Source organism: Eschrichtius robustus, chromosome 2 (genome assembly GCF_028021215.1).
Source record: "Eschrichtius robustus isolate mEscRob2 chromosome 2, mEscRob2.pri, whole genome shotgun sequence".
NCBI classification, from domain to species: Eukaryota; Metazoa; Chordata; class Mammalia; order Artiodactyla; family Eschrichtiidae; genus Eschrichtius; species Eschrichtius robustus.
This window is the reverse complement of record NC_090825.1, coordinates 55,769,779-55,913,957: the sequence shown is the minus strand read 5'-3', so window position 1 is coordinate 55,913,957 and position 144,179 is coordinate 55,769,779.

Sequence of the window (144,179 nt, the reverse complement as noted above, 5' to 3'; positions counted from 1 at the left end):
TTGGAATTCTGACCCCACATTCCTTTACATCTACTTAGCAGCCCTGGCCTCCGTCCTCCACATTCTGCAGGGCCCCCATCCACACCACCCCATACCTCCCCATCTCCCTTCTTCCAAAGCAAGTCCACCCACGTGGTCATTCACAGGGGCAGTGCCCAGGATTGGGGGCAAACACCAGCCCCAGCATGTGGGCCCAGGCTGCCAGGGATCCAGGTGAAGAGAGCCCCGTCTGGCCACACACTCTCCTGGGCGCTGAGGGTAGCCAGCTAGGCCTGGCCTTTCCGATTCTGCACAAACTCATTGGTCAGGGGCTCAGGCAGGAGCAGAAAGTAGGAGAGCTGTTCCAAGTGCAAGCAACTGTGGTCCAGGCCATCTGGGAGCTGGGAACAGAGGACAAAATGCTCTGAAACCCCCTCTCAGGGTGTAGAGGCAAGCGTCAAAGAGGCGGCACCTCCTGCATATTCTTAACCCGTCTTTGCACGTCTACTCCATGGTGCTGATCAAAAGAGCTTTTCTGAGAGATTAGAAAAGAAAAGAAAGAAAAGGAAAGCCAAGCATTCACACATGCAGTCTTCCTAATTAACACTGCAGGCCCAGAGTGAGAGAGAAAGCAGGTTGGAATTTTTTGAGGCAGCTGCTCTCCCAACAGCAGTCTCTTCTCAGGGAAGCTGCAGGCTACTGTTCTCTGAGTCTGTGAATTCAGAGGGAGGCCTCTGACTGCTTCCCAAGGAAGGGCCAGCTGATGTCTGAGGCAAAGTAATCATTCCCAAACCAGCCATATGGGCAGCTGGAATCGCGTAACCTGGAATTCACAGGGGCCAAGCGTAACACAAGCGTGTGATGCTTGTCTACCGTATGCCAGGTCCTGTGCCATGTGAGCACAGAGAAGGGACCTCGGGTTAGGGACCGCTTCCTGGAGGAGGGCCAATAAAATGTCATGTCTATACTTACCAAGCTTGAATTCAGCCCCAACAATGCCAAGCCCTGGATACAGCCCAATATCTAAAGAAGGGTGAGCTACGAGGTAAAGCTCAACACGCTGGTGGAATGCACGAGGGGAACCCACAATGGACGGGCTTTGATTCAGACAAATCTGTCTTTGAACTTTGTGTCCATTGCCTCCTTGCCGTGTGACCACAGGCAGTGATGTTTCCTCATTGGCAAGGTGGGGGCACAGACACACCCTCTGTGCTCACGACACACCCACGTCCTGACCCTAGCAGGGTTCACATTGCATTTGTTACCATTGTTTACTCAATCTGCCTTTGTTGCAATACTGTGAACTCCTTGAGGGGAGAGGGATGGTAACTCTATTTATTCCCAGCACCTAGCACAATGCCTGATAATACATAGTAGATGTTCATAGAATGAGTGAAGGACCTAAATGAGTGACATTTCCTGAATAAATTAAGCAACAAAATAACAATGGAGTAGCTTTATGCAATGGAGATGGCACCAGTTGTGGAATCAGAAATCCTGCCTTCACGTCTAGCTACTTTACCTAATAACTGTGTGTCTTTGGATAAATCACTTAGCCTTTCTGGGCTTCTGCTGCCATGTCTACAAGCTGAGACAGCTGGAATTAAGCTCCTCAAGGTCATATCCGATGCTGATATTCTACGGAGTTTAGGCTGAATAGAGTCCATGCAACTCCCTTATGAAGCAACCTGCTCAGATAAGAAGCTCCAAGCTCAGCGTGAAGAAATGCCCTTCCTCAGACCCAGAGTTCAAGGATTTCTCTCCTGGGCTGGGCAGCCCCACAGCTCTGCCCCTACTCACCCCTGCCTCTGGTCCCTTGGCTACTGCTCTGCCCAGGTACCAACATGTCCACCACATCCCCTTTGCTTGGTCCTCACTTCAGTCTCTTTCTAATTCGAGTTCCTCCCTAACTACTCCCTTTATGTAGGCTTAGTCCTCAAGCTAATACCCCTCCCACCTGCCCCGCCTTTGTGGGCAGGACCCACTCAGGAGCTTCACACCTCTAATTAGAATGTCAGCCTCCATCTTAAAATGATTCCCTGGACTTGTGGCAGATCAGGAAATCTTTATGAAGGTTTAATTTTTAAGTTGCCAGTGCAAGGTGTTATTAATGGATTTGAGCAAACAGATTGGAGGACACGCTGCAATACAGATATTGCTAATCAACACCATTCCAGCAGGCATATGCTAATTGGGCACCTCCTCTGCTTGAATCCACTCCCTCCATCAAGTGGCTTTGATAAGAGAGTGTGAGAGCAGGGTGTAAATTTGTTTGCAGAGACGCTCAGCCACTGCCCAGCGCACACAGGCAAGTAGGCAGTTGGCAGAGTAGGGACAGAGCGCTTCAGACAGAAAATGCCCTTTCCACTTCCCATTGCCTGTGAGTTTTGCGGTGAAAATGGCCAGAAGCGTTTTGCAGTGAAATGATGGCAGAGACCCAGCAATTGAGTCAGCAATAATCTGGGAAGTCTAGTTTCTAAACCTGACATACTTGGGATGAAATGATTTAAATTTGTGTTTAAAATGGGGGGAAAAGTCACCCTGAGGCTTATTTGCAAAGGGCTTTGTGTTGCGGGAATAGAGGAAGCCATAAGAACTAAGGAAGCAGAACCTGGAGGAGAAGAGGCCCAGGCAGGGGGTGCCAGACCTTCACACACAAGCAGGGTGGCATGAGGACAAGGGATCTGTCTGTGCCCTGCTGTGGGGCAGAGCGGGACAGGGGCCGGAAGATTTCGCCTCTATGTGAGGAGCACTCTTAAATGATTCGAGCTCTGGGCTAGCGAGCTTCCTGTCCCTGTCTGAGTCTGGATGACCATGGCAGGATGGTCACAAATGGGCCTCTGTCACATGGATGGGCTCACGTCACGTGAACATGAAGCTTCTCTCCGACCCTGACATCTGACCAGATATGCTCGGCCTCATAACTGTGAGAGGGCAATGCTGAGTCCACAGGGGCTGGGGCATGGGAGTCTATCATGGGCCTGGGATACTTTGTTTTTTTAAATTCTTCCCACATCTTTATTGTTCACGGCAGATATTTTGGTTCCCAGCCCCTTGATATCCAGATGCCATACCTGAGTGACCCCTGTCCACACTCTACGGATGCTAAAGAAGTTTTATATGACCCTGCCCGTAAGGACGTATCAGAGGAACTGACAGAATCCTCTCCCTGGTCCGGTGGACTCACTCACTGTTGGACAGCTCCACGGGCACTGGAACGCCAGAGGACCTGGCCCTTCCGATGGGGAGAATCCTGCTATTCACAGCCATCTGCCTACAGTTAATTGTCTGCGTCCTTTATTCACAGAGAGTGCACTTGTGTCATCGATACTTTCCCACCAAACACTGCAACTACACAATGTGTAAGAAACGATCCTGCCCCCAAGCAGCTTAAAATCTGGGGAGATAAAGCAGCATGTATGCAAGGAAGAATTAGAGGGCATCCGGACATTAAACTTTGTGGAAACAGCCCTAAGTGTGATCGAAATGACAGGCAGGCATTGGTCAGTAGGGGCAGGCAAACCACAGCCAACATTCCAGACCTGTTGCATATTAGTTCAGTGACCTTGGACAGTTACTTAATCTCTCTGAGCCTCATTTTACTTATCTGTAAAATGGGAATAAGAATACTCACCTTTCTGGACTGTTTTAAAGATGACAGATAATACACATAAATTACCATATAGTGATAACATTCCTATAGTGCTTATTATCTACCACGTACTGTTACATAGATTAACTCTATGAGGTAGGTACTATTACCATCCCCAATATATAAAGCAGGTGACTGAGTCCCTAAGATATAAGTAACTTGCCCAAGGTCAGCAGCTAGTAGGTGAGGGAGCCAGAATTTATACCCAGACAGACTGGCTAGATGCAGTCTTAACCACTATACCACATTGGCTGATACAGTAGGTGCTTAATAATGTCATTGTTCCTACCAGGACCACCATCTCCACCATGACTAGTGTGGGCTAGACTATTTGGCAGAGTTTCCGTCAGGAATAGCATCTAGGCCTAAAGATCGAAGTGTTTTGTTAGTTAAGTGGGAAGAATAGAGGACATCCCAGGCAAAGGAACAGCAGGAGCAAAGGTGGGAGCAGCCCTGGCCCTGAGAGGGACAGAGCAGACCCGCCTGGCTGAAGCGTGGCATGAGCTGGGAGCCATAAAGAACACCCCAGATCACTGGGGCTGGGGCCAGAACTTGGAAGCTCTGAAAAGCACGCAGAAGACTCTGGAGTCAGTGACGGCCATAGGGGCCCAGGCCAGTGCTCAGGCCGGGCAATGTGACATATTGAATAGAAGCTGTGTTTTAGAAAATCAGCTAAACAGCAGACAGACCAGCCTTGGCAGGAAAGCCAGCAAGGACACTGTTGGTAATAATGAGGTCTAAAGTGATGACACCGTGAAATTGGAGAACAGGGCAGATGAGTGTCATTGTAAGGGTCTAAATTCAGTGAAGGAGACAGAGGAGTGAACGAAAGGGAATGGGAAGGAAACGTTAAAAGATGCCCCACAGCTTTACCGGTGATAACCCTTAAAAGAGCTGTGGCTGCATTTTTCAACTTTCACTTCCCCATGTGGTCTCACCTCTGCTCGGGGCAGTGCAACAAACATTTATAAAGCATCCACAATCCACTAGGCCTGCGCACGATGGGCACCTGGGGAATGTGCACTACGTGGGCCTGAGGTCCCTGTCCTCAGAGTGGAGGATCCTTTCCTCCTCCGGGAAAGCAGACCAGAACCATGCACCATGTCTGTGGCTCTCTGAAGCCCTTCCAGGAGATAGGCTGCATATCGGCAACAACAGAGGAAACAAGATGCTCTCTGAAAATCCTTTTTTAACAATCCTTCTGTTTAGAAATCACGGTAGCTTGCTCTTTTGATGTGACCCACATGCCCACACATTTTTTAAAGGAAAGATGAGGGGAGAGCTTGTCCATTTGCACCCAAATAAGGTGAAAAGTGATAGAGAGTAAATGTTGCAGAGCTCTTAATTCCTGCCCTTGGTGAAACAAGAGATGGGTCAGAATACTCCCTACCTTCAGAACCCAATTGCAGGGTCAATTGTTGCCAACTCAGAGCTCATCTGCAGGCCATTTGTTGCAAAGTCCTCTGCAGTCTGTCCCTGTCACCGAAGGAGACACCAGCTCTGAGGTTTTGAGGTTATTCGGAGGGTCGAATGATCCCACCTTTGGGTAGAAAGTTGAAGCAACATGGAAAATACCCAGCATTAAATAAAAGGGAATAAAGAGCAAGTGAAACCCTTTGTTCAGACTTCAGCTTCTCGGTATCTTCTATCTCATTTCCCTGTGACCATCTCCCCCTTGGGCAGGACTCCCCTTCTGGGGATGGGAGAGGCTAAGGAAGCTCCCTCCAACCTGGTAACAAACTCCAGAGACACCAGGGCCAAAGATGACGAGGGAGATCCCTAGTGGAGAGGCCCCGCCTGGTCCAGCCAAACCCCTACGCAGCAAGTCTGTTTCCTTCTCAACAGCCAAGCCTGGCTCCCAGGCCATGAGAAATTAGATTAGTCTGACAAGATTTGCGCTGTCAGAAAGCAAGTTTTATTTTTGCCCTCAAGCCTGTGATCTTCTAGGTGTCTGCAAACTGGGGAATTATTTTTACCCAGATGTAGAAATCAAGGTATCCCACTTTGCCTTCCTGCCTTCACTTCCCACATGGTGTTGGCTCTGCTGGTTGGTGCCGGCTGACCTCTGCAGAGTCAGAACCGAGCTGGAATCTTGCCTGTGCCACTTTCAAGTTATGTTATTCTGGGCGAGTTTTTTTTTAACCCTCTCTGGATCTCAGTCTCCTTATCTGGAAAACACACAGGGTTAGACTAGATGGCCTCTATGGTGTGAAAGAAATGCATCTATTTCAATACGATCTGTTTTGTCTTTTCACCTTATTTATAAAAAGGGCAGCATCTTATTTCTGTAGATCTGAGAACATTCGCCACATTTTGGAAATGCACTGTCCTTACCAAATGGAGGGAACGAGTAATGGAGGAAAACATAATAAACAGACAGGGCAAGAAATGAAACAGTCTGGTTTGCAGAGACTGAAACATCCAGCCTGTAGTTTCAAAGGCCGAGCTTTGCAGACCCCCCCGACTTGGCTCTCTCACTTACACCTGGCTGGAGTACCTCTCAATCATTAGCCTCCATGGGAAACACTGTCTGAAGCTCCATCTCTCAGACTCTACCTCCCCAGTGACTTGACAGCCTCAGGGTTAAGAGCAAATGAGTCGAGCTGCAGAGGACGTGAGATGCTCTTGCTGGGCTTTCTGAGGAACATAAGGGTGGCAGGACAAGAATTCTGCCCTCCGGACCAGCACACAGGGATCAACAGCATGATAAAGGGGCTTTGGGTGAGCACTGACTTTGTGGGACAATCACCGGCCCGCCAGCAGTTCAGAGGAGAGAGGTCAGGGGAGCTGGAACAGGTATGGCACAGGGGACAGCAGCCACACACAATGCTGCAAGAGCCAAGAAAGAAAGAGCACGTCCCCTCTAACAACCAAACTAGTGGCCCCATCATTCACCCACGCCTTTCTTCTACCAAGACGCATTGAGAACTACTACGCCCCAGAAAGGAGGATAAGGAGATTAATAAATAGGACCCCACCCTCCCAGATACTCCTGGTAGAAAAGCTTACAACTTAATGTATAACTATATAGTTCAAGTACTTTACTTGAGGGAGAGTACCTGGGCTCCTCACTGAGCTCCTAATTACTCTTTTTAAAAACTTTATTGAGATATGATTTATATATTATAAAATTCACCCACTTTAAATATATAATTCAATGAGTTCTAGTAAGTTTATAGAGATGTGTAGCTATCACCATAATCCAGTTTTAGAACATTTTCCTCATCTCAACAAATTCATCTCATCTCATTTGCAATTAATCCCTGTTTCCATCCCTAACCAACCATTTGCCTACTTTCTATCTCCATATTTGCCTTTTCTGGACACTTCATATAAATGGAATCATAGATATATGTAGTCTTCTGTGTCTGGCTTCTTTCATTTAGCATGATGATCGTGAGGTTCACCCATGTTGTAGCGTGTAGGAGTACTTCTTTCCCTTTTATGGTTGAATAATATTCCATTGTACGGATATATCACATTTTATTTATCCATTCATCAATTGATGGACATTCGGATTGTTTCCACTTTTTAGCTGTATGAATAGTGCTGCTATTAACATTTGTGTGCAAGTCTTTGTGTCAACGTGTTTTCATTTTTGGGGGGTAGAAACCTAGGAGTAGAATTGCTGTGTTATATGGTACACTTATGTTTAACTTTTTAAGAAACTGTCAAACTGTTTTCCAAAGTGGCTATACCATTTTATATGTTCACAGCAGCATAGGAGGGTTCCCATTTTTCTACATCTTCACCACCATTTGTTATCATCTGTCTTTTTGATTACAGCAATTCTAGTGGGTGTGAAATGGTACCTCATTGTGGCTTAAATCTGCATTTCCCTAACGACTAATAACGTTGAGCATCTTTTCAGGTCTTTAGTGATCATATATCATCTTTCTCCACTGAATTGCCTTGCACCTTTGTCAAAATCCATCAACTTTAAGTACAAGGGTTTATTTCTAGACTCTCCGTTCTGTCTCATTGATCTATATGCCTATCCTTATGCCAGTACTACACTGTCTTGATCATCGTAGCTTTACAGCAAGTTTTGAAATTAGGAAGTGAAAGCCCTCCAACTTTGTTGTTTTTTTTTTGCAGAATTGTTCTGGTTATTCTAGGTTTTGCTTTTCCATACAAATTTTAGGAATAGCCTGTCACTTTCTATAAAAGAAAAAAAAAAGTTGAAATTTTTATAGAAATTATAGATCAGTATGGGAATAACTGCCATCTTAACACTACTGAGTCTTCCAATCCACGAATGTGAAATGCCTCTCTGTTTAGTTAGAGCTTCTCTAATTTCCCTCAGCAGCATTTTGTAATTTTCAATGTATAATCTTGCCCTTATTTGTTAAATTTATTCCTAAGTATTTTATTCTTTTTAATGATATTATGAATGGGATTGTTTTCCTTCTTTCTCGAGTGTTCACTGCTCATATGTAGAAATATAATTGATTTTTTAAAATTTATTTATTTAATTTATTTTATTTTTGGCTGCTTTGGGTCTTCGTTGCGGTGCGCAGGCTTCTTATCGCAGTGGCCTCTCTTGTTGCGGAGCACGGGCTCTAGGCACGCGGGCTTCAGTAGTTGTGGCTCGTGGGCTGTAGAGCACAGGCTCAGTAGTTGTGGTGCACGGGCTTAGTTGCTCCACGGCATGTGGGATCTTCCCGGACCCGGGCTCGAACCCGTGTCCCCTGCATTGGCAGGCGGATTCTTAACCACTGCACCACCAAGGAAGGCCCTAGAATTGATTTTTGTATCACGTCAACTTGCTGAACTTGTTTAATAATTCCAATAGTGGTGTGTGGTGTGTGTGTGTGTGTATTCCTTAGGATTTATCCAATCATTTTTACTTTAAACATAATATAACAAGTTTATAAATCCAGTCTGCAAGCTCACAACAGACCAAAATCTACAAATTAGGGGAATGAGCGATCCAAGAAACAGGTGCACTGGTATCTCTAACAGATGACATAGCTAACAATAAAGAAGACAGAAGGGGAAAAAGTAAAAAAGAAAAAGAAAAAGAAAGAGAATTCCAGAGACTCAGAGTCTAGGATCATTCAGGGAAGGGGTGAGCAGCATCGGACATCTCAAAAGACACTGATCACTCCACAGTATTAGCAGCCTGTGATAATTCGTCTCCCAAGAAAGAAAAAAATTAAATTAGGTTCAATGACTGCTATTCAAGAAAACTAAAGATATGTGTCTGTCTACCCCCTTAAAATTGTAATACTTTTAGAGTTTGACATTTGCTAGAATACATTTTTCTCTCCTAGAAGGTTCATTCACTCAGAGATGTTTCCTGAGGTATTGCTGTCTTCTCTTTTCCCCGAATCCAGGGTTACCCTGGCGGCCACCAGGCCCATCAGGTCTTTTCCCAGTGGTTCCTGGGATCCTCTGCATGGTGGAACCTTCTCAAGTTAATCTACCTTAGAAAATCATCTCCTGCCGGCATTGAGGAGTTTGCTGAGTCTGCGCGGAGGCCTGATGTTGCCTGTCTGTGTTCTCAGGACAATAGCCTGTGAGCCAGGCCCAGGGAGAAAATTATGCAAAGAAAATTAATACTGTGAATGACCTCCTATCTGAAGGGAGAAGAAAGCTGGTTGAAGCCATTAAAGTGAGTTAAGCGCTCAAACACCCAGCACGGCCCCTGCCCCTGGGGCAGGCTCTCTGTCTGCTAGCCTCCCAGCAGCTCGGATGGAACAGATGGGCAGGGCCCTGGGGACAAGGAGGCCAGGGTGTGCAAGAAGCAAACTCGAGCCAGTCCTTTGCAGAGCTCCGAAGAGAAACAGCCTCTTGGGTGGGGATGGAAAGGAGAGCCAGCTGTTCCACAAGGTCCAGGGACCCTGTAGCTGTGACCCTTAGAGAGGTTGGTGATTGTCGCAGGAATCCCTCTTGTTTCTATTGGTGACACTCGGGGTATGAATAGGATGCCGTTCTCACTCTGTATTGCAGATCCCAGAGTGGAAGAGAGAGGAGGCGGGGGGGCGGGGGAGAGAGAGAGAGAGAGAGAGAGAGAGAGAGAATGAGAATGCACATGAGCAACAAAGATGCCATGTCATCGCTGATCTTCCAGGCAGGACTTGGCTCCTACTGGACCTGAGGTGCTGGGAAGATGCTCATGCCTCCTCCCACCTCCTAGTTGCATCTGACCCCTGGTCTCCCCAGGCCCATTCTTACTCTCAGTTTCCCCTCCTTGGCTTCTCACAGACATCCTTATGGCAAACAGCCAGAGCAAATACCAGGTCGTGGCTCACGGCAACCCATGTGAATGTGAGCCACCCCACGCCCAACCCAAGGAGCCACTTGGCCCACCTGGTTACCCGCAGCTGCTGAGCCAGGTCCAGATCAAACAGTGCCACCGCTGGGCTGCAGGCTCTGCTTCCCAACCCAGGGGGAGTGGGGGGAACCACATGCTGCTTTGCCTCTTAGCAGGCAGGGGATAGTCCAGCAGGAGGGGAAAGCCACTGTCTGCAGTGGGGTGGGGGACACCCTATTCCCAGCTGCCAGCCTAGGCCTGGGGGGCCACAGCTGCACCCTGCCCCAGTCTCCAGTACGCAACAGAGCAGTGGCTGAGCATGTGCTTACTGACCGCCTGACCTAACATCAAACCAGGGTCAGGAAAGGGCGAGAGTGGGTGCTGGTGCCCAGGAGAGGAATCAGGGTCATCACAACCAGAAACAGAGTCTAGATTCTCACCCAGAAGGCCTCAGAGAAAACCAGCAGCTAAAAACTGTTAGGCCTGCAAATAGGAACACAAGCTGACAGGTAGAGAGGCTTCCTGAGTTATGAAACTATGGCCACAGTCCCTGGGTTTGGGGAGCATGGAAGGAGTGGACTGGTGAAAGCAAAAAATATTTGTTCTCATACGTTTGAGTGACTGACTAATCGGGACCTGGGGCAGTGGGACCAGGCCTGCTGGGGGCAGGGCAGATGAAGCACCAGCCTTGGGCATCTGTGGGAGAGCTAAATATGGGGATGGCACACAGAAGCACAGCTTGTCCCCTGCCAGGCAGCCAATCTGAGTTCTCCAAACATCAGCTGTTACAATAACAATGTAGGAACCTTCCCCGCTTCCAGCATCGTAAAGGACCAAGTTGTTCCACACGAGCGGGATCACCTCTCAAATGGCAGAACTTGTTTGTATTAGTAACTTTAAATATCATGCTTCAACTCAACACTTGTGGCTCTTACCATTAAAAAACAAAAAACAAAAAAAAACAGATAAATCATAAAGACTGCGACCCCCACTATTCATTTATGCAACCAATGAACATACATCAGGTTCCTCTCATATGCCAGGCACCAGAGTGCATATAACATACCTCAGGCATGAACTCTGCTCTCTGAGAGCATATGGGGTGGTAGAGAATATCTGCTATGTACACAGACAATCAGAAAACAGGGTAGACGGTGGTACCTCACCTTATAGGAGAGATCTGAAACAAATACTATGAGCACAAGTAGGTTGGTTGACACATATGTACTTCCTAGTTTTGTCCGCAGAGACAGCCTAGAAACAGTTAATACCCAGTAGCCACATCATGCCCAGTGCCCAGATCTTAGTTTCTAAATACCTTGCTCCAACTAAAGAACCCAAGGCTACTTGGGGAAATGGCTGATTCTAAGATGAAAAAAAAGGATGGAGGGGGCATATAGGAGCCAACCTGAAAAAGCTCTCAATAGCCAAACCTAGAACGATTTGAGACACTAATTAAATAATGATAATATTGGATTACAATGTAAAGAACAAAATAAATATCTGTGAGTCCATTCTGAGATGACTGAATAAATAAATAAATAAATAAATAAATAAATAAATAAATAAATAGAAGGATAGATCTTCCTTAAAGAAGAATTCCAATTAATAAATGTAGAATAAATGAGCAACACAGCTCATCATTAGAATACCACAGTAATAATTGCTGTAGGCAGGATCCATTGATAAATGCTAAAATGAGTGGGAGAAAATTTAAGGGGAAACATAGCCTCAAAGTATTGCTCCCAAAATTCACTAATTATTGTGGTGGTTCTAAGATATGATCACAAATTCTTTGATATCCTGCCCTTCAGGAAATGGTGCTTAATTCCCCTCCCCTTGGGTGTGGGCTCGATGTAGAGACTCGTGAATATTTGTGGAAGGAGAAATATACAATAGTAATATTACAGTGGAGAAACCTGGCAAATATCACCCTAACAAAGGGATCAAGGTTAACATCACCAGTGATAAATCATGCTGACATCATGTGCCCACTGATAACATGGGATGAGAAGAGTACTTTTCCTCTGTGATATTTTTCCAAAAATCCATAACCTCGGCCTATTAATGAGAACACACAGATAAACCCAAATTGAGGGACATTCTAAAAATATCTAACTACTACTCTTCAAGAGTGTTAAGGTCATGGGACTTCCCTGGTGGCGCAGTGGTTAAGAATCCGCCTGCCAGTGCAGGGGACTCAGGTTCGATCCCTGGTCCAGGAAGATCCCACATGCCGCGGAGAACTAAGCCTGTGCGCCACAACTACTGAAGCCTGCGCACCTAGAGCCCGTGCTCCGCAACAAGAGAAGCCACCTCAATGAGAAGCCCAAGCACCGCAATGAAGAGTAGCCCCGCTCGCTGCAACTAGAGAAAGCCCACGCACAGCAACGAACGCCCAATGCAACCAAAAATAAATAAATAAAATAAAATAAAATTTCCATCCTGTTGGGAAGAAGTCTCTTGACTTTCCCCTTAGCTTTGAAAAAAAAAAGAGTGTTTAAGGTCATAGGAACTGTCACGGTTTGAGGGAGATTAAGAAAATATGATGAATAAATGTAATGTGGGGGACTTCCCTGGTGGTCCGTGGGTAAGACTCCACAGAAAATCTGTTGAAAAAGTGAACAGAGCCTCAGGACCTGTGGGACAATATAAAAAGCTCTAATGTGCGTGTGATTGGAGGCCATGAGGAGAGGAGACAGATACTGGTACAGAAAACAAAATTCTGAAGAAGTAATTACAAAAAAATTCCCAAATTCAGTGAAAGACATAAATTTACAGATGCAAAGGTGCTCAGGGAACATTAAACAGAATAAATTCAAATAAAACCATCATAGTCAAACTGTGAAAACCAAAAGAAATAAAGAAATCTTGAAAGCAGCCAGAGAAAATGACACATTACAAGTAGAATAAAAATGTGATTGACTGTGATTTCTCACAGAAGCCATAGGGGCCAGAAAGAAAAAAGCTGTCAACTGAGAATTCTACATCTCATGAAAATATCCTTCAGGTATGCAGGTGAAATAAAGACATTCTCAAGTGAAAGAAAACTAAGAGGCCTCGTTGCCAATAGACCTGCGCTAAAATAAATGTTAAAGAAGTGCTTCAGATAGAGGGGAAATGATCTGAGAGGGAAAATTAGAACTTTGGAAATGAAGGAAGAGCAACGGAAATGGTAAACACCTGAGTAAATACAATAAATTACTTTTCTCTTCTTATATTTTAAAAATATGTATGAGTATTGAAAGCCAAAATTATAATATCACTGGGTGGTTAGGGGGCTCTTATGTATGCAGATATCATATATATGACATATATATAACATAAAGGGGGAAGGTTAAAGGAACATATATGGTTGTAAGGTTTCTACATTCTACTAGAAGTGGTCAAATATTAAATTTAAACAGAATGTGAAAAGTTAGGTTATGTATATTATAATCCCTAGAGCAGCTACCAGAAATAAATACAAGGAAATATAGCCCGTGAGCAGGGCTGCCTGACCCCTCCCCAAGTCTGGCCCAGCCACTCCCCCTATCTGAGGCTGTGGGGAGTGATTGATCCCCTGCAGCTCCCCCAAACCTTCCCTCTGGGGCTCACCTGGAGGCCCCTCCTGCTGCCACATTTTCTAATCTCCCAAAAATTGTGCGGACAGAGGTGGCTCATGGCTCAATCCACATCCCAATGTCATAAGACAAGGAAGAGTGAGGAAATTCAGGCTGTTTCAGTCCAGTCTTCTGACCGCACAGATGGGGAGGCAGAGGGCAAAGAAGGAAAGCTACTATTTGCTCAAGACCCCACAGAAAGCCACTGTTAGAACGAGGCCTGGAACCAGATCTCCCAACACCACACACCACTGTGAAACAAGAGCTCTGGGGCTCCTGCCCCAGATCCTCTGCCCTACATGCAAGCAGGCTTTTGTGTCTGGCTGTCCTCCAGGTCTATTAATAACTGACACGTACATAGACTATGTACCAGGAACTATTCTAAGTTTATCTGTCTATCGATCAGTCAATCCATCCATCTATCTATTTTCCCTTCTTGGTATCTATCTTTCCTTCTATCATCTATCTTCTCTTCTTTATTTTTTTCTGGCCTGGCTGTGCGCCTTGAGAGATCTTAGTTCCCCCATCAGGGATTGAACCCGGGCCCTGGCAGTGAAAGCGCTGAATCCTAACCATGGACCACCAGGGAATTCCCTCTTCTTTTTAAAAAATCTATTTATTTTCTATCTATTTTTCCTTCTTGCCTTCCTATCTATTTTCTATCCATCTGTTTTTCCTCCTTTTCTTCCATTTATCTTTCTACCTACCTACCTATATATTCACACTAAATCCTCACATTGCCTCAATCGAGGTAGGCACTATTATTCTCCCTGTTTTATAGATGGAAAAACTAAAGTATTGAGAGGTGAAGAAATTGCCTAAGAGCACACATCTATAAGTGTTGGTTCTGGCATTTGAGCCCAGATCTGGCTCTAGCATCTGAGTTCCGAACCATCACTGTCCTACGCTCAGGAAGACCAATCCAGAGTAGAACTCTCTAAAACATTCCTTGGTCCAGAGCAAAATGTGCCCTGGCTGCTGCTGACCCATTTCCCACACCCTCGGGAGAGGGAATTTGGCTAAAAGGCATATGAAAGGCAGGTTTGAAGGAAAAAACAAGGAGGTAGGAGCGGACGAGAGGCCCCAGCAGCCTGGAAGGCACAGTTGCTAGGCAACCTACCTCGGGCCTCTCGTCCTCTCAGGACTAGAGTTTCCTCCCAGGCTCCTCTGTTCTTTCTTAACAACAGCTGACGACACCAGCTCCTTCTCCCCTTCCAGCCTGCCGCCCCGAGTCACTGCCATCCCCAGTCACTGCCATCCCCAATCACACGGTGAAGGCAGCTTGGCTCTGCCCCAAGTCTCCTGGTGCGGTCAGATAAGGAGCCTCCAGCCATGCTGGAATCCAACCTCCCTTCCTCCCTGGGAAAGTCCAGTCTCCTATGGCCGCAAGGGATGGGGGCTCCAGCTAAGAAGGGGGTTTAGCCGAGCATCAGCAAACCATTTCTCAGCTGAGCTCAGTCTGACTGAGGGCAGTGGTCAGCAGCTTGCTGGTGGGGTGAAGATGGTTCTCCTTGTCCTGCTTTTCTTTCACCTTCCTCAAAGGTATCTGCTTTGCCACCAGTTCTGTCCAGGGATTAACAAAGTTTGGCTGCCGGTGGGGCCTCACCAATGTGCCCCTTGGATTCACTGGGAAGTCCAAAATGAGGCAGATTAATCACACTGCTCTCGAACCTCCTTGCCTGGTTTCACTGTGACTCATTGAAGGTGAAAGGCTATTTTCACAGCCCACTATAAAAGGCTAAAGAATGAGATCACCGTGACCCAGCAAAGAGGGGCAGACATTACTCCCTCCCCCAGGAAAGCCATCAAAGCCGTCGGGCTCTCCGAGGGCCTTCTTTGCCAACAAGCCCACTCATGGGAGCGACTCATGGTCCGGCCTCCTCCCCCAGAGGCCCCTCCTTTCGCCACCCTGCCCCATTCAGCTCACAAACCATTTAGCCACCTTCTGAAACAATGAATTGTACCACTTTCAGTAAACAGCCTCGCTGGATGCCTTGTATGGGCCAGATTCTTGACTTTTATAATTTATGTGTGTGGCAGCCAGCAATATGCCAGAAATCATTCTCTATTAAGTTAATATCATTAGGAAACTTGCCAGTTGTTTTGCACAGGAAGAACTAAGAAGGGGAGCCCAGGAAAACAGCTCCCACCTTAAATGCATCCTGATGACAAATTGCTCAAATACCACTTTGCAGAAGTAAAGGTGTTAGGCTGAGTCTTCTCACCAACCGGGCCTGGAAAGGTACCAAGAAACCCATAGCTGCTTTCTGTTGAAGGCTAAAAGCATCCTTCAGCTATACTCAAACGTTTTCTCCCAGGCCGTTTCCAAAAGTGGGCTCCAATGCCAGGGTCGCTGGGGAATACTGAGGTGGTATCAAGCCCACTTCCCACTCATTTCTTTTGGAACTCAGAGCTCTCCTGTGGCTCTTTCAAAGAAGGGGGAGACACACAGGAGGAGGTGGAAGAGGGCAAGGCACGTGAGGCTTTCGGAACTGTAAACTTCTCCCATTTGATGCAGGAGGAAGTTGTGTTTCTAACATATTGTCAGTTTTCCAGAAACCAGCAAGTAACTGTCTGCCCTTCCCCTAACCTGGGATCCCAGGTTTGGACACCTGCCTTAAGAAACATGGACTAATTTTCACCAGTGCATCGCGGAGTTCCCATGGGGAGGGCGCAGATAGCTAATTATTATTCTATCCTTCTGGTAAAACACAAAAAGGGCTAGTCTGTCTTGGTGAATGAAGCATAGAGCTCTCACTTGGTCCCCATTCCTCAGGAAGATATCTTGGGTCTATTAGTCCCAAGACTCAGAGTAACTTTCCACTGGGGTGAAAGAAAGGAGATTCTGAATAACTCCTGTGCTCAGAAAGAAGAACAGGAAAGTTCTTTAACTTTTAATCTCAACAGCACTCCCCCCCCTACCCTCCATCACACACACACACACACACACACACACACACACACACACATACATGCCATAATCAGAATAATAAATAAGTTTGCTTTCCTTAGAATGACAAAAATCTTCCTCAGTTCATCATCAGACCCTGTCCTATATCCTCACCTCACATCCTTTGAAACCATAAACGAGACATGGAGGACTGAATAAGCTCAAGAGGACAAAAGAGGTCGCTCCTGTCTCTCACACCCATGGCAGAAACCAAGGAAGAAGGAGGGAAAGAATAATACTGGAGTATGTGCTCTTGGGGAACCTCATCCACAAGCTTCAAGAAGCCTTTCTGGCCCTGGAATTAACCTGTTCCCAAAAGATATTTGTCGAATTGTGTCCCCAGATAAATTCTCAGGTTCCTCAGTCTCCATACGTCACATTCACCACCGGTGATGGCATTTGATCATCTTCTCCAGATACCCAGAAAATCACAGGAGATCTGGGGAGAAGCAGCAACATTTCTTATGATGTCTGGTTTTTTTCTAGGTGTTGATGTTGAGGCTTAGGAGGTGACATGGGCAGGAGGAAAATTCCTTTTTTGGAAGATAAATAAAAATAATATCTTTCCAGTTACCATTGCTGAAAAACAGGACATCCCCAAACTTAGCGGTTTAAATGACAACAACCATGTATTTTGCTCATGAATCTGCAATTTGAACACAGTTCAGTGGAGCCAGCTCACTTCTCTCCATTTAGCATCAGCTGAGGCAGCTTCGCTGAAACTGGAGGTTCCCCTCCTACAGTGGCTCATTCATACGGCTGGCCAGTTAATGCTGTCAGTTCTTCCTCAAATGGGACTCTCCATGGGGTGACTTGGGCTTCCTCACAGCATGGAAGCTTGGTTTCACTGTGAGCATCTTAACAGAAGCAAGAAGCTGTATCACTTCTTTACGACCCAGCCTCGGAAGTCACAAAGTATCATTCTCCCCATAGCCATATGTCCACCCACATACATGAACAGACCTTTTGGTGGGAGGAGAATTACTGTTGCCTTGAAAGAAGAGCACGTTGGATGAGAAACACTGTGACAGCCATTTTGGGGAAATACAACCTGTCATAAACATTAGCTATAACTAATATATCAATATAATGATTCCTTACAATAGTCTAGACTCTGAGCTAAAGTGTTTAATACGAGTTTTGATTCTAAATCTCACAATAAGCCTATAACTCAGGTATTAGCGTTATCCCATTTTACAGATGAAGAAGCTGAGGCTTAGAGAGAGATTAAGTAATTTATCAGCTTGAAAGTGGCAGCACTGGACTTTGAATCCAGATCCACTTGGGCCAAGTGCCAGAGCTCACAACCACTGCGCTACAAGCCTCTCAGGACTGATGGCTAGCCCCAATTTGGGACTCATTAAAGTGATGCAGTGGAAAGAGAACAAAACTTGGGGACAGGAGGCAAGATTTTAGCTCCAGCTCCGCTACTCATAATTACAGGTGCCATTTATTACATGCCATGTGCTATGTTAAGCACTTCACATGCATTATCTCACATATTCCTTAAAATTATTCTGTGAGGGAGTTATTACATGATGTCCATTTAACAAGTGAGAGAATTAAGGCTCCAAGAGGTGAAGTAACTCGTCCAAGTTGCATAGATGTTAACTGAACTGGGATTTAACACTAGTTCTATCTTACTCCAAGGCTCTTACTCACCTCAATCCAAGGCCTGGGTCCCTGGACAAGCCCCTTCACTCTCTGAGCCTCAAACCCCTCACCTGTAAGAGGGGAAGATTATGATTTCTATGGTCCTTTTGGCTCCACTGTAAGTGGGTGGCCCTGGACACTAGGCACTGGGGTCTCTGATGTTAAATCCCTTTAAGACATGGTTTCTCAACCTTAGCACAATTGATATCTTGGGCTGGACAATTCTTTGTTATTGGGACTGTCCTGTGCATTATAGGAATTTTAGCAGCATCTCTGGTCTCTACCCATTAGATGCCTGTCACATCCCTCTCCCCAAGTTGTGACAACTAAAAATGTCTCCAGAGATCTGAATAGTATAACAAACCCTCTTTTTTTTTTTTTTTTTCCTTTTGTTGGGCTATTTTCTTTGCCTTAGACTTAGACCCTCACTGGTTCAGAAATTGGTGGCACTCATACGCCAGCAAGTGCCAAACGCCAGACCAAAGCACAGAGGCCAGCCCTTTTCCCCTCCCTCCCCCCGTCTTCTCTCCATTGCTCCTGCTTCCCCCGACTCTGTTTCCCTCTCCTATTCTCTCCTCTCCCCCCCACATGTCATCAGACGCTGGTAGAGCAGGCGAGACGCTGTCGCCAGTAAACTGTTTGCATCCTCAGGCACACCGCTTCCCAGCAGGCCTTTCCTCTGAGTGGAGCCTGAGGAGAGCCAGCTATGGTCCCCCAACACCAGACAGCCAGGCACCAGGGGTGCAAGCGAAAAACCGACTGTGCTAGGCTCTGTCTTCAGTAGGTACTGAGCCTGTGAAGAGACCCAACTCCTTTGTACACACTTCTCTCCCCACCCCCTCAGGCTCTGCTCACGGAAGCACTCCTGCTGTCACACGGAGCACCGCGGGGGACATACCTGGAGCAATTTGCGGGACCCCTCAGGACCTCTTTCCTCCAAGGCGCAGAGCACTAGAGTAGGGGAGTTGCAAGAAAGAAAGCCCCTTGCCCGCAGCCTGAGGGCTCTGCTCTCTGCTCCTGGAGTCGAGCCAAGTTCTCACTACCTCACAAGGCATCTGGGACGCACCCATGGGTCAGAGGTGCTGGGTTTAGAGCCTGAATCTGTGGCAGCTTCTCCCCTTGGGTCCCACACCTACCCTTGTGAGAAGGAGCCTTGATTCTCCTCCTGCGTGAGAGCCCATGAAAACATCTGATGCGTTATCCTGCTTCTCAACTCTTCTCTCCACAGGTTAAATACCCCAGTTCCTTTGAATAACAATCCTGCGATATGATTTGCAGACACAGCACTAGCCTGGATGTGTTTCCTTGCCAGTGGCACCTCTGAAGAAATAGATGTACTCAGAATTAAATCCACACATTATTCTTTTTTTTTTTTTTTTTTTTTTTTTTACCATTTCCCTATTGCTGATCCCAGCAGCCTGTATAATAAATAACCTAGACATAGTGTATTGTTGCAAGCTTCAGTGCATTCTATGACATAACTGTCTTGACATAATTACTTTAGGTTTGTGTCATCATTGGGACATTGGGATTTCTCCCCATGTCCTTAACCAGTGGGGTCATTACTTCTCTTAATACTGAGTCTATATTTTTATTAACACAGCTGATGATGGCATTAGCTTCCTGGCAGCCATGTCACATTAATGACCCACAATGAGCTTGTAGTTGACAAAAGCTTTAAGGTGATTTTCACATTAACCTCTGGTAATGTGGTCAATGGTCACTGGTGCCAGGTATGTGCAGTTGATTTTTTTTAACTTAAGGACTGGACTGTACATTTGTCTCCATTCAGTGTTACCTTCATAGCTTCCTATATATTTTTTTTTGAAAAAATATGTTTTAATCCAATAAAGATGCAAGAGAAAATATTTTAATTTGCTTGCAAAGAATCTATCTTTTTTTAAATTTTATTTTATTTTTTTATCAGCAGGTTCTTATTAGTTATCTATTTTATACATATTAGTGTATATATGTCAATCCCAATCTCCCAATTCATCCCACCACCCCCTCGCCCTCCCCGCCCCGCTTTCCCCCCTTGGTGTCCATACGTTTGTTCTCTACATCTGTGTCTCTATTTCTGCCTTGCAAACCGGTTCATCTGTACCATTTTTCAAGATTCCACATATATGCGTTAACATACGAAATTTGCTATTCTCTTTCTAACTTACTTCACTCTGTATGACAGTCTCTAGGTCCATCCACGTCTCTACATATGACCCAATTCCATTCCTTTTTATGGCTGAGTAATATTCCATTGTATATATGTACCACATCTTCTTGATCCATTCGTCTGTCAATGGGCATTTAGGTTGCTTCCATGACCTGGCTATTGTAAATAGTGTTGCAGTGAACATTGGGGTGCATGTGTCTTGTTGAATTACGGTTTTTTCTGGGTATATGCCCAGTAGTGGGATTGCTGGGTCATATGGTAATTCTATTTTTAGTTTTTTAAGGAACCTCCATACTGTTCTCCATAGCGGCTGTAACAATTTACATTCCCACCAACAGTGCAAGAGGGTTCCCTTTTCTCCACACCCTCTCCAGCATCTGTTGTTTGTAGATTTTCTGATGATGCCCATTCTAACCGGTATGAGGTGATACCTCATCGTAGTTTTGATTTGCATTTCTCTAATAATTAGTGATGTTGAGCAGCTTTTCATGTGCCTCTTGGCCATCTGCATGTCTTCTTTGGAGAGATGTCTATTTAGGTCTTCTGCCCATTTTTAGATTGGGTTGGTTTTTTTTTACTATTGAGCTGCATGAGCTGTTTATATATTTTGGAGATTAATCCTTTGTCCGTTGATTCATTTGCAAATATTTTCTCCCATTCTGAGGGTTGTCTTTTCGTCTTGTTTATGGTTTCCTTTTCTGGGCAAAAGCTTTTAAGTTTCATTAGGTCCCATTTGCTTATTTTTGCTTTTATTTTCATTACTCTGGGAGGTGGGTCAAAAAAGATGTTGCTGTGATTTGTGTCAAAGAGTGTTCTTCCTATGTTTTCCTCTAAGAGTTTTATAGCATCCAGTCTTATATTTAGGTCTTTAATCCATTTGGAGTTTATTTTTGTGTATGGTGTTAGGTAATGTTCTAATTTCATTCTTTTACATGTAGCTGTCCAGTTTTCCCAGCACCACTTATTGAACAGACTCTCTTTTCTCCAGTGTATGTCCTTGCCTCCTTTGTCAGAGATTAGCTGACCATCAGTGCGTGGGTTTACCTCTGGGCTTCCTATCCTGTTCCATTCATCTATATTTCTGTTTTTGCGCCAGAAAGATATTGTCTTGATTACTGTAGCTGTGTAGTATAGTCTGAAGTCAGGGAGTCTGATTCCTCCAGCTCCGTTTTTTTCCCTCAAGATTGCCTTGGCTATTCGGGGTCTTTTGTGTCTCCATACAAATTTTAAGATTTTTTGTTCTAGTTCTGTAAAAAATGCCATTGGTAATTTGATAGGGATTGCATTGCATCTGTAGATTGCTTTGGGTAGTATAGTCGTTTTCACAACATTGATTCTTCCAATCCAAGAACGTGGTATATCTCTCCATCTGTTTGTGTCATCTTTGATTTCTTTCATCAGTGTCTTATAGTTTTCTGAGTACAGATCCTTTACCTCCTTAGGTAGGTTTATTCCTAGGCATTTTATTCTTTTTGTTGCAATGGTGAATGGGATTGTTTCCTTAATTTCTCTTTCTGATCTTTCGTTGTTAGTATATAAGAATGCGAGAGATTTCTGTGCATGAATTTTGTTTCCTGCAACTTTACTAAATTCATTGATTAGCTCTAGTAGTTTTCTGGTGGCATCTTTAGGATTCTCTATGTATAGTATCATGCCATCTGCAAACAGTGACCGTTTTACTTCTTCTTTTCCAATTTGTATTCCTTTTATTTCGTTTTTTCCCTGATTGCTGTGGCTAGGACTTCCAGCACCATGTTGAATAATAGTGGTGAGAGTGGACATCCTTGTCTCGTTCCTGATCTTAGAGGAAATGTTTTCAGTTTTTCACCATTGAGAATGATGTTTGCTGTGGGTTTGTCGCGTATCACCTTTATTATGTTGAGGTAAGTTCCCTCTATGCCCACTTTCTGGAGAGTTTTTATCATAAATGGGTATTGAATTTTGTCGAAAGCTTTCTCTGCATCTATTGAGATGATCATATGGTTTTTATTCTTCAATTTGTTAATATGGTGCATCACATTGATTGATTTTCGTATATTGAAGAATCCTTGCATCCCTGGGATAAATCCCACTTGATCATGGTGTATGATCGTTTTAATGTGTTGTTGGATTCTGTTTGCTAGTATTTTGTTGAGGATTTTTGCATCTATATTCATCAGTGATATTGGTCTGTAGTTTTCTTTTTTTGTAGTACCTTTGTCTGGTTTTGGTATCAGGGTAATGGTGGTCTCGTACAATGAGTTTGGGAGTGTTCCTTCCTCTGCAATTTTTTGGAAGAGTTTGAGAAGGATGGGTGTTAGCTCTTCTCTAAATGTTTGATAGAATTCACCTGTGAAGCCATCTGGACCAGGACTTTTGTTTGTTGGAAGAGTTTTAATCACAGTTTAAATTTCATTACTTGTGATTGGTCTATTCATATTTTCCATTTCTTCCTGGTTCCGTCTTGGAAGGTTATACCTTTCTAAGAATGTGTCCATTCCTTCCAGGTCGACCATTTTATTGGCATAGAGTTGTTTGTAGTAGTCTGTTATGATGCTTTGTATTTCTGCAGTCCATTGTAACGTCTCCTTTTTCATTTCTAATTTTATTGATTTGAGTCCTCCCCTTATTTTTCTTGATGAGTCTGGCTAAAGGTTTACCAATTTTGTTTATCTTCTCAGAGAACCAGCTTTTAGTTTTAACTACCTATATTTTTGAATCTTTGTTTTACCTTCCAAGATACTTGTTCCTATCCAAGGACTACACGATCAGCATATTTGAAAATCCAACCTTCTGTGTCTTCCTGCAGGTTGTTAAAAAAATATTAACCAGGGTGACATTGGGTTTTTGATTATCTACTGGAGAGATATGTCCATAAAACAGTAGTCTTAGGCACGGTTTTCTGAGCAGCTATGAATTCGTCAAAGCATGGTACCAGTGAGCCATTGTTTAAATCTTTGATACAGGGTCACCTTGAAACTTTGCTGAGAGTTTGTTAATTGGAGCATGGAATGGGAGTCTAGAGAGTTACTACAGTAAGAACTGAGTGGAGAAAGGTAGCTGGGACACCAGAATGTGGACTAGTTAAGCAGAGACAGTGCTGTTTGAGAAAGTGGAGTCAAACAGGGCACTGAAGTTAGAGAGACACTGAATGCCCAGTGCAAACTAAGAAGACAGGACCCATCTCAGCCTCGGGATCTGAAGCCAGATGGTGCCTTGTCACCCTGGCAACTTGTTTGATGGAATACACAAGAACTGATGTGTGAATAGTGTAAAAAAAAAAAAAAGGGGGGGGGGGTTGGGAAACAAGTGAACATGCCTGATTGAGCCAGAAGCTAGTCTAAATGGTCAGGTTTCTGAAGACACCTCTTTCAAAGGGTAGGGGGCCTCCTTTCTTTAAGAGGTTTGTTGGGCAAATGCTCAGGATACAGGATCTGATGTTGCTGAACTCCTTATCTACAATCTCTCCCATCTATCTACAGGGCAATATTATTAAAAAAAAAAAAAAAAAAAAAGACAAAGCAGAGAGTTGGATACAACGTGTTTCCGCAGGACCTGTGCTGGCCCAAAGGATCACCACTCCTTTTCTAAGTTCTGCCAGATTACCTAATTTGTCATTTCTTCTAGGATTTTGCAAGGGATGAACATCTGTGGTTTCTGGGGAAAAAAACTTTAGGAAAAACCAGGACATTTTCTTGCCTCCTGTCATGTGGCACTTCTTTCTCCATAGACTTCAAAGATAACCAGTAATAACATCTTTGTGATGCCAGTTTTTGGTGCTGTGTGATATAACTCATCTTGTCTTGAAAGTTGTACTCACTTTGTGCCATTAGGTCTTCTTTCCCACCCCTTCTCCTATCTTTGGATGACGTTTTCCCTAAGCCATGTTTATTCTGCAAATTTTCAGTTTGGAAGATCTTTCCCTCTGATGCAGTCGGGAAGAAAAACAGGAAATAAGCAGAGCTGCTTGCCCCATCGTCTGTCAACATTACATCATCTGCTCCTGGCCTTTATTTCTTCATTGTTTTTGATCCCTGCGCAGCTTCTTAAAAGCCCTTGTTTTTGTCCTTAGCATTTTCCGTGAGCCTCAGCTTGTTCTGGGATCTCACCTTTCTGGCATGATTCCTTCAGGTTTGTGTCACTCCTTTGAGTTTGTCTTTGACTCTTTGACCATTTTGTTCTCAACAGAATTTTATTATACCACTAATATTTTATTTAGTAGCCTCTTACTTCCCTTCTGACTAAGGCATCTTCCCTCTTAGAGTCTCTGGCTATAAGATCTTACCCCCATTTTTCTGGCTTCAGTCTTGAGCCCTCACGAGCCCAGACCATACACTAGCAGTGCAGTTCTACAGGTGCAGAGAACCAAAGAGCATGGCTTACAAAAGAAATCTCAACCCCAAGGGGGTGTGAGGTTTAAAAACAAAACAAAAGGAAAATGAGAGTAATAAGGAAAATTAGAGCACTTGCAAACTCAAATTTCCCTGATCACCTGGGATGTTTGTGGAAAGTGCAGATTCTTGGCCTCACTTAGGACTTCCTGAATCTCTAGGGTGGAAGCCAAGGCATTCATTTCTAAACAATTTCATCAAATGTTTCTCATGTAAACCAAAGTTTGACAGTCACTTTACTAGAGGTCAGAGAAAGAAGAACAGAGTAAGCTTTGATGGCTGAGATGGATTGGAAAATTCAAGACTGCCCATTCTCTGTACTGCCACATCACTCTGAATTGAAACCCTACTAATTTCAGAGGAATCTTTCAACCTGAGTCAGAAGGGAGTTGAACACTGGAAGAAACAAGACCCTAACCAAAGTATTAACAGAGAAAGTTCTAGGGCTCAGTTGTAGAACTAGAATTTCATGCTGACATTAAAATAGTCATTCTTGCATTATTTGTCTTCTTAAATCATTCCCATTTATGGGCATACCTCAGAGGTATTGTGGGTTCAGTTCCAGACCACCATGATAAAGTGAATATCACAATAAAGTGAGCACATGGATTTTTTTGGTTTACCAGTGCATAGAAAAGTTATGTTTACACAGTATTGTAGTCTATTAAGGGTGCAATAGCATCATGTCTAAAAAAACAATGTATGTACCTTAATTTAAAAATATTTTATTGCTACCTAAATGTAAGCCTGGATACTATAAAACTCTTAGAGGAAAAAAGGCAGAACCCTCTTTGACATAAATCACAGCAATATCTTTTTGAATCCACCTCCTAGAGTAATGGAAATAAAAACAAAAATAAACAAATGGGACCTAATTAAACTTAAAAGCTTTTGCACAGCAAAGGAAACCATAAACAAAATGAAAAGACAACCCACAGAAAGGGAGAAGACATTTGCTAACGAAGTGACCAACAAGGGATTATTCTTCAAAGTATACAAACAGCTCATGCAGCTCAATATCAAAAATCAAACAACCCAATCAAAAAATGGGCAGAAGACCTAAATAAACATTTCTCCAAAGAAGACATACAGATGGCCAAAAAGCACATGAAAAGATACTCAACATCACTAATTATTAGAGAAATGCAAATCAAAACTACAATGCGGTATCAACTCACAGCAATTAGAATGGCCATCACCAAAAGTCTACAAAAAATAAATGCTGGAAAGGGTGTGGAGAAAAGGGAACCCTCTTGCTCTGTTGGTGGGAATGTAATTTGATACTGCCACTATGGAGAACAGTATGGAGGTTCCTTAAAAAACTAAAAATAGAACTACCGTATGATCCAGCAATCCCTCTCCTGGGCATATAGCTGGAGAAACCGCCCCCCCCCAATGTTCATTGCAGCACTATTTACAATACCCAAGACATGGAAGCAATCTAAATGTCCATTGACAGAAGAATGGATAAAGAAGATGTGGTACATGTATAAAATGGAATATTACTCAGTTATTTTAAAAAAAAAGAATGAAATAATGTCATTTGCAGCAACACGGATGGACCTAGAGATTATCATACTAAGTAGAGTAAGTCAGACAGAGAAAGACAAATATCATATGATATCACTTATATGTGGAATCTAAAAAAAAAAATGATACAAATGAACTTATTTGCAAAACAGAAACAGACTCACAGACTTCGAAAACAAACTTATGGTTACCAAAGGGGAAATGTGGGGGAACAGATAAATTAGGAGTTTGGGATTAATATTTACACACTACTATATATAAAATAGATAGTCAACAAGGACAGGGAACACTACTCAATATTCTGTAATAAGCTACATGGGAAAGGAATCTGAAAAAGAATGGATATATGTATATGTATACTGGAATCACTTAGCTGTAACCTGAAACTAACACAACAGTGTAAATCAACTATACTCCAATATAAAATAAAAATTAAATTTAAAAATAGTTTATTGCCTCAGAAAAGACAGTCTCTTCAATAAGTGGTGCTGGTAAAACTGGACAGCCACATGTAAAACAGTGAGATTAGAACATTCCTTCACACCATATACAAAAATAAACTCAAAATAGTTTAAAGACCTAAATGTAAGAACAGAAACCATAAAACCCGTAGAAGAGAACATAGGCGGAACCATCTTGGACATAAATTGTAGCAATATTTTCTTGGATCCATCTCCTAACGCAAATGAAATAAAAGCAAAAATTAAAAAATAGGACCTAATTAAACTTAAAGCTTTGCATAAAAAAGGAAACCATAGACAAAACAAAAAGAATACTTACAGAATGGGAGAAAATATTTGCAAATGATGCGACCAATAAGGGGTTAATATCCAAAATATCCAAAATGTGGATACAACTAAGTATCAAAAAAACAAACAACCCAATCAAAAAATGGAGAGAAGACCTGAATAGACATTTCTCCAAAGAAGACATACAGATGGCTAACAGGCCATGAAAAGATGCTCAACATTGATAATGGCTAGAAAAATGCAAATCAAAACCACAGTGAGGTATCACCTCACACCTGTCAGAATAGCTATCATCAAAACGTCTACAAATAACACATGTCAGAGAGGGTGTGGAGAAAAGGGAACCCTCATACACAGTTGGTGAGAATGTAAATTGGTGCAGCCACTGTAGGAAACAGTATGGAGGGTTCTCAATAAACTAAAAATAGAACTACCATATGACCCAGCAATTCCACTCTTGGGTATATATCCGGAAAAGACGAAAACACTAATTTGAAAAGATAATGCACTCCAATGATCATAGCAGCCCTATTTACAACCGCCAGGTCATGGAAGCAACCTAAATGTCCATATACAGAAGAATGGATAAAGATATTGTACGTGGGCTTCCCTGGTGGCACAGTGGTTGAGAGTCTGCCTGCCAGTGCAGGGGACACGGGTTCGAGCCCTGGTCTGGGAAGATCCCACATGCCGCGGAGCAACTAAGCCCGTGTGCCACAACTACTGAGCCTGCGCGTCTGGAGCCTGTGCTCCGCAACAAGAGAGGCCGCGACAGTGAGAGGCCCGCACACCGCGATGAAGAGTGGCCCCCGCTTGCCGCAACTGGAGAAAGCCCTCACACAGAAACGAAGACCCAACACAGCCAATAAATAAATAAATAAATAGAATTTAAAAAAAGAAAAAGAAAAAAGAGGAGTCTCTAAAAAAAAAAAAAAGATATTGTACGTATATATACACAATGGAATATTACTGAGCCATAAAAAAGAATGAAATTCTGCCATCTGTAGCAACATGGATGGACCTAGAAAATATTACGCTTAGTGAAATAAATCAGACAGTGAAAGACAAATACTGTATGATATTACTTATATGTGTAATCTAAAAAATAATACAAATGAATGTATATGCAAAACAGAAACAGACTCACAGTTATAGAAAACAAACTGGTGGTTACCAAATGGGAAAAGGAAGTGGGGAGGGACAAATTAGGGGTAAGGGATTAACAGAAATAAATTACTATATATAAAAGAGATAAACAACAAGGATGTATTGCATAGCACAGGGAATTATACCTATTATCTTGTAATAACCTATAATGGAGTATATAATCACTGTGCTGAATACCTGAAACTAAGACAATATTGAAAATCAACTATACTTCAATAAAAAAGTTTATTGCTTAAAGATACTAATCATCATTTGAGGCTTCAGCAAGTTATAGTAGTAACATTAAAGATCACTGACCACAGCTCTCCACAACAAATACATATAATAATATGAAAAAGTTTGAAATATTGTGAGAATTACCAAAATGTGACACAGAGACGCAAAGGGAGCAAATACTTTTGGAATAATGACGCTGACAGATTTGCTCAATGCAGGCTTGCCACAAACCTTTGATCTGTAAAAGATGCAGTGCCTGCGAAGCACAATAAAGCAAAGTGCAATAAAAGGGTACGCCTGTACTTGGACAAGAACTTGGTATGCACACACTCTTTGATAAATATCAGGGCATTGGACAGTGGAAACACATGAGTTTTGGAGCCTGGTAGACCTGCTCTGGAGTACTGTGTCTTCCACTTAATAGCTGAATGACCTTATTCAAGTTGCTTAACTCTACATACAAAATGGGAATAGTAATACTAATCTTGATTTTTAAGAAAATCAATGAGTAAATAATACATTGGTAAAGCACATACTGCATATTAATTGTTCACCCTACATTCCTTTCTCTTCTTCCCTAAGGAAGATGTCAGGTACTAACCATTTTTCCCATTCCGTGGAGCATTCTTAAGGAAAACTTCACATCGAATTTAGTGAAACTGCTGTTATGAAACTGCGGCAAGCAGCCCAAAACCCCAGGACAAGAAGGACGGGGCCTGTCCTAAGTGGAGTTCTAATTTAAGGCTTGACTTCAATTATTTATTTATTACCTGTCCAAAGTGATTGTTGCTATGTCATAATTTCAGAGTGAGTTTTCCTAATAAGGATCTAAAAACCAGAAACCTCTCTGTTTTGCAATGAATCTTGGAATTCTCTTCATGGGAAAATGCTTTTGGAATAGAAGGCTATGAGATTTTGGAATTCTCTTTCATACAAATTCCTTTCTTTTGAATAATATTTAATCTTTAATAACTACAGTATGGGATATTCTGGGAGACTATATCTATGATTATGGTTCTTTTTTTTTTTTTTTTAACTAACGATGCTGACCCATTGACAATCAAGGGCTTTATCTATCCATCTACACACTACTTATGAACTACATAGCATCTAGTTTGACTTGATGGGTCACTGACCCCAAACTTAACTACACCTTAGTATCCCTCCTGACACTTGTTTTCAGACTGCCAGAACTTTTCTCAGATCCCTTAAGAGGAAGACTTCCTGAATTTAGGGGACTAATAAGGAGTTTTGGTTTGTGGTCACATCTTATATTTACATAATGACTCCTTTGATGATAAGCCCTTAGACTAGAATCCAAGAATACAGGTTACTGCCAAGGCCTTCAGTATGAGAAACAAGGCCTGGAATGTAACTTTTTCAGCTTCTTTGCTGGAGAGATGGTTAATGAGGTGACACGTAGTTAAGGAAGTGTCAAGGGGCTGTCCAAGGGTAGAACTTCTTTTTAGACTCCAAGCAAGAAGTGACACTCTCTTCCAAACTAGAGTCTTAAAACTTCATTCTTAACACTATTGCAGAGAGAGGGCAGCAAGAGGGTCCTGGTAAGTGAGTCATTTTCACTAACAGTCAGCCATTTTTTATTAATGGATAATATTCATTAGTAAGATTCAGTACATAAGGCAAGGACATGAAAAAAGAAGGATGGAAGGAAGGAAGGGAGGGAGGGAGGGAGGAAGGAAGGAAGGAAGAGAGGGAGGGAAGGCAGGAAGGAAGGTCGGTTCTGGCAGAAGGACCTGGGGACAATAGCAACTGAGACCCACAGAAGAGGATGCAGATTGCCCCAGAGCAAAACTCTTTCCTCAAACTTATTTGTCAAGGGTGACTAACTGTTCTGTAGTGAGCAGGAATTGGAGATTGAAGTGAAAATCCACTGTATGTTCTTTAAAGTTCTTGTAAATGACTATGTATACCAAATTGTATCTAATTTCCATTAATGATTTCATATGTATACCAAATTGTGTCTAATTTCCATTAATGATTTCAGTCATTCTCAACTATGCCTTTCTTCGTTTTCATGAACCCTTTTGAGTATGCTCAAATGGATATGCATGGCTAGGTGAATTGTACTTGCTACAGTTAACGCTTTGATGTCAAGATTAGTAAACTCTGGGTAATCTTAGCCCTTCCACATCCACCTTCAAACTTTTGTCATAACGAGACTTAATTCCCAAGATTCCTGGGTCTTAGAAAATAAAACGCAGAAGTGCTCCATAAAATCAATAGGAGCTCCCAAATGTTGATCTCAGGTTACTTGGCCCCTCAAAAACCTTTGTATTTAACTCTTTTACTTGAGGAAGTCTCAACAGGAAATGGGAAGCAAGAAAGGAGTATTAGTTAAGGACAGAGGTGACCAAGATGGCACCAGGCCTTTGGAACTAGCTGCTGTAACAAATAACAAAATATGGAACGATTCAAACACAGTAGTTTATTTACCTCAGTCCAAGGTGGATGTTCCTTCTCAGCAGAAGTTGGCTTGTCTCTGTCACCCAACTGTCATTCAAGGACTCAGAATGACTGGGGCTCTGCCATCTTCATCAAACGGTTTCTAAGGTCAGCATAATTATCTCCATCCTAAGGGAAAGAGCATGGAGTATTTATGGAAAATTTCTATGGGCCAGGCCTGGAAATGGGACATAATGACTTCTGTTCAAATTCAGTTGGCTAGAACTTGGCATCACCTGACTGCAAGGGAAGCTGGGAAGTGTGGTCTTAGCTGTATGCCCAGGAATATGAGGAACTAGATTAGGGAACAGTTCACAATCTCTGACACAGAAGGCATTTATATTTACTCCCCCCCACCCCTCCACAAATCTGGAATACTAATGCTTCATTTCCAGGACCACTACAGAAAGTCAAGAGATGGTTATGGTTATTATAATAAGAGAAGGTGAGAGATACTATTTCCCGAACACTTACTGTGCTCTACAACCTGTGTTAAATGCACACATTATCTTATTTAATCCTCACATACATCGACCCTGATTTTACAACCAAGGAGACTGAGAGAGGATAAGTCACCTGACCAAGGTCTCACAGATAATCAGTGACAGAGCTGGGATTTGAACCCAGCCTGTCTAACTCTGATGGCCGAGTGCTTCACTGCCTCATTATACAACCATCACCACATTACAGAAGCACCAAAATATAAATTACCATCTACTGCAAAGTTAAGCCAGGATTCTATTTTCAACACAAGGAAAAGGAAGGAATGATCTTCAGATTTTGAAAATCCTCATGTGAATGAACTTGAAATAGAAAATCAGGAAAGCCTTTGGCCAAGTTTAGAAATCCCTGGAACTCCTTCGATTCTGCCATTGAAACCTCATTTGAGCATTTCCAGTTTATTTTTAGTTCTCACCAGGCACCATATCCTGGATCAGTGAAGCAGATTTTAAACAACCTTATGAGGAATTTTGATATAAGTGAGATTTTTTAACTGAGTGTGAAAGAAATGCAGCTAAACTACGAGACAAGAATATCTAAAATAAATAAGAGCCCAATATTTAAGCAGTACATGTCCACACCTATGAAAGCCTATTGGGCTTTGTTGTGGCTGGTCCTCCTGAAAGATTGAGATCCCCCAGAATCTTCACCTGTTCCTCAAGTCTGTTGTCCCTGGCCTGAGCCTGGAACCTGAAGGCTCTATAATTTACTTAGCACCCTTTCCTAACACTGTCTGAAACCCCAGCAAGGACAACGCAGATCTCTAAACTCTGCAAACACTCCTGTAATCCTTATGGTTTGACCCTGGTTGATTGCCTGTATGGAATATAACACCTAGTTGGTCATGCAGGCCAAAATCAGAAAATGGAAGTAGAGATACACACCATAAATATCAAGTCAGTTGGCTTAGTGAACTCTGCTCACCATGACCTGTAGTTAGCAGGTTTTGGTACCTGTGAGCACTGGAGCCAGGAACACCCTTGGGTTTACACTCAATATGTCATCATGGATAGTGGTCCTCATACAAGGCCATTTGTTCTCCTGCCGGCACCTTGCTTACCTTCTGAGGCTGTTTGGGAAGAACAGTCACCTTCCACCTCTCCTGTAGATCTTCCAGACACAGCCTCTCTAGCTACTTGTGTTAACATGCATCATGCCGTACGTCATGCCGTGAATCATAACCACGGGAAGAAAGGAGGTAAAGACAAACAAACTTATCTTGTTACCTATTGTGACAAGATCATCATTTTCTTCCACATAACTGTTTCCTCAAGAAAAGAAATAGAGTGAAGTGAAAACATTATTGGATGAGGATCTACTGTATAGCACAGGGAACTATACTCAATATCTTGTAATAACCTATAATGGAAAAGAATATGTGTGTGTGTGTGTGTATAACTGAATCACTTTGCTGTACACTTGAAACTAATACAACATTGTAAGTTAACTGTACTTCAATTTAAAAAATTACTGGAATATGGCAAACTGTTTATAAAGTTGGGTAGTGTACAAGGGTGATCATTATATAATTCTATGCAATCATTTCATGATTTTTTACTACTTCATAATAAATCAAATATTAAAGAGAAATAATCTGGACTGAGTTTCTTGTTTTTATTTCCAACTCTTCTGCTCACCAGGGGGCCCTGAGCCACGAGGAACTGAATCCTACCAACAACCGTGTGAACTTGGACGTGGATCCTTCCCCATTCAAGCTTTAAGATGAGACCTCAGCTCTGATTGTCACACTGATTACAGCCTCATGAGAGATGTAAAAGCAGAGCCACCAATTAAGTCATGCCTGCATTCCTGACCCACAGAAACTGCGGGATAATAAATGTGTGTTATTTAAGCCACTAAGTTTGTGGTAATATTGTTACACAGTGATAGATAACTGATGCAGTGTTTATACTGGGAGATGGCAAGCCTCCTCTCCTTTTAGGTCATCAGTGTAGGGGAGCTGGGGAGTTTATAGAATACTTTTGCCTGAGTGCCACCCTCAGAGACTCTGATTTAATTGGTTTGAGTTGTGGCCTGGATATTAGAATTTTTGAAACTACTTAGAGGATTCTAACGTGCTACAAAATATAAGAACCACTGCAAAGGTAGTAATCTCGTGTTTCCCTTCTTTTTCAACTGTCATCTTTTTTGCTATTCTCAGATTCTCTCCAAAAAGCATCTCACTTCAATACTCACTTCAGACTCTATGGAATGCCTGGGTATGCACAATCCTTCCTTTCTTGCACATGCTCATTCTTTAATACTTTGTTCCAGTCAAATAGCATTGACAAACCCAGACAGTTGTAGGGTATCCACAGAAAGTGACACTCAGAAGAGGAATAAGTAGTTCTCTGTGACTCCTGCGCCGTGACCCAACAGTAATGGTAACCAGTTGGGGAAATGTAAGATGGCTGTGTCTGTCAGGAAGGAGGGAGGAGTAGGAAAGCTGGGATGAGGTATAACTTTTTTGACCCATTAGTTACACATCCTGGCACTGTTTGAGAAGTTGTAAGAAACCATCAAATATTCTAGCTTATAAGTTTAACAAGTAATAAAATAAGAGCCACCATCAGAGAACATACAGTAAATGCTGGGTCTGTTATTTTTTTGAGAAACCCGTGGCCTTGCCCCTTCCTTTGATAAATCGCCTCATAATGACTATCTCTTCCTCAGTGCCTGTATTTAATGTCTATGCATGTCTGGGTGTAATATATAAAAGTATCAATTGTTAAGTTATTTTTGCTAGTTAGGACGGCTGGTGGCTGACTTGTTCTGACTGATAAATGTATTTTTGATTTGTCTTTGCCATATGTCACAGAGGACACTGGGTAGAAATCTGCCCAGAGCGATATGATTATTACATTAATGATTTGGAAACTTGAGGCCCCCAAACCACAGTGCACGATAACCTGACTTGGGGGAGAAAATCCTGCTCTGGCTGGAGGCCAGGGGGACAGCTGACAAGGAACATAGCTTGCCTGTGTGCAACTGGCTTCCTGCTCTGCGCCATGCACCACGCTCTGCTGACCCCCGACCACAGAAGAGAGCCTTCCTGCCCGTCTGCAAACACTGCTGCCGACTATGAATGATCCTTGCCCTCTCTCCCGACCCTAGCTGCTAAACTATGCTAGAAGTTAGACATTGATTTATTGCTTAGTTTGCTGTTAAAATTGGCCTATATAAAAAGGAAAGCAATTGTAACAGTACCTTGCTGTGAGAGTTTTTAATCCCTTCTTAACCCTTCTCCTGGACAAAAGAACCTTTAGGTTAAGGCAGCAGTATACGTCACTCCCCACAGAGCTAAACTGCTCTGTGCCCCACCCAGAGTGCCATCTCTCAGAGGCAGTAAAACACAGTAGATGGGAACATGCACTTTGGCATTCATAGAGTAAGGTTTCCCAGCTCCACCATTTATCAGCTTCATGACCTTTGGGCATGATACTTAACCTCTCTAGGCCTCTGCTTTCTCATCTGCTCAACACAGTACCTGGCACATGTTAAGTGCTCAATGAATAGGAGCTATTATCATTGTTATTTACCTTTTTTCACCCAGAGGTGTGATGGCTCCAGCCGCATAGTCACAGACTGGGGTACAGTCCACCCAAATTGGAATTTATTATCTCTATTCCCATCCATTCCCTCAAAGAGGAGGTCAAGCCCGGGATAGTGGTTTTGTTCTTAGCTACCCATCCATATACTTCTATGTATAGAAGTTAGAATCCCCATCAGTTCTTAACAAGTACCATTTGTATGTGCAAAGCATAGTGTCAGGTGCTGGAAGAGACAAAAACACAAGATTTGTGAGCTTAGAAGTGGATCCTTTCCCATTTAAGCTTTCAGATGAGACCTCAGCTCTGAGGACACTGATCACAGTCTCACAGGGGAACTTGAAGCAGAGCCCCAATTTAGTCATGCCTGAATTCCTGGCCCACAGAAACTGTGAGATAATAAATGTGTATTGTTTGGGAATGTAAATTGGTGCAGCCACTATGGAAAACAGTATGGAAGTTTCTCAAAAAACTAAAAATAGAACTGTCATATGACCCAGCAATTCCACTCCTGGGTATTTACCCAAAAAAAACAAAAACACTAGTTCGAAAAGATACATGCACCCCAATGTTCATAGCAGCGCTATTTACAGTTGCTAAGATACAGAAACAACCTAGGTGTCCATCAACAGATGAATGGATAAAGAAGATGTGGTATGTATATACAATGGAATATTACTCAGCCATGAAAAAGAATGAAATTTTGCCACTTGCAACAACATGGATGGACTTAGAGAGCATTATGCTAAGTCAAATAAGTCAGACAGAGGAAGACAAATACTGTATCATATCACTTATACGTGGAATCTAAAAAATATAATAAACTAGTGAATATAGCAAAAAAGAAACAGACTCACAGATATAGAGAACAAACTAGTGGTTACCAGTGGGGAGAGGGAAGGGAGGAGGGGCAAGATAGGAGTAGGGGATTAAGAGGTGCAAACTACTATGTATAAAATCAATAAGCTGTAAGGATACAACACAGGGAATACAGCCAATATTTTATAATAACTATAAATGGAATATAATCTTTAAGAACTGTGAATCATTATGTTGTACACCTGAAACTTATACAATATTGTACATCGACTATACCTCAATTTTTTAAAAAGATCAATAAATAAATATGTGTTGTTTAAGCCACTAAGTCTGTGGTAATATTGTTACTAGAGGTGCCTGCCTTAGTTGGGGAAATATGACATGCCTACTATGTTAACCCACAGTAGGAGGTAGCAATTGACAAGTGGTAGAAAAATATATTTAATTCCCAAAGTGATCTATGGTTAATCTACATGTGGAATTCTCACTATGTAATGGTAAGTAATAAATCCTAGCATACAGTATTGAGAGCTTATTTGTGTATGTTTAAACTGAGATGATAATTGTTAATAACATTTTTCAACTTTGTAGCAGGTAGGTATGTGCTATCTTTAGTCATCCAATAAATATACAAGATAAATAGATGCATATGGTAGGATTTAAAAATCTATACCTGTGCAAATTTTAGTACTGTCATACTGTTAGCTTTGGCTTCCACAGTCTAGGGAAGAGTAAAGTTTTGACTTGCTTTGACACATCAACTATTTTTTGGACTAAGAATATGCCTGGGTGGAGTTGAGCCATGGTGCTACAGGGTCCACGCTTGAGGAATGATGAGGGAAGAAGCCCTCTAATTCTAAGCAGCTTAGCCCCGATTTGGGCAAAGCCAAGTGTGAGAACTATAAAGGTTTTTCTGGCCTCCCATAATCCTCTGCAAACTGTATTATGGAAATGATGGTAATTACTTCAAAGTCCCTGGTGATTACTGGGTCTTTGGTGCTATTCATTGTCAATTCACCTCAGCCAACCAGCTGTCTCATGGACTTGCCTTTTGTACCAAACCTTTAATGAAACTGGCATTTGTGTCAATAAACTTTAAGTCCATCTTTGCTGAGATAATTATGTAGGTCGCTCAAATTTCAGCTACTTCAAATAATTATAGCCTTTTAGCCTCGAATATAAGGTGATGATTAAAGGAGAAGGAATCAGGGGTCCCCATGCTGAAGTCAATTAGATGAAAATGCTGGCAGTTCTCAGCTCAGGCCTCTGATTTGAATGCACAAGCCTCTGGGCTATATCAGGGCTTCACAAAGAATAAGTCACTCATAAAATACACATTTGTTTGGCTGAACCATGATCTAATTTGCAGACACAACAATTTCACCATATTAGCAGTTAAGGGGAAAAGCTCTTTCATGAACACCATCATAAAGACTGCTTTGTGGTCCAATGGCATTGAGCATCAACAACCAGAGTGCAATTCCATTTTCCCAACGAAGGGCAAAGATTATAGCAAACACCACTGTATAGATTTCAAAACTATCCACATCCATGGACTAAAGACAAATTTTACAGTTTCACTAGATTTCTTTTCCGTGGCTTGGTAAAACTTCAAGGGACCAACTTTTAGCCATTTCATGTACTTGTCCTTATATACTTAAGGTAACAAAATTCACTAATTACAAAAAGAACGCATGTTCTCATTTTGGTCAAAAGCTTGAAATGTTCAGGAAAAACAAACAAACAAACAAACCTCTGGAGACCAGGAAATCATGACGCTTAAATCCCTTTCCTTCTGTGGACTAGAAAGACAAAGCCCTTTATTAATCACCCCCGCCTCCACTGCCATCTCCACCTGTCAACATTTAAAACTGGAGACTAATGGTAGACAGGCTTCTCCTGCAGGTCGTAATTGCCTTTCCAACAGAGAAGCTATCTCCAAAGCAACCAAGATACGAGCTATGAATTCAAGCTGTGACTCTCTATGTAAATTGCTTGCACTGAAATTGAAATTTCCCAAAAGAAAGCCGCACTGATTCAGTCTATTAAATGCATTCCTATCTCAGATGCAGGGATGTACTCTGGCAGCTAAGGAACTGTCCATACTCCATACATTGTACACAGAGATAAGACCCAAGCGCTTTTTAACCTGACCTTAAATTTAAAAAGAAATCCTGTCATTATTCATAATTCAATAATCATTGTTCATGACTTAAAGTAGCTCGACTGTCCACAGCTGCCCACATTAGTCCCAGAATGAAATAATGGTGTTTCATACACCATCATCTCACATTAGCTCGTTTTTCCCTTATTAGCTTTGTCATGTTTTTGTGCAATGTATTTTTGGTCTTTGGCATGCCTTGCCTATTCAGTATTAAATGTTCCCATAAGTTTTCCTGTTTGGTTTGGTTTTGTTTGCTTAATGGTTTTTTGTTTTGTTTTGTTTCGGTTTTTTTGCCATAAACTCCTCTACTCCAGAAACAGAATCTAGGATCAGATAACATTCTGTTGCACTAAGGCAACATTATTATTGTTCAGTCAATAGACAATTCACCTAAACGAGTCCGCCAGGGGATGAGATATGTGAACCCTTGGGGCCCACGGTTTGGCGAGCACTTGACACAGTCTTCCAGATCAATGAATCACTCACGCGTCATGTGGCCCACATCCGCCTCCATCGAGTATCACCAGTCCTTTCCTCTCTTGGGCCCACCTTACTCCCCCCGCCTCTCCACCTCCCCACACTTGATACCTTTAGGCTCCCTCAAACTCTGTTTATGAAAATCAAGGAAAGGGGAAATAAACATAGGAGACTCACTCTGTGGCAGAGTGTCCCGCAATATTCATTCTCTCCTTCTCCCATTGCAATACAACTCTTGACTTTAGCTGGGCCCACGGCTGCCTGGAATATAGTTAGGGATGCCATAAGACTAGTTCAAGCCAATAGCATATAAACAGAAGTTTCTTTTTGGCAATGTTTGGGAAATTCCATTAAGATGTGGCTAGCTTGAGCCATTTGCCCCATTTCTTCTTTTCCCTTTTCTCCAGTCCTGCTATATCTGGTAAATATGGCTAGAGTTCCAGCCACCAAATTGGTGCAAGAAGTCAAGGGCCATACCCTATGGCAGAGAACTCTATGGAACAGAGCCACCATACCAGCCCTGGACTGTCTGTCTCCAGACCTTCATGTGAAGGAGAAACACTTTTGTCTGGTTTAAGCCACAATTACTTGGCACGCCTGTTACTTGCAATGGAATTTGATCTTACCTATAGGCGCTCTCTGATTTTCATTAGCACCAGGGGCTAATTTTGTTTGTGTCTACGTTCAGATCATGAATCTTTTAAGCACCTGGTAAGATCATGCGCCTGACAAATATTTGACAAACTCATTAAAAGACTAACCCCATTAGTAAAGAAAAAGCTTATTTAATTTATTCACTTAATGCCAAAAATATCAGAATTTCAACAAATGAGAACAAAAAAGCATGTCTTACTTTTTGTAAGCAACTTTTTATGGAATTCAGGAATCTAGCTTCAGAAGTCTGCTCACTGTGTGATTTCACTTTCTGGGACTCACTTTGCTCATTTGTAAGATGGGCCCCTTGTTCTCAGGGGGCTGAGAACTGGGGAGGGAGCAGGGCCAAAAGAAAACCTAGTGGGTGAACCTCTGGAAATGAGAATCTTAAAAAAATCACTGGACCAGATAATCTATAAGAACCCTTCCAGTTCTGACATTTGATGATTAGAAAGACTCCCACATAGCCAGAATGAGGCAAGGTGGTAGCACTGCTGTGAGCTGAGTCATACTGGGAATGGCATTGTCCTGGATGTGTTGCCAAAGGCAAAGCCTGAGCCGTGGAAGGGATGGGAAGATGTCAGATCCAGCAGGGAGGTTATAGGTCAGGGTTGTTTTTTTCTGTTTGGCTCCAGTTATGCATTTAAACACAAGGACAAGTACATATTCAAGAATAGACATTTGCTTAATAGATGCATTTTAAAGGCTAAATACTGATGAATAGTTATACATGTTACAACTGAACTGAGCAGATGCTGCCTTGATGTGGCTCATCTCATTTATTCATGAGACGTTCAAGCAGAGGAAGGAGTGGAAGCCTGAGCCGTGTCGCTGGCCCGCACGCAAGGCTTGCTAGGGGTGGGCCTGGCTGGAGAGGTCCTTGCTCCCAGAGCAGTGACCTGGGAACAGCCCGCCCAGCTCCACCCCAGACGTGGCACAGACACTGGTCTGGGAGCCAGGAGCCCCTGGGCTGCTCTCAGTTCTGCTTCTTCATCAAGTCATTCTCCCTCACTGAGTTTGTTTCCTCTTGTGTAAATGAGCAGGTTGGGCTAGATAATCTTGAAAGTACTTTTAGTTCTGAAATTCCAGGGTTTCCTGTGTAAAATGGGCAGGGATGGGGGGGGGTGGCATGGAATGCTTCTTCTCCACGTGTGACATGTCTCTGGATAGAGGAAACTGCCCTAGAGGGACACTTTCAGACACTTTTCACTCCCTGACTCACGCCGTATCTGTGGAGGTGGGGACTTAGCTGGTTGGTCACTGTGGGGAGAACAAGGGGGCAAATTTGACTCCATCCTTCCTGCCTGGCAGTGGGGGCAAGAGGCTGGCCTCCACTGCCACTGCCATCTCCATCCGGCACTGCCTCAGACAGGGTGGGTGTCCCCCCTCCCAGCAGGCCCTCTGGGCTCCACCCCATCCACACATCCCTCCGCCTGCCTCCGTGTGACTTCACCTCACAGTCTGAATGTTGACGTGTCCACATGTCAGCATCAGAGGGGGTCCCTCTGTCCCGGTGATTCTTTTATTAAACAACCTTGTGAGGGAGGTACTATTATCCCCATTTTACATAGGAAGAAATTGAGACTTAGAGTTTAATTAACTTATCCACAGTCTCACAGCTGGGCAATATTGTCTACCTCATAAGGTTGGTATAAGAATTGTACAGGGGCTTCCCTGGTGGTGCAGTGGTTGAGAATCTGCCTGCCAATGCAGGGGACACGGGTTCGAGCCCTGGTCTGGGAAGATCCCACATGCTGCGGAGCAACTGGGCCCGTGAGCCACAACTACTGAGCCTGCGCGTCTGGAGCCTGCGCTCCACAACAAGAGAGGCCGCGATAGTGAGAGGCCCGCGCACCGCGATGAAGAGCGGCCCCCGCTCACCGCAACTAGAGAAAGCCCTCGCACAGAAACGAAGACCCAACACAGCCATAAATAAATAAATAAATAAATAAAAGATTTGTACAAGCCGTTTGTCAACATGGCTTTTTTTTTGTTTTGTTTTTTATAAATTTATTTATTTATTTTTGGCTGTGTTGGGTCTTCGTTGCTGCGTGCGGGCTTTTCTCTAGTTGCGGTGAGCGGGGGCTACTCTTCGTTGCGGTGCGCGGGCTTCTCATTGCGGTGGCTTCTCTTGTTGCGGAGCACGGGCTCTAGGTGCACGGGCTTCAGTAGTTGCGGCGTGCGGACTCAGTAGTTGTGGCTCGTTGGCTCTAGAGCGCAGGCTCAGTAGTTGTGGCGCACGGGCTTAGTGGCTCCGCGGCATGTGGGATCTTCCAGACCAGGGCTCGAACCCGTGTCCCCAGCATCGGCAGGAGGATTCTTAGCCACTGCACCACCAGGGAAGCCCCTGTCAACATGGTTTTTAAGGTTGTATCTTTGAGGCCTGGCTGTCCAACATGAATGAGGATCACGTGATGCAGCCTCTCTAGAGAGCAGCCCCCCATCGGCAGCCTGGTGGGTAAAGGGAGAAACCTGTCTTCAAAGTCACAGCTCCAAGAACCCTCCATCTACTCCTCACCCAGTTCCTGCTCAGGTGCAGCTAGCTGAGCAGAGGTGAGAGGTGGGGCCCCCAGGTTCCCAAGGAAACCACTTCTCTCAGTGGATGCCCGGTGCCTGGAGGAGAGGTTGAGGTGGGCAGGCTTGCAGTCTGGCCAAGTTTCTCTCAGGAGGTGCAGCTCCCCTGGGAGCCTCACCTGAGGGCGACCTCCCACCCTCCCTGTCAGAGAAGAGAAACTCCCCCGGTGAAGCCGTCAGCTGCAGTTAGAATGAACCGTCTTCAAACTCCAGCAGCCCCTCGCTTAAACATCACCTCCTCCAGAGCTGTCTTCAACCATCTAGATCAGTGGTTCTCACCCCTGGGGGCCCCGAGAATCCCCCAAGAGGGCTTTAAAAAACAATGATGTCTGGACCCCATCCCTCCCCAGGTGAATCAGAATTTCTGGGGTTGGCCACAGAGGCCAGGGCTGGGGACTGCTGTTCAGGACAAAGCTCAGCCCTTACCACCCCCGGGCCCACATCCCACTTTGATGCAGTTTAACAGATGTCACAGCCGTCACGTTTACCTGGATGGCTGCACTCTCTGCTAACTTGTGACCTCCCACCACGCAGGGAGTGCGTGCCGCCCCCCTCTCCAGTGCTTGACACAGTTCCTGATGTTCGGCAGCAGCTCAAATCACGTTTGGTGAATGAAATCAAATAGCAATAACTTGGAATTCAGGACTTTTTCCCCAAAAAAGTCAGTAGACTTTTATATTGAAAATTAAGGACAAGTGTATATGCTTGCATATGTATGTCTCATAGCTTCATAGTTGAAAAACCGTCACAAACGGCTCACACGATTCTTACATAAACCTTGTGAGGTAGGTACTATTGCCCAGCTGTGAGAACTGGGGCAAGTTAGTCAAACTCTGAGCCTCAGTGTCGTCATCTTTAAAATGGGGATAATAGTGCCTCCCTCATAAGGTTATTAAGAAGATTAAATGAAATAACTTTAGCACTTAGCACATTGCCTGGCCCACAGAGAGGGTTCCAGAAAGCTAGCTACTGCTATTGCTATTACTGTTATCATTCCCTTCATGTCACAGCAGGTAAACTGAGGCTCAAATAGATAAAGGCTTGACCAAGATCCCACAGGGTTAGGACTCACACCAAAGTCTTCTGACTCTCAATCTTGTACTCTTTTATATGCCATGTTGAGAATATTCTCTGGAGATAGGGAGAGGCAGGCAATATCAGCCTACTTTTCCGATGGGAACATAAATGACTGAAAGAGGTGATTTGCCTGGAAGCGATACGGCTGATGGCTCAGCGCCATGCGGAGGGAAGAGCCCCGGATCAGAAATCAGGGGATTGCTCCCTGTTCCCACAGCGGACTTTCACCAGGCCACATCTTCTCCCTGTGCCTCGGTGCCTGCCCCTAGCCCGGGGGACTGACAAGGCGACCACGAAGCAACCACAGCCCTGCCGGTCCAGGGCTGTGTGTGAGCTGCGTCCAGGGGCCTCTCAGCACAGCAGGCAGCAGGTGTGCCTGTGAACTTCGGCCCCGCCCTTGGGCCAAGCAGCGCATCCACGCTGAGCCCAAGCACAGGAGACAGTAAGCCAGTTCCCCGCCCCCACCCCTGAATGCCTGGCTCTCCAGGGAGCCGTGGAAAGACGAGGCCGCCCCTGGGACCGCCCTCCCCTGGCCAGGCTGCCGCATTCGTTATGCACATCCTCAGCTGGGGGCTCTGGGGAGCCTGGTCCAGGAGCTGACGGTCTCAGGTTCTTCCTCTGGAGCCTTCTGCAAGGTGGTAAACAGACACTAACGAGCCTCTAGCTCCTCCGTGATGTGCCACACCGTCCCCCTCACAGGTTTCGTCAGTAGCCGAGCTCCGTTATTCCAGGAAAAGTGGCTCTGGCCTTCCTCTTAGCCCAAGAACAAAAGGAAACTAGGCAGGGAGCTTTATGGAAAACCAGGCAGAAAAAGAAAAACAAAAAGACCCCCAAACCATACCAAAATATTTCCGTTAGTTCATTAGTTATTTCTGAGTGATTTTTTTTCTTTGTGCTGTCCTAGGATTTTTTATTTTTTCCTTTTGTGAGTAGGTATTAGTTCTCCAAAGAGAAAAAGTCCACAACAATTTTTCATGTTTATCCAGGCAGGAGTTCATGAAGGCAGGAATTGCCTGAGCTTCTTGCTTTCATCTTTGCTGCTGCCAGGAGAATCTAAGCTGTGGGCAGGGAGGGGCCTCCAGAGAAGCCCAGCACCCGGGGACAGGCAGGGCCGTCTTAGATGACCCAGGCGCCCGAGAGCCACAGGCCCTGAGAAGTGGGACAGAACCAGACACCATTCACTCAGGTGAAATGACTGGGACAGCCCGTCCCCCTGCCCTGAGGCCACCTGTAGGTCAGCCCATCCCTTCTCCTCACCTAGCTGGTACCTGGATATGACTGTCCATGGATGGCCTCTGGCCAAGCTTCAGTTGTTCTCCAGGGCCTCTCTCCCTTAACCGCTCACAGCCATCAGGAGCTGAGGTTCAGGACAGACATCCACCCTATGACTCCCTACCCACCAGAAGCTCTAGCATTTTGCCTGTTAATTCAGTATCTCATCTTCACAAATCCAGGGACAGATCTTCAGAAGCCCCAGAGCAGTGAGGAAGAATGGCTATCCTTTATAGAGCACCCCCAATATGCCAGGATCTTTACATACCTTCCTTCATTCATTCAGCAAATACCTATTGACTTCCTGCGATGGGCCAGGCAGTATGCTATGCTTGGGGCTGGGGATACTCTACTGAGTAATATGGATAAAGCTCCAACCCATGGGGAGTTAACAGACTTTATCTCAAATCCTCTCAAGAAATCTGCACAGGTGATATTATTGTTTCTATTTTACAGTTGAGAAAATGAGGCTTACAGAGATTAAATAACTTGCCCCAAGGTCACACAGCCAGAAAGGAACAGAGCCAAGACTTGAACCCAGATCAGTTTGAACTCCAAAGCGTACTTCCTACCACACTACAGCATTTCTTAGCAAACCCAGAACAGGCCCCCCAGCTCTGCACTTCTAGGGCTTCACCAGCTAAATCGTACACACTAGAAAGGATGTCTTACATTTCTTTGCACCTTCATCATGCCGAGCACAATATCTGTTGCATAACAGACACCTGATAGGTGAATGAACTATTTTAATATATTAACTCACTTTGAGCCCCCGGACAACTCACCGACCCTTTCCATCTTCATCTCTAGTCACTACTCTCTCTTCTTCACAGCCAAAGTGTTAAAGAGTTTTAAAGAGTTACAATCTCTAGTCAACTTCCTCACATGCCACTCACTCCTCAGCCTTTTCTGGCCCCGGCTCTACACCCCCAAGCCCAAAATGCTCTCTGCAAGACGGTCAGTCACTTCTTTGTCATTAGATGCAGTAGGCCAGACCCATTTTACTTCTCCTTTCAGCAGCGTGCAAATCTGCTCGTCACGCCCCTGCTTTAAATTATTTCAGTGGATTCCTCCTTGATTCAAACTCCTTGAAATTCTATTGCCTTGGCTGCCAGGACTCTGGTTTTCCTCCTGCTCTGGCTGTTGCCCCCTGGTTCGTTTTTCATCACTCTCCCATTGCTCCTCAATAAATGTGGGTGTTTCCCAGGGTTCCAGCGCAGGCCCTCTTCTCGCCTCACTCCCTCCACTCTCCCTGGGCAACCACACTCAAATGCATCTCTGTCAATTTCCATCTCCTGCCCAGACCTCTCACCCAACGTGGACACAGTGGCCCCCTCCTCAGACTCAAACCTGAACTCAGTGCTCCCCTCCCACAAAGCTGTCCTCCTTCCCGTGTTACATGAAGGATTAATCCCCGCCCCCTGCCCGCCCACCACCCAGACACTGGAACCTCCTCCTCCTCTCTTGCCTGCACCTTCAATCTGGCACCAAACCCTGCTGATTCTACTCCTCAGTAATGTGTTTAATTGTCCACTTCTCTCTCTCTCAAGACCACCACCTAATTTCAGGACCTCATTGTGTCCTACGATCACTGCAACAGCCATCAAATGATCTCATTTTCCTCAGCGAGTCTTGCCACCTTCAGTTCATTCTCCACCTTGAACCTGGAGAAACTTTCGAAAACTGCAAATCTGGGGACTTCCCTGGTGATCCAGTGGTTAAGTCTTTGCCTTCCAGTGAAGGGGGTGCAGGTTCATTCCCTAGTCGGGAAGCTAAGATCCCACATACCTTGCGACCAAAAAACCAAAACATGAAACAGAAGCAATATTGTAACATATTCAACAAAAGACTTTAAAAATGGTCCACATTTTTAAAAATCTTTAAAAACTGCAGATCTGCTCATCACTCCCCTGCTTTAAATTATTTCAGTGGATTCCTCCTTGATTCAAACTCATTATCATGGCCTACAGGACTCTTGATGACCTACCTTCCTAGCATCACCTAGCACTCTCCACTCCTAGCCTGTGTTTAATGCTCTGACTATATTAAAATAGATTGGAGTTCCAGTACCATGCCAATATACCTTTGCACTTGCTGTTCGCTTTACTCAGAAAGCCCCTTTTATCCTTCAAGATTCAGTGCAGGTGTAATCTCCTCTAGGAACCTTCAATCCTGGGTTAGGGGTTGTCCCATGCTTCTTGGACATTCCTTTCCTACAGAATCCAGCACAGCGCTCTAGAACACTACGTGTACTGTCACACTATTATTAGACTTTAAGGGCCTTGGGGGCATGGACTGTCTTTTCCATCTTTGTACTTGCAGTCCCTGACACTGCCACGAAATTTGGTACAAAGAAGATGCTCAATGGAAGGAAGGATGAGTGGGAAGGTGGGTGGACGGCTGGGTGGATACAAATGAATAGGTAGATGACTGAAACTCAGATGGAATTGTAGTTAAAGAAGTTGTCTCTCCACCTGTCCTTCAACTCATCTCTCAGGAATGGGAAGAGTAACCTTGAAAAATAGTTCCAAAGACCTGGGCTAAGCAAATTTCTAAAAGCAATCTGGGAAAAACATAATGGCACAGACAAACAAAACACATAGAGTTTAATAACAAGCCACAATTTGTTAAATGGGGTATGTCCAGGTTGGCATGAAAAGATATTCAGAAAATGCTGATTTTTAATTAAAGTTATATCCACATATACATTCTAAAGGGAGGCAGAGAGCCGAGTTCTCACCCAACAAACGATCTAAATGTTCCATTGGATACAACTCATACCTCTCCACGCCACGCCACAAGGATCTCTGACAAAGGGGAATCTCCTAAAAACATCTAAGCACTTGCTTTGACGAGAAAAAACAAACACATAATTAAATAGTATGTTGGGAAAAGAAAGATTTTTCAAAATCAAAACTGAGATCTAGGGCTTCCCTGGTGGCGCAGTGGTTGAGAATCTGCCTGCTAATGCAGGGGACACGGGTTCGAGCCCTGGTCTGGGAGGATCCCACATGCCGCGGAGCAACTGGGCCCGTGAGCTACAACTACTGAGCCTGCGCGTCTGGAGCCTGTGCTCCGCAACAAGAGAGGCCACGATAGTGAGAGGCCCGCGCACCACGATGAAGAGTGGCCCCCGCTTGCCACAACTAGAGAAAGCCCTAGCACAGAAACGAAGACCCAACATAGCAATCAATCAATCAATAAATAAATCTTAAAAAAAAAAACAAACTGAGATCTATAGCCAAGACCTAGAAATTGATGAAACAACTGACGGCTACTGTAACAATACAGATAATGATATGGAGACCTTACTGGATGTGGGACACTGTGCCTCCCTCCCCCAGAACTCAGCATTTCACACCAGCCACCCTCATGCCTCTTCTTTCATCTGATCCTCATGACAACTGCAGGAGGAGGGCAAGGCAGGGAAGGTATTTTTATTCTGAGTAAATAGATAAGAAAAATGAATGGAAGGAAAGGAAAGGACTATGAGCTTGGGGAAAGATGATGCCAAGTTCCTTTTCTCAGCTCTAATTTGGGGCAACTAAGTAGAAAGTGGCCAAGAGGCAACCACCAGAGAATACCTGATGGAAACAGATGTTCACGTTTTCTCTGTCTGATAAAGTTGTCCCTCCAGTACTAAACTCGAAAGCTGCCTCCTTTTTCCCATCTTCTCCGTTCTTTTCCTTCTCTCGTATTCACTCTCCTCCTCACTCATGACATTCCAGCTTCTCTGGATCACTTTGTTTCTGGTATACATCAAGGTTAATCTTATTTCAAGGCCTTTGCATCTGCTGTTCCCCATGCCTGGAACACATTCTATGAGGAACTCTTTTCAGCCCTTCGGGTCTTTCGGGTCTCTGTTTAAATATTTGTCCCCTAGAAACACCCTCTTTGTACACACTTGCTAATAAGGACCCAGACACCTCCCACCCCAACTTTCTTCCATCCCATTACCCCATTTTGCTTATGCAGGATAGGTCCTTGGGTCTAGAAGGGATCGATCAGGCTTCCTGAAAATGTAATGTGACCCCTACTTTCCCAGATATTATATCTGCAACTGGGTATCCTCTTAGAGAATTTTCTGTTCTGGAAACATTCACTGCTGTATGTCCTGGAAAATGATGCCAATCTCTCTGCTATGAGTCCTGACACTGCTGACTTCCTTCTCTATCACTAGGTAAGTACATTCTGTTTGATTTATATAAGGATTGTCGGGCTTCCCTGGTGGCGCAGTGGTTGAGAATCTGCCTGCTAATGCAGGGGACACGGGTTCGAGCCCTGGTCTGGGGAGATCCCACATGCCATGGAGCAACTGGGCCCGTGAGCCACAATTACTGAGCCTCCACGTCTGGAGCCTGTGCTCTGCAACAAGAGAGGCCGCGATAGTGGGAGGACCATGCACCGCGATGAAGAGTGGCCCCCGCTTGCCACAACTAGAGAAAGCCCTCGCACAGAAGCGAAGACCCAACACAGCCATAAATAAATAAATAAATAAATTTTAAAGTAGTATTATTAAAAAAAAAAAGAATTGTCAGAGCCTGGTCTTTCTAGTAATGCAATTCTATTATGAACATTGTGAGTATAGTAGTTGTGCTAGTGATGATTGTGCTGAGACTGTTAGTTGTCCCTCAATATCTGTTCTCTTGTTCCTTCAATAAAAAAAATTTTTTTTAGCTGGGTACAAGTTGTTCAGTATAAAGACTACACTTCCCAGACGCTCTTGTTTCTGGGTGTGGTCATATGACTAAGTATTGACCAATGGGATGTGAATTAAGTGATGTGTGCTACCTCCAGGTCATATCCTTAGAAGGAAGGGGAGTGTCCTCACTTTCTCTTCCCCTTCCCACTTGCTTGAAATTAACCTAGAGGAGGTGGTGAGCCATCTCCAACCTTGTGGATGACCACATCTAGTGATGGCAAATCAGCAAGACAGAAGGAACCTGAGTCCCTGACACCACGGACCTGCTAACTGCCCTAGACTGTTCACCACCAGATTGTTACATGAGAAAGAAATGAAATTCTCTCTTGCTTAAACCACTGTTAATTGGTTCTTTCTGTTATAGCAGCCAACCTATACTCTGGCTAACAGAATCTGAAATCATCAAATTTATTCATGTATTGTATATTGTTCTCTACTGCCCCTAGAAAATAAATTCTAAAGAGGACAGAAACCTTTATCCTTGATCATCACTTTATCCCTAGAACATGGAACAGTTCCTGGTGGATAATAAGGACACATTAGACAATAAGCAATATTTGCTACATGAATGGATAAGTGAAAGTAGAAATGAATCATTTGCTTTCATTGGCTGACTGAGATTCTTTCTGCCCAGGTTTTTGCTTTCCCCCTTCTTTTCTGGCCCTCCCTTTTAGCTTGTCTATCCCTGTTATAAAAGACTTTTCAGTACTGGGGGTGCCCCCATCTCTTCCACACACTCATCTGACCTTAATGTGGAAGAGGAAGCTTTCTGGCTCAGGGATCTGAACGTTTCCTCAGTTCTTTGGGGACCCAAGTAAGTTTGGAAAGACATTTTGACACAAGATCACAGTTCAAAGAAAGTCATGTGGGATATCAGAGACCATCTGGTCCCTCCCTGGGTTACCACCATCATGCTCTTCCTTTTCATGATGAAATATCAAAACATGGAAAACAGGGGAGTAGCTACTATGCAATTGGTTGGATTTTTCTCTCACCTCCTAGGGATCTTGGGGTGATTTGAGGCTGTGAGTCTGAAAACACATCAGCCTAGAGCAATGCTGTCCAATGAAAACATGCAGACCACAAACACAAGCCACATGTGTAACTTCAAATGTTATAGTATCCACATCACATATAAAAAGTAAAAAGAAACTGGTGAGAATAATTCAATAATATACTTAAGTTTACATGCTCATAATATTTCAACATGTATAAAAATTACTAAAAATCAGTACAAAAATTAACAAAATATTTTACATGTTTTTATGCTAAATTGTTGTCTTTTACAGCACACCTCAGTTCAGACTAACCACACCACATGTGGCTAGTGACCAGCACACTGGGTGGCATAGGTCTAGAGGAAAATGTACTGAGTTAGACTGTGTTCAGGTTCTGTTGTAGGCTGATCCCCAAGGCGATCTGACCTTCAGTGTCCTCATCTATAAAGTGGGGCTCGTTACACCTGTTTCACAATGTTTGGGGGAGGAATTATAGAGCTAATATAAGTGAAAGTGCTGAACAAGTGTGGGACAGTGCAGTTTTTGTGAAAAATAAAAACAGGTTCCAGCACACTCTCCCTCTGCTACTCCTCTCTATCAATGTCGATTATCCAGCAAAATGAGGCAAGAAGAAGAAGAAACCTCTCTGATAAATAGATGAATCCTGGGTGACACCTTCCACTGCCACTGTCCATCTCAGACCCCAGAGGAGTTCGGGCTGGGGACACTCTGTTAGTCGGGGTTCTCCAGAGAAAGAGAACCAATAGGATATAATGTTACAGATATATATCTAGAGAGGAAGAAAGAGAGAGAGATTTATTACCCACTGAAGACCAGAATGGAACAAAAAGGTGGGGGCGGGAGGTGGATTTGCTGTCTGCTAATGCCAACATCTATCTATCTTCTCCTATCCTCAGACATTGGTGCTCCTGGTTCTCATGCCTTTGGACTCAGATGGGATTTATACCATCCACCCAGACATCCACTCCAACCATCATGGTTCAGACAACTGTTCTCAGTTCTGCCCTTACACATAGAAGAGAGACGCTGTCCCCTAAGTGGAGTGATTTAGGAGGCTCTAGAAAATGCTTCTGTTTCCAAATGTCTTCCCACTGTGCCTGAAACCCACCGTAATGGGTCCTTCTGAATGAGTTTCAACCATTGTCCTCTGCCCACCCCACCTCCATCCTTAAAATGTACATACTGCTGAGGTTAAGGACACCCGAGAACACAGGGTTCCTAAACTTTCATGTGAGCAGCAAGTCTCAGTGTGGAGCCTGGGAGTCAGCATGCCTCCCCTGCACCCAGAAGAGATTTGTGGCGCGTGCTCTGAGCAACACTGCCCTTAAGCCAGAGCGTGGCCTTGTTTGTCTAGTGCTTTCCTCCTGTAGTGGCTGAAAACACAGACTGCTTGCAGGTCTGCCTTCCCTGCCACTCCTGCCACAGACCAGCTCCTGAGCTCCTAGAGCACTGAGCGGTATGGGCTCTGAGTGCTGATGCATGTGTGTGTGCACACACACACATTCTCCCTCTCTCTCACACACACACACACACACACACACAGCTGCTGAATGCATCCCCGAGGTGCCTGATCTGAACCCAGGACACCAATCAGCCTGCCTCTTGGGCCCCAAACCTTTCAAAAATGCTGGGAAGGTCACAGCCCTCCTCCTCCCACAGACAGAAACACAGCTCAGAGGCAGGCAGCACATTCCTGCCTGAGGACGCATATCTCTGGGCTGATTAAATAAACACAGCTTAATTAAATTAAAGTAAGATCAGAACCTGCCTAAACTCTGCTGGCAGCCCAGCGGAGTCCCTCATGAATCTTTCATTTTCATAAATGAATGACTGTGTACCTGCTTTGGGGCTTTCCCTGATAGAAGAGGGGCCTCTGGGTAGAAGTGGCTTCTTCTGGTCAGAAGAAAGCAGATACAAGGTATTTTTATTTAGGGAACCAAGAGACTTTGGAACCTCTTTGTGCTTTTTGCTGGGGACGAGACATCATGCCCTGTTACTGGGCACAGGATGAGTGTGACTGAGGCTGCTCTCCTAAAACCAGAGGGTTATTAAGAGTCTGGAACAGTCGAGCAAATGTTTGGTGGAGAGAGAGACAGAGACGGAGGTTGAGCACTGGTAAAGCTGCAAACTCACCCACAAGTGAGGTTGTTAGGAACATGCTTAGCAAATTCCGATAGACAGGCTTTGAACGGTGTTGGCTGTTGCCAGGAATCAGCAAGGAGAAAAAAAAAAAAACAGAGCACCTGTTCCAGAAAATTTTCTCAAAGCAGGAGCTAGAAGAAATAAAGAAAAGCAACTGTGGTCTACCCTAAACTTATACAGTGCTGTATGTCAATTATGTCTCAATAAAACTGGGAAAAAAGCAAGCAACTGTGCAAACGTTATGGAACAGATAGAATTCCTCTGCTCAGCAGGGCAAAACCCATGTTTGCCCACAAGGCCTGCCTTGGGGGCCCATGAGAAAGAGTTTCTCAGCGCAGCTGTGGACCAGCAGGTCCAGCGTGCTCCCCAGGAGCCTAGTTGACTGTTGCCGGGTGAGTCACCTGTGCTGGAGAGGAGGTGGAAGGATGGGACAGATATCACTGCCCTAGGGATGTCAAAATGGCGGGCCCAATGCCTGCACCCCGCCTGCACCCCATCTAAAACTTAGATCAGAAGAGGCAGTGTGCACAAAAGCCTGGTCTCCAACCAGCCAACTTAGGGGTCTCTGGGGAGTTGCCTCCTCAGTCCTCTCAGTCTCTTCTAGCAGGCTGGGAAGGGAAGGACAAAGAGGAGAAATGCATATTTTGCAAGTTCCAGTGGAAAGCCTTTGGGGAAGGAAGTTGAAACTAATGGGCAAGCTGTGGCTCTCATTCATCCACGTGACTGTTGCTTCCATTAGCCCGGAAATGTGAGAGGGGGCCTCTGCAATCTATCATTGTCCTTTGTGTGTGCTGGTGACACTGCTGATGGTGTTATTTTCTGGCTTCAAACTTACCCTCATTACAGGACTTTTGCTCAAATTTCTTACAGAACTGATCGCTTACATCACCTTATAGACTCTTTAAATTCCACCACTGGCTTCCCACTTAGCTCATCTCTCATCTGCCCCTACTACCAACTCAGACTCAGCAACAACTGAGTAGACATTGCTGTTCCTATAACCCTACTTACCTGTTTCTACTTCCAAGTCCTAATCTGAGACTTATCCCAGCCTGGAATATCTCTCCATTAGCTTTCTGACCAGTAGCAGAGGTGTCTTCTTGTCATTCTGATCAAGTGCTCCCTATGTAGTGAAGCCTTCCAGGTGACTTTTCCAGTTCCATTGCCTCCAGTGATCCCAGAGTTGTGAGGATCAAATGAGAAAGTGCACTATACACTATGGGGCATTTCACCAGACTAAGGTACACTGTCATGTGTCATGGCTGCCTCTAAACTTTGAGCACATTAAAGAGCCATTTAAAACCCAAAGGACCAAGGGCTGCTAGTTCAAAGTGACAGATTCAGTCCACAGATTTGTTTATCTCCTCTCTCTACAAAGAAGCCAAGAGACATCAATCAAGACACTTATGATCTTAAAATCTTCCGATAACATGCAAAGCAGGTGGAGGAGTGTTAAATAGGAGCTGAGCAGAAGAGGCTGCTGAGAAGATAAAGACAATGGAGGGCAAGAGTGAAAAATGACAGTAGAAACAGGATCATTAATTGAAAGTCTGTATATAGAATAACACCCCCGACATTTCTCTCTAACGTCCCTGCTTGCAAAACATCTGGCATCCAGGTATTTACATCCAAGCCTGGGAGAAAAAAAAGCCTAAAATTAAAGCGGAAATTGTTCCTCTACAAGAAATGTGAATGGACTTCCTGGGAAGAACGAGGGCATCCAGTGTGGGAGTGTGGCGTGCCACAGTAAACCCTCTCACTCTGACATGCAGAGACCCTTCAGAGGAACGAGTGGCTGCCTTCCCACTCACTGAAGCCCAGCCCACCACAGTCAACAAGCTCACCCACCAACACAGAGCTCCTGGGCAGCCCTGCTATGGTCTCATTCTTAAACAGCCAAGATCACAAGACTGTTGAGTAAAGCCTAAAATGTGAAATAGAAAGACTAAGATTAATAAAAAATAAAATGACCTTGGAGGAAAAATAAAGAATAGAAGAAAATCAAAGTGGGAAAAACCTCTAATTAATATTTCCAGAGATAGATGAAAAGATGTTGCATCCACAAAATATAAATGTAGAAAAGAGACCATCAGAGGAAAAAAAAGTCTTAGAAAAGAAGAATATGACCACTAAAATTTTGTTAAAGTTAATGAGTTGAAAGATTAAATTCTTAAAAATATCTCAGAATGTAGAATATTAAGACAAAGAGGCAAAAAAAAAAGAGGGAGGAAGAAAGAGAAGACGTACATAGGAGCAATTCAACTAATAGGATTCCCAGAAAGAGAGAAGAGAAGAAATTAAAGGATGGAGATTATTAGTAAAATAACAAAAGAATTTCCCAAAGCTGAAGAAGGATACAAGTATTAGATTGAAAGATCTCACAATGTTCAGAACAGTCCATTTTTAAAAGTCCTCTGTTAAATCACATCATTGTGACATTTTGGAACAAAAAGGGCAACAGGAAAATTCTAAATGCATCCAGAGAAAAGAAAAGAGGTTCTTGGTTGCCACAACAACAAAAATGATTAACATAGAATAGAAATGCACTGGAGGGTTGTTGAGTAACTACCTATTAGTGGAATAACTGTAGAAAGAGGCTCAGAAAATAGGCAGAAACAAAGGGAGGCCAAAAAGCAAGAACACAGTCAAGGTCATACCACAGAAACAGCCTGATTCCAACAGAGCTGCCACTATTGCTGGGCCCTTCCAAGGAAGTGAACCACTTCCAAGATCACCACCACTACCAGTAGCATTGAACTCTGAGCACTTTCCCCACCAGCAAAATAAATTTTGCACCATTCACTCAGATTCAACGTCCCAGATGGGAGCTTCTGATTGGCTAAGCTTAGGCAAATGCCAATTTCCCAGTTTTTAGAAGTCAGAGAGAAAAACTATCTGGCCTTCTGCATGGAAGCTGGAACCCTGCCTCCCACCAAGACTCACCCAAAGGTAGATTCTTCAAGCTTCACAAGAGGTTCAGACACCATGCAGTCAACACCAAAATAATAAATGTCTGCTATAGTTTGCCCCTCTGACTCTTCACCATCTTTATATATACCTCTCTCCATAGTTAAAATTCTAAAACAAACATTAAAATGTTCATAACTAACATATGCAAATATCTTCACACTCATCCCCTTAATAAAGCCAAAGTCCCATGAGTTGGTGCATCCAGCAACAATGCAAGACTTCCTAGGTGATGCATATTTTTCCTCTAGCTCTACCATAATCCCCTATTGATTTGTACAACTTTTGGGCTAAATACCCTACACAGAACAGTGAGATAAAGAGAGAGAAAGGAAAAAACAATTTAAATACATATATATAATGAAAATTACCGTCTTCATTTCTGCACTGGTCACAGGGTCACGTGGACTTTAATTCTTTTCAACTAGTAATGGTAATAGACATATTGTAGGTAATAAAAATAAATCTAAAGAATCTATCACAATGAGGACAAATCATTGCCTTCTATATGATAGAAAGAATCTAAAGCAATCTACCTTCCCCATGGTGCCCGGCTGACCCTCTCTGAGCACCATTTTGGAGTGCCAGAGTTGTACAACCAAAGTGCACACTGAGAAGTGTCTGTCAGTAGATCAGCCTTGGTAAATGAAAGTGCTTCTGTTCATCTAATTATTAAGAACCACCCCATCCCTGGCTGCAACGAGTCTTTGGTGAGCAGCCTCATGGAACACAGCTATTCTCACACTTGGTTAGTTTGGAAAAACCCAATACACATGACTCTCCCCCAACCCTCCCACTTTCCTGTCCTCCAGTGCTGATCCTTTCAGATCCCAACCACTCTGTGCAGCCCATGTGTCAGTGTACATTCTTTCCTCAAGTCACTCTCTTCCCATGCAAATGGGCAGTAAGATGCACTGTTCAAAACGCTGCCCACTAGGAGGATTTCTCTTCCTCAGTGTCCTTCAGGGAGAGCCCAAGTGAAGCTGCTGTTCCAGCCTACTTCTGTTTGATGCCAGAACATTGAGCCGTTTGATTGATGTTCAGTTCTCAACACTTGCTTAGCATCTTTCACTCCCTCCTACCACAGCCACAGATACCCAGAGAATGACTTCGACCACTTTTCAGTTGCAAGTCCCATCCCTGAGCATTAGGGGCAAGATTCCCCTTTACAGATACAAATACATGTGTGGAGGCTAAGGGAAAGACCCTGCAGTTCCTCTGGTCCAAGCATACCCTGACCAACCTTTCCTTTGGACCTACTCACAGTCTTCAGTTAAGGGTCATTCACATAGTGAACACTCATGAGGTTGCTGACTGGCTGAACAGAAAAGGCAGAGATTTAAGACCACAGACGCTTGAGGTCCCAGAGGCCCCAGGTGCTTATTATACTATTTAAAAATAAATATATCCTAGCAGGTTGTGGTTCCAGGAAGCAGATTGTGAGATGGTATTGGTGGGCAGAAGGTTTACTTAGGAAAACTCTTGGAATAAACACTTTTGGAAGGGAAGACAAATGTAGGAATGGGTAAAGGAGCACACAGACTGTGACTCAGCATCAGCAAAGGTTTCAGCGACCCTGTTGGGAAGCTTAGAAGCTGAAGTGTCCTTTCAGAGTGGTCCACAGTTGGGGCAGAGAGTGCCTGGCCTTCAAACACTAAATTTTCATTGGATATACTTGATCTATATTTAGATTTTATAAACTTACACTTTAAAAAGTAGATTCACATACCCAAGTTGTTCCAAACATAAAAGTTTTCCAATAATTAAACTGCATATCGGTTTTTAAATTTAAATTAGTGAGAGTATATAAAATTTAAAAATCAGTTCCTCACTTGCACTAGCCCCATATCAAGTATTCAATAGCCACATCTGGTGAGTGGCTGCCATAGTGGACAGTGCAGGCTTATACTATAAAAATTATATACTCGGAATTAAGAACGAAGATGGAGGAGTAGAAGGACGTGCTCTCACTCCCGCTTACAAGAACACCAGAATCACAGCTAACTGCTGAACAATCATCGACAGGAAGACACAGGAACTCACCAAAAAAGACACCCCACAACCAAAGACAAAAGAGAAGCCACAATGAGACGGTTGGAGGGGGGCATTCACAATAAAATCAAATCCCATAACTGCTGAGTGGGTGACCCACAAACTGGAGAACACTTATACCACAGAAGTCCACCCACTGAAGTGAAGGTACTGAGCCCCACGTCAGGCTTCCCAACCTGGGGGTCCGGCAACGGGAGGAGGAATTCCTAGAGAATCAGATTTTGAAGGCTAGCAGGATTTGATCGCAGGACTCTGAAAGGACTCGGGGAAACAGAGACTCCACTCTTGGAGGGCACACACAAAGTAGTGAGCACATCGGGACCAAGGGGAAGGAGCAGTGACCCCATACGAGACTGAACCAGACCTACCTGCTAGTGTTGGAGGGTCTCCTGCAGAGGCAGGGGGTGGCTGTGTCTCACCATGAGGACAAGGACACTGGCAGCAGAAGTTCTGGGAAGTACTCCTTGGCGTGAGCCCTCCCAGAGTCTGCCATTAGCCCCACCAGAGAGCCCGGGTAGGCTCCAGTGTTGGGTCGCCTCAGGCCAAACAACCAACAGGGAGGGAACCCAGCCCCAACCATCAGCAGACAAGTGGATTAAAGTTTTACTGAGCTCTGCCCACCAGAGCAACAGCCAGCTCTACCCACCTCCAGTCCCTCCTATCAGGAAACTTGCACAAGCCTCTTAGATAGCCTCATCCACCAGAGGGCAGACAGCAAAAGCAAGAAGAACTACAATCCTGCAGCCAGTGGAACAAAAACCACATTCACAGAAAGATAGACAACATAAAAAGGCAGAGGGCTATGTACCAGATGAAGGAACAAGCTAAAATCCCAGGAAAACAACTAAATGAAGTGGAGATAGGCAACCTCCCAGAAAAAGAATTCAGAATAATGATAGTGAAGATGATCCAGGACTTTGGAAAAACAATGGAGGCAAAGATCAAGAAGATGCAAGAAATGTTTAACAAAGACCTAGAAGAATTAAAGAACAAACAAACAGAGCTGAACAATACAATAACTGAAATGAAGACTACACTAGAATGAATCAATAGCAGAATAACTGAGGCAGAAGAACGAATAAGTGACCTGGAAGACAGAATGGTGGAATTCACTGCTGCGGAACAGACTAAAGAAAAAAGAATGAAAAGAAATGAAGACAGCCTAAGAGACCTCAGGGACAACATTAAACGCAACAACATTTGTATTATAGGTGTCCCAGAAGGAGAAGAGAGAGAGAAAGAACCTGAGAAAATATTTGAAGAGATTATAGTCAAAAACTCCCCTAACATGGGAAAGGAAATAGCCACCCAAGCCCAGAAAGTGCAGAGAGTCCCATACAAGATAAACCCAAGGAGAAACATGCTGAGTCACATAGTAATCAAACTGGCAAAAAATTAAAGACAAAGAAAAATTACTGAAAGCAGCAAGGGAAAAACGACAAATATATACAAGAGAACTCCCATAAGGTTAACAGCTGATTTCTCAGCAGAAGCTCTACAAGCCAGAAGGGAGGGGCATGATATAGTTAAAGTGATGAAAGGGAAAAACCTACAAGCAAGATTACTCTACCCGGCAAGGATCTCATCCAGATTCGATGGAGAAATCAAAGGCTTTACAGACAAGCAAAAGCTAAGAGAATTCAGCACCACCAAACCAGCTCTACAACAAATGCTAAAGGAACGTCTCTAAGTGGGAAACACAAGAGAAGAAAAGGACCTACAAAAACAAACCCAAAACAATTAAGAAAATGGTCATAGGAACATACATATCAATAATTACCTTAAACGTGAATGGACTAAATGCTCCAAGCAAAAGGCACAGGCTTGCTGTATGGATACAAAAAGAAGACCCATATATATGCTGTCTACAAGAGACCCTCTTCAGACCTAGGGACGCATTCAGACTGAAAGTGAGGGGATGGAAAAAGATATTCCATGCAAATGGAAATCAAAAGAAAGCTGGAGTAGCAATATTCATATCAGATAAAATAGACTTTAAAATAAAGAATGTTACAAGAGACAAGGAAGGACACTACATAATGATCAAGGGATCAATCCAAGAAGAAATAACAATTATAAATATATGTGCACCCAACGTAGGAGCACCTCAATACATAAGGCAACTGCTAACAGCTATAAAAGAGGAAATTGACAGTAGCACAGTAATAGTGGGGGATTATAACACTTCGACAGTAACACAGTAATAGTGGGGGACTTTAACACTTCACTTACACCAATGGACAGATCATCCGAAATGAAAATAAATAAGGAAACAGAAGGTTTTAATGACACAATAGACCAGATAGATTTAATTGATATTTATAGGACATTCCATCCAAAAACAGCAGATTACACGTTCTTCTCAAGTGCGCATGGAACATTCTCCAGGATAGATCACATCTTGGGTCACAAATCAAGCCTCAATAAATTTAAGAAAATTGAAATCATATCAAGCATCTTTTCTGAGCACAACGCTATGAGATTAGAAATGAATTACAGGGGAAAAAACGTAAAAAACACAAACACATGGAGGCTAAACAATAACTTACTAAATAACTAGGCAATCACTGAAGAAGTCAAAGAGGAAATCAAAAAATACCTAGAGACAAATGACAATGAAAACACGACGATCCAAAACCTATGGGATGCAGCAAAAGCAGTTCTAAGAGGGAAGTTTATAGCTATACAAGCCTACCTCAAGAAACAAGAAAAATCTCAAATAAACCACCTAACCTTACAGCTAAAGGAACTAGAGAAAGAAGAACAAACAAAACCCAAAGTTAGCAGAAGGAAAGACATCATAAAGATCAGAGCAGAAAAAAATGAAATAGAAACAAAGAAAACAATAGCAAAGATCAATAAAACTAAAAGGTGGTTCTTTGAGAAGATAAACAAAATTGTTAAACCATTAGCCAGACTCATCAAGAAAAAGAGGGAGAGGATTCAAATCAATAAAATTAGAAATGAAAAAGGAGAAGTTACAACAGACACCGCAGAAATACAAAGCATCCTAAGAGACTACTACAAGCAACTCTATGCCAATAAAATGGACGACCTGCAAGAAATGGACAAATTCTTAGAAAGGTATAACCTTCCAAGACTGAACCAGGAAGAAACAGAAAATATGAACAGACCAATCACAAGTAATGAAATTGAAACTGTGATTAAAAATCTTCCAACAAACAAAAGTCCTGGTCCAGATGGTTTCACGGGTGAATTATATCAAACATTCAGAGAAGAGCTAACACCCATCCTTCTCAAACTCTTCCAAAAATTGCGGAGGAAGGAACACTCCCAAACTCATTGTACGAGACCACCATCACCCTGATACCAAAACCAGACAAAGGTACCTCAAAAAAAGAAAATTACAGACCAATATCACTGATGAATATAGATGCAAAAATCCTCAACAAAATACTAGCAAACAGAATCCAACAGCACAGTAAAAGGATCGTACACCATGATCAAGTGGGATTTATCCCAGGGATGCAAGGATTCTTCAATATACGCAAATCAATCAATGTGATACACCATATTAACAAATTGAAGAAGAAAAACCATATGATCATCTCAATAGATGCAGAAAAAGCTTTTGACAAAATTCAACACCCATTTATGATAAAAACTCTCCAGAAGGTGGGCATACAGGGAACCTACCTCAACATAATAAAGGCTATATAGGACAAACCCACAGCAAACATCGTTCGCAATGGAAATGAAAGCATTTCCTCTAAGATCAGGAACAAGACAAGGATGTCCACTCTCGCCACTATTATTCAACATAGTTTTGGAAGTCCTAGCCACGGCAATCAGAGAGGAAAAAGAAAGAAAAGGAATACAAATTGGAAAAGAAGAAGTAAAACTGTCACTGTTTGCAGATGACATGATACTATACATAGAGAATCCTAAAACTGCCACCAGAAAACTGCTAGAGGTAATCAATGAATTTGGTAAAGTTGCAGGATACAAAATTCATGCACAGAAATCTCTTGCATTCCTATACATTAATGATGAAATACCTGAAAGAGAAATTAAGGTAACACTCCCATTTACCATTGTAATAAAAAGAATAAAATACCTAGGAATAAACCCACCTAGAGAGACAAAAGACCTGTATGCAGAAAACTATAAGACACTGATGAAAGAAATTAAAGATGATACCAACAGATGGAGAGATATACCATGTTCTTGGATTGGAAGAATCAATATTGTGAAAATGACTATACTACCCAAAGCAATCTATAGATTCAATGCGATCTCTATCAAATTACCAATGGCATTTTTTACGGAAGAAGAACAAAAAATCTTAAAATTTGTATGGCGACACAAAAGACCCCGAATAGCCAAAGCAGTCTTGAGGGAAATAAACGAAGCTGGTGGAATCAGACTCCCTGACTTCAGACTATACTACAAAGCTACAGTAATCAAGACAATATGGTACTGGCACAAAAACAGAAACATAGATCAATGGAACAAGATAGAATGCCCAGAGATTAACCCACGCACCTATGGTCAAATAATCTATGACAAAGGAGGCAAGGATAGACAATGGAGAAAAGACAGTCTCTTCAATAAGTGATGCTGGGAAAACTGGACAGCTACATGTAAAAGAATGAAATTAGAACACTCCCTATCACCATACTCAAAAATAAACTCAAAATGGATTAGAGACCTAAATGTAAGACCAGACACTATAAAACTCTTAGAGGAAAACAGAGGAAGAACACTCTTTGACATAAATCACAGCAAGATCTTTTTTGATCCACCTCCAGAGTAATGGAAATAAAAACAAAAATAAACAAATGGCACCTAATGAAACTTCAAAGCTTTTGCACAGCAAAGGAAACCATAAACAAGACGAAAAGACAACCGTCAGAATGGGAGAAAATATTTACAAACGAATCAATGGAAAAAGGATTAATCTCCAAAATATATAAACAGCTCATGCAGCTCAATATTAAAAAAACAAACAACCCAATCCAAAAATGGGCAGAAGACCTAAACAGACATTTTTCCAAAGAAGACATACAGATGGCCAAGAAGCACATGAATAGCTGCTCAGCATTACTAATTACTAGAGAAATGTAAATCAAAACTACAATGAGGTATCACCTCACACCAGTTAGAATGGGCATCATCAGAAAATCTACAAACAACAAATGCTGCAGAGGGTGTGGAGAAAAGGGAACCCTCTTGCACTGTTGGTGGGAATGTAAATTGATCCAGCCACTATGGAGAACAGTATGGAGGTTCCTTAAAAAGGAAAATTAGAATTACCTTATGATCCAGCAATCCCACTACTGGGCATATACCCAGAGAAAACCATAATTCAAAAAGACACATGCACCCCAATGTTCATTGCAGCCCTATTTACAATAGCGAGGTCATGGAAGCAACCTAAATGCCCATTGACAGACGAATGGATAAAGAAGAGGTGGTACATATATACAATGGAATATTACTCAGCCATAAAAAGGAATGAAATTGGGTCATTTGTTGAGATGTGGATGGATCTATAGAGTGTCATACAGAGTGAAGTAAGTCAGAAAGAGAAAAACAAATATCGTATATTAACGCATTTATGTGGAACCTAGAAAAATGGTACAGATGAACTGGTTTGCAGGGCAGAAATTGAGACACAGATGTAGAGAACAAACGTATGGACACCAAGGGGGGAAAGCGGTAGGGGGGTGGTGGTGGTGGTGTGATGAATTCGGAGATTGGGATTGACATGTATACACTTATGTGTATAAAATTGATGACTAATAACCTGCTGTATACAAAAATAAATAAAATTCAAGAATTCAAAAAAAGGAAAAACAAAGCAAAGAAAAAAATCATATACTCCTTGTGCTAAAAAGGATATGGCTTTAGTCCATAAGTGCCTCAATTTCCTCATCTTCAACTTGGAGCCAATAATGTAGAGCACATATACAGGTTGTTACAAACTCATTAACAGCCAGCTTATGAAAATAAATGTATACAGGTGACCACTTCTGCCATAAAGTTTTTAGAGAGTCTGTGGTTCAGAAATGGAAAAAAGAGAAGAAACTGAAGAGTGACCAAGGCAGATTCCAAGAAGTGTCCCAGGCAAGACTAGCTTGTCTATATGGTTGTTTTTTGGGTTTTGGGGTGTTTATTTTTTTAACATCTTTATTAGAGTATAATTGCTTTACAATGGTGTGTTAGTTTCTGCTGTATAACAAAGTGAAACAGCTATACATATACATATATCCCCATATCTCTTCCCTCTTGCGTCTCCCTCCCACCCTCCCTATCCCACCCCTATAGGTGAACACAAAGCACCAAGCTGATCTCCCAGTGCTATGCGGCTGCTTCCCACTAGCTATCTATTTTACATTTGGTAGTGTATATATGTCCATGCCACTCTCTCACTTCGTCCCAGCTCACCCTTCCCCCTCCTCATGTCCTCAAGTCCATTCTCTACGTCTGCGTCTTTATTCCTGCCCCGCCCCTAGGTTCTTCAGAACCTTTTTTTTTTTTAGATTCCGTATATATGAGTTAGCATACGGTATTTTTTTTTTCTCTTTCTGACTTACTTCACTCTGTATGACAGACTCTAGGTCCATCCACCTTACTACAAAGAACTCAATTTCGTTTCTTTTTATGGCTGAGTAATATTCCATTGTATATATGTGCCACATCTTCTTTATCCATTCATCTGTCGATGGCCACTTAGGTTGCTTCCATGTCCTGGCTATTGTAAATAGAGCTGCAATGAACATTGTGGTACATGACTCTTTTTGAATTATGATTTTCTCAGGGTATATGCCCAGTAGGTCTATAGGGTTTTGCTCTGATCAAAGATCTCAATCCCTAATTCCAAAAGGTCAGAACATCCCACTTTCCCTTTTTATGGTGATCACAGTTCTACCAATTAGAGATTCCTCTGCTTCTACTTTAGCAATTCAAACAACTCTTAACAGATACAAGGTTATTAGTCATTCCTATCTTACAGATAGTTTGATCAGATGGCTTTCCTCTTAACACCTAAGTGAGATCAACAGTGAATTCAAGATCATTCAGTAAATTGGTAATTTGGGGGCATAAAGCGCCTCCTTCAGGTGAGGGTAGCTGGGTACGGTACCTCCTTGGGAATCTTAGAGCAACCTGGAAGCACTGGGGAGTCTGGGATGGGACATGAGGATATGGAAAGGGTGCAGAAATACAGAGGAAACTACCAGGGAAATGCCGGAGAGCGCAGTCCTGTGGTAGAAAAGGCACAATGGCACACTTTTTCATTCTTCACCTCCTCACTGATTTTCTTTTTGTACTTCTCCTCTTTCCTCTCCTGCCTCCTCTTCTTTCCCTTTCCTCTTCCTCCTCCATCTCCTTCATCCCTCCTCCCTTTCTCATCTCCTCTCTCCGTCTTCCCTGTCTCTGCTTTCCCTACTCAGCTCCACTAACAGCCTCTGCTCCCAGTGAACAGGAATTTGCAGCAATATATGTCTCAGCTATGTACCTAGTTAAATTTCCTTTTTTGGACTATCCTGGGAACTGACCACTGCATATAGTATTATTTTTGTAAGAAAATGAGTTCCTAATTCCAAGCAACCCTTTGCTTGGCTGGTTACTCCCTGTATATAGATTCTGGTATGCAGTGCCTTGCCCATAGTAAATCTCAATAAATATTGGTTTATTAGAAATAAACAAAGATGCTGACGTTCTTGGGTGTAAGAATATTCCTTCACAAAGAAACAAACCAAGCACATTCTGGTATGTTAGTGGCCAGGTTTAGACCAGACTGGGATTAAAACATTCATCCATCAACTCAGAAGCCACCTTTTATTATAACAACAAAAATCTTCCAATAGCTGGAGGACGTATGTTAAATAAATGTGAGGAAATATTTTCATCAGTAAATGTCAGCTTCTTACGTCTAAAGCCGTCAGAATGATGAGTTCTAAAACTTAACCAAAATTCAGTTTCATATTTATAAATGGAAGGTTATTTTTGTTTCCAACACATGCAAATAAGCAAATGTCACATTCAAATTTGACTGAATCCCCTGGTTAAATTTTCAAGTTAAATAAAATTAAAATTTAGTTAAGAAATGCCTGCACGTAATTTGTATTAAATGTCAGTTTAGTGTTTCTTTTCTTTTGTCTGAATATACATACAATGAAGATCATTCTGTTTTGGGGGGAAAGTGCTTTGGTTTGTTTTTACTGTTATCATTCATTACATAAAAGAAACATTATAACAATATTATAAGAAAAGAAAAATTTGCTTATAATTTCACCACCTCTGCAAATCAAAATGTTTTTATTTCTTTAACTTTATAACTGAAACTTCCATCTGGATATAGGCAAGACTGTCAAACATATTGATGTCATTAACAAATTAATTATGCAAAAAAATCTTCCTCAAATACTAACATGTGTAATACCATCCTTATAGCTTTATAGCTGAGAAAATAAGTAATATAGTCAGTGTGGAGCCAGAGCATGATTCTCCATGAGTTCACACTTGACCCTGCCTCCCACCCATTCAAGCACACTGGGGTCAAAGCAAGCTCTTCCTTTATTTCCTTACAAACTGCCGCTTCCATGTAGCAGAGTCAGATACCTGGATCAAGGAGAGTCACTCTAGCTTCGGAGCAGGGGCCTCCTGGTCATCAGCAGTGCAATTATCTCTGGAAATTTAGGTGTGGCTCAGAAAGCCGCCATGGACTGAGAAGTACTAAAGTAGCCTTTGCCAACCAAAGTGATTGAACCTCTGGCCTCAGCCTGACTGGCCTGACTTTCCCCTCTCAGGATGGACTCAGAGACCCTGGCTACACCCATTCACTGTGCTGTCACTTGAGCCAATTAGTAAAGACGGTCTCCCTCCACAGGGGTGATGTTAAGAAAGGATGAAAGGAAGAGAGGACACAGTGCCCAACACAGTCTTACAAACAAACATTAGGTGCTTAACAAATATTCGCTTGTTGAATTACATGTGGAAAAGTACATGATTAATAAGCTCAGTAAATTATTCCAAAGTAAAGACATCCAAGTATCCACAATTCAGATCAAGAAATACATTACCAGCAACCCAGAAGCCTCCCCAGAGCCCCTGCAGTCACTACCCCCTTTTCTCCCCAAAGTAAACACTATCCTAATTTGTAACACCACAGTTTATTCAGTTTTACAGCCATGGCACCTCACACAGGGAAGACAATAAATGTTCATTCTAATACCATCATTTAGATGCATGTTTTGAACTTTATATAAATGTGATTATACAGTATGTATGTTTGTGAAATTCATCCATGTTGAGGCATTTCGTTGTAACTGAATGAATTTTTTACCCCTGTATTCAATTGCACGCATGTATCTTGATACATATATGTACCTTTCCTACTGTTGAAAGATATCTGGGTTGTTTCCAGCACTGGGCTATTACAAATAATGCAACAGTGAACATTCTCGTCCATCTGTCAGTGTTCATATGTATGCATCTCGTTTTTTTTTTTTTAGGATTGACAGGGTTGCAAGCTTTTGAATTTAATTTTATTTATTTTTTTATACAACAGGTTCTTATTAGTCACCCATTATATACACATCAGTGTATACATGTCAGTCACAATCTCTCAGTTCATCAAACCACCACCCCCACCTCCCGCCGCTTTCCCCCCTTGGTGTCCATACGTTTGTTCTCTACATCTGTGTCTCAATTTCTGCCCTGCAAACTGGTTCATCTGTACCATTTTTCTAGGTTCCACATATATGCGTTAATATACGATATTTGTTTTTCTCTTTCTGACTTACTTCACTCTGTATGACAGTCTCTAGATCCATCCACGTCTCAACAAATGACCCAATTATGTTCCTTTATATGGCTGAGTAATATTCCATTGCATATATGTACCACATGTTCTTTATCTATTTGTCTGTCAATGGGCATTTAGGTTGCTTCCATGACCTGGCTATTGTAAATAGTGCTGCAATGAACATTGGGGTGCATGTGTCCTTTTGTATTATGGTTTTCTCTGGGTATATGCCCAGTAGTGGGATTGCTGGATCATATGGTAATTCTAATTTTACTTTTTTAAGGAACCTCCATACTGTTTTCCATAGTGGCTGGATCAATTTACATTCCCACCAACAGTGCAAGAGGGTTCCCTTTTCTCCACACCCTCTCCAGCATTTGTTCTTTGTAGATTTTCTAATGATGCCCATTCTAACTGGTGTGAGGTGATACCTCATTGTAGTTTTGATTTGCATTTCTCTAATAATTAGCAATGTTGAGCAGCTTTTCATGTGCTTCTTGGCCATCTGTATGTCTTCTTCAGAGAAATGTCTATTTAGGTCTTCTGCCCATTTTTGAATTGGGTTGTTTGTTTTTTTAATATTGAGCTGCATGAGCTGTTTATATATTCTGGAGATTAATCCTTTGTCTGTTGATTCATTTGCAAATATTTTTTCCCATTCTGACGGTTGTCTTTTCATCTTGTTTGTGGTTTCCTTTGCTGTGCAAAAGCTTTTAAGTTCCATTAAGTCCCATTTGTTTATTTTTGTTTTTATTTCCATTACTCTAGGAGATGGATCAAAAAGGATCTTACTGTGATTTATGTCAAAGAGTGTTCTTCCTCTGTTTTCCTCTAAGAGTTTTATAGTGTCTGGTCTTACATTTAGGTCTCTAATCCATTTGGAGTTTATTTTTGTGTATGGTGTTAAGGAGTGTTCTAATTTCATTCTCTTACATGTAGCTATCCAGTTTTCCCAGCACCACTTATTGAAGACACAGTCTTTTTCCATTGTATATCTTTGCCTCCTTTGTCATAGATAAGTTGACCATAGGTGCGTGGGTTTATCTCTGGGCTTTCTATCCTGTTCCATTCATCTGTATTTCTGTTTTGTGCCAGTACCATATTGTCTTGATTACTGTAGCTTTGTAGTATAGTCTGAAGTCAGGGAGTCTGATTCCCCCAGCTCTGTTTTTTTCCCTGAAGACTGCTTTGGCTATTCGGGGTCTTTTGTGTCTCCGTACAAATTTTAAGATTTTTTGTTCTAGTTCTGTAAAAAATGCCATTGGTAATTTGATAGGGATTGCATTGAATCTGTAGATTGCTTTGGGTAGTATACAAATTATCACAACACTGCTTCTTCCAATCCAAGAACATGGTATATCTCTCCATCTGTTGGTATCATCTTTAATTTCTTTCATCAGTGTCTTATAGTTTTCTGCATACAGGTCTTTTGTCTCCCTAGGTAGGTTTATTCCTAGGTATTTTATTCTTTTTGTTGCAGTGGTAAATGGGAGGGTTACCTTAATTTCTCTTTCAGATCTTTCATCATTAGTGTATAGTAATGCAAGAGATTTCTGTGCATGAATTTTGTTTCCTGCAACTTTACTAAATTCATTGATTAGCTCTAGTAGTTTTCTGGTGGCATCTTTAGGATTCTCTATGTATAGTATCATGCCATCTGCAAACAGTGACCGTTTTACTTCTTCTTTTCCAATTTGTATTCCTTTTATTTCGTTTTTTCCCTGATTGCTGTGGCTAGGACTTCCAGCACCATGTTGAATAATAGTGGTGAGAGTGGGCATCTTTGTCTTGTTCCTGATCTAAGAGGAAATGTTTTCAGTTTTTCACCATTGAGAATGATGTTTGTTGTGGGTTTGTCATATATGTGGCCTTTATTATGTTGAGCTAGGTTCCTTCTATGCCCACTTTTTGGAGAGTTTTTATCATAAATGGGTGTTGAATTTTGTCAAAAGCTTTTTCTTCATCTATTGAGATGATCATATGGTTTTTCTTCTTCAATTTGTTAATATGGTGTATCACACTGATTGATTTACATATATTGAAGAATCCTTGCATCCCTGGGATAAATCCCACTTGGTCGTGGTGTATGATCCTTTTAATGTGTTGTTGGATTCTGTTTGCTAGCATTTTGTTGAGGATTTTTGCACCTATATTCATCAGTGATATTGGTCTGTAATTTTCTTTTTTTGTAGTACCTTTGTCTGGTTTTGGTATCAGGGTGATGGTGGCCTCATAGAATGAGTTTGGGAGTGTTCCTTCCTCTGCAATTTTTGGAAGAGTTTGAGAAGGATGGGTGTTAGCTCTTCTCCAAATGTTTGATAGAATTCACCTGTGAAGCGATCTGGTCCTGGACTTTTGTTTGTTGGAAGATTTTTAATCACAGTTTCAATTTCATTACTTGTGATTGGTCTGTTCATATTTTCTATTTCTTCCTGGTTCAGTCTTGGAAGGTTATACCTTTCTAAGAATGTGTCCATTTCTTCCAGGATGTCCATTTTATTGGCATATAGTTGTTCGTAGTAATGTCTTATAATCCTTTGTATTTCTGCCGTGTCAGCTGTGTTTTCTCCTTTTTCATTTCTAATTTTATTGATTTGAGTCCTCTCCCTCCCTCTTTTCCTTGATGAGTCTGGCTAATGGTTTATCAATTTAGTTTATCTTCTCAATGAACCAGCTTTTAGTTTTATTGATCTTTGCTATTGTTTTCTTTGTTTCTGTTTCATTTATTTCTGCTCTGATCTTTATGATGTCTTTCCTTCTGCTAACTTTGGGTTTTGTTTGTTCTTCTTTCTCTAGTTCCTTTAGCTGTAAGGTTAGATTGTTTATTTGAGATTTTTCTTGTTTCTTTAGGTAGGCTTGTGTAGCTATAAACTTCCCTCTTAGAACTGCTTTTGCTGCATCCCATAGGTTTTGGATCGTCGTGTTTTCATTGTCATTTGTCTCTAGGTATTTTTTGATTTCCTCTTTGATTTCTTCAGTGATCTCTTGGTTATTTAGTAACGTATTGTTTAGCCTCCATGTGTTTGTGTTTTTTACGTTTTTTTCCCTGTAATTCATTTCTAATCTCATAGCGTTGTGGTCAGAAAAGATGCTTGCTATGATTTCAATTTTCTTAAATTTTCTGAGGCTTGATTTGTGACCCAAGATGTGATCTACCCTGGAGAATGTTCTGTGCGCACTTGAGAAGAAAGTGTAATCTGCGGTTTTTGGATGGACTGTCCTATAGATATCAATTAAATCTATCTGGTCTATTGTGTCATTTAAAGCTTGTGTTTCTTATTAATTTTCTGTTTGGATGATCTGTCCATTGGTGTAAGTGAGGTGTTAAAGTCCCCCAGGTATTATTGTGTTACTGTCGATTTCCTCTTTTACAGCTATTAGCAGTTGCCTTATATATTGAGGTGCTCCTATGTTGGGTGCATATATATTTATAATTGTTATATCTTCTTCTTGGATTGATCCCTTGATCATTACGTAGTGTCCTTCCTTGTCTCTTGTAACATTCTTTATTTTAAAGTCTATTTTATCTGATATGAATATTGCTACTCCAGCTTTCTTTTGATTTCCATTTGCATGGAATATCTTTTTCCAATCCCTCACTTTCAGTCTGAATGTGTCCCTAGGTCTGAAGTGGGTCTCTTGTAGACAGCATGTATATGGGTCTTGTTTTTGTATCCATTCAGCAAGCCTGTGTCTTTTGGTTGGAGCATTTAATCCACTCACATTTAAAATAATTATCAATATGTATGTTCCTGTTACCATTTTCTTAATTGTTTTGGGTTTGTTTTTGTAGGTCCTTTTCTTCTCTTGTGTTTCCCACTTAGAGAAGTTCCATTAGCATTTGTTATTGAGCTGGTTTGGTGGTGCTGAATTCTCTTAGCTTTTGCTTGTCTGTAAAGCTTTTGATTTCTCCATCGAATCTGCATGAGATCCTTGCTGGGTAGAGTAATCTTGCTTGTAGGTTCTTCCCTTTCATCACTTTAACTATATCATGCCACTCCCTTCTGGCTTGTAGAGTTTCTGCTGAGAAATCAGCTGTTAACCTTATGGGAGTTCCCTTGTATGTTATTTGTCATTTTTCCCCTGCTGCTTTCAATAATTTTTCTTTGTCTCAAATTTTTTCCAATTTGATTACTATGTGTCTCGGCTTGTCTCTCCTTGGGTTTATCCTGCATGGGACTCACTGTGCTTTCTGGACTTGGGTAGCTATTTCCTTTCCCATGTTAGGGAAGTTTTCAACTATAATCTCTTCAAATATTTTCTCTGGTCCTTTCTCTCTCTCTTCTCCTTCTGGGACCCCTTTAATGCAAATGTTGTTGCGTTTAATGTTGTCCCAGAGGTCTCTTAGGCTGTCTTCATTTCTTTTCATTCTTTTTTCCTTATTCTGTCCCACAGCAGTGAATTCCACCATTCTGTCTTCCAGGTCACTTATCCGTTCTTCTGCCTCAGTTATTCTGCTATTGATTCCTTCTAGTGTGGTCTTCATTTCAGTTATTGTATTGTTCCTCTCTGTTTGTTTGTTCTTTATTTCTTCTAGGTCTTTGTTAAACATTTCTTGCATCTTCTCGATCTTTGCCTCCACTTTTTTTCCAAAGTCCTGGATCATCTTCACTATCATTATTCTGAATTCTTTTTCTGGGAGGTTGCCTACCTCCACTTCATTTAGTTGTTTTCCTGGGGTTTTAGCTCGTTCCTTCATCTGGTACATAGCCCTCTGCCTTTTCATGTTGTCTATCTTTCTGTGAATGTGGTTTTTGTTCCACCGGCTGCAGGATTGTAGTTCTTCTTGCTTTTGCTGTCTACCCTCTGGTGGATGAGGCTATCTAAGAGGCTTGTGCAAGTTTCCTGATGGGAGGGACTGGTGGTGGGTAGAGCTGGCTGTTGCTCTGGTGGGCAGAGCTCAGTAAAGCTTTAATCCACTTGTCTGCTGATGGTTGGGGCTGGGTTCCCTCCCTGTTGGTTGTTTGGCCTGAGGCGACCCAACACTGGAGCCTACCCGGGCTCTCTGGTGGGGCTAATGGCAGACTCTGGGAGGGCTCACGCCAAGGAGTACTTCCCAGAACTTCTGCTGCCAGTGTCCTTGTCCTCATGGTGAGACACAGCCACCCCCTGCCTCTGCAGGAGACCCTCCAACACTAGCGGGTAGGTCTGGTTCAGTCTCGTATGGGGTCACTGCTCCTTTCCCTGGGTCCCAATGTGCACACTACTTTGTGTGTGCCCTCCAAGAGTGGAGTCTCTGTTCCCCCCAGTCCTGTTGAAGTCCTGCAATCAAATCCCGCTAGCCTTCAAAGTCTGATTCTCTAGGAATTCCTCCTCCCGTTGCCAGATCCCCAGGTTGGGAAGCCTTACGTGGAGCTCAGAACCTTCACTCCAGTGGGTGGACTTCTGTGGTATAAGTGTTCTCCAGTTTGTGAGTCACCCACCCAGCAGTTATGGGATTTGATTTTATTGTGATTGTACCCTTCCTACCATCTCATTGTGGCTTCTCCTTTGTCTTTGGATGTGGGGTATCTTTTTTGGTGAGTTCCAGTGTCTTCATGTCGATGACTGTTCAGCAGTTAGTTGTGATTCCGGTGTTCTCGCAAGAGGGAGTGAGTGCACGTCCTTCTAGTCCGCCATCTTGAACCAATCTGTATGCATTTCTGTTGGATGTGATCTGGGAGTGAATTGCTAGGTCCTAGAGTATATGTAAATTTAACTTTGTTAGAAGGAGCCAAACTTTTCCAAAGTGATTGTATCAATTTGCACACCCACCAGGAGTATATGAGAGTTCCAGTGGTTCCACGTCTTTAACAACACTTGTGTTTTCAGTCTTTTTTAGCATAAGTCATTCTGGCAACAGTGACGGGGTATTTCATGGTTTTCAATTTAAACATCCCAGACCAGTACAATGACTGAGCAGCTTTTCGTATGTTTAGTGGACATTAAATATCCTCATTTGCAAAGTTCCTTGTCAGGTCTTTTGCCCAGTTTTTAAAATTAGATTGTTTGTCTTTTTCTTACTGATATGAAGATACCTTTTCGTACTCTGCAAATGACCCCTCTCGTATATGTACTGCGAATATCTTCTCTCACTCAGTGACTTGTCTTTACAATTCTTAATGGTGTCTTTTGATGAACAAAAGATCCTAATGTTAATACAGTCCAACTTGTGAATCTTTTTTTTCTGAGTAGTGTTTTTTGTGTTCATTTTATCTTTGTCCTCCCAAGGTCATGGGGAAACTCTCATATGTAACCTTGCAGAAGATTGTTTTTTATTTTTCACATTCAATTTACAATCTGCCTGAAATATATTTATTTTATGTGGCAGAGGTTAAGATTTATTTTTTCCAAAAGCATATCTAATTGGCCCAGTACCATTTACTTAAAACATCATCTTTTTTCTATTGCTCTAGAATTCCACCTTTATCATAAATCACATGTTCATACACATGTAGGTGTATTTCTGAACTCTATTCTATTCCATTTGCTTTTTTTAAGAGGGAGGATGGTTATCTCTGCACAAATACACTGCCTTTTAAATTATTGCAACTTTAAAATAAGACTCGATATTCATTAAAGTAAGTCCTCCAGCTTACTTCTTCTTCAAGATTGTGTTGGCTATTCTTGGCCCTTTGCAATTCCATATAAATTTTAGAGTCAGCTTGTCAATTTCCACCAGAACAGCTGCTAGGATATTGAATGGGACTCCTTGAATTGATAGGTCAATTTGCAAAGAATTGATATCTTTATTAAGGTGAGTTATTTAGTCTATAAATATAGTCCATCCCTCCATTTAACTAGGTTTTAATTAATTTCAACAATTTTTTTTTAGTTTTCATTATGGAGGTATTACACACATCTTTTTATTAGATTACTAGGTATTTGATACATTTTGATGTTATTATAAATGACATAATTTTTAAAATTATTTTCTAATTTTTTGTTCCTGAAATAGAGAAATATATTTTATTTTTACATATTGACCTTTATCAAGTGATCTTGCTAAATTCATTTATTAATGTCAATAGTTTATCTGTAGATTCTTTTGTGTTTTCTATATGCACAATTACATCATCTGTAAATAATGATACTTCCAATTCAATTACCCTTTCAAAAAATTGTATTGCCTATCGCACTGTCTAGAACTTCCAACACAAAGTTGAATAGAAGTTGTAATAACAAGCACACTTGTCCCATTTCCAATTCCTGAAAGATAACATTCAATATTTCACCATTAAGTGTGATGTTTGCTATAGGTTTTTGTACATACCTTTTCTCTGGCTAAAAATATTTTCTTCTGCAATAGGGAAGAAGCTTTGTATTCTATTACAAGTTAATTGCTAAAGGGATGTTGCCTATAAGGTTAAATTATACATAATGGCCCATCTCTGGAAACCCTGCTTCCCAGGTAATGAGCAGTAAGCTAAAGTACTTTTGTTTAGCTCACAGGAAACATCCTGACCAGGCCCAACTGTGAATGACTGCAGGAAGGAAGAAATTAACACTTCCCCTCTGGAGGCTGATAGGAACCAGGAAATGTTTGGCTTTACTCTCTCCCCTGTTAGTATAAAAGAAGCTTGAATTCTAACACAGGCAAGATGGTTCTTTGGGACACAAGTCCACCATCTTCTCGGTCTGCCAGCTTTTAAAGTCACTATTCCTTGCCCCAACAACTTGTCTCTCGATTTATTGGCCTGTCGTGCAGTGAGCAGTATGAGCTTGGACTTGGTAACACTTCCATTCTTAGTTTTTTAAGAAGTTACTATTATTATTATAAATGGATATTGAATTATATCAGGTAATTTTTTGCCTATTGAGATAACTGTACAATTTTTCTCCCTTATTTTGTTAATGACATGAATTACATTGATTGACTTTTGAATGCAAAAATCAACATCACATTAATAGAATAAAGCATAGTCATGACATGTTATCCTTTTTATATATCACTGAATTTAATTTGCTAATATATTGTTTAGGATTTTTGCATTTCTGTTCATGAAAGAGATTGCTTTGTAATTTTTATTTTTTGTAAAGAACTGTCAGGTCTGGGTGTCTTAAAATGAGTTGGAAAGTTTTCTTCCTATTCTCTAGAAGAGTTTATCTAAGAGCAGTGTTAATTTTATTCTTTTACAGTAATTTTGAATTCTGATGAAACCATATGGGCCTGGAGTTTATTTTGTGGGAAGTTTTTCTTTATGAATTCAATTTCTTTGAGACCTATCAGACTATTCAGACATTTTATTTCTTCTGTGTCACTTATGGTAAGTTGGTTTTTTTCTGAAAATTTATCAATTTCAACTAAGTTACCTAACTTATTGGAATAAAGTAGTTCATCATACCATTTTATTATCTTTTGAATGTCTGTAACATTTGTAGTTTTGTCCTCTTTTTCATTCCTGAAATTATTACATTATGCCTTCTTTCTTTGTGGTTGCTCTTGCCAAGAGTTTATCAACTTTATCAGTCTTTTTACAGAACTAACTTTTGGCTTTTCTTTTTGTATGGAAACAAAAAATACCCCAAATACCCAAGGCAAGCTTAAGAAAGAAGAAAAATACTGGAGGTATCATATGCCCTGATTTCAAACTATACTACAAAGCTACAGTAATTTAAACAGTATGGTACTGGCACAAAAACAAGACATAGATCAATGGAACAGAATAGAGAGCCCAGAAATAAAACCATGTTTATATGGTCAATTAATATATAAGAAAGGAGGCAAGAATATACAATGCGGAAAAGACAGCCTCTTCAATAAATGGTGTTGGGAATACTCAATAGCTACATGCAAAAGAATCAAAACTGGACTATTTTATCACACCATCTACAAAAAAAAAAAAACCTCAAAATGGATTAAAGACTGGGACTTCTCTGGTGGTGCAATGGTTAAGAATCTGCCTGCCAGCACAGGGGACACGGGTTCGAGCCCTGGCCTGGGAAGATCCCACATGCCGCGGAGCAACTAACCCCATGTGCCACAACTACTGAGCCTGCACTCTAGAGCCCACGAGCCACAACTACTGAAGCCCACGTGCCTACACCCTGTGTTCTGCAACAAGAGAAGCCACTGCAATGAGAAGCCTCACGCTGCAATGAAGAATAGCCCTTGCTCGCCGCAACTAGAGAAAGCCCGCATGCAGCAATGAAGACCCAATGCAGTCAAAAACAAACATAAAAATAAATAAATTTATTTTTAAAAAATGGATTAAAGACTTAAATGTAAAACTCCTAGAAGAAAACATAGGCAGTATACTCTTTGACACTAGTTTTAGCAATTTTTTCTTTTGGATATGTCTCCTCAGGCAAGGAAAACAAGAGTAAAAATAAATAAATGGTACTACATCAAACCAAAAAGCTTTTGCAAAGCAAAAGTAACTATCAACACAATGAAAAGGCACCCTACTGAATAGGAGAAGATATTTGCAAATGATATATCTGAAAAGGGGTTAATATCCAAAATATACAAAGAACTCATACAATTCAACATAAAAAAAACCAACAACAACCTGATTAAAAAGTGGGCAGAGGACCTGAATAGACATTTTTCCAAAGAAAGCATACAGATGGCCAACAGACACATGAAAATATGCTCAACATCACTAATCACCAGGGAAATGTAAATCAAAACCACAGTGAGATACCACCTCACACGTCAGAATGGCTATCATCAAAAAGACAACAAATAAAAAGTGTTGGCTAAGATGTGGAGAAAAGGGAAACTTCATGTACTTTGGTAGGAATGTAAATTGGTGCAGCCACTATAGAAAACAGTATGGAGGTCCCTCAAAAAATTAAAAATAGAAGTACCATATCCAGCAATTTTACTTCTGGGTATTTACCCAAATAAAACAAAAACACTGATTCGAAAAGATATAGCCACTCCAGTGTTCATTGCAGCATTATTAACAATAGCAAACATATGGAAACAACCTAAGTGTCCACTGATAGATGAATGGATAAAGAGGATGTGATATATATACACAATGGAATATTAGCCATACAAAAATGAAATCTTGCTATTTGTGGCAACATGTATGGACCTAGAGAGTATTATTCTATGAGAAATAAGTCTGACAGAGAAAGACAAATACCACATGATCCCACTTATATATGGAATCTAAAAAACAAAACAAACAAACAAAGCAAAATGAAACAGACTCAAAAGTATAGAGAACAAATGGATGGTTACCAGAAGGAAGCAGGTGGCAGGATGGGCAAAATAGGTGAAGGCGACTAAGAGGTCCCCTTCTCTTAGGGGACCTCTTATATACAAACCTCCCATTGTATATAAGTCACAGAGATGTAATATATAGCATTAAAAAATATGGTCAATAATATGGCAATAACTTTGTATGCAGACAGATGGTTACTAAACTTATCCTGGTGATCATTTCATAATGTATGCAAATATGAAATCATTATGTTGTACACCTGACACTAATATAATATTGTATGTCAATTATATTTCAATTAAAAAAATTTTAAGTCAAAATTTAGAAGCTAGAAAACTATAATAGAGAAAAAGATTTCATTTACATTAGCAAGAACTACAATAACAAGAAACATAAATTTATTAGGAAATTCAATAATAAACACATAATTTTAAAAATTCACCAAAAAAATTCCAGAGGACACAGCAGAACATATAAACAAATGGGAAAGCATATCATATTTTTAGACGAGATGACTCAAGGTCATTTTCCTTTTTTGTACCAAAAGTATGCTGATCTTCCTAATTTGATTTTTAAATTCAGCATAACCTCATTAAACCTGCAAAGAGGGCTGGGTTTGTTTTTTTTTTCAGTAGACAAAGGAATTCTACACTTCATACTGGGAAATAAGCAAATAAAATTTGAAAGGGAAACTGATAAAAAAAATCAAAGAGGGATTACCAGATGCAAAAATATTCTCCAAAGCTCGGTAATTAAAGCAACAAAGTACTGGCTCATGAATAGGTGAACCAATAGAATAGAAAGAAATGTCCAGAAAAAGAACACAAATACCAAGTCAGTGGGGAAAATTGAACTATTGAATAATGGTAGAAAAACTAGATAGCGATATGCGAAATGTTAATGTTGTACTCATATCTCTCTCTGTGTTCAAGATATGTTCCAAATGGAACAACTCTTTAAATATAAATTTTTTAAAAATCAGTAAAGGTACTAAATGAATAGATGGGACAATTTTTCTTAATCAGGAGGGATTTTAACTATGACCCCAAATCCAGAAACCATGAAAAAAATATCAATCCATTCAACTATATAAAAACAAATTTTTAAAATCTTGGCCTAACAAAAGTAAACCCCATCATCAAAAAAAAAAAGACAGATTGGTTCAAGATGGTGGAGCAGAAGGATGTGCTCTCACTCCCTCTTACAAGAACACCAGAATCACAGCTAACTGCAGAACAATCATCTACAGGAAGACACTGGAACTCACCAAAAAAGATACCCCACATCCAAAGACAAAGGAGAAGCCACAATGAGACGATAGGAGGGGTGCAGTCACAATAAAATAAAATCCCATGACTATTGGGTGGGTGACCCACAAACTGGAGAACACTTATACCACAGAAGTCCACCCACTGGAGTGAAGGTTCTGAGCCCCATGTAAGGCTTCCCAATCTGGGGATCTGGCAAAAGGAGGAGGAATTCCTAGAGAATCAGACTTTGAAGGCTAGCGGGATTTGACTGCAGGACTTCAACAGGACTGGGGGGAACAGAGACTCCACTCTTGGAGGGCACACACAAAGTAGTGTGCTCATCGGGACCCAGGGAAAGGAGCAGTGACCCCATACGACACTGAACCAGACCTACCCGCTAGTGTTGGAGGGTCTCCTGCAGAGGCAGGGGGTGGCTGTGTCTCACCATGAGGACAAGGACACTGGCAGCAGAAGTTCTGGGAAGTACTCCTTGGCGTGAGCCCTCCCAGAGTCTGCCATTAGCCCCACCAGAGAGCCCGGGTAGGCTCCAGTGTTGGGTCGCCTCAGGCCAAACAACCAACAGGGAGGGAACCCAGCCCCAACCATCAGCAGACAAGTGGATTAAAGCTTTACTGAGCTCTGCCCACCAGAGCAACAGCCAGCTCTACCCACCACCAGTCCCTCCCATCAGGAAACTTGCACAAGCCTCTTAGATAGCCTCATCCACCAGAGGGTAGACAGCAAAAGCAAGAAGAACTACAATCCTGCAGCCGGTGGAACAAAAACCACATTCACAGAAAGATAGACAACATGAAAAGGCAGAGGGCTATGTACCAGATGAAGGAACGAGCTAAAACCCCAGGAAAACAACTAAATGAAGTGGAGGTAGGCAACCTCCCAGAAAAAGAATTCAGAATAATGATAGTGAAGATGATCCAGGACTTTGGAAAAAAAGTGGAGGCAAAGATCGAGAAGATGCAAGAAATGTTTAACAAAGACCTAGAAGAAATAAAGAACAAACAAACAGAGAGGAACAATACAATAACTGAAATGAAGACCACACTAGAAGGAATCAATAGCAGAATAACTGAGGCAGAAGAACGGATAAGTGACCTGGAAGACAGAATGGTGGAATTCACTGCTGTGGGACAGAATAAGGAAAAAAGAATGAAAAGAAATGAAGACAGCCTAAGAGACCTCTGGGACAACATTAAACGCAACAACATTTGCATTAAAGGGGTCCCAGAAGGAGAAGAGAGAGAGAAAGGACCAGAGAAAATATTTGAAGAGATTATAGTTGAAAACTTCCCTAACATGGGAAAGGAAATAGCTACCCAAGTCCAGAAAGCACAGTGAGTCCCATGCAGGATAAACCCAAGGAGAGACAAGCCGAGACACATAGTAATCAAATTGGAAAAAATTTGAGACAAAGAAAAATTATTGAAAGCAGCAGGGGAAAAATGACAAATAACATACAAGGGAACTCCCATAAGGTTAACAGCTGATTTCTCAGCAGAAACTCTACAAGCCAGAAGGGAGTGGCATGATATAGTTAAAGTGATGAAAGGGAAGAACCTACAAGCAAGATTACTCTACCCAGCAAGGATCTCATGCAGATTCGATGGAGAAATCAAAAGCTTTACAGACAAGCAAAAGCTAAGAGAATTCAGCACCACCAAACCAGCTCAATAACAAATGCTAATGGAACTTCTCTAAGTGGGAAACACAAGAGAAGAAAAGGACCTACAAAAACAAACCCAAAACAATTAAGAAAATGGTAACAGGAACATACATATTGATAATTATTTTAAATGTGAGTGGATTAAATGCTCCAACCAAAAGACACAGGCTTGCTGAATGGATACAAAAACAAGACCCATATACATGCTGTCTACAAGAGACCCACTTCAGACCTAGGGACACATTCAGACTGAAAGTGAGGGGTTGGAAAAAGATATTCCATGCAAATGGAAATCAAAAGAAAGTTGGAGTAGCAATATTCATATCAGATAAAATAGACTTTAAAATAAAGAATGTTACAAGAGACAAGGAAGGACACTACGTAATGATCAAGGGATCAATCCAAGAAGAAGATATAACAATTATAAATATATATGCACCCAACATAGGAGCACCTCAATATATAAGGCAACTGCTAACAGCTGTAAAAGAGGAAATCGACAGTAACACAATAATACTGGGGGACTTTAACACCTCACTTACACCAATGGACAGATCATCCAAACAGAAAATTAATAAGAAACACAAGCTTTAAATGACACAATAGACCAGATAGATTTAATTGATATCTATAGGACAGTCCATCCAAAAACCACAGATTACACTTTCTTCTCAAGTGTGCACGGAACATTCTCCAGGGTAGATCACATCTTGGGTCACAAATCAAGCCTCAGAAAATTTAAGAAAATTGAAATCATAGCAAGCATCTTTTCTGACCACAACGCTATGAGATTAGAAATGAATTACAGGGAAAAAAACGTAAAAAACACAAACACATGGAGGCTAAACAATACGTTACTAAATAACCAAGAGATCACTGAAGAAATCAAAGAGGAAATCAAAAAATACCTAGAGACAAATGACAATGAAAACACGACGATCCAAAACCTATGGGATGCAGCAAAAGCAGTTCTAAGAGGGAAGTTTATAGCTACACAAGCCTACCTAAAGAAACAAGAAAAATCTCAAATAAACAATCTAACCTTACAGCTAAAGGAACTAGAGAAAGAAGAACAAACAAAACCCAAAGTTAGCAGAAGGAAAGACATCATAAAGATCAGAGCAGAAATAAATGAAACAGAAACAAAGAAAACAATAGCAAAGATCAATAAAACTAAAAGCTGGTTCATTGAGAAGATAAACTAAATTGATAAACCATTAGCCAGACTCATCAAGGAAAAGAGGGAGGGAGAGGACTCAAATCAATAAAATTAGAAATGAAAAAGGAGAAAACACAGCTGACACGGCAGAAATACAAAGGATTATAAGACATTACTACGAACAACTATATGCCAATAAAATGGACATCCTGGAAGAAATGGACACATTCTTAGAAAGGTATAACCTTCCAAGACTGAACCAGGAAGAAATAGAAAATATGAACAGACCAATCACAAGTAATGAAATTGAAACTGTGATTAAAAATCTTCCAACAAACAAAAGTCCAGGACCAGATCGCTTCACAGGTGAATTCTATCAAACATTTGGAGAAGAGCTAACACCCATCCTTCTCAAACTCTTCCAAAAATTGCAGAGGAAGGAACACTCCCAAACTCATTCTATGAGGCCACCATCACCCTGATACCAAAACCAGACAAAGGTACTACAAAAAAAGAAAATTACAGACCAATATCACTGATGAATATAGGTGCAAAAATCCTCAACAAAATGCTAGCAAACAGAATCCAACAACACATTAAAAGGATCATACACCATGACCAAGTGGGATTTATCCCAGGGATGCAAGGATTCTTCAATATATGCAAATCAATCAGTGTGATACACCATATTAACAAATTGAAGAAGAAAAACCATATGATCATCTCAATAGATGCAGAAAAAGCTTTTGACAAAATTCAACACCCATTTATGATAAGAACTCTCCAGAAAGTGGGCATAGAGGGAACCTACCTCAACATAATAAAGGCCATATACGACAAACCCACAACAAACATCATTCTCAATGGTGAAAAACTGAAAGCATTTCCTCTAAGATCAGGAGCAAGACAAAGATGTCCACTCTCGCCACTATTATTCAACATAGTTTTGGAAGTCCTAGCCACGGCAATCAGGGAAAAAAAAGAAATAAAAGGAATACAAATTGGAAAAGAAGAAGTAAAACGGTCACTGTTTGCAGATGGCATGATACTATACATAGAGAATCCTAAAGATGCCACCAGAAAACTACTAGAGCTAATCAATGAATTTAGTAAAGTTGCAGGAAACAAAATTCATGCACAGAAATCTCTTGCATTGCTATACACTAATGATGAAAGATCTGAAAGAGAAATTAAGGTAACCCTCCCATTTACCACTGCAACAAAAAGAATAAAATACCTAGGAATAAACCTACCTAGGGAGACAAAAGACCTGTATGCAGAAAACTATAAGACACTGATGAAAGAAATTAAAGAGGATACCAACAGATGGAGAGATATACCATGTTCTTGGATTGGAAGAATCAACATTGTGAAAATGACTATACTACCCAAAGCAATCTACAGATTCAATGCAATACCTATCAAATTACCAATGGCATTTTTTGCAGAACTAGAAGAAATCATCTTAAAATTTGTATGGAGACACAAAAGACCCCGAATAGCCAAAGCAGTTTTGAGGGGAAAAAACGGAGCTGGAGGAATCAGACTCCCTGACTTCAGACTCTACTACAAAGCTACAGTAATCAAGACAATATGGTACTGGCACAAAAACAGAAACATAGATCAATGGAACAAGATAGAAAGCCCAGAGATAAACCCACGCACCTATGGTCAACTAATCTATGACAAAGGAGGCAAAGATATACAATGGAGAAATGCCAGTCTCTTCAATAAGTGGTGCTGGGAAAACTGGACAGCTACATGTAAAACAATGAAATTAGAACACTCCCTAACACCATACACAAAAATAAACTCCAAATGGATTAGAGACCTAAATGTAAGACCAGACACTATAAAACTCTTAGAGGAAAACATAGGAAGAACACTCTTTGACATAAATCACAGCAAGATCCTTTTTGATCCATCTCCTAGAGTAATGGAAATAAAAACAAAAATAAACAAATGGGACTTAATGGAACTTAAAAGCTTTTGCACAGCAAAGGAAACCACAAACAAGATGAAAAGACAACTGTCAGAATGGGAAAAAATATTTGCAAATGAATCAACGGACAAAGGATTAATCTCCAAAATATATAAACAGCTCATGCAGCTCAATATTAAAAAAACAAACAACCCAATTCAAAAATGGGCAGAAGACCTAAATAGACATTTCTCCAAAGAAGACATATAGATGGCCAAGAAGCACATGAAAAGCTGCTCAACATCGCTAATTATTAGAGAAATGCAAATCAAAACTACAATGAGGTATCACCTCACACCAGTTAGAATGGGCATCATTAGAAAATCTACAAAGAACAAATGCTGGAGAGGGTGTGGAGAAAAGGGAACCCTCTTGCACTGTTGGTGGGAATGTAAATTGATACAGCCACTATGGAGAACGGTATGGAGGTTCCTTAAAAAACTAAAAATAGAATTACCATATGACCCAGCAATCCCACTACTGGGCATATACCCAGAGAAAACCATAATTCAAAAAGACACATGCACCCCAATGTTTACTGCAGCACTATTTACAATAGCCAGGTCATGGAAGGCACCTAAATGCCCATCGACAGAAGAATGGGTAAAGAAGTTTTGGTACATATATACAATGGAATATTACTCAGCCATAAAAAAGGAATGAAATTGAATCATTTGTTGAGACGTGGATGAATATATAGACTGTCATACAGAGTGAAGTAAGTCAGGAAGAGAAAAACAAATATCATATATTAACGTATATATGTGGAACCTAGAAAAATAGTACAGATGAACCAGTTTGCAGGGCAGAAATTGAGACACAGATGTAGAGAACAAATGTATGGACACCAAGGGGGGAAAGCAGTGGGGGGATGGGGATGGTGGTGTGATGAATTGGGAGATTGGGATTGACATGTGTACAGTGATGTGTATAAAATGGATGACTAATAAGAACCTGGTGTATAAAAAAATAAATTAAATAAAATTCAAAAAAATAAAAATTAAAAAGACAAACTGGGAAACATAATTAAACTCATCACAGACATAGAATAATCTTCCCAGTATATAAAAAGCTCGAGATTGATAAGAAAAAAGGCCAGTAACCCATTAGAAAAATGGACAAATATTATAAACAGACAATTCAAAGAACATGTAAATTATTCCAAAAAATATTTTTAAATGCTCAATTTTACTCATAGTAAGAACTATGCAAATTAAAACTTCCCTAAGATATCATTTTTCACCATAAATTTAGACCAAATCCAAAATTTGATAGCATGTTCTGTTGCCAGGGCTGTGGGAAACTGGTACTGTCATAAGCTGCTGGTGGGAGTATAAATTTGCACAACCCAGATGGATGGCAATTTAGCAATATCTATCAGAATTCCAAATGTATGTGCTCTTGGATCCAGTTGCCCCACTCTGGGGAGTTTACGCTAGAGATCTATTTGCATATCTACAGAGCGGCATACATACATCTTACTAACTGCGGCACTACAGTCTACAGGGAAAGATTGGAGAGAACCTGGATCCTCTTCAGCGGGGAACTGGTTAAATAAATTCAATGAAGTGTTCTGTAGCTATAAAAAAAAAATAAGGGGGCTCTTTATGTATTGATATGGAAAACTCAGACATATTAATTGAAAAAAGCAAGGTACCGAATGATGTGTATAGCATACTAACATCTATATTACAAAGGAGGAAAACGATATATTTGTTTTATTTATGTTTATTTTCAGAATCTCTGGAAGGGTGAATAAAACAGTGGTTATCTGGCCATTGGGACCTAAGAATTGAGAACATAAATGACCCATGTAGGAGGGAGGTTTTTTTATGGTAAGCCTTTTCGTACTTTTTGATGTTTTTACCATGTGAGCGTATTACTATTAAAATTTTCTTAATAATTTAAAGCAAAGAACTATCCTAACAATACTGTCACATACATTTAACTTCACACATGGCTTAAATGCAGTAACTCTAACAAGTTACAGCTGTAATTCTAGCAAGGCCCTCTGTGCCATTACTACGTACATCAGTTAGGATGTTTTGGACTGTAAGTGCTGAAAAAGCCTTAAACAACAAGACAATTTATTATCCCATATAACAAAACATCCAAGGGCAGATGGTCCCAGGGCTGGAATTGCCTCTGCAACTTCAGGCGTCACGTAGAGACCTGACCATGAGCAGCCAAAAGGGACAATGCCATGACCTCCCATGCATTGCCCAGAAGTCCCCAGGAGACACCCTCACAGGTCCACTTGGCCAGTAATGTGTAATATGTCCACACCCAAGCTTCAGGAGAGACTGGGACATAATAGCAATAATACTAACAATAATCACTAACATTTATTGAGTACGTCTTATATGCCAGCTACTGTCATAATCACTTTATGTGCATTAACTCGCTTCCTCTTCAAAGCCACCTGTTAGGGATGTAGTATTATTATACTTACTTTACAGATGAGAAACCGAGGCACAGAGAAGTTAAATAAGGTTGCAGTGAGTAAGTAGTGGAACTGAGATTCACACTTTGGCCATCTGGCTCCAAAATCATTGATCCCAACTGCCATGTGTATTACCTGAGAATGAATCTTCAGCGTCTTCAATAGCAGGAGGTTGATTCCACGACCAAGCAAGAAGGGAGAAGAATGGCTACTGGATATACAACCAGCAGTGTTTCTTCCTAGGAACAAATTGCCCAATCTGCAGCCCTTGACTGGCAGACTCTAAGCCCTCAGTGACAGACACTGGCCATTTTGTTAACACTTTCCATGTTCTCCAGAATTGTGTGTTGAGTTAACAGGCAGGAGAAAACCCTGGGATCTTTCTGGAAGGAATAGTAGCAGCAGCTCCACCTACAGAAATCTGCAAACCAGTAGTCACCATGCCTACCGGGGGGCACTGGAATGAGATCTGGGGAACAGACACGCTTCTTCTCACAGGCAGGACAGCAACAGCAGGCTGGGGACCCCCATGGAAGACTCTGGGGTGCTCTCTCCGGCTGCCACACACCCACAGGTCACCTGCAGCCCAAGTTTCCATGCTTCTTTGTACCCAGGTAGAAGTGGTGCTGGACTGCCAGCCCAGCATCTTACTTGTACCAGCAGAGATGCATCCTGGGGCTCTAATGGAGTTCTTGGTTTGCGAGGAGGCCAGCCATGCCTGGGCTTCACAGACAAATCCCCCAGCCAGTCTGCTCTGCTGTTAATAAGATCATCACGGGCTATTTCCCCACTGCAGAGTCTTCAGCCCTCTCTGTGCCTCACTTGCCACTCAAGAGCCCCCACTGCTAAATACGACTAAAACACTGAAGGTGAAGAGCTCTTTTTCTCAAATAAAACTTCTATCTTCTAGGACTTTACAGCAAGTAACTCTGCCCTCGTGTGCTAAAAATAACAATTTTTTCCCTGTCATTAATCCAGTAGTTTTTTTCATATATTTGTCTTTTCACAGAGTCAGAGATGCAATGAGTCAGTTTCCTCACCTCCCAGGCATATCGCCCAGGGAAGGGGGTGGGTATATTCTTAGCCCGAGAGCACTTTGCTCTGCTTTATGTAAACCCCCGGGAGCTAGATGTCTCTAGACTCAGATAAAAAGGAGCCCAGAGTGAGCAGAGGCGACAAGAGAATGAAGCTCCTGAACAATGAGCCCATCTCTCTACCAAACCACTTGCCACCTGCAGATGTGAAATAGAGCTGCCGGCCTGGGGGACACCACCTTCTCTCCAAGAGCAGCAAACAGAGGAGGAATTCCGCTCCATGTTTCTTCCCCCAGGGGTGTCAGAACAGTTCACACAGTGGGCCCCATGTCTTCTCATTGGCCTGAGAGCTGGTGCCTGTGTCAAGGAGGGACAACGGGGTCTGGCCACCAGGGCACCCAGGACCCCTAAGCAGAAATTGTTAGAACTGTAAGAATAAGATGGGGTATGTTTCGCTAAGCATCGTGACCAAGCATCCTCAGGCTGCAGAGAGGCCACAGTCATGTTCACATATGCCCCAGCCATCGTGTTATTGATTTGAGCTTTCTAGAGCCAAGAAAGCCACAGTCACTTTTCTCTTCAAGGCTGTGCAGTCTGTTGGGACCACCTGTCTTAGAAGCTTAAGGGCAAAAAGGCCAAAGATCTGAGAGACATGTTTAAATTCCAAACATGTCAGGCTTTGTCACAGCTGCTTTCAGAACTCTTTGGCCTTGGTGTAGCCATGGCCTTGGCCAAGTCTTGTCGCCTCTCTGGGCCTCCATGTCCCCATCTTGCGGGGGCGAGGCAGGTTCTGATCTCCACCAGTCTCTCCAGGTCAGAGGTTCTGAGCTTCACAAGTGGACTTTACTTCACTTTTAAGGGTGGAAGTGCCCTGCATCTGGCTTTAGGTCCCTTCACTCTCTCTATTCAGACCTGCCCAGCATCTAGTGGAAATGCTGGGCAGACACCCTGGCAAAGGTTGCAACAGCTACTCACCCTTGGGCAACCAAGATAATTAATGAATTATTTATAGAGTGTTGTAGGCCAGATAATGCTCCCCACCCAGATGTTCACACCCTAATCTCTGGAACCTGTGAATATATTATTAATTACAAAAAGGACTTTGAAACTGGAACGAAGGTTATTAATCAAGGAACCTTAAAACTGGGAGAGTATCCTGGATTATCCAGGTAAATTCAATCTAATCATATAAGCCTTAACTTGAAAGCAGAGAATTTTCTCTGGCTGGAAGTCGGAGTGATGCTGCAAAAAGGAAAAATCAGAGAGATTCAAAGCATGAGAGATGGGGCACATGGAAAGCATGAGATGGAAAATGGGCAGGCAGCCTTTAAGAGCAAAAGACCAGCCCCCCCACTGGCAGCCACCAAGGAAATCTCAGTCCAACAACCACAAGGAACCGAATTCAACCAACCACCTGAATGAGCATGGCAACAGACTCATTCCCAGAGCTTCCAAAAAGAAGCACAGTCCTGCCAACACCTGCGAGAATCTAAGCAGAGGACCTTCGAAGCCATCCTGTATCCAGACTTATGACTACAGAACTGTGAGCAAACAGATGGGCGTTGTTTTAAGGCACAGCATTTGTGGTAATTTGTTACAGCTCCAGTAGAAAACGAATACATAGGATGTCCCTGACAACTGCAATATCTTAACATGGAAAGCTTGTCCACACAGGACACCTCCTTCTGCCTCTGGAGGCAGGATGGCAAAGCCTGGCCAGGCCACTGGGCTCTGTCTTGCTTCTGGGAATGGACATATTTCAGAAGCTTGAAAGAAGGGAAGAGAAAGAGATGGAAGAAGGGAGGGAGGAAGAGGAGGAAAGAACTGGCTCTGATATTGTTATTACTATAACTCCCGTGGGTATCAAAGTCCCAACAACCTTCTCTTCATAATTAAAAAATGTGAAGTTGGCTGCACTGACCTTATGGAAGAAGAGGGGCCCAGAGCGCTCTGGGGATGCTTTGGAATCCAGCAACTTAAATGTCTGCAGAGAACATCTTGTGAGCAGCCCTTTGGCTGTGAAAAGGCAAATGACCCAGGCTGGCTGACAAGTGTCACCTGCGAGGCCCAGGTGACACAGGAGTCAGGGCTGAGCTCCGTTCTCCACTCTCCCTCCCACGGGGCCAAGGTGATAGAACATTCAGAGCAAGTCACACCAAGCCCGCCCAGGGATGCTCAGCCAGGGAGCGAGGCAGTGTGTTCCACGCCCCACCCCCCACCTCTGCGGCTCTGGGGCTGGTCCCACCTCTGCAACTGAGCCCTCTGTCTCTCTGTCTCTCTCACTCTCACTCTCTCCTTCCCCCTTGCCTCCCTTTCAAGTTCCAAAGTAACAAGTGAAAATTAACCCTGCCCTCTCCAGCTCTCCTTCCTCCTGTATCTTCTCAAATTTATGTAGTGAGATTGTATCATTAATTTCTATTCCTCATAAACAGGAAAAGGATAAAAGGACAAAATTTAAGAGGTCTTTCGAAGATCATCTTTCTCTAGCTCTAGAAAGTCACCCCATCCCTACACAGACCGTGTGTTTCCACACACACTCACCCTGTACCTCTGACCGCCTCCTAGCAAACCCCTGTTGCCCAAGCTGTAGGGAAGCAGACAGCTAGGGGAGCAGAGGAAGGGTGACAACAGATAATCTACCACGGGGAAAAAACATTTTGAGATCATCAACAGCATTTAGACCCTGAGAGACTCTGAGAGTTCTTCCTATCTAGTAAAGTAATTATAATGACTAAATTCATGCCTCAAACGGCCTCAACACCCAGTGGGGATGTGTGCTCCATTTTAAAGGTCACAAAGATTGGGGATAAAAATCCATGACCTAAGTCAATGTTTCCTGAACTTCCAGTGGATGATTTGTTTACAAACTTCACACAGAGGAAAGAGAAACGTGGTAAGAACTGGGGAGCAGGAGAAGACTCCCTTCCCTGGATGCGCCCCCGTGCAGATAAATACCACTTCACCCACTTGTCCTTCCAACCACTCCCATCACCCTATATGCACAGGTGTGCATGCGCAGGCATGCGTGTACACACACATGCGCACACGCGCGTCAGCCCCCTGCTTTATTCTTCCACGCCCAAACCCCATTTCAACACCAACTCCAGCCTACTTGGGAATGACACATGAAATGCAACTGGGTCTGAAGGGCGCCCCTTCTCATACAAGAGTCAGCTTGGAAAGGGAGAAAGTTGCCAACCTCAAAGACACAAGCACCAGCCTGGAAGCAGAGCTACTGCCGCCCAGCCCCATGGAACACGGGGGCCCAAACTTCTAATGTGATTTTAATTATGAGACTCGAGGGAAAGATCTGTCCCAGCATTTGGAAAAAAAATGTCCCCTGATTTGCTCCTTGTTCTTTCTCCAATACCATCTGTTGATGGCTATTACTCCACTGAAACACAAGCTGTGACAGTCCTCATTTCTCTTTCTCACCTGCCTCCAACCCTCATGATACATACAAATAATTCTCCAAAAAGAGACTTTCAGCATTTGAGTTCCTGCCCTCTGAAAAACAACATAACACAGAGCCATTATCAAGTGCTAAGTGCCATTCGAAGCACTTTCCATAAATTAATTCATTTAATCCTCACAACAGACCTGTGAGGTAGATTCTATTATTAGCCCCACCTTACAGTCGAGGACAGTGAGGCAAGGGAAGTGAAGTGGGTTGCCTGCAGTCAGAGAGTTAGTAAATAGCAAATCTGGGATTCAAATCCAGAGAGCATAGCTCCAGAGTCCACAGCCTTACATCTTAACCACTGTGTTTTCCAGATTCCCAAACACTGTATCTAAGGACCTGTCCAGCCCCTGGGAAGAAGACAGTGAGGAGATAACGCAGACCAACAGCACGTTGTCTATAAGAGAAAAGAAATGTGTCCTCGGCAAACACTTTCCCACATTCCCTCTCTCTCTCTCTCTCTCCCCCCCCCCCCCCCCACACACACACACACACACTCACATTTACCCATACATTCCTGTCATACCTGGATCCGGTACCACCATGCAATAGGATTTAACCTTGACTCAGTTATCTGGGGTGCATGGACACAAACACAGACTCTTTTCCTTACCTTATTACCTTATGCCCTTGGGTACTGTGATAGTTAATATTACACGTCAACTTGGCTGTGCCACAGTGCCCAGATATTTGGTCAAATATTATCATTTTTATATCTACGACTGAATAACAGAGGCACTGACAGCCCTGAGAGGCCACACTTTCCTTTCAAACCAGAACTTGCTTCAAATGCAGAAAGAAGGCAATGGCATTCTGAGGAACACAAACCACCAAGGAATTCTATCGCATTCTTTCTTACTCTGGTTGCTTCCTTGTTTATCTGACCACTTACTCCAAAAATGATAGCAAATAAGGGGGGAGGGGTGCAGAATAAGCCAATAAATCCATCATTCGTTTTCCTTTCAGACCTTCCTTACTCACCAATAAGCCAAAAATAGAGTGTTGGTAGAACATGCACATATCAAGTGAAATGAACATAGCTGAGTTCGTTTTGTGTAGCATTTCCATTGTTCTGGTAAGAATACGATATATATGCATGTATGAGCTACGAAATACAATTTGTGTGGTTTCAGTTACTCTGCATGTGAGTTAAATTCTCTTATATTTGCATTTAAAACTAGGATTGCACCATCTAAAGATGAACTGTGAAATTCACACTGACAATTTAAATTTTTAATCTTTCTTTGCTTAGAATAAAATTAAATAGCAAATTTTAAAAAAAAAACACTATGACTAGACAAGAGAGAGACTTGGAAGAAAGGAAAAGATTTTATATTTTAGTATTTACCTTTAACAACACTGTTTTCCTGTTTTTTGAACAAAGGACCCCATGTTTTTATTTTGTACTAGGACCCTCAAATTATGTAGCTGGCCTTGAGAAATGAAGTCTATTCTGCTATGATGTAAGAATTGCAATAATTATAATTCTTTTCTAAAAATCACACATAATCAAAAAATTTATTATAAAAATGTTTGCTTCAGAGCCCTTTCCATTATGTGAGGACATGGCTAGAAGACGCTGGCTATGAAACAGGAAGGGGCTCTCACCAGAAGGTGACCATGCTGGCACCTTGACCTTGGATTTCCCAGCCTCCAGAACTGTGAGCTGTTTATTTTTTTAAAAAATTGGTTGCTTCATTGGAAATAAGAGGTTATATACTAGAGAATTTCAGATTCATCAAAGACATTTTCCTGTTTTCTAATGTTTACTAATAGAGGGAGGTTTTATAACTATAAGTGTATGGCTACAATATCTAAACAACACCTAGCAAATCCAGCATATGAATATGTCTACCTTTTGCTCGAGAGTAATAGCTTTTCTTTTTCCATTACCATCAGCATTATCAGCAGTAAGAGCTTCTTTCCTGTTCTCAACAGCTTTTTCATCCATTGTCATGTTAAAACAAAACAAGAAGTTCAAACAAAGCTACTGTGTCTCCTCCGGGGCATGTTTCCTTTCTCTGTGGGTGCTTCTTCCTTGTTGTTATTCATTCCCTCTCATGAGAACTTTCTCGTCTGTCTCTGTAATGCAAACCATGTTCCCGAAATAACACACAACTTATATCCAATTCTTATCATGACGCACTCAGGAAAAATGTCTAAAATTATGACGTTTCAAAATCTTGACAGGGTGAAAAGTAAGAAAACATCAAAAGTTGAGAACCTACAAATCAAGGTGCTATCTAGAAAACAGCAATCCAAAATCTCAAAGGAAACCGGTTCCTTCATGTTACATATGGAAGGTGGCTTAACAAATCAATTCCTTTCATATTATAGCTGTGGAACTTGAAGCCGGGGTATTAAACAACTCTTATAAGATCTTGCACTTGATGGCAGAGTTACCATACACATACAAGTATCTTGACTTCTGGTTGAGAACCCCTCTATCCCACCCCAATAAAAGTTTGCAGAAAGAATTCCTTGAGTTAAACCACAACACGGGCACATATATTCAACTGTTTGAATGGAAAATTGCTATTTTCTGTGAGTCAGGTCAATAATGATCATTTGCAGTCTGGCTAGCCTTGTGTCAAACACTATCCAAGCTAAGATTACACACTGACAGATGATGAAAGAGAAGACCCCTGTCCTGGTGCTCATAACCAGGAAAAGAAAATAGGCACTCAAACAGCTAAGCATGATATAATGGGTTGAGAGCCACACCTTCTCCATAAGTTGGGTGCTGTAAAACTACAGATGAGGAAGTCTTGATTCTGCCTGAGGGCTCCAGGAAGACTTGAAGGATATTTGTAATTTACAGGTGTGCAACGATGAGGGGAAAAAAAGGTTTATCAGTTATCTTTTTAACTGTGAATATTCCTTATACTCCTTGGAGGTGTGAAAATTAATAAACAGAAACCTCATTTAAAATGGAATTAGGAGGCCAGAAGGGGAAACTCTCATACCCTATCACTGGACATCAATTGCAGACCCAACAGAAAGAGATGTACCTTGCATCTCCAACAGGATGAAGATTACTGTTTTACTACCCAGCAGGAGGAAGGAAGAATTTCTCCTTACCCGGCAACAGCCCAACAAATGAAAGGTTGTCACAACTCAACCAATGAAAAGTAACTACATTTCAAACTTCTAGTTTCTTCGGATGGACTCTGTTTATAACAGCCCCTCCCAACTCTCCCATCTCCTTTATAAAAGAATGTTCCCCTCCTTCATATTCATTTTACTATAAAATTTCCCCAAACTTCTAGCAAATGTGGAAGAGCATTCATCTCTAAATTCCATGCTTATTCCTTATATTCAAATATCCTCTAAAACACTGCTGACATTCCCCAGGATCACTAGCCAGAATCTGAAGACCAGAAGTCCATACCTGGGGGTTAAACAGCAGAGGTTTTCAGTGCAGTCCATGGCTGTAGAGTAAAGCACAACTAACTGGACAGCAGAGATGACAAGCTGGAGACCTCATCCAGCACCACAATCTGATGGTCAGAGCTAACTCAGTAATTCACCCTGAGTCAGCTTAGCCTGTAGCCTAAGGACTGAAGTTTCCTTTCCACGGAATCTCGCAAGAAAAGGCTTCTATTTGCCCTCCTGGTTCTCAGGAAGTCTCAAAGTCTTTAATCCAAACCTCCTTTACTTGAGTTTTAGGGATATGTACTATTCAACACTTAGCATTTCCATAAACCTGGAACTAAATATGTTAATAACTGTCTCAGGCATAATCCTACATTTCTGAGATTGGTCAGTGACAATCATTCTGCTAAAGGTATTGTTGATTTTTTCTGAGCACAAAAATATATTGAGTTGGATTATTTACGGAGATTGAGAAAAGAGAATGCAAAAAAAAAAAAAAAGGTCCCCTTCTTTGTTCTCTGGTCTTGCCTGTGGTTTGCCAATGACTGCAGGTCTCGAACTGTAATTCTTCGCTGTTCCCGCATAAATCCATTTTCCTGGTGAATAGCTGGTTGTTTTATTGTTTTATGTCAACAGAGAAATAATAGCTTGCTATTTACTTAGTTTATTTATCCTCTAAACAACTCAGTATCATCTCTCTCACAAAGCCTCTCTCCTTGACCAAACTTTAGTCAGGGTCCCCGGAGTCCTCTTCACAACTAAGCTTCAATCTTGGCCCCCATCCTTGATGGATCTGCATAGTTCCATCTTAGCAAAGATCCTGTTATGTCAGTTTAGCAGAAATGCCCTTACTCTTTTTTTTTTTTTGAATTTAATTTTTTTATACAGCAGGTTCTAATTAGTTATCTAGTTTATACTTATTAGTGTATATATGTCAATCCCAATCTCCCAATTCATCCCACCACCACCACCCCCCAAGGACTGTCCTTACTCTTGATGTCTCTTATTAGTAATTCTCCATCCACTGACCCCCTCACTCTGCTTTTTGGCTATAAGTCCCCACCTGTCTTGGCTGTATTTGGAGTTGAACCCAATCTCTCTCCAGTGTTGCAATAGTCTTAACACTTATTGCAATAGTCGTGAATAAAGGCTTCCTTACTGTTTTGACAAGTGTCAGAATAATTTTTTCTTTAACACTACTTTCAAAATCATCAACTCCTGGGTATTTTTTTATCTTTTACTAAAATTTAGAGCAGTGGGTTTTCAACCAGAATAACACAACGCACTATCTTAATCAGTTGTGAAACGAGAATCAAATAAAAAACGTAGAGTCACAAGAAAATATTAGCTCCTAATATGATTTCCTGAACAGCCCTTGTCATCAACAGTCTCCCCTGCCTCCCATTAAGGGGCCTATATGCCTTAGATAAGACCCCCTCAGGGCTTCATAAAACCCACTGTTTTGGTATTGACCTCTGACCCTAGTCTGGGAACCCCAAAGCACTACACATATGGACCCTAACGCATATGCCTCAGGTCCTATCTCACTGTCTGCACTCTGCCTTGACCTTCCCATGTGGCCCCTTGAGGCATGCCTCATATTTCCTCCAGGACCTGTGAGTAATAAACTCAATTCCTCTGTAGTCTGTTGTTGAATTGCAGCTCACCATCTGGCACTCTGTGTTCCACATAACAAATGTTAATTTAACAAATTCTTAACAGACACATAAGGCAAGCACACAGATAGTATCATACTCAACAGTGAAAAGCTGAAAGTTTTTCTTCTATGATCAGAAACAAGACAAGGATGTCTACTCTCACTATTTCTATTCAACGTAGTCCTGGAAGTCCTAGCCAGAGCAATTAGGCAAGAAATAAATAAATAAATAATAGGCATCCAAATCAGAAAGGAAGAAGTAAAATAGTCTCTGTTTGCAGATGACATCATATTATATGTAGAAAACCTTAAAGATTCCACCAAAAAACTGTTAGCAGTAATAAATGAATTCAGCAAGTTTGCAGGATATGAAATTGATATACAAAAATCAGTCAACTGTAGTGACTCTACACTAACAGTCAACTGTCAGAAAGAGAAACTAAGAAAACAATCTCATATACAATAGCATCAAAAACGAATAAAATACTTAAGAATAGGGAATTCCTTCCCTGGTGGTCCAATGATTAGAACGCTGCACTTCCACTGCTGGGGGCCTGGGTTTGATCCCTGATCAGGGAACTAAGATCCCACAAGCCACACGGCATGGCCAAAAAAATGAAATAAAATAAAATACTTAGGACTAAATTAAACCAAGGAGGGGAAAGATCTGTATGCTGAAGACTATAAAACACTGATGAGAGCAATTGAAAAGATAAAAAATAAATGGAAAGATATTCCATATTCATGGATTCGAATAATTAATATTGTTAAAATGTCCATACTATCCAAAGTGATCCACAGAGTCAATGCAATCCCTGTCAATTTCCAATGGCATTTTTTACAGAAATAGAAAAAAAAAGTCCTACAATTTGTATGGAAACACAAAAGACCCTCAATAGTCAAGCAACCTTAAGACAGAAGAACAAAGCTGGAGGTATCACACTTCCAACTTTAAACTCTATTACAAAGCTACAGTATTCAAAGTAGTTTGGTATTGGCATAAAAACAAACACATAGGTCAATGGAACAGAATAGAGAGCCCAGAAATAATCCTATGTATATATGTCAACTGGTTTTTGACAAAAGAGCCAAGAATATACAATGGGGAGAAGATAGTCTCTTCAATAAATGGTCTTGGAAAAAACTGCATATCCACATGCAAAATAATGAAACTGGGCCTTTATCTTACACCATACACAAAAATCAACTCAAAATGAATTAAAGATTTGGTGTAATACCTGAAACCATAAAACTCCTAGAAGAAAACATAGGGGTACTTTTATTGACATCAGACTTGGCAGTGACTTTTTGGATTTGACACCAAAAGCAAAGGTGACAAATACAAAAATAAACAAGATGGACTGCATCAAACTTAAAAGCTACTGCACAGCAAAGGAAACAATCAGCAAAAAGAAAAGGCAACTTTTAGAATGGGAGAAAATATTTGCAAACCACAGATCTGATAGGGGGTTAATGTCCAAAATACTGGCATACCTCGTTTTATTGTGCTTCACTTTACTACGCTTCAATTACTGTGATTCACAGGTATGGCATTTTTTACAAATTGAAGGTTTGTGGCAACCTTATTGTCAGATAATGGTTAACATTTTTTAGCAATGAAGTACTCTTTAATTAAGGTATGTACATTGTCTTTTTAGGCATAATGCTCTTGTACATTTAATAGACTACAGTATAGTGTAAACATAACCTTTACATACACCAAAAAATTCGTATGACTCACTTCACTGTGATATTCACTTTATTGCAATGGTCTGGAACCAAACCTGAAATATCTCCAAGATATGCATGTATACGAGGAACTCATGCAACTCACTAGCAAAAAACAAATAATCCAATTTTAAAATGGGCAAAGGGCCTGAATAGGCATTTTTTCAAATAAGACAAAGGGCCAACAGGTACATAAAAAGGTGCTAGACATCACTAATCACTTGGAAATGCAAATAAAAAACACCATGAGATATCACCTCACGCCTGTTAGGACATCTATTATCAAAAAGACAAGAGATAACAAATGCTGGTAAGGATATGGAGAAAAGGAAACACTTGAGCACCCTTGGTAGAAATATATTAACTTGTACAGCCTCTATGAAAAGCAGTAGGGAGTTTCCTCAAGAAATGAAAAACAGAACTACCATATGATCCAGCACTTCTGGGTACATATCCAAAGAAAATGAAACTCTTATCTCAAAGAGATATCTTCACTCCCATGTTCATTGCAGCATTCTTCACAATAGCCAAAGCATGGAAACAACCCAGTGTCCATAGGCAGATGAATGGATATAGAGAATGTGGTGTATATATTCACAATGGAATATTACTCAACCTTTAAAAAGCAGGAAATTCTGCCATTTGTGATAACATGGATGAACCTGGAGGGCATTGTGCTAAATGAAATAAACCAGACAGGGAAACACACATACTGCATGGTATCACTTATATGTAGAATCTAAAAGAAAAAAGTTGAACTCATAGAAAGAAGGAATAGAATGGTGGTAGCAAGGGCTATGGGTGGTGAGTGAAGTTGTATCTAGAGAGAAGCTGGTGAAAGGGCACAGACTTTCAGTTATCTGAATAAGGTCCTAGGATCTAATGCATAACATTGTGACTACAGTTGAAAATACTGTATCGCATAATTGAAATTTGTTAAGAGAGTAGAACGTAAGCGGTCTCACCAAAACAAAAACAAAAAAGGGTAAATATCTGAGGTGACTCTTGTGTTAACTCAATGGTGGGAATCTTTTCACAATGTATACACATGTCGAATCATCACATTGTACAATTTTATCTGTCAATTATACCTCAATAAAATTGGGAGAAAAAATAGAAAATAACAAGTGTTGACTGAAGGGAAGTAACAGATTCAAAAATTCCAAATAACTTATCCAAGGTCCCGAAGTTCACAGATGGAGACAGAGCTGGGAACACAAGCTTGTCTCAGGCCAAACCCCAAACTTTGGGTCGCCCCTGCCACAAGGCAGAGGCATTAAGCCTTAGAGTATAATAAACGGGACATGAGAAAAGAACACAAAGCCACAGATAGTAAGACCTCACACAATTGCTAGGAGGAGTAGATGAGGACTTGGTTAAAGGCCACTGTAGGGACATTGCAGGTGTATGTCAACCACCCCTCCATTCTGCCCAACAAGATTCCAGCCCGACAACTTAATGGGAATCTGTTTAAATTGCTGCCCTTCCCAGGAGTATCTGCATTTTAAGTAAAAGACATACAAGTTCAGGCACCCAGTCAGTTGGAAGATAATTTGGGACTCAGGGCTCAGATCACGGGAGGAAGCCCTATTCTACTCTTCCTACACAGAAATGTGGCCAAACTCAGCACTACCATCCTCCTTGAGCTTCTCCAGGTTTTGCTGAGGGAAGAAAGGAATTCCTTGCTCTTGTATCTGGGGAACAATGGCAGACTAGCACTGGTTTCAGGGCTAACTAATGCCTCTTAATAAGCCCCTCGCTGGGGGAGGCCTGGGCCTACATCTGCTCCGAAATCTGCTTCCGCAAGCCCACTCAGGGAGTGTCATTTAAAATCTGTCCATCTCCAAAGAGAGCATCTCATCTCATGACAGCCAAGCCTGGGGAAGCAGGATGTTACAGACAGAAGTGTCCTTTCTAATGACGCATGCAGGACAGCAGAAGAGCTTGCCGGGGAAGAGGCCACGGAAGGGAACAGTGAATAACACAGCTGCCTGGAGAGCACAGGCTTGGAGACCATGTTGCTCTGAGAAACATCCTCCGATGGGAGTTTAAAAGGAGCTGCAGAGAACAGTTTAATTGCGTTGACTCAGACCTTGTTTCCCAGGGGTTTATTCTGTAATTTGTTCAAACTTTTGTTATAAGTCATTCTGCACTCAGGAAGCACTATCGATCCTGGCTAATCTGATCTATAAGGAGCCATTTAAACAGACAGTCAGGTTGCCATGGTAACGTTCCTATTTTATTTATAGTAACAAGTTCAAGGTATGGGATGTGAGAGGCAGCGCATCTCACTGCTGTGATTTTCGAGCTGTGTTCTGAGGAGGGGTAGTTTAGGGAAAGACGCTAAACGCTGTGAGATCCGGTGGGAGCTCTGGTTCCCACCTCCATTACACCCAGAGCAGCCTCACTTTGATGTCTTTTACATTTTAGGATCACACAGTCTAAAAAAATTGAAAAGAAAACCAGAGAATTGTTGTAAAGAGCACTGGATCAGGATTTAGAAGGCTGGGTCCTTGTCCCTTTGCACCGGCAGAGCCCGGTGGCCATGGTGTTTCCCGGCCCTAATAGCCATCCCTGTTGCCCTCATGCTTTTGGCCAGAACTTCCACCCTCCTAAGAGCACCCTTACCTTCGGGGGTTGGTCACAGAGGTGTTCCTGGGCCTCACCCTTGTGTTCCCCTTCCTCCCGCACCTCTCTCACTCCCCAGGCATGGCAGATGGGCAGCCGGTCCCCTTCTTCAAGTCTGGCAGAGACCTCTCTCATGCCGTATTCTCCTCCTTCCTGTGGTGGCCTTCACCTCCTCCCTTCCCAGGGCCAGAATGGCAAATAGGATGCACAGAGAGAAACAACAAAGGGAAGAACCCAAACTATTAGCCCTACAATACACGTAGGCCTGAGGGTAGCATGTATCAAATCGGAGTCTAGGTACAGAGGGCTGTGATGACAGCCTCGGCTCTTCTTCTATCAGCCTTAGCTGCTGAGGCTTTCTTCTCTCCACTCCCACCCCTCTGTCTTCTCCTCTTCCTCTTCTTCTTTGCTATCAAGGACACCTTTTCACCTGCATAAACAGTTGAAAGGAAGCAAATTTTATAACAGCTCCCCCTGCAGTCTCAAGATTCTCCTTCATAAACAGAGATGGCAGGGTCTGTGCAAAAACAAGTGAATTTGACCTTGCAAGGTGCTGGGCTGTGCACGTGTGTCCTCGCACTGGGGGGAGAACAAGAGATAGGGTTGGGGCAGAAACCAGGTCCAGAGGCAAGCAAAGCATGGTGACTCTGAAGAGCCTAGAACAGAGGTTAAGAATGGTGCACAGGCCTCTGCCTAGGCCTGCATGAGAGCAACAGGGTAAGGGACCCTGACTTGTGGTGTTCACCAATTTCTGTGGTGTAAATATCCCGCCATGATCAATTTCAAGTTACCAATGTGATGGCATCAAATGTGATGTGATGGAGTTGGGAAGAAATGTGCAAATAGCACATCATTATATAGTATTTCTACCACATAGATACAGTAGATAGAGATAACTCCAGGGGCAGAGACAACAGTAAAAAGAGTAAAACAATTAGGAAGCAGTGTTTTATATATTCATTATCTTTGTTTTAATATAAGTTATTTAATTGTAAGTTTATATAATTTAATTTCTAAAACTAGCAAGATTCCTGCAAATGTAACAGTTGGCTCTGATAAGCTGCTGTGAGCCTGCCCCAGCACATCACTGCGCCCGCCCTACCCCTTATTGCCTACTCCCGCTGAAGGGGGAAATTTGTGAGGAAAACTCTCTATCTCAATGATTTTTTTAAAATTGTAATACAAAGCTGTGGGTTCTTTCCAAATCTAAAGAGGCAGTCTATTAATTTCTGACCCACTATGTATCTTCCTGAGTTTTGCCTGCTTTTGGGCCTAAGCATCTCAGTTAGGTCTCTTCTCGTATTACCTTAGACCTGGGCAACAGATCCCTGCCCTAGAGCCTACACTTTGGAAGGCCCTGCTCAGCCCTCCTTCATCTTTGCCTCTGCTCACTGGATGAGGAGTTCAGGGTGCTAAGGGGATGTGCCCACAAGGACCTCATGCCTCCCCTTCTAGCCCATAGCCCAGGTGCACAGGATCCCAGAATTCCCTGCCCCATGGGCCATGAGCCTGCTTCCAGAACTCTGTGGGCCCCTTCCCTGGATTTATGCTCCTAAGGGCAAACTCCACTGCGACTCATGTAAATACACATAGGCCTGAGTGGTGACCAACGAGAGGCTCTTTATGGCAGGGGCCGTGGATGGAAGTTGGACGTTCAGGCTACGATGTCCTCAGCTACATGTCCAATGTTCTTCATAGTACTAGCTGGATCTGGGGATGGCACAAGAAGGGGGTCTTTATTTGCACTCTAGCTCAGGGTCCCCACAGGCAAGCATGGGCTCCTTCCTTGAGCCCCCAGCTCCACAGAACCCGTCTTTCTTTCCTTGCCCCTCTCATGACTACAAGGTCATGCTCCACAAATATCAGAGAAGGAGACTCAGCCAAAAGCTAAACTTGATCATTTCTTTGGTATAAGAGTCTGTCTCAACGTTAGCAGAGCTAACACGATTGTCCTTGAAGAAGAGATGATGACAAGTCTTACCAATGCTATGACAAGCTGTCGTAACCAGGTCTGCAACACTCATGAACCTGAAAAACTTCCCTAAAGGCCCCAGGTCCTCTAGCAGAGTGAGAAATCTAATACCTATTCACTTCAAACAGCATTTGCTGAGTACTTATTATGGGCAAGGCACTTTTATCACTGGCTTTATGCCTAATCATGCGAGAAAGACATTAGGCTCTGCTGTCAGGGAATATATCATCTAATATAGTGGAGAAGGTAGGGGCTGATGAGACTTGCATGTAAAAAAACTACAATAGCAGGTAAAATATTTTCAGTATGATAAAAGTTTAAAAAGTACATGAGAAGTTGCCAAAAGCCAAGATAAACCATGATGTGTCCATAAAATATCACATTATTCAGCAATAAAAAGAAATGAGTTATCAAGTCATCAAGAAAACATGGAAGAAACTTGAATTGCTAAGTGCAAGAAGCCAATCTAAAAAGGCTCTATACTGTGTGATTCCAACTATAGGACATTCTGGACAAGGAAAAATTATAGAGACAATAAAAAAAATCAGTGGTTGCCAGTGTTTCAGGGGGAGGGGGATGAATAGGTGTAACACAGGGAATTTCTAGAGCTGTGAAATTATTCTGTACCATACTGTATATGGTGGGTGCATGACATTATGCATTTGCCAAAACCCATCACAAAGAGTGAAACTTTATGTGAACTATGGACTTTAGTTAGTAATAATGTATCAATATTTGTTCATTAATTGTAACAAATGTACCACAGTAATGCAAGATGTTAATAATAGGGGAAACAGAAAATAACAAGCATTGGTTAGGATGTGGAGAAATTAGAGCACTGTGCAATGCTGATACGAATGTAAATTGTGTAGTCACTGTGGAAAACAGTATAGCTGTTCCTTGAAAAATTCAACATAGAATTATCATATTATCCAACAATCCTAATTCTGGGTATATGACTAAAAGAACTGCAAACAGAGACTTGAACAGATATTTGTACACCCAGGTTCATTGCAGCATTATTCACAATAGCCAAGAGGTGGAAACAATCCAAATGTCCACCAATGTATACACGGATAAACAAAAATGTTATATCTACATATAGTGGAATATTCTTCAGCCTTTAAAAGGGATGATATTCTGACACGCTACAACACATATGAACCTTGAGGACATTATGCTAAGTAAAATAAGCCACACACAAAAGCACAAGTGTTGTTTGATTCCACTTACATGTTATCTAGAATAGGCAAATTCATAGGGACAGAAAGCAGAATAGAGGTTACCAGGAACTTAGGGAAGGGGGAATGGGAAGTTACTGTTTAATGGGTACAGAATTTCAGTTTGAGAAGATGAAAAAGCTCTGAAGATGGATGGTGGTGATGGATGGACAACAATGTGAATGTACTCAAATGCTACAGAAATCTACACTTAAAAATTATTAAAATGGTAAATTTTATGTTATGTATATTTTACTACAATAAATAATGATAATAGGGGAAACATGCAGGAGGAGGTGAATATATGGGAACTCTCTGTACTATCTGCTTAATTTTCTGTAAACCTAAAACTGTTCTAAAAAGTAATTAATTTTTTAAGTACATGAGAGTACACTTAAAATTAATGTGTTGTATGTCAGTTATATCTCAGGTTTTTTTTTAAGCACATGAGAGATTAAAGCAAGGAGAGATCCCATCCAGTTAAGGGTACAGGCCAGGAAAGACTTCATGGAGCAGATAGTTTTTGAGACAAGTCTTAAAAGATGCTAGGATTTCAACAAAGGAAGAGGCAAGAGAGGGAAACCATTACAGAGAGAAGCAACAATATGAGCAAATGTACAGCAAAAATAAAGGATAGATGATTGGGATGGATGACCAGACTGACTGCAGTCTATAAGGATGTAGGTGAACAATGACAAAAATATTTAGAAATGTAAGTACATTCATTTATTAAACAATAATTATTAAAAATTTGCTATGTGCCAGACAGTTACAGGTGAGGATGGAACAGTGAAAGTCCTTGTCTGCATGCAGTTCATATTCTAGTGGACTATACTATAGAGGTTTTGAATATCAGGTCAGTGTTTATACTTAATTCATCAGTCAATGGGGAGCCACAGAAGGGTTTTGAGCAGAAAAACTAATATATATTCTTTTCTGGGCAGTTTCCATGGTAATCTAAAAGCAGTGAGGTTAGAGATTATTTATTTTACTGTAATGTAACCTCATGAAGTATACTGATCCCTGAAGACTGTGACCTTCTCCAAGGAAATCTCATCCTTAATCTCATTAAGCAGGTTATGAAAGTCCAAAATCATTATACATGGAATTCTCAACTGCTGGTGAGGGGCAAGGTGTTTCTCCACTCCTCAGGAAGCTGAGGGGGAATTTCAGACAGATTGAATTTAAAACTGTGTATGCCTTTAGGGATTCTGAGACATCTCTTGAGAAGAGCATGACACCCATAACACACACACTCTATAAAACAGGATTTGGTCAGAAAAACAGGAACCATTCAAGGTATTTCAAGGAAGGGATTTAATTTAGGGAACTGGAGGCTCAGAAAACTGTTGCGAAGGCTGAAGAAGCAAAGTCAGGGAAAGATGTCATTAGCTTCCAAGAAATCTGGAATTACAGGAGTTTCAGAAAACTACCACTGATGATCTCAGCTTACTACAACACCAAAGGAGACAATTTGCAGGAAGACACCCAGAAGTTATTGCAGAATCTCACATCTGCCATCTATCAGTGCCTGTATCTTTACCTGCTGCTACTACAGTAGCAATAACTATTTCATTGCACAAATGACTCTTATTGGCACAAAATAAAGCAGAAGTCTGATACCCAGAGATTCTGAAGAATATAGTTCTCAGGCTTCCAGACTCTGCAATACAGGAGGACGTATAGATGGAACTAGGACTGAATTCTGGTTTCCAAAAAATACCCCCTGTTGTGGATTGACCTGTGTCCTCCAAAATGATATGTTCAAGTCTTAACCCTGGAACCTGATTTTATTTGGAAGTAGGGGTTTATAGACGTAATCAAGTTTAACTGAGGTCATACTGAATTAGGGTGGATCGTAATCCAATGATAAATGTCCTCATAAGAAGAAGGAAATTCAGACACAGAGACAGAGGACAATGCCAAGTGAAGATGGAGACAGAGATTGGAGTGACGTATCTATACACCAAGGAATGTCAAGGACTGCCACCAACCACCAAAAGAATCAAGGAAGAATCCTCCCACAGAGCTTTCAAAGGGAACATGACCCTGTTGACACCTTGGTTTCAGACTTCTAGCCTCCAGAACTGTGAAACAATAAATTTCTGCTATTTTAAACTATCAGTTTATGGAAATTTGTTACAGCAGTCCTAGGAAACTAATATACTACCCGCCTCCCACCCTGCCACACACATAAACACACACATTATATACAGCCCAGTGCCCTAGTGAGCTGCTATTACAGATAGGAGTGTGTTTGGGAGCAGAGGTTGGGAGATGAACAACTACTACTGTGTTGGGTGGGGTGCCCCTACACTTAGAGGACAGGTATCAGTGAAGGAAGCAGGAAGATAACAACCATGCCCCAAAGCCATAGCCCAAACAGGACAGAAGTACCTAAAAGATGATTCTGGTTTCACCAGATATGGACAGTTGGTTACTTCCTTACCCTTGATTATTGTTGAAGGAGCTATGTATCTTTGGCACAAATTGGCACACAAAGTATTTTTCATTGATTTACTTGGTGTATAGCTATACTGATTTTAAAGCAGCTAGAAAATCTATTTCTAAAATTGAAGGGCTATCTTCTAAAAGCATATCTAGTTACCAAGTTCATGATGTTCTTGGACCAGTGGTTTAGGGGGGAAGAAAAGCCTGCCTCTGTTTTTCCATCTTTCCCTCAAGCCATAGATCCATGAGTCCTTATGGCCCACTCCTCACACAACTCCTACCCAGGACATTTCAGCTTATTATTGGCTTCAAGACTCATCCTCTTCTTAGACAAATTTCCCAGAATTAAATAGAAAAATCCTGGGAGTGGGCAGGTTGGCAGAATGAAGAGAGAAGGCCTATTTGGCTGTGTCACGTGGGTGGAGGTAAGAAATAAGATGATGCCACAAACCTACAAATACTGTGAGATTTTTAAACTGTAGTTCTTAAGAAACTCATTTTTTTGGACTGGTATCAAAGAGACTATTTTCTCTGCATTTTCCTGGGTAGTATTTCTCCAACAGAGTAAATCTCAGAAATTACAAAATACAGATAAGTAGCAACTACAATACTATGTCTTGGGAAGTCTAAACTGAGCACCTGCTTTTATTTGGCTATCAGGGAAGGTGACTAAGAAACAGAATTGAATTTTGTAGATTTGGCCTAGTCTGAAAGCAGACCCAACTAGAGGCAGGAGACTGAAGCTATTGACCCCTGGGGTAACTTTCCAGCAGACTGTGATGTGTGTTGGATAATACTAGTGGCTTCTTCTTTGTCTTTAGCAACCTAGAAGCTTATTCGTTTGCTAGGACCACTTCCTAAGTCACATGGTTAATCATGTTCAGAGGTGTTCCATGGGCAGAAAATCTTACTGCCTTTTCCAATTACATGAAGCTTCATGTCAAAAAACTGTCAGAGGTGGGGCTTTTAGTGGCAGAATTTTCCTACTAAAACCTGGCAAGGCCAAGCACATGCTTGTTTTGTCATTCTGACCTGTTTCTGGAGGGCTGGCAGGAAAAAGCAGCCCAGCAATGAGCTCCATGACACTGACGTGTTCTGCCCTAAGCTACATGCTCAGATACTATAACTCCAGGGCCCATCTTTGCATGACATTTATCCAGGTCTTTAAGTCTTGAGTCTCCTCTTCGACACCAGCCCAGGAAAATGTAGAGGCAATAACCAGGCGGTTGACTGCACATTTGCAGGTTTTGCCTAAAGGTGATTTCTTTTCCTTCATCAGAATTCATTATCATCAAGATGGTAGGTTATCTCATTAATAACCATGACAGTGACCAGCCCTCCTCATTTATCAACTTATTGCTCATCCAAAAATGTCAAGTGATCTAATCTGATTAGGTAGCTGTATGCAAGTGTCTCCTATCTCAGTCCCCTTCTGGACAATCTAGGAAACAACCTTTGCCTCTGCATAAAACTAAATAATCATTAAAGAGTCTACACAAGACTATGGAATCATAGGGTTCAAAGAAATCTCAAGATGTTAGTCAACTTATTCTTTCTGTGTTTAGACAGAAGTGTATGCAAGCCATTTAAGACAGTAGTCATATCTCATCCATACCTCGAACTATGGAGAACACGTTACCAAAAAAAAAAAAAAAAAAAAAAAAAAAAAATATATATATATATATATATATATATATATAAAAGAAAGGTGCCTCATACTATATTAAGTACTTTACATGCATTATAGCTACTCTATGAGGTATTAATTTTATTACCGGTTCATAAAAGTATAAATAAAGGTTGAGAAAAATTAAATAACTCATCCAAATCAATGGCAAAGATAAGATTTAAATACAGGCACCATTACTATCCCAGAGGGTCCTTGTGACTAAAAAAATTGTATTCTTAATGTTGTGGTTGTTCTTTTCACATGAATCCATAGGGGAAGGGAAAAAATTTTTTCCTCTATCCCCTAGGTTTAGTGCCTGGGGCCCTGCAAATTAGATTGACAAAAGGCAGGTTAACAGGAGAAAGGTTTATTATTACATATGCATATGGAGAACTTCATAGAGAAGTGAAAACCCAAAAAAACAGATGGGCCTGGGAGTTGATATACCTTTTTAACAAAGAATGATAAATTATGCAGTCATGACAAGACAAAGGAAAAATGGGTTTGGGCTGGAGTGGCAAATTGTTAGAGAAAGGTTATTTTAGTAATGTTTGTTTGCAGACCAATTTCAGTGCTGACTTTCTGCCTTCTTCCTGGCTATAAAACTACTCTGGGAGAGGGGATTTATGGCAGTCCCCATTTCTCAGGAATTTTTGCTTTTAGTCAGATAAGGGAAGATCTAAGAATGTTTCTTTCTGCATCTGTTGATTCTCATTTGCCTCCAGCTCAAAATAATCATGCCAGAGTGGCATATTTTGGGGAGGAATATTCTGATCCCCTTCAAATCCATGCCATCTTTCTTGGAATACAATTTAGCAAATATTTTGAATGTCTACAAGATGCACATTCTTTTCTCATTTTTTAAATCAACTGGATACTACAACCCTTTGGTGCTTCCCAACCCCTCCTATGAGGAAGTTCTTCATAAAGTTTAATTTTCATGCTTCCCATTGCAATACAAGCCCACTCTCCATTATTGTGTCTTGAGGGAAAGCAGAACAGATGCTTCTTTTTTTTTTTTTTAACATGGTTGAATATTGTTAACTTTGTGTGTGTGTGTGTGTGTGTGTGTGTGAGAGAGAGAGAGAGAGAGAGAGAGAGAAGAAAGAGAGAGAGATTTCTAACTACAGAGAGGAATGATTTTTCTATCAGTAATTAGGAAAGGACCTGCCCTTTGGCAGATAATCTCCAGCTTCTTTACATATTCAGATTATTGCACTTGCATTGTTAACTGTCACAGTCAAAATGGAAGATTTAGTGTGACATTTATACCACTACTACCACCCTAGTAATCCTCTTCTGAGATTCAAAAAGTGCCAACAACACTCTTGACTTATGAATAAACAGTTTCTACTCCTCATGGTCTGCAACCATGGCCCAACTGATCAAAGTGGAAAAATTTAATGCAGCATCCAAGCTCTGAGTAATAAAGACTTAAATGAGCCTCAGAGAAACCATTTGTCTCTGAAAAGAATCTTCCAGGAATCAGCAGAATTAACTTTATCAGAAGCAGCAGCAAGCCTGGCTTTGAGGGCAGATGCATTATTTTAAAACAGGATGAATTTCTGATGTCTTTAAAGTTAGAGACATTTAGGCCAATAGGCACACGAAAAGATCCTCAACATCACTAATTATTAGAGAAATGCAAATCAAAACTACAATGAGGTACCACCTCACACGGGTCAGAATGGCCATCATTAAAAACTTTACAAATAACAAATGCTGGGGGGACTTCCCTGGTGATGCAGTGGTTAAGAATCTGCCTGCCAATGCAGGGGACATGGGTTCAAGCCCTGGTCTGGGAAGATCCCACATGCCGCGGAGCAACTACGCCCATGCGCCACAACTACTGAGCCTGCGCTCTACAGCCCACGAGCCACTACTACTGAGCCCATGTGCCACAACTACTGAAGCCCACGTGCCTAGAGCCCGTGCTCCACAGCAAGAGAAGCCACTGCAAAGAGAAGCCCACACACCAAAACGAAGAGTAGCCCCCGCTCGCCGCAACCAGAGAAAGCCCAAGCACAGCAACGAAGACCCAACGCAGCCAAAAATAAATAAATAAATAAATAAATAATTTTAAAAAAACAAAAACAAACACTGGAGAGGGTGCGGAGAAAAGGGAACCTTCCTATGCTGTTGGTGGGAATGTAAATTGGTGCGGCCACTATGGAAAACAGTATGGAGTTTCCTCAGAAAACTAAAAATGGAATTACCATATGATCCAGCAATCCTACTCCTGGGCATATATCCAGACAAAGCTATAATTCAAAAAGATACATGCACCCCTATGTTCATAGCAGCACTATTCACAATAGCCAAGACACGGAAGCAACCTAAATGTCCATCAACAGATGAATGAATAAAGAAGATGTGGTGAATATATACAATGGATTACTACTCAGCCATAAAAAAAAGAATGAAATAATGCCATTTGCAGAAACATGGATGCAACCAGAGATGATCGTACTAAGTGAAGTAAGTCAGAAAGAGAAAGGCAAATACCATATGATATCACTTATATGTGGAATCTAAAATATGACACAAATGAACCTATCTATGAAACAGAAACAGACTCACAGACATAGAGAACAGACTGGTGGTTGCCGGGGGAGGGGGGAGATGGAGTGGGAGGTTCGGGTTAGCAGATGTAAGCTATTATATAGAGAATGGATAAACAACAAGGTCCTACTGTATAGCACAGGGAACTATATTCAATATCGATGATAAACCATAATGGAAAAGAATATTAAAAACAATATATATATATGTATACTGAATCACTTTGCTGTTCAGCAGAAGTTAACACACATGGTGAATCGACTATACTTCAATTTTTAAGAAGTTGACTAAAGTTAGAGATATTTAAAAAGGAGGAAAATTGTCTTTAATGACTGATTTTTTAATTGTTTAAATTGCTTAATTACCTATTTCTATAGAAGCCTCTTGGAAGGCTAGCTAAATAAACATTATGATTTCTAACAGCTCGGCACCATTTGCAGTAGCTATTCCCTAAATATCATTACCAGTTCCATTTCTCCTTCACAGTGCTAGCATATCACGGAGGAACCAGGAACGCGTTCATTTCAAACACCCAAATGTAAGCCAGGATGGGGTTTTTCAGGTGTCAGGGCACTAAAGTAGACCCTTTGGAATGCATGGAAGCAGAACCACAGCTATTCTCGAAGCCAGGAGACCAGTGCTATAGGTCAATATTTACCTTCAGGGAACCAGATGAACTAAACTATGTTCAGCCAGGTTTTAGCTTTTTCAATCCCATTACAGTGAGGACTCTGACCATGGCATACTATGATAACTGTTCTCAAACTGAGTTAACATCAGCATTACCTGAAGAACTACTAATGCATCCCAAGTTGTTAGCCCAGGAGTTTGCTTTTTTTTTTTTTTTTTTTACGTTCCTCCAGTAATTCTGATGATCCTCCAGGTTTAGGAACCATTGGTCAGGGGTGCTCTACACCTGGACTTCCCTAAACAGAATTGAGACCTGGGCGAAGGGAGGCATGGGGACAAGCGAGGTTGTCTCAAGGAGTTGGGAAGAACTAGAAAACAAAGAAGAATGAGAGAAGTGGGCAGGTGGAGGAAAGAGAGGGCAGAAAAAAAAGGGTAGAAAGCCAACCTTGGCCCAGATCTCAACCCAGCTTAGGAAGTGCTCAGCCTAGGAGCAGGCTTGGTGATTGGTGGGTGACTCCACCCCCATGGATTCATGGCTTATGGCCCAGTGCGGTGGGGGAAAGCATACACCCTGCAGTCAGACGGCCTGGCTGTGAACCCAGCTCTGCCACTTGTAAGCTGTGGGACCTTGTGCAAATGACATAACCCCTCTAGGTCTCAGTTTCCTCATTTCTAGAAGGGGGATAATACAGTAGCTACCATAGGAACGCTGAAAGGATTAAAAGAGCTTTAAGTGCTTAGCACAGTGCCTGGTTGCTAGTACACAGAAGCTACTGTTATCTCTCCCCATTGTGACCAAGGCACCCAGCTGTTAATATTAAGGCCAGATATATGTGTATATAAACTACATTTATTTATTTATTTTTATAAATTTATTTATTTATTTATTTATTTTTGGCTGCCTTGGGTCTTCATTGCTGCGCACGGGCTTTTCTCTAGTTGCGGCAAGCGGGGGCTGCTCTTCATTGTGGTGCGAGTGCTTCTCACTGCAGTGGCTTCTCTTGTTGCATAGCACGGGCTCTAGGCACACAGGCTTCAGTAGTTGTGGCACGTAGTCTCAGTAGTTGTGTCTCGCGGGCTCTAGAGCGCAGGCTCAGTAGTTGTGGCACACGGGCTTAGTTGCTCCATGGCATGTGGGATCTTCCCAGACCAGGGCTTGAACCCGTGTCCCCTGCACTGGTAGGCAGATTCCTAACCACTGCACCACCAGGGAAGTCCTAAACTACATTTAAAGACTAACATTGTGTGATGGTCACATCCATGGCCTGGACCTCAAGAACATCTCCCATTAACTGAGCCACCCAGTCACCAATATACGAAGGAGGTAGATCAAAGTTTGAAAATTGCAGTGGTCTAGAGGAACTTAGCACAATTTCTCAGTAAACTCTTTGGAAAGTATATCACATATAGTGAAGGACACCAGTAATATAACTTGAGGGAGATCTAAAGCTGCTTATCATCGACAGATCACTGCTCTATCATCTAGCAGGACAGCTTGAATGAGTCGGGTCACTGGACGTTGCCCTTCTCAGAGCTGCACTTCCCTCACCCATAACATAGGCATCATAATACCTTCTGCAGAGGACAGTGAGGGTTAAATAAAACTGTGACAGCAGACAGTAAAACTGTGAGAAGTACGTGGTCATTGTTACAGTTTCCTCACAATATTATTTTACCCACACAGCCATTCAGAGACTCCTGAAACATGAATTTAAAGTTACCAATAAGTAGGCTGCATATCTCCAGTGCTTAGTAACCAATGCCAGAAAGTAACCAGGAAAGCTTTGTTTTACTTATTTTTGTGTTTGAGGATTTTGTGTTTTGTTTTTTAGGGAGGGAAGGAGGGAGGGAGGGAAGGAGGGAGGGAGGGAAGGAGGGAGAGAGAGGAGAGATGAACTACTTATTGACAGACAATAGGCTTTTCCTGAGAAAGTGATAATGACAAGGGAATCAGCAAGACAAATGCCCAGACTCCTTTTCTGCCTCATTCCTCTGGGTCTTAGTCCCCTGGGAGGAGCTTAGGCCTTGGGCCAACCTGAGCTACAAGCCAGGCTCACTCAGGACTATTTATAGTGCTGGGCTGTTGGGCAGATCTCTTCCGAAGTGGATATTTCCAGCTCTTTCTAATTCACAACAGCTCTTGACAGCTCTGGGCCATAACAGTGTATGTTTAAGTGCTTTTACATATCAATATCTTGGGTCTCACCGGATGCATAGATCAAAACAATATTAATCATCCTGGTTTACTCCGTGAAGTGAAATATTAATCAGTACTAGCCATGCACTGTTCTCCTTTGTATTGTAGGAGAAAGGACTAGCACCTGTTGTCACTGATTTAGTCTTTTCTATGCCTTGGAAAGATAAAACCCAACTGAAACAATGGCTTCAGCTGTACTTGTTTTAAGCATGTTTATTCCTCTTCCCTCTAATAAGGATTCTGAGATTACAATGTATCCTCTCTCGAATTTAGATGGCGTTATGAATTATGGATACACCATCCACAGTGAGGCCCACCAGTCACTGATATTGAACAGTAGTGATGAAATACTACAACCAGCTTCAGTTGTTTTCCAGAGATTCAGACTACTGATAAAAAACTCCAACTGCCAAAGCCAGCTCATGGTAAAGACTGTGTCTTTATTTGGTGAGAAAGTTTGAGTAGCCTTGGATTATCATAAAAATTGAGGAAGGAATTGAAGATAGAAAGCAAATGGGATCAAGAATGGGAGGACTTCAAATCCTATTTCTTGGGGTTTATTTTGCACTAGAATGAATTGGGGGGAGGTGGGTGTAGAATGGCAGTTGTCCTTATTTTTTTCCCAGCAAGCCACATAATATAAAAATATGCATTAATATTAACTTTGGTGGGTAACTAGTCATCCAATTGACAGCAAAATGAATTTCTTAATAGTAACAAAATGTTATATATTAAAAACCACCTTTCAAAAGAGTGGCATAGAATCTCATGGGGCTTTACACTCTTTCTTCTTATAGTATAAGACGTTGCCACTATATTGGGCTACACTACATACTTGCTATTTTGTCTGTTTTTTCTAGAACTTCTGTGTAAACTTGAAACCCAGAACCTGAGAGTAGAGGTCAGCTGAGTCATGGAGCCCTTAGATTTCCTTCATTTTTTCCTCATTTTTTTTCCTTTTCTAATTATAAAACTAATACACGTTCAATGCATAAAATTTGGAAAACATAAAAAGTATGAAGAAAAAAACTACTCATTATTCCATTCCCAGAGGTAACTGTTGTTCACATCTTTCTAGTCTTTTTTCTTTGCACATACATACATATATGTGCATATTTTTTACAAAACTGATGACATACTACAAATTTATTTTATACATTACTTTTGTCACTTAGCAAGTTATTGTAAACATTCTTCTGATATGGTAAATTTGATTTTTAATGGCTGTATAGTATCCTAGCACACGGATGTACAATGACTTAATAAATCCACTATATTTTTGTATTAGGTTGATCCACTTTTGTAAAAATTCTACAGGGAGCTTTTTATTTTTCATGTATATTTTGCTATAACACTGCTGATTTCTTTAGGATGGAGGCCATAGGCATACTTTTAAAGCTTTCAGTCATAGTATCAAAATTACCTCCAGAAATGATGCAGCTGTTAACTGTCTCCAGACTAGGTATGGAAGTGCCTATTTTGCCAACACCCTCACCATCACTGGATATTATCATTTTTAAATGATAATTTGCTGATGTGATACCAAAAAGAAAAAATGGTAATACTGTTTCATTGCTTTCACTTCCATTTTTTGATTCTTAAACACATGCATATACTTGTATATACTATTAATATTTTTTCTCTTGTGACTTGCCCATCTAGGCTATTTGCCATTTTTATACTGAACTATTTATATTTTTCCCATACATTTGTAAGAGCTCTTCTTTTTAAATAAAATCAATGTTTTGTCTAGCATTTGTTTTATAAACGTTTCCTGATTTTCTGTTTTGTTAATTATGTTTTACGACACCAAAATTTCCTAACTTTTGTGTATTTAAATCTATTATTCTTGCCTGTCCTTTCTTTTCTACCTTACATAGTCCTTCCCCTTCTCTACCCCAAGGTTATGTAATATTTATCCAGTTTTATTTTTCTTATAGTTTCATTTCTATGCTTAATTTTTGTTATCAGTTAAGCATTTATTTTGGAACTAACACAATAATGTAAGTCAACTATACTTCGATAAAAAAATCTTTTTAAGAATTTCCTTTAGGGTAAATAATGAGTTAGGGAAGGTAACTTGATTGTTTCCCAGGTGATCAGACAGTTGCTGAAAAGTCATCTATGACATTGGCTACCTTTTCCTCTCTAACTTGAAACTTAAAGCTTTGTTACATACTAATTTTAAAATATATATGTAAGACCTATTTATAGGCTTTCAAAGCTTTTCTGTTTTTTTCTTTTTGTTTATTTATCTACCAGTTAAAATGCTTGAACTATTTGACTTTCTAAATGTTTTTTGACATTTGGTGGCGATAGATACCCTATTATTCTTATTTTAACATGTGTTATTATTGTTCTCATTGTTTATTCTCCCAGATAAACTGGAGACTCATTCTTAAGTTAAAAAATAATGTCTGTGACATATATACACTACCAAATGTAAACTAGATAGCTAGTGGGAAGCAGCGCATAGCACAGGGAGATCAGCTCGCTGCTTTGTGTTCTCCTAGAGGGGTGGGATAGGGAGGGTAGGAGGGAGACACAAGAGGGAGGGATATGGAGATATATGTATATGTATAGCCGATTCACTTTATTATAAAGCAGAAACTAACACACCATTGTAAAGCAATTATACTCCAATAAAGATGTTAAAAAATAGTAACAATGTTTGGAAGTTTATTGGAGTTGTGTAATTAATTTATAATTAATTTTGGGAGAATTGATATCTCTACAATAGTGAGAATTATCATCCAGAAAGAGTTCCCCCATTTGTCTAGCTCCTTTTATTTTATTTTATTTTATTTTTTATTGAAGTATAGTTGATTTACAATGTTGTGTTAGTTTCAGGTATACAGCAAAGTGATTAAGATATACAGATATATATATTCTTTTTCAGATTCTTTTCCCATATAGGTTATTATAGAATATTGAGTATAGTTCCCAGTGCTATACAGTAGGTCCTTGTTGGTTATCTATTTTATATATTGTCTAGCTGCTTTTAAAGTTTCACAGTTTCCTTTATATAAGTACTGTGACCTTTATAAGGATTTACCTCCTAATTGTTTTATATTTTGGATGTAAAAAAAACAAAATAAAAAACGTAGAAAAAAAGAAACATAAAACAAAAAAACCTACTGATTTTACTGTATTCTCTCATTAATTCTGAAGAGTTTTTCATTGATATTCTTGGATTTTTCTAGGTGGTCAATTTTATAATGCATAAATAATAATAATTTTATCTCTTCTTCCCCAATATTTGACCCCACTTAATTTTTTATGTCTAATTGCTTTTTATCAATGATGTTGAACAAAAATGGTTAGCATTCTCATGAATTTTTTTACTTTATAAAGATTTCTTTATACTTTAATAATAGCTAATATTCTGTAAAGGCTTATATGTAAGACACTGTTCTAAGCAATTTACATGTTAACCCATTGAATCCAACCAATGGCCCAAAGGTAAGTACTTTTATTCCCATTTTACGGGGAAAGAAACTGATATACTGAGTAACTTGCCAAAGGGCATACTACAAGTAACTAGCAGAACCAAGATTTGAATCCAGGCATTATGATGAGTGGGGTGGTGATAACATAAAATGTCATCAATTAATAGACCCTCTCAGTGACTTCCCTGGTAGTGCAGTGTTTAAGAACCCACCTGCCAATGCAGGGGACACAAGTTCGATCCCTGGTCCGGGAAGATCCCACATGCCGTGGAGCAACTAAGCCCGTGTGCCACAACTACTGAGCCTGCGCTCTAGAGCCCGCAAGCCACAACTACTGAGGAGGCGTGCTGCAACTACTGAAGTGCGCACACCTAGAGCCTGGGCTCTGCAACAAGAGAAGCCACCACAAATGAGAAACCCGAGCACCACAACAAAGAGTAGCCCCCGCTCTCCACTACTAGAGAAAGCCTGTGCCCAGCAACAAAGACCCAACGCAGCAAAAAAAAAAAAAATTTAATAGACTCTCTCGTCATGAACTGGGATAGGATATAGGTTGAAGGGGCTCAGCAGTACCTCTAGCATCTCATACTGTCAATGCTAGCCTAAACAGGAAAGCCACCACTGGACCTCCTAGTACCAGTGGGGATGATGAGATTCCAGAAAGACAGAGGCCAAGCAGTAGAACTTAGCCATCAGATGAAACGGTGGGTCATAATTATCATTATGGAGATAAGGTCACAATGGCACCTGGGGCTGCCCCGGTGTTCCTGAGGACAAGATAGATGGCCAGACAGCAACTGTATTGCTTGTCAGCTACCCCAGTGGAAAGTTATAATCATTCACTCAGTTTCCAGACCTGAGCCAATTCTCAGGAGATCCAGAACCAATCAATTGAAGGAGTGGCTGGGTCCCCTTGTGGAGAACTCGGCAATGCCACAGCTAGTGTCCACAGGAGTGATTCTACCAGTCCCTTCCAAAGCAACAGAACCACTCACCTGAGTAACTGTACACCAGAGAAAGAAGAATATCCATGATTTTTCAAGAGCTACTGGGTACAGGATATGGGTTGACACTAACACTTAGGCACTCAGAATACCATCAGGGCCCCCATGTTACAGACAGGGCATTCGAGGCCAGGTGATAAGTGGGGTCTGGGGTCAAGCCTACCTTATAGTTCCAGTGTGTTGGTAGACCTTCCCTGTGGTCATTTCCCTGTTGAGTGCACAAGCTAGATGAATATTCGCTGGTAGACTCTCATACTGGTGGCCTGACCTGTGGAATAAGAGCCCTCTGATAGTTATTAAGCTGTTGTCCCTCAACTTCAACCCCACCCCCTTCCCATGTCCTCCTCTGTGATGCTGGGACTGGGCCTCTGCTAACCACCTTTCTGCTTTGCCAGTCAGCTCTACATTCAGCTCTGCCGATAGGGGATACTAGCAGGATAAGGAGACTTGTGCTTCCTATTTGCTTCATGTTCCTGTCAGCAACACCTTAGTCTCATTCCTCACCCTGGCGTTGGCAGTTTGTTGCAGTCACAGCCATTGAATCCAGCTTGCAGTTTTTCCAACACGTGCAGGAAGAGTCTCATAGGGGCCCTCAGAAATGCCAGTACCAGCTTGGCCAGGGCTTGCCTCAGAGTTCTTGACCATAGGCCATGGTCCCCTCCTTTCAACTCAGAGCCATCAGCACAAGATGAGAAGTGGCCTCTTTCAAAGATTTGAGTTTCAGCTCCTAGTCCAAGCTTCTAAGTGACAAATTCCAACTTCTTTCCGTTCCCCCAGCCATAAGAATGGTAGCTGCTATCTGCAATTTCTGGGATACCTTAGTGTTCTCTCTTTGCCTTTCTAATTTTTCAATAACTACTTAATAATCCTTTATATTAAATTCTCTTTGTTAAAATAACTTGTGTAGAATTTGTCTCCTGACTAGATCCCAACTGATACATTGCAGGAAGAGCAGGTGAAAACCTTGATATTGCCCCCGTCTACCACTGACAAGAATATCAGAAGCAGTGTTCCACGATAGGCAGAATGGCAGAGATTAGGGCCACCCTCCAAGACCCTGAAAGACTTCAGGAGGCTAGGATTGTAGGCATCATATTCCCATTAGTTCACCAGTCTGTCCCCTAGAAAAAGTCAACTGGATCATGTTGCTGATGGTAGACCACCATAAACTTAACCAAGCACTAACACCAACCACAGCTGCTGTTTCAGATGCAGTATCCTTATTTACTACAACAGATCAACATGGCCTCTGGCACTTGGTATAAGGCTGTTGAATTGGAAAATGTGTTCTTTTCAACCCCCATGAGAAAGGAGGATCAAAGCAGTTGCTGTCACTTGGAACAGACAGAAATATACATTCACCGCCATATCCTCAGGGCTATGTTAACCTCCCTGCTCTATGTCACAACAGAATTTAACAGGATCTTGATCATCTGAGTATTCTGTTCAAGGCCTGGGTGTTTCACTGTACCGATGACATCATTTAATCATGCCTGGGGAGCGGGAAGTGCTAAGTACTCTGGATGCAAGAGTCAGGCACACATGGATTAGAGAGATGACAAGAACCTCATAAACAATCAAGGGCTTTGCCTTGATCAGTAAAGTTTTCAGGGGTCCAGTAGTAGTGGTCTGGGACCTGCCAGGTCACTCCAAGGAGAAGCAAATTAGTGTACTTTGTACCTCTACCACTAAGAAAGTGGCATACTACTCAGTAGAATTTTTCAAATTTTGAAGATTGCATCCCCCACACTTGAATGCTCCTCCAATCCATTTATTACTGAGTCAGAAGGCTGTCAGTTTTGAGTGGGTGTTATGGGCTGCCTTGTGTCCCCCTAAACTGATATACTGAAGCCCTAACTTCCAGTACCTCAGAATGCAATTATATTTGGAGATAGGGCCTTTAAAGAGGTGATTGAGTTAGAGTGAGATGACTAGGGTGGGTCCTGACTGATACCCTTATAAGAAGAGGAAATTTGGACATACAAAGAGACACCAGGGGCACACACACAGGGGCAAGTCTATGTGAGAACACAGCAAGGAGGCAGCCATCGGCAATCCTAGGAGAGAGACCTGAGAAGAAACCAAACCTGCCGACACCTTGATCTAGACCTGTTGTCTCCAGAACTGTGAGATAATAAATTTCTATTGTTTAAGCCACACAGTCTGTGGTATTTGGTTATAGCAGCCCAAGCAAATGGATACAGTGGGCCTGGAGCAAGAGAGAACTCTGCAGCTGGCCCAGGTTTGGTACAAGCAACCCTAGTGCTTAGGCTCTATGACCAGAGGATCCTATGGCGCTCAAGTCTGTAGGGTCTTTGACAACCCTCAACAGGAGAATCACAATGCAGACCCCTTGAGGTCTGGAGCTAGCCCATGGCATCTGCAGCAGAGGGCTCTTCACTGTGCAGAAAGCAGCTCCTGAATGCTTCTGGGCCCATGGGATGGCTGGGCACCTGAGCATAGGACATCAGGGGACCGTGCAACCAGCACCGCCTTTTGTGAGTCAGATATTATCAGATCCACCAGGTCACAAGGTTTGCACAGAAGAAATCTATCATAACCTGGGACCTAGACCTCTCTCAAAGATAAAGCTCTGGGTTACTCCACCAGGCAAGCCACCTAAACCTGCAGAAATGCTGGCCGAGGAGGAGGAGGCTCTACAAAGAGTGGAAGAGAAGGGAGGTGGTGGATGAACATCTTAGGACAAACTGCGGCAGCAGACAGTGAGAACCTGGCCCACCAGTCTTCCTGTTGTAGGTTCTTTTGCTCTTTCTTTGTGACTTTGAAGACTCAATGACAGGGTAGAGTAACCTAACACAGGGCAGAGGGGTTGTGAGTGGTGCAAAGTCTGGACTGTAGTAGATGCTGTCAGTGGCCTGCCCAGACTCCCTCATCCTTAGTACTTCTGAGCACATCAGCTGTCTACCTGTCAGCACCTAGATTTATTTGCCTAGGGGTTTTCTCTGGCCTAAAGAACAACTCTACTCCTGTGCACAGCACCCAGATGTACCAGGGAAATGGCACCATGCCCCCAGGAGCCACTTTTAACTAATAACTGATACGAATGTGAGCATAAATATTCAGCTCCTTCATCTCTTTAGGTGGGCTGTGACTCCAGTCACCCACAGTGCTGACTTGCATGATAAGAACCTTTATTTACTGCCCTCTCTTCCTGTGTCACTAACTCCCCTACCACACTTTCCTGTGATCACTTCCAAAGTAAATAATTTGCTTTATGGTCTCAATGTCTGCTTCTAGAGGACCCCAAACTACAATAAGGCAATGCACCTATCAAAATATAGACAACCTCTAATCAACCTCTAATCAATATTCCTCATTCCTTCTCATTGTTGTCCGGGATTCTTTCTATTATGCATGCAGAAAAATGAGGTAGTGGGCTGGGGAAGTAATGGGAAAAGAGTAATTTGGTCACTTAATGGGTCAACACCTGCAAGGTCAGGCAACTACCCTATTTTCTGGTGGGTACAATCCCTGGGTCTCTGTCTAAGGAGAGTAGAGAGCATATTATCTCCTTACATTTTTCAGTTGTCAATCTTGCGTGATCTGAAACCTGGGTGTACCACAAGGCATTCCTTAAATCTATTCCATTTGCCTTTTATGTAATGAGGAGGGACTCCACCAAGATTCTGGCATTTGTTGTCCATCAATATTCCTTTTAGTCATCATTGTAAATTTCCACATTTTCCATGTCTTTGTTTTCTGTGCTGTCATAGGTATTTTAATGAAAGTTGAATAAGACTGCATGGCTCAGGCTGCTGGCCATATGATATCTTGATCTGAATGTCTGCAGTATTCTATCTCAAGAAGCAGTGAAGTGATAAAATGGAAGATGGAATTCCAAAGGTTCATGGGGGCCATCTTCCTGGAATAAGGCCATCTTTCCATATAGAACTGCATTGGAGATATACTGTCACCAGTAATAATCAGCATTAGGTACAGAACTGGAAGTTTAAGTCCTTATTAGCATGGTTCCTCAAATGATTCCTAAGAAAATTATTCATGGCTTGGGGCGAGAGAGAGAGAGAGAGAGAGAGAGAGAGGTGGGGAGGTGGGTCTACATTTCAAAGAGGCCTTAAGTCATGATTATTTCTCCAGAGACCTAAACTGGTCATTCAATAATGCTCAGAATATTTTGAGAAGAATTAAAAAACTATTTCATACTGAAGTCAGCATCCTCAATTATTTCATCCTGCAAGTGACATTTTAATGGCCAAATAATCACAGTGCTGCAATAAATTCTGGAAATGTAAAGTTTATTTTCCTTTTGGGCTAGGTCATGATTTGAGTGATTTTTCACTGGTTAAGTTCCATTATTATCTGGGTGACACTTCTTGTAATAATAAGCTTGCTTTGTTCCCCACCTTGTCATATTTATCTTTCTTGACCAGCTGCCATTCATACTCTGACCCTGTGACAGCAGCTAGTCTGCCCTGACCTTTGCAGGTATCAAACTCAAGGGTGCTAATAAGCTACCAACCCACACCAACCCTAATTAGCTATTTCCAAGGGCTGTAAGAAAGGGGCAGTTCGTAATGATATTTCCATCATAAAAATTTAAAGTTAACCTAAGCTGGAAAGGAAAAACCAAAAGGAAAGCACCTTGGAAAATCCAAGAAGCTTCTCAGCCAGACTGTAATCCCATTTTAGCATTTCCAAAGCCTTCCAGTATGACTCTGAGCACTTACTCTGGGAATGATGATATTGGTTTAAAGATTCAAACAAATATTCTGTGTGATGCACCCAAAAGGTGTTATGAGGTGAAGAATCATGAGACCATATAAATGAGCTGGCCTAGCAAATAAGATGCATTACACATTTCAATATAAAACTTTTGGGTCACCTAGATATCTTATCTTCCTGAATCCTCCATTTAATATTGTCTGGGAGTATGCTTTGAAATCATGTCATAATTATATTTTTTAATCAGCAATGAGACAGATTGGAACAAAGATGGTGGAGTAGAAGGACGTGCTCTCACTCCCTCTTGCGAGAACACCAGGATCACAACTAGCTGCTGGACAATCATCAACAGGAGGACACTGGAACTCACCAAAAAAGATACCCCACATCCAAGGACAAAGGAGAAGCCACAGTGAGACAGTAGGAGGGGCACGATCACAGTAAAATCAAGTCCCATAACTGCTGGGTGGGTGACTCACAGACTGGAGAACACTTATACCACAGAAATTCACCCACTGGAGTGAAGGTTCTGAGCTCCACATCAAGCTTCCCAACCTGGGGGTCCGGCAACGGGAGCTGGAATTCCTAGAGAATCAGACTTTGAAGGCTAGTGGGATTTGATTGCAGGACTTCAACAGGACTGGGGGAAACAGAGACTCCACTCTTGGAGGGCACACACAAAGTAGTGTGCTCATCGGGACCCAGGGAAAGGAGCAGTGACCCCATACGACACTGAACCAGACCTACCTGCTAGTGTTGGAGGGTCTCCTGCAGAGGCAGGGGGTGGCTGTGTCTCACCATGAGGACAAGGACACCGGCAGCAGAAGTTCTGGGAAGTACTCCTTGGCGTGAGCCCTCCCAGAGTCTGCCATTAGCTCCACCAAAGAGCCCAGGTAGGCTCCAGTGTTGGGTTGCCTCAGGCCAAACAACCAACAGGGAGGGAACCCAGCCCCACCCATCAGCAGTCAAGCAGATTAAAGTTTTACTGAGCTCCGCCCACCATAGCAACAGTCAGATCTACCCACCACCAGTCCCTCCCATCAGAAAACTTGCATAAGCCTCTTAGATAGCCTCATCCACCAGAGGGCAGACAGCAGAAGCAAGAAGAACTACAATCCTGCAGCTGGTGGAACAAAAACCACATTCACAGAAAGATAGACAACATGAAAAGGCAGAGGGCTATGTACCAGATGAAGGAACAAGCTAAAACCCCAGGAAAACAACTAAATGAAGTGGAGATAGGCAACCTTCCAGAAAAGGAATTCAGAATAATGATAGTGAAGATGATCCAGGACCTCGGAACAAGAATGGAGGCAAAGATCGAGAAGATGCAAGAAATGATAAACAAAGACCTAGAAAAATTAAAGAACAAACAAAAAGAGAGTAACAATACAATAACTGAAATGAAAACTACACTAGAAGGAATCAATAGCAGAATAACTGAGGCAGAAGAATGGATAAGTGACCTGGAAGACAGAATGGTGGAATTCACTGCTGTGGAACAGAATAAAGAAAAAAGAATGAAAAGAAATGAAGACAGCCTAAGAGACCTCTGGGACAACATTAAACACAACAACCTTCACATTATAGGGGTCCCAGAAGGAGAAGAGAGAGAGAGAAAGGACCAGAGAAAATATTTGAAGAGATTATAGTCAAAAATTTCCCTAACATGGGAAAGGAAATAGCTACCCAAGTCCAGGAAGTGCAGAGTCCCATACAGGATAAACCCGAGGAGAAACACACTGAGACACATAGTAATCAAACTGGCAAAAATTAAGGACAAAGAAAAATTATTAAAAGCAGCAAAGGAAAAACGACAAATAACATACAAGGGAACTTCCACAAGGTTAACAGCTGATTTCTCAGCAGAAACTCTACAAGCCAGAAGGGAGTGGCATGATATACTTAAAGTGATGAAAGGGAAGAAACTACAACCAAGATTACTCTACCCGGCAAGGATCTCATTCAGATTCAAAGGAGAAATCAAAAGCTTTACAGAAGAGCAAAAGCTAAGAGAATTCAGCACCACCAAACCAGCTCTACAACAAATGCTAAAAGAATTTCTCTAAGTGGGAAACACAAGAGAAGAAAAGGACCTACAAAAACAAACCCAAAACAATTAAGAAAATGTTCATAGGAACACACATATCGATCATTAACCTAAACGTGAATGGATTAAATGCTCCAACCAAAAGACACAGGCTTGCTGAATGGATACAGAAACAAGACCCATATATATACTGTCTACAAGAGACCTACTTCAGACCTAGGGACACATTCAGACTGAAAGTGAGGGGATGGAAAATGATATTCCATGCAAATGGAAATCAAAAGAAAGCTGGAGTAGCAATACTCATATCAGATAAAATAGACTTTAAAATAAAGAATGTTACAAGAGGCAAGGAAGGACACTACATAATGATCAGGGGATCAATCCAAGAAGAAGATATAACAATTACAAATATATATGCACCCAACATAGGAGCACCTCAATACATAAGGCAACTGCTAACAGCTATAAAAGAGGAAATCGACAGTAACACAATAATAGTGGGAGACTTTAACACCTCACTTACACCAATGGACAGTTCATCCAAAATGAAAATAAATATGGAAACAGAAGCTCTAAATGAGACAACAGACCAGATAGATTTAACTGATATTTATAGGACATTCCATCAAAAACAGCAGATTACACTTTCTTCTCAAGTGCACACAGAACATTCTCCAGGATAGATCACATCTTGGGTCACAAATCAAGCCTCAGTAAATTTAAGAAAATTGAAATCATATCAAGCATCTTTTCTGACCACAATGCTGTGAGATTAGAAATAAATTACAGGGAAAAAAACGTAAAACCACGAACACATGGAGATGAAACAATACATTACTAGATAACCAAGAGATCACTGAAGAAATCAAAGAGGAAATCAAAAAATACCTAGAGACAAATGACAATGAAAACACGACGGTCCAAAACCTATGGGATGCAGCAAAAGAAGTTCTAAGAGGGAAGTTTTTAGCTATACAAGCCTACCTCAAGAAACAAGAAAAATCTCAAATAAACAATCTAACCTTACACCTAAAGGAAGTAGAGAAAGAAGAACAAACAAAACCCAAAGTTAGCAGAAGGAAAGAAATCATAAAAATCAGAGCAGAAATAAATGAAAAAGAAACAAAGAAAACAATAGCAAAGATCAATAAAAGTAAAAGCTGGTGTTTTGAGAAAATAAACAAAATTGATAAACCATTAGCCAGACTTATCAAGAAAAAGAGGGAGAGGACTCAAATCAATAAAATCAGAAATGAAAAAGGAGAAGTTACAACAGACACCACAGAAATACAAAGCATCCTAAGAGACTACTACAAGCAACGCTATGCCAATAAAGTGGACAACCTGGAAAAAATGGACAAATTCTTAGAAAGGTATAACCTTCCAAGACTGAACCAGGAAGAAATAGAAAATATGAACAGACCAATCACAAGTAATGAAATTGAAACTGTGATTAAAAATCTTCCAACAAACAAAAGTTCAGGACCATATGGCTTCACAGGTGAATTCTATCAAACATTTAGAGAAGAGCTAACACCCATCCTTCTCAAACTCTTCCAAAAAATTGCAGAGGAAGGAACACTCCCAAACTCATTCTATGAGACCACCATCACCCTGATACCAAAACCAGACAAAGGTACTACAAAAAAATAAAATTACAGACCAATATCACTGATGAATATAGATGCAAAAATCCTCAGCAAAATACTAGCAAACAGAATCCAACAGCACATTAAAAGGATCATACACCACGACCAAGTGGGATTTATCCCAGGTATGCAAGGATTCTTCAATATATGCAAATCAATCAATGTGATACACCATATTAACAAATTGAAGAAGAAAAACCATATGATCATCTCAATAGATGCAGAAAAAGCTTCTGACAAAATTCAACACCCATTTATGATAAAAACTCTCCAGAAAGTGGGCATAGAGGGAACCTACCTCAACATAATAAAGGCCATATATGACAAACCCACAACAAACATCATTCTCAATGGTGAAAAAATGAAAGCATTTCGTCTAAGATCAGGAATAAGACAAGGATGTCCCCTCTTGCCACTATTATTCAACATAGTTTTGGAAGTCCTAGCCACGGCAATCAGGGAAAAAAAAGAAATAAAAGGAATACAAATTGGAAAAGAAGAAGTAAAACGGTCACTGTTTGCAGATGACATGATACTATACATAGAGAATCCTAAAGATGCCACCAGAAAACTACTAGAGCTAATCAATGAATTTGGTAAAGTTGCAGGATACAAAATTAATGCACAGAAATCTCTTGCATTCCTATACACTAATGATGAAACATCTGAAAGAGAAATTAAGGAAACACTCCCATTTACCACTGCAACAAAAAGAATAAAATACCTAGGAATAAACCTACCTAGGGAGACAAAAGACCCGTATGCACAAAACTATAAGACACTGATGAAAGAAATTAAAGATGATACCAACAGATGGAGAGATATACCACGCTCTTGGATTGGAAGAATCAATGTTGTGAAAATGACTATACTACCCAAAGCAATCTACAGATTCAATGCAATCCCTATCAAATTACCAATGGCATTTTTTACAGAACTAGAACAAAAAATCTTAAAATTTGTATGGAGACACATAAGACCCCAAATAGCCAAAGCAGTCTTCAGGGAAAAAAACGGAGCTGGAGGAATCAGACTCTCTGACTTCAGACTATATTATAAAGCTACAGTAATCAAGACAATATGGTACTGGCACAAAAACAGAAATACAGATCAATGGAACAAGATGGAAAGCCCAGAGATAAACTCACGCACCTATGGTCAACTAAACTATGACAAAGGAGGCAAGGATATACAATGGAGAAAAGACAGTCTCTTCAATAAGTGGTGCTGGGAAAACTGGGCAGCTACTTGTAAAAGAATGAAATTAGAACACTCCCTAACATCATACACAAAAATAAACTCAAAATGGATTCAAGACCTAAATGTAAGACTGGACACTATAAAACTCTTAGAGGAAAACATAGGAAGAACACTCTTTGACATAAATCACAGCAAGATCTTTTTTGATCCACCTCCTAGAGTAATGGAAATAAAAACAAAAATAAACAAATGGGACCTAATGAAACTTCAAAGCTTTTGCACAGCAAAGGAAACCATGAACAAGACGAAAAGACAACCCTCAGAATGGGAGAAAATATTTGCAAATGAAGCAACTGACAGAGGATTAATCTCCAAAATATATAAACAGCTCATGCAGCTCAATATTAAAGAAACAAACAACCCAATCGAAAAACGGGCAGAAGACCTAAATAGACATTTCTCCAAAGAAGACATACAGATGGCCAAGAAGCACATGAATAGCTGCTCAACATCACTAATTATTAGAGAAATGCAAATCAAAACTACAATGAGGTATCACCTCACACTGCTTAGAATGGGCATCATCAGAAAATCTACAAACAACAAATGCTGGAGAGGGTGTGGAGAAAAGGGAACCCTCTTGCACTGTTGGTGGGAATGTAAATTGATACAGCCACTATGGAGAACAGTATGGAGGTTCCTTAAAAAACTAAAAATGGAATTACCATATGACCCAGCAATCCCACTACTGGGCATATACCCAGAGAAAACCATAATTCAAAAAAGCCCATGCACCCCAATGTTCATTGCAGCACTATTTACAATAGCCAGGTCATGGAAGCAACCTAAATGCCCATCGACAGACGAATGGATAAAGAAGAGGTGGTACATATATACAATGGAATATTACTCAGCCATAAAAAGGAACGAAATTGGATCATTTGTTGAGACGTGGGTGGATCTAGAGACTGTCATACAGAGTGAAGTAAGTCAGAAAGAGAAAAACAAATATCATATATTAACGCATATATGTGGAACCTGGAAAAATGAACCGGTTTGCAGGGCAGAAATTGAGACACAGATGTAGAGAACAAACGTATGGACATGAAGGAGGGAAAGCGGTGGGGGGGTGGGGGTGGTGGCGTGATCAATTGGGAGGTTGGGTTTGACATGTATACACTGATGCGGATAAAATGGATGACTAATAAGAACCTGCTGTATTAAAAAAAAAATCAGCATTGAAAATCCTATATAACAATGTTTATTTTTTAACTTTAATGTGCATTATAAGTCTACCTGGAAAGGTCATTTCAAGCCTCCGATGGTCTGGGATAGAACCTGAGAATCTGTATTTTAAACAAATATGGATGAAGCTTATTCTGAATTCTGCTTTTAAAAGTTCCAATGAATAAATATCAAAACAGAATTTGTGGTAAAACCCAAACCTTCACCGTGATTTAATATCTTCGCCAGTAGGAAAGAGATATGCAAATAGAGCATCGGAGATGTCAGAATGAGTCAGATTACTCCAGCCCATAAGCCCCACGGCTGTTGAAGTTTGTATCACATTTTTCAACTGGCCCTTTTATTTCCAAACTGCTCTCAAAATAAAAATTTTCCCCAGGACACAAAAATGCAGACTTACTCCCTGAGCACCTAATTTGTCTAGAACTGTTCTGGTTATTACAGGCAAGTCAGAAGTAACAGAAGACATGATCCCTGTCCTCAAGGGATCAAGAGATTATTACATCACCTCACTAAAACCAGAAAAGAACAATGAAATTCTAAATCGGTCCCTGACCTTAAGAATAAAGAAATCCATGCAGGGGGCAGTTACACTGGAACTAGTCTTGGGAAAAAACCTGGACTGGATTGGAAAAAAGAAGAAAGATCAGAAGAAATTATCTGATATTTGGCATGAACATGCATGTCAGAAGTCTAAGCCAAATAAGTACCTCAGGTGCCTCCAGCTGATTGGATTTATCTGGGGGTCCCAGGTCTCACATAGCTTTAGAAGAGAAGAACTCACAGGAGATTAGAGCCGAACCCAAATTACAACCTTCAGAGTGATCTGGGGGAGAAAAAAACAAGTAAATGGCTGAGATGAGCAACTGAAGTGGGCTAGCCCTGGGCCCCTTGCCTGGGTCTGCAACTGCCTGCTGGGTCACCTGGATCTTACATCTCACCTCTCTGTGGACTGGCCTCCCTTCTCCCTGTTCCTCCAAGGTGGGGTCAACACTGCTTCCCTTATAAGGATCTCCTTGAGTTCTGAATAAATGCGAGGCACCTGCAAAGGGCTGAGAAGTAGCTCATAAAAAGGAAGCTTGAGAATTTACAAAAACAAAAGAAAAGAGAGTGACCAGTAACCAGAGGGAAGAGCTCCCTTAGCTGACGGAGCTTGGGGCAGCCTAAGGGTTGGGATCAGAAAAGAAAGTCAAGTGCCATACTCCCTGGGATCAGCTACCTGAGCAGAAGAAGACCCCTTTAAGAACCACAGTCACAAGCCCCAGATATGAGCAGGAGAGTACAAACGCAAAACTTTGTGAACACCTTACGAAGAGGCCTCATGACAACCTTACAGTCAGAGAAAAGGCACGATGTGTTTGATAGCCGATGGTTAAAGGGGACTTCAGGGTTTGCTGCCAGCCTCCAACCACCCATGGAGAGATCTTTTCTCCTCCCCTTATGCACATATCATTCCCATCAAGGCCAAATCAGACCTAATCCCACCCACACTCTACTCCTACATGGGAAAACAGATCCAAAGGTATTTAAGTAACTAGGACAAAACAGATCAGACAAATGTCTTCAGAAGAGAAAAGTTTTGTCTCCCAATATAAATCTCAAAGAGGATGTTTCAGGCCAGAAGCTCTCAGATTTTTCTTTTTAATCTTAAACCCGTAACATTTTTGATGCTATTTTTCAGAAACAAATCTAAAGGAGAAAGTTACAGGCAGTGACACGGTGACATCTGCCATCATTTTAGAGGTTGTTTACGTCCTTTGAATTGTTATACTTGCGACTGGGTATTTAACCAGGTAAGTGGTGGTGCCTGGGTTAATTATATCTTATGGGCAGAGAATAACTCAGCCTGTATAGGCACTAAGTACCCCATCCATTCTTGTAAATCTTATCTACAATGAGCCCATCAGCAATGGCTTGACAGCCTCTTGCAGTGAGTGTACCCAACCTGTCTATACATTTCTGAATGGAGCCAAAGACTGTGCTTCTATCAGATCTGCCCACAGATTGTCAGTTGACTAGCTGATGAGCCCAGGCTCAGACCACGTGGGGTTTAGGGCCTTTGCCCCACATTGCCAAGCTGCCTGCTAACCTCAGAGCCAACAGGGGACGCCCCATACTGAAGACTGGTGTTGGGTGCATCATTGATTTGTTCACTGAGCATTTGTGGGTATGTGCTATTAAGCTACCATTATGCTAGGTACAGGAGACACCATGGTGAGCAAGCTGTACTAAAGATTGTGTTTTATCCTGAGGACAAAGGGAAATCGTTGAAGGATTTCAGGCTGGGGAGTACATTTCTTAGGTCTGCATTTGAGAATTTCATCTGACTACAGTGTGAGCAATGGATGGTGAGAGGGGGCTGTCATCTCCTTCCATACTTGAAGAACACATGGGCAATACTGGAAGCCTTTGGAAGGTGGGTGGGGGGAGGAAATACCTCCTTCACACAGGTGAGGCTAACCTCCCTGATGTGTCAGGCAGTTTCCAGACACCAATATACCTTCCTGTTCTCCTCAGTGTCCCCACATTACACACAGCATCTAAGGCCACTAAAGTGACAGAAGACAAGCAACCTAATTATTAAAGTTTGGTTACTCAAATCAGTTCTGTTAAAGACTGAATTTTGTCCTCCCAAAATTCATATGTGGAAGCTCTAACCCCAATGGGACTATTTGGAGATTGTGAAACTGAGTCCCCCTCAAACTGAGTTCTCTTATCAAGTTTATGATTAATCTCTCCATCCAAAACTTTATTCCCTTTCTTGTCCCCTCTGACCTCAATCCTGTGCTAACTGGGCACTAATCAACCAGAGTCAGATGACTAAAATTGCTGTTGCAGATATCATCATTAAGGAACAAACTCAGATGGTTTCTCCAGGGCACGATGAGCTAACAGGGCCCCCAAGCCGTGGACCACCTGGCCAGAGAATTGTAGACTGGAGACATCCTGACTGCCGAAACTATGATCAAGAAATGTCACTGACATAGAAAACAGATTTATAGCCTCCAAAGGGGAAAGGGGTGGGGAGGGATAAATTAGGAGTTTGGGATTAGCAGATACAAACCACTATATATAAAATAAACAGTGTGTTCTGTCCTACTATATAGCACAGGGAACTATATTCAATATCTTGTAATATAATGAAAAATCTGAAATACAAATATATATACGTGTAACGGAATCAGTTTGCTGTATACCAGAAACTAACACAACGTTATAAATCGACTATACTTCAATAAAAATAAATAAATAAATAAATGTCACAGAAATGTCACAAGACAATGATTAATTTCAGCTTCTTTGTTCTTCCCCTTTAAAAACACCCCAAACTCAAAGACCAAGCTGGAGTGGATCTGAGGCTTGTCTCCCACTCCCTTGATTGACACCCTGCAATAAGCCCTTACTTTGCTGTAAACACCCTCTGCCAGCATTCAGCTTTCTGTGCTGAGGGCACATGAGCCCTTGCTTGGTTACAACTGGGCCTATCAGGAAGTAATAAAAATTAAATGAGGTCCTGAGGGTGGAGCCTCATCTGATAGGGCTGGTGTCCTTGTAAGAAGGAGAGACACCAGAGATCTCTCGCTCCACATGAGCACAGAGAAAAAGCCGTGTGAGGACATAGCAAGAAGGCGGCATCTACAAGCCTCACCAGACATCAAACCTGACAGCACCTTGATCTTGGACTTATGGCCTTCAGAAGTGTGAGAAAATATATTTCTACAGTTTAAGCCACCCAGTTGGTGGTATCTTGATATGGCAACCCTAGCAGACTAATACATTTTTAACCTGAGAAAATTATAATAGCTTTCTATTTCCATTTTCTGTGATCATAAATACTTTCCCCCAAGTTTCCCTTATGATGAAAAGAAGTGGAAGGGCTGGAGAACAATTTGTTTTTCAAAAGCAGTGGGGCTTCTTCTAAACTAGTGAGGAAAGAAGGCAGGCAGGATTCTAGTGATTACACTGCTTGATGCGGTGGTTTCAATCATCAAAATCTCTTTAATGAGATTACCCTTGACCCCACAGAAGCTAAATCCTCTGACAGGAGGGCTTCAGGTGTTTGTCACAACCAGAGTTAGGAAAATTCAGCCATCGACACAAAATTAAGCAGACGTGCCTGAAATATATTCTGAAATACATTCCCTTTTCTTCTTTTTTTGTTTTAAAGCAAGGCTTAGCAGTAGAATATTTACTACCCTCCACTTAGTTCCTGAAAATCCTTCAGTGGAATCAGCAGTGAGCAGTCAGGAACTGGTTATGAGGTATCCTACCTTTCAGCTGAAGAATTTCTAGGTGTGAAAAAGAGTGGGTGCCACAGGGCCAGGAAAGCAGTACAAGTAATGTTAGCTAGTAAACAGATTGCTGTGTCAGTCAGAATAGGTTAGATTCTGCTGCAGTAACAAAAATCTCAGTGACTTAACCCAACCAAGGTTCATTTCTCACAAAGTCCTCTGTGAGTGTCTGTCAGCTCTCAAGGGCAGCTCCCCTCCAAGGCATGACCTGAGGTTCCAGGCGGATAGAATCCCCACTGTTTTGTAGCTGGAACGTGAGGCCTCCACACTCACTACGGTAGAGGAAGAGAAGCTACAATATCATAACGGAGTTTTTCCCTGTCTCAGCCAGGCAGTGACATGTCACATTTCATTGGCCTCAACTAGTCACGAGGTCCCCTCTAAACATCAAGGGGTTGGGAAGCATAATTTCCCATGTGCCCAGAGGAGGCGCATGAAAAGGGATTTGATGAACACAGCTTTTTCTCTGCCACCGTTGCCAAACAGTGAAAACTACCAGGTGGAAAGAAGCATTCCTGATTATCAGACGCCAAATTGAGTTCTGAGTGGAACAGTTCTTAAATGTGTGGTTATAGAGCTGGAACTCAGGACGCCACTCACCCTCCTCCCCTCTGGGGACTTGGCAGATGAGTTGTCTACACAAACACCACAGACACATAAAAATCAAATACTCAGCCATCCATGACCAGGCAGGCTATAGTACCCCAGCATAAAACTTGGTCATAGCTGCATAGAGAACACATCTTAGGCTAGAAGCTGAAATGGGCTTCCTTTTTCCTGATCCTTGCCCCTTGAACTTAAATCTTGGGAGAGAGAGAGAACTACCCATCCCAACCAGCAGCACGGACAATGGCAGCAGGCCCGGCTCCCCCAGCCACGCACAAGCAAAAGTACATTTATTATATTACTTAATTCTCAAAACAAGATAATTGCCACTATCCCCATTTTACAGATGAGGAAACAGAGTTAAAGCAGGAACTTGTCTAAGTCCCTACAGCCAGTCAGGGTGAAGCTAAGATTTGAATGCTCATCTGACTCCAGAGCTCACTCCTAGCCACACTGCGAACGGAAGGGAAGAGTTCCTGTTTGAGATATTCTTACATGGCAGTCCTCTAAGTACAAGGTAGAAATCAGTTCCCCCAGTTCCATAAGTCAGAGAGAGATGCCCACAAATTTGTGATGGTGAGCCCATGCTGAGTGACGAATCCTGATACAGCCTCTGGGCTTAGTTTAGCATAAACCTAATCCAGCACCCAGACCACTCCAAAAATCAGCCTGAGCCACAGCAACCCACAGAAGGGTGGTTTCTCATTTCCCAATCTAGCCATCAAGGAAAGTTATTTTTAAAGCCCCAAATCTTTATAGTCAACTGAACTATCTATTATCTGATAGAAACTAGAAGGCAAAACATTGTTAGGAAAAATAAACAAAAACATACCTTGTGCTATTACCCTGGGTTAATGGCTGCTTCTGGGTTCAAAAGAGCCATGGTTTTATCTCCCTTCACATCTGTGATTAGCCTGTTTCCTGCCCTTGATTCACTTGGCCAAAAACTCTCAGAGTTCATTGGCTGGGAGGCTGAGGTGCAGAGATTGAAGTAGCCGTGGCCCACATCTCTGCTTGCTTACAGGGGTGAGCACACACTCGTGGGCGACGGATCTCTCCCTCCAGTGGGCAGGGAGGGCCGGCTCAGAGCTGCATTTCAGGAGGGTAATTCAACCCAGATGGGGAGTAACTGTTTCCAGCTGAGGGAGCTGGCGGCCTTGCGTGATTACTCCCACGGCAGAAGCAGGGTGAGATTGACATCACCCGGGGCCACCTCCGTGGGCCCTGCTGGCCCCCATCACAGACAGAAAGGTGAGCCTCTACCAACTGAATTCAGCCCTTTTTCCACCCTAGAGGTTCCTCCTTGGTGAAACACACACCTGTTTCCATTTGCATCGGGGCTCATTTTCGCGACTTACTCACCCGGCCCCAAATCAACCAGGCCCTCAACTGTGTGTGAGAATCTGCAGTTCGCAGGAGGAGAGCCTCAGTCACCTCCTGGATGCGTGCACACAGACTGGCCTCTGACCCGCCTTCCAAATGGTCTCCTGGCAAAATCCAATTAGTCCAATATACGTCACTCATCTGGCTAGAAATGTCTATTCAGATAAATCTCAGCGTAAAAAAAAAAAAGAAAGAAAAAAAAAACTGCTTCTTTTTAAAACAAGGTAATAGGGGTGAATTGTTTTGGTTTCCTGAGCAATTATCTTTTAAAGAGCAAAATCCTCATCTGTATGCTAAAATATAATGGGCTTAACCAGTGTGGGCCTGGTGATGACTCAACCCATCTGGTCAGATGGGAGACCAGCAGATAAAGCTCACAATTCAGCTTTAGAGGAACTGAGTTCTGAACTGCAGAAAAATTCAATTGTGATTTCATCACAAAGCGAAACGTCATTAGAGAACTTTCATTACCTACTTGCATGCCTAAAGCTGAGGAGAATGCCAAGTTATTAATTTTTTTTTTCCCTTTGGATGTAGGTTTGGCAGGGTTTATACCATTACAGCACCTTTCATTTTAGAACTCAAATGGCTGCTCGCTTTTTCATTAATTATGGGACAGTTGCTATTTATCATGATAGGGAGCCAGTATCAGAACCTTCATTTTTCAAATAAAAAACCTGAAACACAATCAAATTCAGTGGCACAGCCAAAGTCACAAACAAAGACTTGCTCTCTGGAAACACTGGTCTTCAAATTTCTCAAATTCCTTTTTGTCTGGACTGTTCTTTTCACCCTCCCTCCCCACCTCCCAGCAATTTTCACCTGGTTAATTCCTAGCCATTCTTCAGATCTCAGTTTAAACATCTCTTTCCTTATTATATACTTTCATACAACTATGCGCCTATTTTTCATGGCACTTACTATAATTTGAAACCATACATTTATTTTTTTTCAAAAATCATACATGTATTTTTGTGTTTATTTGACTAACATCTGTCTCCCCCACTGAATGTAAGCCTGTCGAAGGCTGAGACTGGGTCTGTGCTTGCCCATCACCACATCCCAAATGCCCAGCACCATAGGCGATGTAATCCGCTCGCTGAGTACACGCTGAATGGATGGAGGGAGGGAGGCACAGACGGATGGATTTGCTCTCTGAGTAGCATACAATTTTGCAGGCAGAACTACATATTTAAATGCTATTGTGATACTAATCAAAAGTTATGCACTGTTTCCTAGCCTTGATATAAAAATGAAAGTAATGATTTCAAAATAAAAGCCAAGGTAGCCTTCCCTCAAACAACACCTACTGATTGCTTGCCACTTTGTCACCACTGCCATGAGAGAGCCCTTTGTTAAAGGGAAAAGATCATTCTTTCTCCAAACATGAACACATGGTGTTTATACACATGGAATAACACTGTAATATCAAATCGTAGAAAATAATTGGCTGAGTTCTCCATACCTCAGAGATAGCTACAACCCTAATCCTTAGTTACAGCGTAGGTGAGATGCACCAAGATGTGACAAAATCACCCACATGATTTCTCAAATAAGTGAGCATCTCTAAGATTGCACTGTGCCTCAAGAATATTAAGTGTGGGACTTCCCTGGTGGCGCAGTGGCTAAGAATCCGCCTGCCAATTCAAGGGACACAGGTTCGAGCCCTGGTCCGGGAAGATCCCACATGCCGCGGAGCAACTAAGCCCGTGCGCCACAACTACTGAGCCTACGCTCTAGAGCCCGTGAGCCACAACTACTGAGCCCATGTGCCACAACTACTGAAGCCCGTGCTCCGCGACAAGACAAGCCACCGCAACGAGAAGCCCGTGCACCGCAACGAAGTATAGCCCCTGCTCGCCACAACTAGAGAAAGCCCCCGTGCAGCAATGAAGACCAGACTCTGCCAAAAAGAAATAAATAAAATTTTTAAAAAAAGAATATTAAGTGTGTCTGTCCCGAGTTGCAGTTCTTAATTACTTCAATATTCAAAGATCTCTAATGACAATACCAGTCAGCCAAGTAAACAAGGTCTCTGTAGGAAACCTCAATGAACAGTAGAAGCAGCAATGTGAAAGTGTGTATTAAGCTTTTGCCTCCCTCCTCCCGGTTTTTTCTTGACCACGCAGCTTGTAGGATCTTAGTTCCCTGACCAGGGATTCAAACCCAGGTCCTCGTCAGTGAAAGCACCGAGTCCTAACCACTGGACCGCCAGGGAATTCCCTGCCTTCCCCTTTTGATGCAGACTTCCCTATGCCAAATACAGAGCAGGCTTAGTCCCTGACAATATTAGGAAGCAGGTGAAATCTGCCTTAGATCCTGTCCCGCCCCTTTCCAGCAACCCTCCCCCCTCACCTTTTCCTGTTCTCTGTACTGTACGCTCTGTTCCTCTGCCAGCTCAAGGCTCAGCCCCCACCCCATGGTTCAGAACCCCCTGCCCAGCCCCTTCAAAGTCCCACCTAACCCATACCCCAGCCACTAACTAGGGCTTGCTCTCTCCACCACTATCCATGTGCCAGGTCTCATCCTCCTCTGTATTGTACCACCCAGCTGGGTCCTAGGAAACTAAGCCTTGACCAAATGTCAATAACTGACAACAGCTTATGTGGTACCCATGACTGTATTTTAATTAGGAGCAGTACAACCCCAAAAAAGTGCTTTTGCTAATGGTGGGATATCAGGCATCAGTTTAGAGACAGTCGTATACCCCAAAATTAAAATACGCTGAGACCTAATTTTTCTATACATAAGACAACTTCATCCATCCCAGAGAAGATTCTCTCTGGTGTAGCAAAGTACCCAAGAAGCCAGAATTATATCATTGTTTTACTTCTGAAATTTCCAAGACTCTTTTTGTAGCTGTAAGATATCCTGAAAAGACCTGTGCCCCAAAAAACCAAAAACCTGCCTGTGTCCCCTGCAACTCCCTCCATTCCCCCTGACCCTGGTATTTATCTGTTCAAACTATTTAACAGAAAAGTGAGGGCTTTTCATTTTTATCACCTTAATATACCTTTGAGCTGAAAGGGTACAACACAACAAAACACATGTTGTCAATAAGTCACTTTGCAATGAGAATTTGCGGTCAACATTATGCCCTCTGGAAAAAACAGAAGTTCCTCCTGCTTTTTTGCCTGATTTATCTGCTTCTGACATCTTTGAAGGTGAAGTCCATTTCAGACAACAGAGAACAGAGGTCATGCAAGGTCAGATGAACGGTTCCTCTCTGAGCCTGCCAGCGGTAGCAGGACAGGCCATCCTAACTGTGTCAGTGAGAGAGGCAACCAGACAGTCCTCACTCGACTCCCCCTCTCTGTCTGCTTCCAGCCCAGACCCTCATCTGCGGCAGCCTCTTAGCCCCATGCCCTGCCACCAAGCTGGGGACTCTCCCATCAATCCTCCTCACTCATGACCGGTGTAATCTACCTAAACACAGCAAATGCGCTGGCACAGTAGAAGGTCTACTTGTTGGTAGAGTGAATAATGTGAATGGATAAAACCTTACACCAAACTCTCAGAACTTTCTTAATCTGGGGAGCAATTTAGTTTCATTTTTCACATTTCTGTTGAGCTGCTAGGAGAAAGAGCTGGCATTTTGAACTAATAGATATTCCTAACAACTGTACTCTGTTTTTAATCACCAAAATAGTATGCAAAACAGATTTCCCTCCAGTAAAGGGCAAAGTTCAGAGAAGCTATTCAGGCTGGAATAGTGTTAGGCAACAGGTAGGGGGTCTGAGATGGGGTGAAGTTATCTGTTGTGTATATTACATGGACATTTCATTAACTTAAATAGGCAATGCATTCTTATGGTTCAAATATTTTTTAAAAACCTTTAAAGGTCCACAGTTAAAAGTCTTCTCACCACTCCTGACTTTTCTCCAGTTCCCTATCATCCAGGCAACTACTATTGTTTTGTTGTGAATTCCTAGAGTTTCTTTATGCATATGCCATGAATAAATATTATGCACCCTCAACCTTTTAAAACAAAATGCAGCATACTATGTACACTGTTCTGCTCATTCTTTTTTTATAGTTGTAAAGTATTTCATTGTATGGATATACTATGATTAACTAGTCCTCTGTTAATGAACATTTGTGTTGCTTCTAATATTCTGTTATTATAAATGGGGCTACAATGAATAACCTTGTACAAAATTCATCTGGCATCTGTGCAAGTGTATCTGCAGAATGAATTCACAGAAGTGGAATTGCTCTGTCCTTTTTCCATCTGCTTTTAGTGGGTCAAAACAGCCCTGGGTCAAGATGTCTGCATCAAAATAACCACATCAGCATTGACACAGATGGGAAAACCATTTTAACAGCACTGACCAATGTTGGAAAAGAAGTTGGTCTTTTCTTTCTTAGAAAGCTGAAGAGCTTTCAGCTTCTGCCAATGCCTTTCTTAAAAGTTGTGGGCATGTGTTGTTTTTTTTTGGACACTCAATCAAAATCCTTAAAAATGGCCTGGTGTCAAACCTTCAATAGTGCATCTCCTGTTTACATTTCCCAGAAATAGGAACAACCTTAGGCAAAAATCTACACTGAATCACAGCGAGTGCTTAATGGTTCCTTTAGATAGTCAGAGACCTGGCAGGAGCAAGATAAGAGAAGTGGTGAAAAAGAAGAAGGATGTTTGGACGAAAACTACACAGATGAACACTTCAGACCTAGGTCCAGAGAATGAGACTATTTGTGCCCCATGTGCACACATGCTCACCAACAGGCATCGGTGGGGAAGCAGTCTTTAATAACCAGGTTGTTCTATATATACAATAAAAATCAAGGCAAGCATATAAAAGAAATCTTCAATAAATGAAGAGACAAATGTTGTTATTAGATAAAAAGGATTCAGTATTGTAACCAGTAACTCAGCTCAACCTCACTCCTGAACTCAGATCCGTATTCCCAACTGCCTACTTAACATCTTCATTTCAATGTCTCAAACTTAACACATCCAAAACTGAACTATCGATGTGCCCCTCAAAACTCTGCTCCACGTACAGTCTTTCCCATCACAGCTGAAGGCGGATCCATTCTTCCAATTGCTTGAGCCAAAAAACCTGGAGTCACCTTTGACTCTTCTTTTTCATATATATCCCCACATCTAGTCCATCAGAACTCATGTTGGCTCTAACTCCAAGAATATTCAGAATCCCAGCAATTCTCACCAACTCTACTGCTACCAGCCTGGTCCAGACCACCATCCTCTCTAACCTGGATTATCATATGAGCCTCCTATGTGGTCTCCCTGATTTTACCCTTGCCCCCCACAGTCTATTCCTTACACAGCTGCTAGAGTAAACATTTTTTTTTTAAATGTCTATTTGCTTTTTATTTCAATTTTATTTTATTTTATTTTATTTTAATTTTTTTTTAAAACATCTTTATTGAAGTATAATTGCCTTACAATGGTGTGTTAGCTTCTGCTTTATAACAAAGTGAATCAGTTATACATATACAATATGTTCCCATTTCTCTTCCCTCTTGCATCTCCCTCCCTCCCACCCTCCCCATCCCACCCCTCTAGGTGGTCACAAAGCACCGAGCTGATCTCCCTGTGCTATGCGGCTGCTTCCCACTAGTTATCTATTTTACATTTGGTAGTGTATATATGTCCATGACACTCTCTTACCCTGTCACATCTCACCCCACCCCCTCCCCATATCCTCAAGTCCATTCTCTAGTAGGTCTGTGTCTTTATTCCCGTCTTGCCACTAGGTACTTCATGGCCTTTTTTTTTTTCCCTTAGATTCCGTATATATGTGTTAGCATACTGTATTTGTTTTTCTCTTTCTGACTTACTTCACTCTGTATGACAGACTCTAACTCCACCCACCTCATTACAAATACCTCCATTTCATTTCTTTTTATGGCTGAGTAATATTCCATTGTATATATGTGCCACATCTTCTTTATCCATTCATCTGTCGATGGACATTTAGGTTGCTTCCATGTCCTGGCTATTGTAAATAGAGCTGCAATGAACATTTTGGTACATGACTCTTTTTGACCTATGGTTTTCTCAGGGTATATGCCCAGTAGTGGGATTGCTGGGTCGTATGGTAGTTCTATTTGTAGTTTTTTAAGGAACCTCCATACTGTTCTCCATAGTGGCTGTATCAATTTACATTCCCACCAACAGTGCAAGAGTGTTCCCTTTTCTCCACACACTCTCCAGCATTTATTGTTTCTAGATTTTTTGATGATGGCCATTCTGACCGGTGTGAGATGATATCTCATTGTAGTTTTGATTTGCATTTCTCTAATGATTAATGATGTTGAGCATTCTTTCATGTGTCTGTAGGCCATCTGTATATCTTCTTTGGAGAAATGTCTATTTAGGTCTTCTGCCTATTTTTGGATTGGGTTGTTCGTTTTTTTGTTATTGAGCTGCATGAGCTGCTTGTAAATCCTGGAGATTAATCCTTTGTCAGTTGCTTCATTTGCAAATATTTTCTCCCATTCTGATGGTTGTCTTTTGGTCTTGTTTATGGTTTCCTTTGCTGTGCAAAAGCTTTTAAGTTTCATTAGGTCCCATTTGTTTATTTGTGTTCTTATTTCCATTTCTCTGGGAGCTGGGTCAAAAAGAATCTTGCTGTGATGTATGTCATAGAGTGTTCTGCCTATGTTTTCCTCTAAGAGTTTGATAGTGTCTGCCCTTACACTTAGGTCTTTAATCCATTTTGAGTTTATTTTTGTGCATGGTGTCAGGGAGTGTTCTAATTTCATACTTTTACATGTACCTCTCCAATTTTCCCAGCACCACTTATTGAAGAGGCTGTCTTTTCTCCACTGTATATGCTTGCCTCCTTTATCAAAGATAAGGTGACCATATGTGTGTGGGTTTATCTCTGGGCTTTCTATCCTGTTCCATTGATCTATATTTCTGTTCTTGTGCCAGTACCAAACTGTCTTGATTACTGAAGCTTTGTAATATAGTCTGAAGTCAAGGAGCCTGATTCCCCCAGCTCCATTTTTCGTTCTCAAGATTGCTTTGGCTATTCGGGGTCTTTTGTGTTTCCATACAAATTGTGAAATTTTTTGTTCTAGTTCTGTGAAAAATGCCAGTGGTACTTTGATAGGGATTGCATTGAATCTGTAGATTGCTTTGGGTAGTAGAGTCATTTTCACAATGTTGATTCTTCCAATCCGGGAACATGGTATATCTCTCCATCTATTTGTATCATCTTTCATTTCTTTCATCAGTGTCTTATAATTTTCTGCGTACAGGTCTTTTGTCTCCTTAGGTAGGTTTATTCCTAGATATTTTATTCTTTTTGTTGCAATGGTAAACGGGAGTGTTTCCTTAATTTCTCTTTCAGATGTTTCATCATTAGTGTATAGGAATGCAAGAGATTTCTGTGCATTAATTCTGTATCCTGCTACTTTACCAAATTCATTGATTAGCTCTAGGAGTTTTCTGATAGCATCTTTAGGATTCTCTATGTATAGTATCATGTCATCTGCAAATAGTGACAGCTTTACTTCTTCTTTTCCGATTTGGATTCCTTTTATTTCTTTGTCTTCTCTGATTGCTGTGGCTAACACTTCCAAAACTATGTTGAATAATAGTGGTGAGAGTGGGCAACCTTGTCTTGTTCCTGATCTTAGTGGAAATGGTTTCAGTTTTTCACCATTGAGGACAATGTTGGCTGTGGGTTTGTCATATATGGCCTTTATTATGTTGAGGAAAGTTCCCTCTATGCCTACTTTCTGCAGGGCTTTTATCATAAATGGGTGTTGAATTTTGTCGAAAGCTTTCTCTGCATCTATTGAGATGATCATATGGTTTTTCTCCTTCAGTTTGTTAATGTGGTGTATCACATTGATTGATTTGCGTATGTTGAAGAATCCTTGCATTGCTGGGATAAACCCCACTTGATCATGGTGTATGATCCTTTTAATGTGCTGTTGGATTCTGTTTGCTAGTATTTTGTTGAGGATTTTTGCATCTATGTTCATCAGTGATATTGGCCTGTAGTTTTCTTTCTTTGTGACATCTTTGTCTGGTTTTGGTATCAGGGTGATGGTGGCCTCGTAGAATGAGTTTGGGAGTGTTCCTCCCTCTGCAATATTTTGGAAGAGTTTGAGAAGGATAGGTGTTAGCTCTTCTCTAAATGTTTGATAGAATTCGCCTGTGAAGCCATCTGGTCCTGGGCTTTTGTTTGTTGGAAGGTTTTTAATCACAGTTTCAATTTCAGTGCTTGTGATTGGTCTGTTCATATTTTCTATTTCTTCCTGGTTCAGTCTCGGCAGTTTGTGCATTTCTAAGAATCTGTCCATTTCTTCCAGGTTGTCCATTTTATTGGCATAGAGTTGCTTGTAGTAATCTCTCATGATCTTTTGTATTTCTGCAGTGTCAGTGGTTACTTCTCCTTTTTCATTTCTAATTCTATTGATTTGAGTCTTCTCCCTTTTTCTCTTGATGAGTCTGGCTAATGGTTTATCAATTTTGTTTATCTTCTCAAAGAACCAGCTTTTAGTTGCATTGATTTTTGCTATTGTTTCTTTCATTTTTTTTCATTTATTTCTGACCTAATCTTTATGATTTCTTTCCTTCTGCTGGCTTTGGGGTTTTTTTATTCTTCTTTCTCTAATTGCTTTAGGTGCAAGGTTAGGTTGTTAATTCGAGATGTTTCCTGTTTCTTGAGGTAGGCTTGTATTGCTATAAACTTCCCTCTTAGCACTGCTTTTGCTGCGTCCCATAGGTTTTGGGTCGTCGTATCTCCATTGTCATTTGTTTCTAGGTATTTTTTGATTTCCCCTTTGATTTCTTCAGTGATCACTTCGTTATTAAGCAGTGTATTGTGTAGCCTCCATGTGTTTGTATTTTTTACAGATCTTTTCCTGTAATTGATATCTAGTCTCATAGCGTTGTGGTCGGAAAAGATACTTGATACGATTTCAATTTTCTTAAATTTACCAAGGCTTGATTTGTGACCCAAGATATGATCTATCCTGGAGAATGTTCCATGAGCACTTGAGAAAAATGTGTATTCTGTTGTTTTTGGGTGGAATGTCCTATAAATATCAATTAAGTCCATCTTGTTTAATGTATCATTTAAAGCTTGTGTTTCCTTATTTATTTTCATTTTGGATGATCTGTCCATTGGTGAAAGTGGGGTGTTAAAGTCCCCTCCTATGATTGTGTTGCTGTCGATTTCCCCTTTTATGGCTGTTAGTATTTGCCTTATGTATTGAGGTGCTCCTATGTTGGGTGCATAAATATTTACAATTGTTATAGCTTCCTCTTGGATCGATCCCTTGATCATTATATAGTGTCCTTCTTTGTCTCTTGTAATAGTCTTTATTTTAAAGTCTATTTTGTCTGATATGAGAATTGCTACTCCAGCTTTCTTTTGATTTCCATTTCCATGGAATATCTTTTTCCATCCCCTCACTTTCAGTCTGTATGTGTCTCTAGGTCTGAAGTGGGTCTCTGGTAGACAGCATATATATGGGTCTTGTTTTTGTATCCATTCAGCCAGCCTGTGTCTTTTGGTGGGAGCATTTAATCCATTTACATTCAAGGTAATTATCGATATGTATGTTCCTATTCCCATTTTCTTAAATGTTTTGGGTTTGTTATTGTAGGTGTTTTCCTTCTCTTGTGTTTCTTGCCTAGAGAAGTTCCTTTAGCATTTGTTGTAAAGCTGGTTTGGTGGTGCTGAACTCTCTCAGTTTTTGCTTGTCTGTAAAGGTTTTAATTTCTCCATCACATCTGAATGAGATCCTTGCTGGGTAGAGTAATCTTGGTTGTAGGTTTTTCTCCTTCATCACTTTAAGTATATCCTGCCACTCCCTTCTGGCTTGCAGAGTTTCTGCTGAAAGATCAGATGTTAACCTTATGGGGATTCCCTTGTGTGTTATTTGTTGTTTTTCCCTTGCTGCCTTTAATATGTTTTCCTTATATTTAATTTTTGACAGTTTGATTAATATGTGTCTTGGCGTGTTTCTCCTTGGCTTTATCCTGTATGGGACTCTCTGTGCTTCCAGGACTTGATTAACTATTTCCTTTCCCATATTAGGGAAGTTTTCAACTATAATCTCTTCAAATATTTTCTCAGTCCCTTTCTTTTTCTCTTCTTCTTCTGGGACCCCTATAATTCGAATGTTGGTGCGTTTAATGTTGTCCCAGAGGTCTCTGAGACTGTCCTCAGTTCTTTTCATTCTTTTTTCTTTATCCTGCTCTGCAGTAGTTATTTCCACCATTTTATCTTCCAGGTCACTTATCCTTTCTTCTGCCTCAGTTATTCTGCTATTGATCCCATCTAGAGTATTTTTAATTTCATTTATTGTGTTTTTCATTGTTGCTTGGTTCCTCTTTAGTTCTTCTACGTCCTTGTTAAATGTTTCTTGCATTTTGTCTATTCTATTTCCAAGATTTTGGATCATCCTTACTATCATTATTCTGAATTCTTTTTCAGGTAGACTACCTATTTCCTCTTCATTTGTTAAGTCTGGTGTGTTTTGACCCTGCTCCTTCATCTGCTGTGTGTTTTTCTGTCATCTCATTTTGCTTATCTTACTGTGTTTGGGGTCTCCTTTTCACAGGCTGCAGGTTTGTAGTTCCCGTTGTTTTTGGTATCTGTCCCCAGTGGCTAAGGTTGGTTCAGTGGGTTGTGTAGGCTTCCTGGTGGAGGGAACTAGTGCCTGAGTTCTGGTGGATGAGGCTGGATCTTGTCTTTCTGGTGGGCACGTCCACGTCTGGTGGTGTATTTTGGGGTGTCTGTGGCCTTATTATGATTTTAGGCCGCCTCTCTGCTAATGGATGGGTCTGTGTTCCTGTCTTGCTCGTTGTTTGGCATAGGGTGTTCAGCACTGTAGCTTGCTGGTC